The sequence below is a fragment of the Martes martes genome, assembly GCF_963455335.1.
Source record: "Martes martes genome assembly, chromosome: 3".
Taxonomy (NCBI): Eukaryota; Metazoa; Chordata; class Mammalia; order Carnivora; family Mustelidae; genus Martes; species Martes martes.
In genome coordinates, this window is record NC_137890.1 from 47,342,437 (window position 1) to 47,486,615 (window position 144,179).

General features: G+C 34.6%; 1 protein-coding gene across 1 annotated transcript; it reads right to left on the reverse strand.

Moving 5' to 3' along the window:
• Positions 1–10,715: 10,715 nt before the first annotated feature.
• PCDH17 (protocadherin 17) lies at positions 10,716–104,939 on the reverse strand. The gene is made up of 4 exons (XM_080798217.1): positions 102,207–104,939; positions 70,490–70,548; positions 70,184–70,356; positions 10,716–12,007 (listed from the first exon to the last, which is right to left on the reverse strand). The coding sequence occupies exons 1-4, from the start codon at positions 104,778–104,780 to the stop codon at positions 11,325–11,327; spliced, it is 3,489 nt and encodes a 1,162-aa protein (XP_080654343.1). The 5' UTR covers positions 104,781–104,939; the 3' UTR covers positions 10,716–11,324.
• Between the last annotated feature and the right edge of the window lie 39,240 nt (positions 104,940–144,179).

Consider the following 144,179-nt stretch of genomic DNA (forward strand, 5'->3'; position numbering starts at 1 on the left):
TGATCACAGAAGGAGGTCAGAAAGCAGGGCTTTGTTGTATTAGTCTGTGATGAACAGTTTCCATCCCCTGTCTGTCTGAGGCCAATAAAAGTCAGGCAAGAAGGAGTGATGTCGAAGTTCGGTAAGACATTCGATGTCTGCTTGTAACTTCTCACTTGTCTTTAACATTTCTCAAAATGAATATACCCTCACAATGAACTTTGTGTGGCTCAGCGTCGCCTGTGGAAATTACCTTTATTGAACTGCAACAGCAGAGACACAGAGAAGTCTGAAACAAGAAGTCAGAACACTGGTTGTGAGGGTAGAAAATACCAGGATTCTTCCTGTCCTCTCCCGGCTACTGGGTTCAGTGTCGCCAAATAAAGATAGAGGAGCAAGATGGTTCTTACATTCATTTTCTTCTTTAACTGTTTCGGTTTTCTCTCTTAGTTTTGGTGTTTTATCTAAAATAGGGCAGGTGGAGTTATAACATTTGCTGTGAAATAAAATGCAAATTCCACTATGCAAATAGACCATTAGGAAGTAAATTAGCTTGAACAGTAGTGGTATTTCAGCAATTATATTGCTTTTTAATATGGAGAAATTCCAGCATAAATAAAACCCAGCAAGTTTGTATGTGAGCTGGGTCGGTGACTGAGTCTCCACTGGAAGGAGCCCCCTGAGGAGGGAGGCTGTGATTTTCAACATCTTCCTGGTCTGTTGGTAACACCAGCACTCACTACAGTGTATAATAACTATTTTTAACATGCTTAATGCACATCTATACCAAATAAAATCTCAAATGTGGATTGGCTATGGTAATTACTATTTATATTAATTGGCCTGTCAATGTGCAGACTTTCAACTTTGCCACTGGAGTTCCTGTCACCCTTTTAACACATTATCATTATTATTTTTAAACCAGAGTCATTTCAAGTTCAAATTCATAAAATGTGCATTGGAACCGCCCACCTTGCATTACAGATGGGTAAAACAGAATGTGTCAAGAGAAATAAAACTTTTAAGGAACCATTTGCACTAACCTTCCCCTCACCTCATTTAGAAAGTCAATCTGACATTTTTTGGCATTCCACATATTACTTTGAAAGAATTAAAATCAGTATTTATGGTAGGAAGATGCCTAAAAGATCGATGGAGGCATTCATTCTACAGTGTCTGGGCACATTTATGGTCACCGAGCTTCTGCATGAACATTGCCCTTCCTTGATCTGCCTCCACCATCATCACCTTTTCTAGTATTTGACTTCCCCAAATTCCCAGTGTCATTGCAGAGACAGATTCTATATACACACTGAGGACAGATAACTTGAGGTTGAAGGATAAGTTGATCATGCCAATTGCCTATAAGGCACCAGTAGACTCAAGATGGCCTGGAGACAGACTCTTTCCCCTCCCTTTACAGCTAGGGGATTTTGTTTTACCTGTCCTTCTTAGGAAATCAGTTTCAAACTACTTCAGGAGGAGTAAAGCAAACGGCCATCCCAAGCAACACCTTTTCTTTCCATTCCATGGAGATTCCTCAATTATCCGTATTACTGGTACTGATTACAGTCTAAGATAATATTTGCAGCTGCAGAAAGACACTGGCCCTGACTACCTCCCAAGCAGACTGTACCTGCAAGAAGTTGAACATAAGCCCTATGCTAAGGAACTTAGAAGACTTTCCAGGATTTTTCTCAAAACTATGGAAGAAGACATGTCAATCCACTTAGTATTTAATGCCCATTATTCAAAGCCCTATGTTGTTCACTCTTCTTTTCTTAACTCCATCCTTTCTCTCCAAGGCAGGATTTCTCAACCTGGGCATTTTGGACATTTTTGATGGGGTGAATCTTTGTTGTAGGGGTCTGAACTGTGCATTACAGGACATTTAGTGGCTTGCTAGGTGCCAGTAGCAAACCAACTTCCTTATCTCTTGACAACCAAAATTGTCTCTAGATACTGCCAAATAACTCTGGGAGGCAAAACTGCCCCCCCCATTGGAAATCACAATTCGAAGTCATTATTCCCTATTTGGTGTCTAAATAATCAATAATTATAAGCTCCTCTACTGATATGCATAGAACATCATGGAAGCAATAAGACAGGATACCTCTATCAGCCTCTATCAGCCTGAGGGTTCTTGGGACAGCAGACATAGACAAAAGTTCTTAGGAATAGAATGATTCTGCTTGGCAGAATTCACACTGCAGATAATGAGGGAATGCTTGGAGAATCTGGAAATGTTAGCTTGGAGAATCTGGAAATGTTAAAAAAAAAAAAAAAACAACACTTTTCTGGGGATGAAATTCATCCATGTTCTTGATCTTTGTCTTTCTCTCCTGTCTCTGTCTCCCAAAACTTCCAACATGATTGCAGATTTCTAGGGAAGAATTATTTCTGGGAAGTTGGAAATATACACATAAATACTCTGCTGAGGGCTTGAAGCTGAGAATTGCAAGATTCAGCAAAGTTGGCATTGCCTCTAGATAGTTGGATCTGCCCCAAGAACAAGGTGCTATTAGGCAGCATCTTATAAAGAATGGATCACCAGGCCGCAGCAAGCTGTCCCAGTGTTATTTTCCTAAATTCACATTCCACTTGGCAAAACTTTCACAGATCTCTCCCAGCTTGTGAACCTAATTCAGGTGTCCTCGAGCCTCCTCTTCTTTGGACTAGGCATTCGAGTGATACCGCCTAGGCTCAGCATTCACTACAATTCCTGGTTTGACCTAACCCACCTTTCTAACACTTTTTAACTTTCTAATCAGAAAATATTCCGACTCCATTTAAATGTTTTTGCACACACTGCCTGTCTTCTTCCAGAATGTATTTCCTGTACATCCCCACTGCCGAAATCCTGTCCCACCTTACATGCTCAATCCAAACACTGCTTTCTCCAAAAAGCTGCAACGATTCCCTCTCCCATCTCTCTTTTTCTCAGTTGAAAGTGCTTGTTTTCTCTCTCCCTATCTCTCTCTCCTTTTCTGTCTACTACAACTTGCACTTCTCTCGTAGTACCAACTATAATCTGTATTCGGGAAAATACCTTCATTTCCCAGTGTATTTTAAATTCTATAGAGACAGAGACTGTATTTTATTAAAATCTGTATGCTCCATTGTATTTGAAAACACTATACATGCTCCACAAATTAGTGTTGAATTGGGATGTCACATTCTAAGGAGGAAAATCACCAGAGAGGCCACATTTGACCCATTCATTTATTTTTTTTTTTTTTCCTCCTCTGGACTATGAACACAAAGTAAATTTTAGTAGTTATCCAAAATGAAAGAAATGATGAAATATGTATAGTAGTTGAATTTCAGAGGTGTTTGGGGGATAAATGCAGATTGAGAAATCATAAGCACATAATCTCAGAGGTAAGGGTCTTTTCTTATCTTCAATCAAAGCCAACCATTTCACATGAGATATTAAAATGAGGATTTCTTAGCATATAGGAATTAGTAATAATAGAGTGAGATGATTCACTTTCTCTTTTTCAACCTTTCAATGAAATAGCTAGGCAGTCTCACATAGATTTTTAGCTAAGATCCTGCATCCTAACCTATTCACTACTTTACATATTTCTGTTATATTTTACTATGCATTTTGTCCATTTAACATTCCATGTAGGTTACATCTAAAAATATTATCAGTTTTCTTATAGGTTAATAAAAGCAACTTGGACATTTTCCACATTGATGTAATTATTAGGAAACACATCACTATCTCCATTATTGATCCATAACCATGAAGATATATATACATATATATTTTTTAAATGGGAAAATAATAGGTGATTTTGAGATAAAATTATGAAATAAGAATGAAAATAAGAGAATAGCCACATGCAAGCCAGCTATTTGATACTATAATGTTTGATACTACAAGTAGAGACAAAAATCTAATTTTAAAAGGGAAAGGATAACAGTTTAAAAATCTTATCTCAAAACAAATTATTATATTGAAGACAGTCTCTCAACTGCAATGTAAGAAAGAATAATATCAAAATATGATTTAGTATTGCTAAAGAGATATACTGAGATATTCAGTAGATCAATAAAATGAATGAATATTATATCCCACCTATCTGAATTTAGGTTTTCAAGATATAAACTAGTTGATTAGTACAAAAGGGATATTAAAATTTATTTCTGGACCTCTTGAAAATAAAGTTGGGTTTTCTGTAAATTGTAGAGAAATGGTAAACCTTTTAGTAAGTTAAATTCAGGCAGAATCAGGATAACTTCACTTTTGATTAACTGAAAATGACTCAGATAACACCTGCAGTCTCTCTTTTCATCTGATCATTGAAGGAGCCAATGACACAACATTTTATCCATCGTGGATGTGGCAAGTCATAGATTTTTTTAAAAAATGTGTTGTTCATCACTTAGCCATATTGCTACTGCTTAAATTCCCTCTCACCTTTATTTTGTGACACTAGCTTTTGAAAGTAGTCAACTCTCATGCTTTTCTATGTGCATATTAATCCCATATATATATAAATGTAATATTTAAATGTTTCCTTAGTATTACTAGAGTTTATGTGACTATTTAAAAGAAAGCATTTATTAGTTTACTATATGCCAAAATTCATGATTAAAGGGATTCAATGCAGTCTTATCATTTTTTCTATACACCAAGTTCACAGAAAAACTAATATCCCATAATATTCATTTAGAATAGTTTGGAGAACTTACCACCAATGTTGTGAAACAGTTTTATAGATAGCAACAAAAACTTGAGAGCAATCTTAAGAAAGGCATGATTCTTATGATGTCTTTTCATTTTCTTGGAGACTACAATCCCTATTCTCTACTAATCATTTAATACTGTTATGAACTATTAACATAAAGACTATCTAAATTACATGCCTGTCAACTTAAAGGGAAATGTATATCACTGAAATAGTTTAATTTTTTCAGATAATGAATTTAAGATACTAAAGACAAAAGATATTAAATAGGGCAAGTCTGCAGAATTCACAAAATCTGGAACAAGAAGCAGCGCTGAACTTTTAAGTTTAAGTGTGGTTTTAGGGCTTCCTATCGAATTGCCCTTGGGTAAGTCCTTTTACCATTTTGAGTTTCAGAATCCCTAATTCTTTAATATCTTGTAAATTTGTGAAAGTGCTGTGAATTGCAAAGTTCTTGACAAACAGAACTTATCAGTATTAATTTAGGTTTGTATAATTGTTCTTTTATTTGGTTGGCCTGATCCTGTAAACCCTTAGGGAAGCAAGCGCAATTTTCATACAATTAGTGAATACCAATATTTAAAAATATATATATAATGATTATCTGTATAAGGTAAACAAAGACTTCCAAATTTGGTTTTGTTTGTTATTAGTGATCTTTGAAAAATATTATGAAAGTAGATTTTAAAAATATAAATCATAATCAAAATATAGTTTTAAAATGATATTGATAATGTAATATGTATCAAAAAAAAAGGGAGTGGGACAAGTAGTAACTTGGTCCTCTCAAAGTGAAATGTTTTACTTGTAAGACAAAAACCAGAATACCTCTCTTGACCTAATGGGTGATAAGTCAACCTCTGTGATACAAAATTTGTAAAATCTCACTGAAATCTTCCCTCTTTCGATCAGTGCTTGTAAGATACTCATTACCATTTAAAGTAGTTTGAAAAAATAAAGTTATTTTTTGACAACTCTTTCTGAAATATTTGGTAATTCTTTCTGATACAATAACAGAGGCTGCACCCTCTTTTACGAATACTGAGAATTTAAGTCCTAGTGTACAATGGGTTGTTCAGTACTATTAGTGTCTAAAATGAACAGAAAATGATGTATTTCCTAAGTGATCCATGTGCAACCTTCTCCAAAAGCATGTAGTAAAGATTTTGAGGATGGTCCATTAACCTGCTGATCAATTTCTGTGTGCCATATTGATGCTATAGTGACCTTTAAGAATTCATTCTCTTCAAATATTACAAAGAATTATTCTGTATCCTTGTCAAATAATTGTATTTTGCAGGCATATTTACTTTAAAAAGATGTAATCTGAGGGACTTAATAGCTTATTGACATGATGTAAACCCGTAATATGTGTTCCATTCATGACTTCCTTCTAATTGCAGCATTGCCATATAGGGTTCCTCATTTGGGTGACTCAGAGTTCCCTCAACCCTGGTTAGATGGTTCAGGAGAACCAATTAACAGCTTGCTCTACCCTCACCCTTGAAAGTGATGAATGACATGGTAGACATATGGTTTTTGTTATTCTTAAACAAGAACTTATTTTCATTTTAAAAAATAAGTAGTGTCAAGGCAACATATACATATACACTAACCTATGTTAGTGTATATCGCAAACCACAGGTACTCCAAGGGCAAAATCATTGTCATCTGCTATTTCTTTGAACTTAGGATCCTTGTATAGCACTAAGTTGTGTTCAATAAAAAAGAAACAGAATTCAGCAAATAAATGAGTAAAAGAATGAATATATAAGCCAGTTAGTCTATCCCAAAAACCTAAACCGTAAAGATCTTCTGTAATGTGGAAAAGCCATGCACACTTCTTTGATATATAACATGCTGTTAGAAGAAAATTAAGATAAAGAAAAATCCAAATGGGCAAATTGTTCTTTTTTTTTTTTTTTTTTTTTTTTTAAATTTAGGAGATGCCATTCACTGAGAATGAGAAAGTAGAAATAAGGGGTATGTGGAGAAACTAAGGAAAGATGCAAACAACCCAATCCAATTTATATGAAGAGCAAGGTGTGTCAGAACTTACCTATTTGTTTCTGCCACAAGACTGTGACCCAGGGACCACTCCTCTGTTAATTCTCTACTTCTGGGGTGTAGTAGCCAAGGGCAAAGACATACTAGCAATTCAGTAGATGTTTGTTGAATGAGTAGAAAGAGAGGCTTATTATTTTAAGATACCATGATAAATATGTATTTACTTTAAAATGTTATTTACAAATATGTGTTTTCATCAATCATGTATGAGAAAGGTTTAAAAAGGACTTTTCTGAAGTCCTTTTGATTCTCGTACTAAATTATTCTCAAACAAACTGTAGCTATTAAAAGCCACAAGTGTCTAGGTCATGACTCCATGGTAATTATTTGACCAGTCACCTTCTCGAAGCTATCTGAAAGATTGTTGACTTGTTGAGACGTAGTGATGTTATTGTTAAATAAATTTTTAAGAAATCTTATTTTACTGGTAAACAAATAACTAGCAGAACAGTTGTGATGGAGCGTCCCTGTGGTACACAGTGTATAACACATCACTTCTGTGTTAACGAATTCAAGGGAAGGCAACGCCACTATTAGTAATAGCTTTTTATTCGGAGTCCTCATTTTCCAGATAGGTCACATTAAACACAGCCATTAAACAATAGCGTTGAGATAAATCCATACAATGTATGCTGCTTTTGTTGTTGTTGTCCTTGTTCACCAATTGCTTGGTGCAGCTAAGAACCTTATGGAGTGATGGGGTTGATACATGGGAATAGCCAACCTGCAAAACACTGGGGCCAGGAAAGTCAGACTTTAATCAGGTCTCATTCAATTATGTTTCAAATCAACACATCTTGATAGCCAAAACTCTCATTTGAATTAATGCTGTGATAAATGCTGTCTGTTGTCAAAAGAATATAATTAGACAATAATGAGTGGGCATATATTATGCCAGACCTCAGTCTACTTGTTGACCTCAGCAACTTCTACTCCATTAGGCAACAAACAGCTTTTAACCTAGTTCAAATAAAGCATACTGCTCTGTTACTGCATGACTTTTTTTTTTATGGTGTCATTTTTTATATCTAGCACTGCCTATATACTTTAAAGGGAAATCATGTTTTACAAGATCTCGGGAAAATGAAACAAAGTCAATTTCCCAACCAGGAATTCAATTAATTCATGGGGGTGGTGAGCCAATCCTTGTATATTGCCTGCAATAAGGATAAGTATGGAAGGTTAAGAAATAATATGAAAGCATTCTTTAAAATTGCATGATATGTCTCTTTAATGTTTACTTTGGTATAGGTATAACTAACACTGATTCTCACTACTTTTAACTTTGATGAAAAGATCTTTCATTAACATTTAATGAAAAGATTGTTGTGTTACTGATTGTTTTTAGTTCACCAGTGAACAGTTTTTAGAACTTTTTGACTTTCTTACAAAAACTTCTATAAATTCTTATTCTGTGCTTGACTTCAGTTACTGAAGGACCTAAAAGACAAAGTATTATCAAATTATTCTTTTTTGAATGTGTGGGATTTTTTGAGGGGTTAGTATTTGAAGGATGTGAATTAAGACAAATTTCCATATTCTGAATTATGCCAAAACTGCTTGAAATATCACTGTTTGATCATGCATCACCCCTCAGAGCAAGTTGCTCTCTACAGGGGTGATTTTGGCATCTCATAGACTTCCACGGAAGCCAAGCACCAGAGGTCTGTGATAAAGGCAGTCGTCAGCCAAATGAGTAAAGGCGAGATTCCCTCAACTCAACTATAAAAGCTCAGAGTCCTGACTGCTGAATTACCACCAACTTGTAAATAAATAATCACTACTAAATACAGGTAATGTGTTAAACAGCTAACGCTAGTAAATCACCGGTGACAGAGAGCCTAAAGGTAAATCCCTCACACATTGGCACAACCAATTCTTAAGATCTTATAGTGTTTTAATGTCTTCAGACACATATAATAAATTGAACAATTGGTTACTCAGCGTTAAGAATGTTTTAAAAATAAAGCCTACTCTCTTTGTTGATTTCATTTACACACTGCCTTAGATTGTACTACGTGGCTATCTGTCTAGTCAGAGAGAGGAAACACTTGGTAAGACTAAATGGAAATTAGTTTTCCATCAAATTTCAGCTATCAAGCTAAATCAACCTGTAGTCTCCTGGCAAAAAAATAACATCATATAACAGAGACAACACATTTCAGATACATAAATTGTCCAAAATATAGAGAGTCAATTAGGTTTCACGTGTACAAGATCCCTTCTTTTCTAATTTAAACATTTATGAGTAATAAAAATCAAGAGTAGAGCTTTGGAAAGGCTGTTACTAGGAACCAAATACAGTTCTCGAGAGAATAAGGCTGATGGGAGTTGTCCACTCTTCCCTTTCAGAGCTGTTTTGCAAACGAGGTACAGTCTAAAATCTTGACGACATTTGACAGAAATATTTTCAGTTGAATTTTTTGAGGTTTAAAATTACAAAACTTAATTCAGTTCAATGTTTGTTTTTGCTTTTTGCTTTTGTTTTTAATATAATGATTTTATGACATTTATGCTGTTTCTACACTGGCTTGGTGGCCAGAAAAGAAGGCACAGAATTCTCCACCAGTTTGCAAATAACGCATTTTTCTGCTCCAGTGCACAAACAGCCTTTATTTAACTCAGCACCACATTTTCTAAGGTATGGGCTGGAAACTGTTTGTCATGAAGCTGTAAAATGCCAAAAATTTTAAACGCTGAAGGAAAATGTCAATCAAGGCATTTTCCCATCTGCTGCTACTTCTGCAAGTGCTAATTTTGTTTTTCCCAATTCCTGAAATTTGAGGTTTCCTAGCCTCATATGGAAGTAAGTTTGAAACTTGCTAAATGTCACAAGAAAAGGTGGAACCGGATGAAGGAAGAGAAGGTGTATTGTTCTCAAAGGACACCAATAAAAAGAGGCAGAAGAGTATTGAGAAAAAGGAAAAACATTTTGTTAAGACCCAGACCTCTTGAAACACACTACACAATGCAAGGAACCAGTGTTGGTACCACACATGCATTAAAGCATTTCTCATGGTTTTGAAATATAATGGGAACACACATCTTGAACCACTTAAGATACTTTTGAGAAACCAATCAATGTTATGATATCTACATAGGCAGAAGCTGGATGTTATTGAAAAAACGTGAACAAGTTTCAGGTATCGGTACAAATGTAACTCTTGTGATTTAGCATGACTTTAATAAAAGCTTCTACAAGGACTTGCACATAACCATGACTGACGGATGTCTTTTTTGACCTTTCAGTTAGCTCCATTGGCTCACTCAAACACATTTTGAACAGATTATGTACTGTAGTACTTGGTAGACTATACATTAAACAAGAGACTCTGCTCTGAGGCACTGCTTCCCACACTCCATGGGGAAAAGGAAGCAGGAAAAAACAAAACTCATAGAGTTCGACAGCTACCGAGGCAACACTTGCCATTTACAATATAAGCCCAAATATTTTTGCAACACAACTATATATTAATTTAATAAAATACACAATATAGCTCTTATACACTCAACAATTTGGCTCATATGCACTGAATCTGCAATAAATCAATAAAAATATGTCATTTGATGTAAACACATTGAATCTTCTTACATTTGCACATTTAAATGGTCATGTGATTGGTGTATGCCTAAGACAGTTTCACTTTCCTGAGCTATTTTAGTGTCCACAAATGAAAAAAATGTATTAATCATGTTAATTTCCTCTGCATATTATCATTCAATGGTAACTATTTTTCAGGTCAAATTTAAAACATATCCATCATTATTTATATGTTTGTTGGACACTAAAACGCTGAAGAGGCATTTTAAACCTTTTAAAATTTCTTCTCCATTAATGAAGTGAATTAGTCTATGTGTGTGCAGGACAAATGGACTATATCTTTTTACATTTAACTTTTATACGACATGAAGTGTCTTACAAATGACCAAGGTTTTTTTTTTTTTGTTGGTTTTTTTTTTTTTTTTTTTCCGACTAATGATATGGAATGTTCTTTGTGTTTGTATGTGTGGCAGGTAACTTTATACAGAAATGTTTACCACAAATATGTGTTAATGTTTGGTGTAGCTTGGACTACTGCAAGGTCTTTTCGGGACTTTAAGTAGAAGCCTGTGGTGACTGCTAGAAATCTACCACAGATCACAAATTATGACCCTGCTTTGTATGGAGTTTATAGGTAAACAGTTAAGTCAGCATAAATCACGGAGGACAGTCTTAAGAGTGATCAGAAATACTTCAATTCTCACACTGCATACCTTCCTAACAGATTGTCAAAAGGTAACTCGCTTCCTCATCCTCCTTTTTCTTCTGTCTTTTCTCTTCTCTCTTTTTTCTTTTCTCTTTCAGCATCGTTAATTCTGTCCTAATATAAGTTTGGTCAAAACAAAACCATTGTTATCTCTGAAAAAGAAACAGCAGTGAAAAGAACATACTTGTGGGCACTTCAGATGTTCACTAAAAGCCTTAAAGCAGCATTGGTCTTTCTTCATCCCTGTAAAACGGGTTGTCACCAGGAGGGATCATTTTTAAATCAACAGGAGAGACAAGAAAATGCCAATGCTTTTTTTTTTTTTTTTTTTTCACTTTCTCACAGCCACAGGGTCATTTCCCCGGCAGTCCTGCAAAAGCTTATCGATTTCTCTCACGACTTCCTCCGCATCCACCGATTCTCTGCCCAGATCCCTGGTCGGGTGGTCGAGCTGCTCAAGAACAGCACCCATCTCACTGGAATCCCGGCTGGCTCGAGAATGCACATCTGCAAAGACCCTTGCCATCTGATCGGAAGCCATGAACGGAGGGTCTCTTGGTTGCTTACTGGGTGACAGGTACTGACTGTCAGTGGGCAAGTATTGGCCGCTTGCTTCGGCCAGGGCTCCTGGTTTTGCTTCACAACCATCCAGAGAGCCTTTTGTTGAGGTGCAAGGCTCGATGCATGCCTTGGTTGGGCTGCTTGATGCTGAGGGGACCTCTTGGAGGAGAGGGCTCAGGGCACGTTTGGCTTTTAAATAAGGTTTAACATTGGCAATGAGAATAGTGTGCTCTCGCTTGTCTTTTCCAAATGTACAAAAAGTCTTTTTCCCAGTGGGATTCACAGTTTCGTAAGTCTCAGTCTCAACATTAGCTTCAACTGTGGGTACAAAGAGATTTGTGCGGTAATCTGCATTTTCAGCCTGATTGGCTGCAGGGAACTGTGGCATCCAACACCTGTCAGAATGACCAAGCACTCGGCATTCATCTGTGCAATTAACACACTCTTCTGGTTCTGCAAAACAAAAAAAGAAAACAGCAAATCCAATCATTAGGGTTGCTTTTAAATTTCTACTGAGGCTGTGATCAGCTCTCAGTGGGCTTGTTTGACCTCTGGTCTCTTAATTAAAAAGGGAAAGAAAACAATAATTAAAACATTTCAGGATGGTTGCATAAACCTGCTGGTTGAGACAATGGTTTTATTTAAGTCTTTTCTCTAGATATTAATGAATTCCCATAGCCTGGGAAGAAGTAAAAAGTGGCCATTGGAGAATCATTCTCAGTAGAATAGAACATCACTGTAAACTAATCTCCTGGGGATATCAGTTAGTCTTTGTTCTGTATAACCCATCCTGGAAACAGTGAACTTCAAAAAGGATTACCAGGATTAATTTTTCAAATCAAATAATGGGGTAAAAACTAGATCGCGTACTTCCAAGTCCTAAGCCGCTGCTTTTTTTTTTTTTCCCGTGTTTTATCCCTATTTTGCTTGTAATTGTTATTTTGGTGACAGTCATGAAATAAAAGGTTTCCTTTAAAAGCCTACTTTTCCTACTGAGAGGAGAAAATGGAATTTTCTATCAGAATGTGTTATGAATAAACTTGACAAAAAAGTGCACATTCCTATTTTATTAGATATGGGTATAGATCATATAATCAGTTTTCTTCACTCCAGCTTTTTGTTTTTGGTGTAAGTAGGTGAAAATGGATTTAGTCAACAGATATAGTTCAGATGAATGACAACTCATGATTTCCTATTTTAAAGGATAATGTTTTCTGTGAGAATGTTTGCTTCTCTCTTTTGCCAATAGGCATAGAGAAAATCTAAATAAAGCATTCTTTAATGATCCCTATTTCAAAGATGCTGAACAGAAAATATGAAAGAAAATTCCTTCATTATGACAACAGCTGCGTAATTCCACCATCCCAATATTTTAAACTATAACTTTGAACTGCATCTTCCCACTTGTCCCTTTCATCTACAAGTGATTGTTTCCCTTTATGTTTAATGGTTCTTTTTAAATCAGGGACTTTTTTTTTTTTTCCAGGAGAGGATATTTACAATTCACCTCTGTGTGATGGGAATAGAATTCCCTACACATTTAGGAACACTTGGGATAGCCATTTAATTGATGTGAGAGGATCCCTACAAATTCACAGTGCCCTGTGCAGGGCACCCACCCCCCCCAAATACGTGAGAGGTATTTAAAATAGAAGGCACTGAATTTAACAGCACTGGTAAATTTATACAGTTACTTTGTAAAGTCATACATAAAATCTGAGTTGATACTTAAAACACATAAATAATTCCTTATCCAAAAGGGGGAAAAAAACCCCACAACTTGATTTATTTCAAAAGGTTTTAGAATAAAATAATTTCTTACGAAATAAAATTTTTTTAGAAAGGAGTCAGAATAATGTCTTGACAGAACAAAAATACTGTGGTATTTCATCCCATGTGTCATTCATACCTGTGAAATGTTAAAAATGATTTCAAGTAGCTTGCCTCTTTTTTAATTTTGTCATGTTTTTGAAAAATATATTTACAGATGAATGAATGAAATATGTTCAGTTTATTATGCACTACAAGTAAGAATGGTGAAAGGCAGTCTCAAACTGAACTCAAAAACTCATACCCCAGAGACTCAAATACTATCTGTGCCTTGGAAGATTGTTAGGCAGATGGACATAAAGAGCAGCAGAAAAATCTAGACATAGAAATTTTCTTGGAAGACTTCCTGAATGGATTTAAAGTCGAGGAGACATTTAAAAAACAAACAGATATCAGAAAATTTTAACATCAGGTATTTGTTTTCTTTACCTATTCTGAATGGGGATCATAAATATAACCTCTACAACTGTGTCAGTCTGTGTTAGAAAAGAAATATGTATCATTTCATTCAACCAATTTTATCCTCCAAAAACACAGTAGAAAATTTCACTATCTGTTTCATTTGATAATACTTCTGTGTCTTCTAGAGTCACAACTTTTAAAAAAAATTATTTATAACCCACATATTCTTTTTGAAATATGCTAACATAGTTTTATATTCCAATATTGACTAGCCTTCAATTTCAGCAATTTGGGTAGCCTGGCACTGCATGAATTCAATATGAATTTAAGAAGAGAGTGAAAGAGACAAAATAATGCAGATGTATGAAAGTATAAATCGACCTTGAATTTGAAACCATCAACATGAAATGATTGTTTGCATTTAACAGCTGAAAATCTACAGCTTTTTACTTGACTCCTTTATGTCACAACCTAGGGAGCAAATTCTAAGTATTGATCATGACACACTATAAGCTGTTCACCTTCTGATTAGACTGTAATTTCGACGGTAGCAGTTCCCAGACAGTGAAGAAAATCTAATGGATACTTTTGCACAAGCAGCAGAAACTGTGACCAAAAAGTGAACTATTACTGCCAAGGGTCAAATAAGAATTTATGAGAAAGTAAAATTATTTCTGAAGGAACATAAATAAATAGATGAATAAGTAGGTACAAAAAAGGGACAGAGGTAGTATATAATGAATGACTATACAGACATAAACATTAACAAAATGAGAAATACAGAAGAAAAAAGAGGGAAGAAGGAAAGCTAAGTGAAAGGAGGGACAAAGGAGGGAGGGGCAGTTGTGCAGGAGGATTTCTATCGTGTGTATCTTCTATTATATATATTTAAGATCCCCTCAATAAACTAAATATGTATCACAATAATAATGGTGTGGAGTATTTTCTCCAGACCTGGAGCTACAAGGTCAAACTCTTTCCTGTGCCTTAGGGACAACAGATCTCAGAATAGGTATGTTGAATTATATGCCACAGAAATGAAAAAGAAGCAAATTATGTAGACAGCAGCTATTAGCATAGATTGGACATTTGTATCAGAAAACAAATTCAGAGACCCTGGATAGGACAAATCAAGGCAAACATAATGGATCCAAGATTCACATTTTTTTTCTTCTGGACCAATATGGGGTTACAAAGAGATTATTTATGCCCATTTTTGCCCTTTCGTCAATATAACATGATGACCCTTTTCATAGAATGTGCCCTTTGCCAAAAAAAGATAGCATGATCCAAATGGTATGCGAATGAGAAACTGAGAGATAAGCATACTTATACTGCACAAGAGGAAACTATTCTGAAGGCCAACAGCTGGGATTCTGGGCAGTTCTGCCTATAGGGAAAGTTTACAGTGTCTCAGTTTTAAAGGTATGATTCCTTGAAGGATCATGTGACAATCTGATAAATTTAAATACTTGTTTAGTATTAAGAATTTTCTATATTCCTATAGTCACATCTATTACACAAGCTCTCAAAGAGAGGGATCTAAACACACTCATCTTAATTATTTTAGTTTTCATCCTAATTTATATTATATTTTTGCAAAAGACATAAAGTCACTCAAATGACTCTAGTACTTGCAATTCAGCTGTACCAATAAACCACACAAACACACACACACACACACATATATAAATGTTTATATGTGTGTGTATGTGTGTAAAAAATGAGCTTTTAGGCACCTGGGTGGCCAGTCGATTGAGAGTCTGGCTTCTGCCTTCAGTTCAGGTCATGATCCCTGGGTCCCAAGATGGAGCCCAGCATCTGGCTCCCTGCTCAGCAGAAAGCCTGTTTTCCCTCTCCCTCCGCTGCTCCCCCTTATTTATGCTCTTTCTCTCTGTCAGATAAATAAAATCTTTTTTAAAAATTGAGCTTTCTACAGGATCTAGTCCAAACAAAATTTTAAAACTCAAATGTATAACCAATGAATTCCTGAAAACTTACTATCAGTAATTGTCATAAGAGAAATACAGATAAATCAAATGCACAAGAAAGTTCTACATTCACAGTTTAGGAGATAACATAAACACATATAAAATGCACACATATATCTACACACATTTTATGTATAAAACATTACATATAATGTACATATACAGGTATAAATCTTTTTATTTCAAATCTCCAAGGACATTTTCATCTTTCCCTTTGCCCTACTGTAGGTATGAAATCCATGACTGAATCAACAACTTGACTACCCCTGATTTTAGAATTCGATGTAATTCAAATTGATTTAGACATAAAGATGTCTGAAATCTGCATATGCATATTTGCTGACATATAGGAAAGCTCTGTCTTTTTGACCTAGACTAAGCAGTTTAATAACTTAATCTTAGCAATATGAGGCAAGCAATCATTTGGTGACGAAATACTCCTTCAAAGGAATTGTCATTGTGGAAGTTACATTTCTGTGAGGAAAGAAAATATTTAGGTAAGACATCAAACTACTTGCCCTTACATTATTGGGTTTTAGCAAGCTTTCACAAAGGTGTCCATAACTCAATGTTTACCATGTGATTTTCACATGGTAACGTCACCGTATCATTAGGGGTGCACAGTCATCTCAACAACGGGTAAGAAGTGCCAAAGAGTACTATGCATAAGATTAAAATTTGAAGCCAAAGCACTGTTTAAATCAGCAAAGACTACTAAAGATGAAGGGAGCCTTAGTTAAACATGTTTATTTTGGGAAAAGTCAGGGGAAACAATCCTTGTGCGTTATGACTCAGTGGTGTTCACTACAAAGGGAATGTGTCAAGGAGCCAGTCTCCGTAAAATTTCTTAGTCCAGAGTAAAACTACCTATTTATTCTAGTCTCTCTCACTGTCAGGCAGGAATTTATCACAAATCAGAATTTAAGTTTATTTTCCCTGTCTTCAAAGTGCTTTACCACACTACCCAAAGAAAGATACTTGGCAACTAATTTGTTACTACTTAGGGAGCTATTAGAAAACATAAAAGGATTTCCTCCCCTTAGTTTCACTTGCTTGCTGCCTCCGGAGCCCACATATTTGTACAAAAACATGCATAGAGTTTCTAGCTTAAGAGCTTCACATATGCATCTGATTTCATTTTTTATAATGAAGAAATAAACGTCTGTGTCATAGAAATCCAAAAACCAAAATCCACAAGTTGGGGCATCAATGAGGAGGTTCTAAAATGTTGTGGCCGTGGGGTAAGGGCATTTGAGAGAGAGAGAGAGAATTTGCTCTGCTTTTTGACTGTCAACAAAATGGTTTTATTTATGCTTTGTAAACAGCTTTAAATAGGAATAGTTTTGTTCTCTTAGTGTGGTGGTTGCTACTGTTTCTAACAGCATCTTAAAATTAGAGTTGTTTCCAAGTAGACAACTCTATAAATGGAAGTCCATTTTTTATTTGTTCTCATTTTTCTTTTTTATTTCTAATTTACCTCCTTTCACCAGCATAAGCTTTCATAACACCTAATTAGCTGTCTGGAAAAGCAAAGAGCAGGCACCCATCTCTATTTATGGCTGGCACTGGTATTTTGGAGATTAACTCTACAGAAGCTAAACTAGGGACCCATCACAGATTACCCACCAGCAAATAATGACAAGCCAAGACCTTCGACTGGACGTTTCTGGGTACCAGTTTTCTACTGAAAGATTTTACTGGTATAAGAACAGCTTGTTTTTGCTGTCTTTTTCTGTTCTTCAGCACACACTCTCAGTTTCACACGTGTACACACACTCCCTCATGATTGCGACAAATTACAATTTAATCCAAATATATTTGAACATATCAGATAAAAGTATTGATGCTAAAGAGAAATCTCATCCGAATACAGTCCAACAGATCTCTAATAAAATTTTCCTTGCAGTGAGTTGACATAATTCACACGATCTTGTGAGCTGACACTTTTCTAACATAAACAATTCTTTCTTTTTTTGGAGGTTGATTATTATTCACTTGCTTTACTTTACCATTTTATAAACTCCTTATACTTGTTATGATGAGAAGGTGAATCATTCCATATAAACTGCACCTTAATCTATATTCATTCAAATTATTTCCATTTATGGTCCCTATGTCCCATTTACTAGCCCATTAGTTAAAAATAAACCTTCTAATTTCGCTCTGACTAGGAGAGGAGTAAAAATTTCACTTTCAGTATTACTTCTAGAGACAGTGTTGGAAAGTTGTCTCAAAACTTTTTTTTCCCTGTGTCAGAATAAGAAAGAAAGGAGCACATTACAATTTTATCACATGCTTTTTTTTTTTTTTTTCGTGCTAGTGTTCACATGGCTGCCAGGCTTAATTTTAGCACAATTTTTAATAAGCTTGGTGCATCCCTCGTGCACAGAAGAAAAAGGAAAGGGTTGGGGAAAATGCGGCATCAGAGAACCAACCACTTTACTTCAGCTAAGTGATCTTTTGTCTGTTGCATTGTATTTCCCATGCTGCTTGTGCACAGGAACCTCTTGTTTTACTAATTGAATAACTGATACGCCAATACACACACATATAGGATGTTTTTGTTTCTTTTATCCTTTTAACATAAGGGAGACCATGTCTCTTGTTATAATATGCAGATGTGCTCATCTTTTGAAGGTGCCTGTTTACATGGGCAGCGATACAATGATTAAACACTACATATACAACTCCAGAAACTTAAGATTACTTCTTAATAATTGGCCATAAGGAATCAGAATTTGGAAACACAGTTCCCATAGTAAAAAACTTTGAGAGAAATGTATATATATTTTTAGGTTGATCCACTGCCAATCAGGCTTTCAGATTTTACCTCAGTTGTGGAATACCATTCTGTCTGCTTTTGATAGGTGGAAAGCACATTTTGAAGAGGAAGCTATTATAATACCATCAAATAGTCAAACCGTGGTATCTTTGAAGTAGCAATCCTCTAGCGTGCACCTGCATTGCACAATGCCTTCCAATGTACTGCCACGGCTGCATTCAGACACAGAGACCACTGGCCTATATCATATTCAACTGCATCCAATTGCAGCTGGGTATTTGGAGCACTTGGAGCATTTGCACTTACTATTCAGTGCACCTGCACGCCTTCAGGGATGGTTTTAAGTATTTGTGACCCTTTGGACATAATAACGTGTCTACCAGAGTGAATTTTCTGGCATATGTATTAACAACCCATAGATAATGCTCTGAGATGAAGAAAACTTAAATTAAATGGAAGCTTATGTTAAGGAATGAAAGCAAAAGAATATAAGGAGATTTGATGTGCACACATGAAGAATATTTAAAAAATGAGAATCCAAACCATGCATTGGGAATCTATAGTAAAAATATAATTATGTACCCTGGTATACTGCTCTGGGGTTAACATTCAATTTCTAGCTGCCCCCTTCCCCCAATCCCATACTGTAGGTGCAGCCATCACCCGGAGCAGCATCAGATGCTTGGAAGTGAAGGCACAGATAAATGGAGCCATCACTTTCTTAACTGGTATGCTGAGGAGGACTGGCTCTGAAGCTTATTACAGTAATGAAACAAACTTTGGCTTTTTGTTTTTGTTTTGAGAAAAGGGCTCTGACAGGGCGTCTCAAGGAAAAACAGTACAACCCAAATGAGCCACCAGAGGAAAGGCAGCTCAAACTCAGTGACAATATTAGATGTACAGCTCAGTAGTTAGTTTAAAGAAGTTACACTCAAGCATTCAGAAGGTAAGAATGAATAAAACACCAACTTTGTTCTTCAGGCATTGGAAGTTTTTGAGCAAAGGCATCTTGAATAGAATGTTGTAGAATAATAAGGTTGTGTCAAGTAAAGGTTTGTAGTAAATAAACCTATGTCTATCCACTTCTAAAATTCTCCAGCCTGTAAGATTTTATCTCCCCACTAAGGCATTTGCATTTTGACTAGAAATTAGAAAATAGGTTTAAAACCATCTAGGGGAAATAATTCATGATCAATTACATTTTGAATTATGTCATACGTGTGTCAAGCAACAGAAATATAGGGAAAATGTAGACTATAATATTGTGAAAGGCTTTGTACAAGAAGTGGTGCTTGATGGCAATTCAAAGGATGATCAGGGTTTCAATAAATAGTGGAGAGCAGGAAAAGGATGGTCCAGGTGAAGGGATTAGAAAGTGAAATAATACCCACACAGGATTGTGCATTTCACAGGGTAGTAAAAGACCAGTTTTATAAGTCAAAGGACATATGCTGCGATGCCAAAACATAAAAAAATAATTTACAGAAAATTCACTGGGATTTAAAAGAGAATGAAAACTCTCTGAATAAAAACAATTGTAATGAAGCAGGCCCTGGACCACTGTTACAGATATCTGAGCAATGTATGATATGTCTCAGAAGATTCTTGAAATATTTAGGTGCTTGATTGAAAAGGTATTAGACAACATTTATTAACATACAAAACTAAGATGAGCCACAAGGCAAACAGCATTCAAATCAGCATTATTTCTGTAAACAGACAGCTAGAGTTTGGGCCCCAACCAGGATATCTCTGGTGGAGCACAATAGGATATGACATTAATCACTGGCATAGTCATTCTGACCTCACTGTGACCCCATTGTGCTCACATCTCATCCTACTCCTCCTAAACTAAAGAAAGTCTTAATGTATGTTGATTCAACTGTCATTTTCTATTAACTATGTAAATCTTGTATTTTCTAATTCTGCATTAGAAAAATGTCTTCTTCCTACATCTATTTATCTCTCTTCACTCTTCCTCTAATTTGCTCTTATTATTAACAAACCATAAAATTGCATATAATCACATATCTGAAAGATTAAATGATTCTTTGAGAAGGCCAGAAGAGGAAAGATTTGGAAGAAAGAAGATCCTTTTGTAACTAGGAAAGAGGTAATAAATACTCCTACAAGGAGAGGAGCCGCAAATAAGATAGATGTTGAACCTCAGAAGCTTTTCAAAGTTGATTCTGGATATCATGAAGAATAAATTACTACAGGAAATTCCTGAAAACATTGTCCAAAATAAGTATTTCTATTTTGGATGAAGATAATGCCACCATTTTCTCACGGGACTATGTATTCTAGCATTAGCTCCCTAATTCTTATTCTTTTTCTCTTTTAATCTGTCTGCCTCAATGAGATCCTTATACCCCTTGAGGATCAAGATACTGATACCATGGTATTTTCCTTCATGCTCCATTCCTCGAGCACACAGAATACACTCATTATTCACACCTGAATGCTGTCATTGATGTAAAGGAAGACTACATTAAAAAGATACCAAATACTATTGATAATCTATAATAAACAAGACCACTCCTTACAAATTACATATTTCAAAACCACTGAAAATAGACTTGTAAATAAAAACTTGAAACCAAACCCCAAAACCAAACCAAGCAATAAAAAACCCTTTCACTTATGAAGCTGTGATGTGGACTTTCACAAGGCTCCCAGGATGTAAACAAAGTTATACATAGTGGCTCTCTTTTGCTATGAGATATATAGGATTTAAAGTCACATCAGCTCTGGGGCACCTGACTGGCTCAGTTGGTAGAGCATGTGACTCTTGATCACAGCATCATGAGTTCAAGTTCCACTTTGGGCCTAGAGTTTACTTAAAAAAATAATAATAATAATAAAGTCACATCTCATCTGTCTGTAAAGTACCACACTTAATAAAAATTCAAAGTTCTCTACTTACTCTTGAGAACTTATAAAGTTCTATATTTATTATTTATTTATTATAATTTTTAATAAGATAAGCATCTGCCTGGAATACATCCACTGAAGCACAGAGGTCAGAATATTTTCCCCTTGGGGACTTTTTAAAATCAGCGACACCTTTATTGAAATTAAAGTCTATATTTAAATAATCACCTCTTTATACTTTTAAATTACGGAAAACAGTGAGTGCCCTAAAAACCTAAGCCTCAGCATCTATAGGGTTCTTTCTTCACTCCCACGTTTCTCCTTTTGTCCTTTTTTGATTCTACTGCATTGTGTCAAATGTGCCAGTTTCTCTCTTATAGTTTAAGTCAGCTGTGACTCTCTCTCATTCTTTATCTGATAGCTATCATCACATATGAATTAATTAATAAGTCCTTATGATGTTAGAGTCTTGAAAGGGTTAATTCAGCTTCCAAAAGAACCTGATTTATATGCAGTGATAAACTTATGCTCTGGTATGCATAGAGAAAGCTGTTTGGTTTACAAGGACAAATTTAAAATTATAGCAACTTAAAAAAATACTCTGAATTTCAGGCCCAATACTATTTAAATATGCTACTATTCTTCATCTTTAAAGAGGATGTTTTCTTATGCTTTTATTGCCTGTGTTAGCTAACCCCATCTCAGATAATGACACCATTTTTGATGACATGGATGAATACATCTAAAATTCAAGTCATCTTCCCAGCAAAGTGGTAATCCTGTAAGGAAGGTCAATGAAAACATGCCTATTAAGCCGAACTCTTTGCAAGAAGCGAGCAAGATAGTCTTATTAGCGTTTTTCTCTCAGACTTGCTATCTGATTTCTACTGGGATGTATAACTATTTACCAGTTTAAATCCCATTGTTCATCTTATTTCCTGCACTTGTTTGTTTTCAATTGCTAGATACAAGTACACAGAATCGGGTGTCATTTTTAACATTCTCAGAAAATAGAGTTAATTCAGATGCAACTAATCCCCTCTTGCTTATTATTTAGTAATCAACACCTGCCAATAGGATTTGGGAGTCCCAAAAGATAGATTTTCCAGAAAGATTTTTATGTTTTTATATTTTCAATGACATTCTAGTCTCCAAAAGCTTTTTGTTAAATTTGTAGAACCCTACTCTATAGATAGATCTAAAGTTTCAATTCAGTTACCTTAAATTATATGGACATGGTTCCGAAAGGGCAGAGGGGTACCTCGCTCTGATCAGTATTTTTAAAAACATCATGTTTTTAAAGAAAGAAGCAATACAAAATAAATTTATGGAAATGTATTATATGCACACTCACAGATGACAATAAACACATACTTTCACCTAAAATGCCTCTGTGAGATGAAGTTTGTCTTAAAGAGTTATTAAAATTGATAATGTCCCAAAGGTAACTTTAGAATGAAATACAGATAGTTTGAACCTATACAATTTGACCTTGATCTTACTAAAACAATTTCCACCGTCAAGGTGCTAATACAGCCACAATTATTGCTGCTATTATTATAGATGGTTTTAAAACACACAAGGAGTAGGAAAGGAAAGATAACTGACAATTTAAAGAAAGCCTGTTCTTGGAATTACTTCTCTAAAACCATTCTGTTCGTATTACCTTTAGTATGCTATAAGTTTATTGGAAGCTGATGTTTTTTATCCTGTATGATTGGGTCATCCTAAGAATGAAAATTTTTTTTTTTTTTAAGATTTTATTTATTTATTTGACAGAGAGAGATCACAAGTAGACAGAGAGGCAGGCAGAGAGAGAGGAGGAAGCAGGCTCCCTGCTGAGCAGAGAGCCCGATGCGGGGCTCGATCCCAGGACCCTGAGATCATGACCTGAGCCGAAGGCAGCAGCTTAACCCACTGAGCCACCCAGGCGCCCCCCTAAGAATGAAAATTTAAGCAAAATCAATACACTCAATACCATGTTCTAGAGTAAATATACAGAAGTGTTTCTTGTAATGGATTTTACTGGCATGACAAGCCATTTTTTATGTAACAGCTTTAATATTTTGTAATCATTAAAGCTCACTGAAGCAACGGGGAAATTGGGAAAAGAGGTCAGGAAATTCATATATAGAAAGAGAGGAGATATGTCCCTCTGTGTCACCCTGCTATGTAATCAAATCAGAGTCAAAAAGCTATTGGAGAATGCAACCCTTGAACCAGAGCAAAGATAAAAATGTGTTTCTAAAGGATATGAAAGCTTATCCATACATAATGCAGTATAAACATCAAAAGGTGTCTACAGTGATGTTTTAAATGCTTTCTTATCTTGGAAAGTACTTTCTATGATTTAATTGATAATCAACCATACCTGGAGCAAAGAACAGATGATAAAAATGAAGTGTATTCCCCATGATAATATTAAGAGGGTAATAAATATATGAAAGCTTATTTTCAGACTTGTAGTCTAAATCCAATCTAAGAGGAAATTCATATTGACATCACAAGGAGAATTCGTTGAGACAGTCTTTTTTAATTTCAGGCATGCTATATTTGAATTTTTCCCCCTAAAAATATGTATGCTCAATCTTAGAAGAAGTGATCCTTTGTGCTGCCAAAGCTATTTTTGAGTAGCTGCCTAACAATTTCCATGGTCATTACTGAAAAAGGTTATACAGAGGTCCTCCCTTTTCTACAGGGATACATTCAAAGACCCCTAGTGGATGCCGGAAAACATGGATAGTACCAACCCTATATATTATACACTGTCTTTTTCCTATACATACATACCTTCAATAAAATTTATTTAAAAAAATTATTTTGTAAATTAGGTACATTAAGAGGTTAACAACAATATTTGATAATAATATGATGCAATTATAACAATATATTGTAATAAAAATTATATGAAATGAGGTCTCCCAAAATATTTTGTGTTGTATGCATCCTTCTTGTGATAATGTGAGATGATAAAATACCTATGTGATGAGAAGTGAGGTGAGGGAAACCTTGGAAAATGAAACTGTGGATAAGGGGCACTGTTGTAATCAGAACTACTCAATATGGTGTTCAAAACCCTCCATAATCTGGTCCAAATAAATTTTTTAGGCAGTTCTGGCATAAAAAAATTAATGAACTTCAATTTGAACAAGTCAAATTTGTACACTTTCTTTCACAGCAATCTTTAGGAAAATGACAGCAACCTTCTAACTGGACCCTAAAATTCCTTTAGAATGGTGTAATTACTTGAGTCAGTTGGAGAATGTGAAACCTGCTAGTGGCCACAGAGTTGGGATCACAAAAAGAGAGAACAACTTGAATTTGAGAGAGTGTCACCCTAAGCTTAAATTTCTAAGTGACTTATTTTAATTTTACTGGTTCAGATGAGTATGTTCCTTCATCTAAAATTAATTAGTATTAAAATCCAAGGTCCAATAAAAAATGGAATAAAATTTAACTATTTGACTTGGCAAATTTCAATAAAAGAGGTATTTTAGTGTTTATTCACTGAATTGATAAAAACATACATGATCACAAAAGAAAATTACCTAGTTAATTATTATGGTAAATAAGGTCATTGTAATAAGTATGGCAAAATAGAAAAACTATTAAGTGAGAAGTACTTGGCAAATAAAAACTTCTTATTTATTGGGAATGATGCTTTTACTATTAAAAACATATATATCTGCACATAATTTTACATAAAATTCCAGATATAAATGATTCATTGTAAGATTAATCATTTATTTTAAAATTTCACAGTCTAGCATATAACTCATTGATCTACTTATTATCCATAAACATAAAGGTGGTATCTTGTGAACCATATATTTGAGAGATAATAGTGGTTTAAACAAAAAAAAGTATGATTATTTTATAACACACACAAAATGATTATATTACATATAATCATTCTAGTATGTTAAAAATCAAATAAATATATATGTGCAAAAGTAGGAAAAGATTATAATTAGTGGACTCCAGTAACTGAGTTTAAAACTGAAGTTTTATTGTAGTATATATGTGGATGGAAAATATTCACGAGCTTCACTATCTTAATACTTTGTGAAAAAAAATTATTGAAATGATAAGATAAATTGTAATATGTCAGATAACTTTATCAATAAAGAAATATAACTAAAAAGGCAAGCATACATATCCTTATATACGCACCCTTTGTACCCATGACGAAAAAACACATTGCCATACCAAATGGAAATGAATGGAAAGAGCCTTACCTAAGGACAAAAATCTTCTGGAATTATTTAGTGGATGTAAAAATAAAGGCCTAATCCACCTTACAACAATCTTTGCGTTTCCTGATATTCAGCCCTAGCTCCCAGATGACCCTGTGTTTCCCATTAGTAGACAGTCATGGTGAAGTCCAAGTGTGTGTCCAGGTGTTTATGTGCACACACCTACACATGCACCAGAAGCATGTATGTGCACATGAGCAGAGAGTCAATGTCAGATTAAGAGAAAGAGATTTTTAAGAACACATAAAATAATGTGAGGAAATTTACATTCTAAAAGCCAAAATGTTTCTTTGGTATAAATGTTATCCTTAAATTTAATTTTAATTCTTACAGAATTGAGAAATAAAACTTTCCCAACTGATTTTAATTTAACAAATGTGAAATCACTAACAGCGATGACTTTATATAGATGTGTCAGTATACGTATATGCACATGCACTCACGTTGTCAAACTTTCCCCCTCACTCCCCCAAATCAGAAATAAGTAAAACTCCCCTCACTGTGACACCATCTGTTTAAGGACTTTACTTGTATTTTCTCTCCATTTCCATTCATTTCCATACAGAAATAATGCAACCTGTTCTCTTTTTCTGGCATGAGGTAAAGCAACACAAATAAATATGACAGTAATTGTTAGATTGCTATAACATACGTGTATATTTTTCAATCACCACAAAATCCTGATAAAATAATTTTCTCCACTGGCTTGTGCCCCTTGTGTAGAAATTAAACTGCGCAGAAACCAATCAAATCTCTCAAAAGCATTCAAATGAGTCAGGTTTGGACAATATACACTTCAGACATAGAAAAATATAATGTGATGAACTAAAATTTCACCTGAGATAGATACTTCTTTCTGTCTTTCACTTAATCCATCTAGTTATTTCAAATTTCAATGTGTTTTCTGTATCAGAGTAATGTGTACAGATTTTACAAAGTAATGTTTAAAGAAGCCTTAGATATATTTCTATAAAATAACACTTCTAATATGGAGTGTAATTGCTTGTCCAAAGTGAAAGAAGAATTTGTGGACCCAGTTTCTCAGGTGAAACACAGATTCTTCTTCAGGCTACAAGAGTCACATGGCTTGTTCTATATCCACAACCAACATCCAAGGAAAATAACCAAACCTCTTTCCTATACCAGCTCCCTCTCCAGTCCACCAATTTCTTCCCTAGCATTTCCTACACTCACTCCAAAGTGAAATTTGTATAAGCAGTGATTTTTTTTTTTACATTAAGTTATTAAGAACTGGAGCGCTTAAGCTCACTGAAGAACAGTAAACGTGAAACGTGAAAAACCTTGATATAGATGAACAGTTAGATTCTCTTTTCAATCCTTAATGTTACACAGCTTTTCCTGAAATACTAATAGTACTGATGCAGAGATAATAGAATAACTTACTTATTCACTATGTTACTTTTCTTTAAAGAAATAAAGTCTATAAGTTCTGCATTTATGTGTGTATAGTCTTACGAGTGCCATCATCTAACAAGTAAAATTCGGATCACAGAGCAGAAAGCTAGCAGATGAAGAAATTGCTCACCTGGAGGAAGCAGATCAACAGACTGAAGTCTAGTTGTGATGGTGTGTAGGGTGAGGATAGCAAAGGAAAGCAAAGTCGGGAATGCTTGAAAAATAAAATATTTTTAGTTAACAAATAGAAAAACCAAGTGGGAAAAAAGGGCCAATTGAATCACGAATCCTTCTCTATTGATTGCAATTTTTATATTAAAATCTGTTCAACTGATCAATCCCTAAAAGATATGGTCACTGGTATTTCCCCAGATATGTAAAACTTAGTGTTATTGGAAGTAAATTACTTCAGGAGAGTATTTCCATTTAGATGAGAGAGAAACAATGCAAAGTAACTATATGAACGCCTAGGTCAATGGGAAAAATATGCTTGTGATGATGGACTTACTTATCCTACACAAAATGAAAACTTTTCTGTAGTACTGGCTAGAAGATGTAAAGAAGCAGGCCACCAAATCAGTTGCAGACTGTCTGTTCTTTAATATCTCTAGAGAATAAGGCTTTAATAAAAATGTTCACTGCTAGTGAAATTTTGATGTGTATTATCTGGAACTTGAAACAACAGCCTATTTGAAACTTAGCTCTTTATTCAGTCACTTAGAAACCCTCAATTTTTAAAAGCATATTGACTTCAGTAATGAGGAATACATATATTTCTGTAACAATCTCAACTCTTTTCTTTTTTTACCCAACATATAAATGCTATTTTTATAAAATTCAAAGAAATGCTGCATTTTGTTTTTGTTTTGCTTTTTAAGAACCTCTAACTTAGGCATATATGGATGTATAATTTATCAGTTTCTTAGGCAAAAAAAAAAAGAGAACACTTTGTTTGCATCTAAATGCACAGTGAATATATGAAATTGATTGCCATCTAAAAGTCCTGCCCAAAAAAAACAAAAAACAAAAAAAAAGAAAAAGAAAAAAAGAAAAGCCTGTTGGTGAGCAAAGTAGCTTTATTTTTTAAATAGTTTCATTTTCTTATTTTCAACCTTTATTCAACATCTGTTGTTTGCCCCTCCCCTGGAATGTAATTATGCAGGATTCCAATGTAAAACAGGTTGAGTAGTTAATAACACGCAGCTCAAACATTTTTCCACACTGTTGCCCTGCAGATGTTTTCTTTCATTTTTTTCTTTTCTCCCCTGGCTTTGTGTTTAATTTGTGTATGTTTCTCTTCCATTCTTAAAGTATATTCCCAAAGCAGATGGAAACACCTGAAAATAAGTTTCCCTCATGCACATGTTTAAATGATGCCTATCGTGCTATTTAACACAGAAAAGAAAATACAGAATATACAGAATATTGGTTTACAGAAAAATATAATTAATCTGTAAGCCACCTTCTTACTATGTTCAATTTAAAATTCTGAAGCGATAACCTAGTTCTTACCAAAGACATATGAGGAAAAGTTTATAGTCTACAACCCTCATTTTTTCTTATTTTGTTACCAGACTCATTTGCCTTTTTTGCATTTGACACAATTCTCTTAAGTTTTAAATCCTACCATAAATTGGACTTTTTTTTTTCTATCCATTGACCATTTTGCTATGCAAAAGGCACTTTACATTCACTTGATAATAATTCAAACACAGTAATCAATATCTAACATATTTTAGATATGTTCAAGGTATAGCATTTATTTTTAAAATAATATAACAAGAATCATATAAGTATAGAACTCTTTTGTTCAGAAAAACATATTTCATTGAAATTAGAGAGTATAGGGTTGGATATTGTCCCCCAGCAGTCATGTCCACCAGGAACATTAGAATATGACCTTATTTGGAAAGAGGGTCCTTGCAAATGTAATTACTTAAAATGAAGTCATACTGGATTAGAGTGGGCCCTAATCCAAAGTATGATGTTCTTAAAAGAAAACTGAGACACAGAGACAGTCATACAGAGAAAATGTCATGTGAAGATAGGAGAGATTAGAGTATTAAGCCTGGCATTGCCACAACCACCAGAAGTAGCTAGGGGCAAGGGAGAACCCTCCTCTAGAGTCATTAGAGACCCCCTGATGATACCCCGATTTTGGACTTCTGACCTCCAGAACTGGGAGAGAATAAATTTCTGTTATTTTAAGTCACCCAGTACATTATTTTGTTATGGCAGCCCTCCAGTACTGATTTTGGTATCTGGAAGTGATGTGTTGTTGGAACAAAAACCGAAAAATGTGGAAGTGGGTAATGGTAATAAGCTAGAAGAGTTTTGAGATGCATGATTTTTAGAAGCCTAGATTGTCTTGAGGAGACTATTGGAAAAAATATAGACTTACTGGGAAATAACTTATTGGGAAAAACTTAATGATCCTGCTCAGAGCTCAGTCAGAAGTGAGAACAGCTAGAGAGAAAGTTTCTATCATCTTTGAGGATAACATGTGGCTTTACCATTAAGAACAGAAAGTACATAGAAATATGAATGTTAAATGTGTTTCTCATAAGGTCTCAGTTGGAAATGTTATTGGATAGTAGAAAGCAATCCTTGTTATAAAGTGGCAGCAAACCTGGACAAAATGCTGTTTGAAAAGGAGAAATTATAACTGATGAATTTGTGTATTTAGCTAAAGAGCTTTCTGAGCAAAGTGTAGTAGATGAGGCCTGATTTCTCCTTTCTGGCTATAGGAAATGTGAGAACAAAGAGATCAATTAAGGAACGAACTTTCAAGCAAAAAGGAACCAACACCTGATTTGGAAAATTCTTTGCCTACCCAGATAATGTGCTCAGGAAACAAGGGCAAGGGTGTGGCTAGACAGCCGTTTGCTATAGAGATTAAGGTGTGATTTATGGATCCAATCAACCATCATCATAAGAGAAGTCAGGATTAGTGATAAAGTCACTGAGGAAAGATCTGTGGAGAACATGCTTGTCTAATGGTGTGGATCCCTTCAACCTCCACAGAAGACAAATAGTCATTGAGAATTTTATGTAACACTGCTAATGTGGACTGAAAAGGACAGAGATGAGACAAAATGAAGGAAAAATTATGCTAAAGTACAGCCACAGATACGGGACCAGGAAGAGTGGCTTACTGTCCCAGAGGGTCAAGAGGACTTACAGCATCGAGCACCAGAACACAGAGAATGACTCTCAGGCCTTGAAATCTAATAGAATTTGCCTTTCTATATTGCCAACTTCTTTTAGATTAGTAACCCCTTTATTCCTTCCATTTTCTCCCATTTAGAAAGAGAATGTCTACTCAATGCTTGTTCCACCATTGTGTTTTGGAAACAAGTAATTTATTTTCCAGTTTGATAGGTCTGTGAAAGAAGAGGAATGTTGCTCATGAGGGACCGCACCCGGAGTCTCACCTACACCTGATTTAGATGTTGAGATGTTAGACTCTTTTAGTTGATATTTAGATAAGATATGGGACTTAGAGTTATGCTAGAAAGAGTTAAGATGTTTGAATGATATTGGGAGGGGGTTGATGGATTTTGTAAATGGGGCAGAAGTGAATATCAAGGTCAAGAGGGTAGACTGGGGGCACCTGGGTGGCTCAGTGGGCTAAAGCCTCTGCCTTCGGCTCAGGTCATGATCCCAGGGTCCTGGGATCGAGCCCCGCATCGGGCTCTCTGCTCAGCAGGGAGCTTGCTTCCTCCTCTCTCTGCCTGCCTCTCTGCCTACTTGTGATCTCTGTCTGTCAAATAAACAAAATCTTAAAGAGGAAAAAAAAAAAAAAAAAGAAGGTAGACTGGGCTGAATACTGCTCCTCCAAAATCCATGTCCACCTAGAAAATCAGAATGTGACCTCATTTAGAAATAGGGTTTTTACAGACATAATTACACAAGATGAAGTCAGTTAAGTTAATATTAGGGTGGGTCTAAATCCTATGACTGCCCTCCTTTTAAGAAGAGAAACAAGAGACATTGAGACAGTCATACAAGGAGAACACCATAGGAGCATGGAAGCAGTCATGGGAGTGATTTGTCTACAAGTGCTGGCAATCACCAAAAGCTAGGGACAGGCAGAGAAGAATCCTTGTCTAGAGCTGTGAGAGAGTGTAGCTCTGCTAATACTTTAATTTTGAACTTCTATTCTCTAGAACTGTGAGAAAATAAGTTTCTGGTTTTTTAAGCCATCCAATTAGCAGTATTTTGTTACAGCAGCCCTAGGAAACTAATACAGATTATCAAAAAACAAAACAAAACAAAACAAAAATGAAAACAAACAACCTTCAAAATATAAAATGCCCAGATGGCAAAAAATTGCTATAGAGAATGACAATGGGGCAAATTAAAAAGTAGATTCCAGAAAAGTAAAACAAGATTGATATGAATGAATTAAAATGTTGTCTTCTATATTATGGTTCATAAATAAATTAAATTTGGCATAAGAGATGGGTCCATGTGCTAGTAAAATTGACGCTGCTGAGTATAAGGCTTAACTGAAATCACCCAGGAAAAATATATCTGTGTGTATGTGTACGTATAAGATTATCCAAATCCCATGAAGTTTTCAAATAGAGTATTTTCTTTAAAATGCCTGCAAATTAATAGCTCTCTGTGCTTCTTTTCTAAGATTGCTAAGACTTCTTTCTCTCTTTAGTTTCTATTACTTTTGATTTTTCTGTATTCTAATCACGTTTTCAGTACCATGTGTATGGAAACTTCACTTAAAATTTCCACGCATCCTAGTAGGCTCTTAAACAAAATGTGACTGTAGGTATGTATTTGGATTAACAAAAAAGTATCTTATAAGGAGAAAAACATATTTTCATATATTAAATATGGCTTCAAATACATGTATATTTTTAGTCAGAAACTGACTTAGCCATTATCTGAAGGCATATATTAATAAATTTTTCCATTTTTTTGGAAATGAGTGAATAAACATTAAAATAGTCACTTTTTATGCTTGTATGGACAGCATTTGATTTGATTTTTCACTTAAGTGGAAAAAATAAGGCAGAAATATATTTCCCTTAAGAAATATGAGCCTGGGTGGCTCAGTTAAGCATCTGCCTTCTGCTCAGGTCATCATCTCAGGGTGCTGAGATAAAGCCCCACATCGGGCTCCCTGCTTAGTGGGGAGTCTGCTTCTCCCTCTGCTTCTCGCCCCTGCTTATACTCTCTCTTTGCCAAATAAATAAATAAAATCTTAAAAAAATATATGATACTACATTTCACCAAAATATACTGTACATTAGCAAAAGTTATATGGATTATTAGCAAAAGCATTTCTTTTTAAGTTAGTTTAGTATATACACATAAAATCATTGTGTTTCTTTAGGGTTTTATGTCCCAGCATATTAATATTAAGTCATCTTTTTTTCTGTAAACACTTACCGTAGTCCTTTTGGGCTATTATAACAAACTACCATAGACTGGGTGATTATAAATAACAGAAATTTGATTTTTCACAGTTCTGGAGGCTAAGAAAAAGTCCAAAGCCCAGCCACCTACAGACTCAGTGTTTGGAGGGCTTAGTGGAAAGCTCTCGGTTAGTGGAAAGCTGTCTTTTCTCTCTGTCCTCATGGTGGAAGGGGGCCTCTTTTATAGGTTATGAATCCCATTCTTGAGGGCTTCTCCCTTATGACCTAATCTTTTCCCCAAAGCATCATACTGAAGATTAGGTTTCAGCATATGAACTTAGGAAGGACACACACCTTCAGTCTATAGCAGCACTCTACTTCACAAAAGGAAACAAATGCTGTGGGAGGGGAAAAGACTAAATAACTAAATATCAAACAGCTCTACAAAGAAATGGAACCAAATCGCATAACTGGTCTATTTGGAAATACCCAAAAATGAAAATATGTGTGTGTATATATATTCAACGTATATAATATGTTATATCTTTGTATGTATCAGTTACTGAGTATTCACGTGCCCTTTGCAAATGCAAAGCCTAAGCGTCAACCCAGGTTATATATCTCTCAAAGTGATTGAATCTAACAGTGTGTAAAAATTGACATTAGTATCTTACACATAAATGCAAGACATTTATCTCATATTGTTTTGTTATACTGTTCACAGTAGAATATTTCTGCCATGTTATTTCAGTTTCTTTAAATGAAAAATCAATGCATGCTTTGTTGCAGCATAGCAAACTACACAATGCTACTTTTTTTCAAATAATGTCTTCTAAGTACCATCCCTGTATCTTAGCTTTCTGTGGATTCTTGGTAGGGATTTGAGTCACTGAGCTGGGCTTTACAATAGCAAAGAGCTATTAAATTAATTTTTCCTTGCTATTTGGATCTCAATCATCATGACGACCTAGAAAAAGAATGCAAAATTAAATTTTAAAAACTGATTTATACTATCAGAACTATAATCAAAAGGAAACAATACTTGATACACTTTGGGTTTTCTACAAAAGTTCAGCTGACTATTAGACTGCTTTAGTGAGCAGATTTTATAATCTGTAATGCTTACCAAAAGCCATGAAGGCATAATAGGCCATGTAATCATCATCTTTGACGATGGCTACAGAGAGGAGGAAATCATTTAATCCATGTTAGTTTGATGTCAAAACAAAATGGTACACTAAGAGGTACAGGCTGGATTATGATCAAATTTCAGGGATTTCAAACCTATGTAGCTGAATTCTCAGTCATTTTAGTCTTGAAGTCAGAGGACAGGTATCTAAGAATATTAAAACATCCAACTAAGTCAGAAGAAAATCTTACCGGAAAATTCTCTATGAACTTCCTTACTTCAACAACAACAAAGACAGTAAAAAAAAAGGCAAGTCAACATTCTTCTTACGACAGAAAGCAAACATCACTAGAGGACAGTGCAAGCAAAATTACTGAGCTTAGATATATGCCACAGGTACAAATGAGTTCTATTCTGAGAGTTTATTCCTTCTTCTGACTTTGGAATTCAAAATTATTTAATACACAAAAAAGCCATAGTGAAATAGATTCTTAGTTTAGTTTACAAAAACCTGCTTAACTTGTAGGGTGGCTGACTATAGTACTAAGAATACTAATTCTGTCTTTAATTTGAAGTCCTAGGAACAAGGAACAATAAAACATAATAGGAAGTGGAGGAGGAACAGAGCTCGTTCCCTCCATCCCAGACACTGGAGTGATTCTAGGAGGATATATGAGTAAGAGTTTGTTTTCTTCCAATCTCCTTTGTTCTCTCTTCTGTATTTTCCCTCCATTGAACACACTTTCTCCCACCCTTCAATTTATTAGACTTCCCTTGTGTTCCCAATCGAGAAATATCCCACCGGGTTTATTTACTCCCTCAATAAGTTTGCTATGCTCCCGAATTACCTAAAGATTTTTCCTCCCTCAAGAAAATTCTCTTTCCTGCCACACAGTGCATATCTGGTACAGGTTGCACATACAAACATGAAAGCGACCCAATTAAATGTATCCAAATTCATGTGACTTAATAAACCCCCAAATCTCAAAATTTAGAGAAAAAATAAAGCACCTTTTATGACCTTTTTAATGAATTTCTTGGCCAAGGAGTCCATGTCTTTACAAAAATAGTAACATTTACAAAACTAGTTAACTGTCTCATATGTGGAAATTGATCAAAGTAAACTGGGGACCTAAAAACACGGCCAGGGAGGAGCACACCAATGCACATGTGCACCTGCATTCACACAGATGCATACACACTTTCACAGAGAGACAGAAAGGCCAGTGTCGCATGGGAGCCTGCCAGCATCCCTGGCTGTGCCTGCTTCTAATAGCTATTTCCTTTTCCCACTTTTTGAAGGCACAGTCAGCAGCAGGGGTTCAGAATGTGGCAAAGACAATGAGGAAGGGAGAGTGTGCTTCTGTGTATGTGGGTCATTTATAAATCAGGCACTGCCTGTCTTGCTACATGCAGCTGCATGTGACACTGCTGAGCTCTTTCACTACCCGGAGAGCACAATGCAGGCTATCAGAGTCCTACCAGCTCTGACTCTAGCTCTCTGCTCTGGGTGGGGAGTTGAAAATTTCGATCTTTAAAACTGCATTCTCAGCTATAAATAATACTTGGCAGTTAGAATAAGGAGGAAGGGCTCAGATTGAATTTGGCAGACCCCATAGCTGGATCTAATGTCTTACCGCCTTTGTTCTGAACTTCTACATTCTTTCCCTTCCTCATCTGCAAAATGGGGATATCCTCATTGGGCCCTTGTGAGGAGGAAACACGCACATGCATGCCAAGCACTTAGAAGAGTTCACAGAAACCACTCAGTGAAGGCTGCCATTAAGTTATAATGGCAGGGTAGTGCTGGCACGTCAAAGAAAGTACAGTAAAATTTGCACATAAACTCAGTGTGAATGTGGAGTCTGCTGAAGTGAAAGCCACTCATCTTGGGACTCAACGTTTGAGCATTACAGAGCAAAACATACCATTCCTGTTGTCGCTTTTGTTTTTAATATGCTCAATATAATACTTCTCAGCCCAAATTCAAGCATATAAGGAGTAATACACATATTCTTTTGGGGGTGGTATTAATGTACACAGTGGTGGTGAAAAAGCCATAAACATATGATTCTTTCCCTCTAGGGCACTTTTGGAATGAATGGAGTCAGAATTCCAGAAACACCGATGTTCTGTCTCTATGCTTCTCTAAGAGGAAAATGTATTCAAGATACACAAAAATAGAGAAGGTACATTTTCCTGAAGAATAAGATGACTAGATGGAAAGCAATTTAAATCACGAATTCCCTGTTAAAACAAACATTTTAAAGCAGAAAGCAAAATTCTGGGTATTTTAAAACTAGAACATGAGAATCCAATACCTCTAGCAGTTGTGAGAGGTTCTGCATTCAGAATAGTCAGGTCTGCATTTCCTGTCCTTTACCTTTAGGGATTCTTTAGTGGAAAAATCTGAGAAATACCAGAAAGGCAAAGGATTTGATCTGGGCCACACAAACTTGAAGCAGATTGAAAGTTAGAGTAATGTTCCATGGCTACCATACAGGTTTTTTCCCATGCTCTACTTCTATTCAATTATGTAAATAAATAAATAAATAAATAAATAAATAAAATCAGGGATTCAAAGTACTACCATCACAAACTAATTGGATAAACTATGAAAAGTGAAGTTAGTTTTTTTTTTTTATTATTTTTTTAATCAATTAAGTTCCATTTTTAACAATTCTTTCTGCCATATCTAAATATGGGGAGAAAATAATGAAGAAGGTTTATTTTTTTGTTTGGCCTTCTTTTTTTTTAAGAGTTTATTTTTTAGTAATTTCTGCTTAAACTCATAACCCCAACTGAGATAAAAAGTCACCTACTCCACCAACTAAATCAGCCAGGCGCCTCTGTTTGGCCTTCTATTCATTATTTACCTATGGCTTATTAACATTCAAAGAAATGATGACTCAAAAAAATACATCTTTTTTTAGATTTTTTTCAGAGAGGCAGACAGAGAGGGAGAGAGGAGGAAGCAGACTCCCCCACTGAGCAGAGAGCTGGATAAGGGGCTCAATCCCAGGGCCCTAGGATCATGACCTGAGCTGAAGGTAGAGGCTTTAACTCACTGAGCCACCCAGGCACCCCTTGAAAAAGTACATCTTATTTAGCTCTTTATTGAACATTGTGGAAAGAACCTTGTTTTCAGAATTGTTTGCCTGAACTTTTCTTAGAGTCTATTTCAGGTCTCCATGTATATGACTTACTGCTCACATACAGAATAATAATCACATTGACACACTTTGTTTATATTTTTCCAAAGATATTTGGACAACTTCAGTATAACCCCAAACAAAAGAAAGCAAGTAATCCCTCCCACAATCAGGCCATCTCTTAAACCAAGCTTCTACACTTCTTTCTTTGCAACTATTGTTTGTATACATACACAGTCTTTGTGTAATTTCAATCTCAAGGGAAATGTAATTATGTGTCATAATTTATACTTTAAGGATGAGAGGTTTAGATATCATGCAATAAAATGTCTTTATTTTCCAGGTGAGAAAATTGGAATTCAGAATAGTTAGTAGCAAAATAAAAATCACTCTCCTGATCCCAAGTATAGTTATTTTTCCTCACTCTGTATATCTCTATATTTTTCTTTTTATGTTGCATTTTTGTAGTAGTCACCCATAAATAACAGGTGACCATATGACATACTGTCTAAGCAAGGGTATTTTTGAAAGTGATAGTGACCACTATTAATGATTATGCCTGGACAACAGGTGTAGACAGAGATTATTCTGGGTAAATCATGACGAACAATAATCTACCCAGAAAGTAAAGAAAGATCAAGGTTAACATCCTGTGATTTGTTTCTGAAAAAGTGATTTAAAAAAATAAAACAAATAAAAATCTTATTTGGGATCAGTAATGTTAACTTTTTTTTTAGAAATTAATATGAATTTTTATTCTTTAAAATTGGAAAACAATCATATATTTATTGACTGAATTAAAAGCTGTTTCATCTACATACATAGAAAAATGCAGTAGAAAATATTTACTGCTTGGGGCACCTGGGTGGATCATTTGGTTGGGTGTCTGACTCTTGATTTTAGCTCAGTTCATGATCTCAGGGTCGTGAGATGGAGCCCTGTGTTGGGCTCCATGTTGGGTATGGCACCTGCTTAAGATTCTCCCTCTCTCCCTCTCGTTCTACCCCACTCCCCTTTTCAAAAAAAAAAAAAAAAAAAAGAAAAGAAAAGAAAAGAAAGAAAGAAAGAAAGAAAGAAAAGAAGAGAAGAGAAAAAGAAAAATGAAAGAAAGAAAATCTTAATTGCTTTTGAGAGAAAAATCCACACAGCCACAAACAAAAATAAGGGACTGTTAGGAAAACCCATACAAAATATTAAGCGAATCAAAAACCTTTATTTTTTAAATCAAAAACCTTTAAAGCAAGTTAAAAGTTATAAAATGCAGTGATAAAAACATGCCTTGTAAAAAGATCTAATAAATAAAACAGTAAAAAACAAATATAAAAAACAAAATATAAATATAAAAATATAAAACAAATATAAATATATATTTGTTATAAAAATAAATATAAAAGTAAAAGAAGGATGAAAGGGCATTAGATCTGGAATGAAAATCCAAGTATGCAAAGAGACTGTATGAATTAATCATACAAAACAGAAGGGAGAAATATAATGTGCAAATTTGATGAAGCAATTCTGGTGGTGCTCACTTGAGTAATCAAAGAATGACAGATCAATAATTAAAATTAGAAAGATAACTGAAAGAATAGTTTCTTTAAAATTCAGGAAATTAATAGAAAGGAAACCTCACCTCTTTCTTTAATTTGGGGAAGAAATAAACCAGGGATATGAATTATTTCACACACATACAAATTTTAAAAACACAAATCAATGAAACATAACTAAATAAAGACTCTCTAATATCTCTTTTGACACAACATCAATGCCTACAAGGGAATGCACACATTACAATAATACACGCCGAAACCATTCAAATGTACCATGGCTAGTAATTATCTAGGACACTAAAAGATCCTGGCAAAAGTTAATCTAATAAATCTGCCATTATCTTTAATACTTCAAATCTACGCCTTGAGCTAAACAGTTGTCAAAACGGAGCTCTGTTTACATAGAACTGAATCAGAGTGAGGAAATAAAGATGTCAAGGCTTTTCTACTTTTTTTCCTTTCAGCGGTTGACATGAAATGATTAGCTGGTACATTGTATTCTGACTTTCCACATGGTGCCAAAGATCACTTTTTTTTCCCCTCATAAATATATGCTACATAACGTGAAGGTGACTGCTCATTTGAGTCCTTCAGCTCTGAAAACTGGCTTTGGCAGTATTCAAGGCCATTTTACAAGGCAACATCTCTGATTATTATATCTCTATGACCTGAATGAATCAGCTTCAGAGTGAGAGACAATATGTTAGAATATTTTTTGAGGGGGTCACATTAATGATTTCTGTAAATCAGGTGAATTCATTTCACTAGATAGTACTCAAAATTAGTATTATAAACTGTTCAAAACACAATATGGTGCTCTTTGGTGTTTTCAGTAACATAAGCAGAAATAATTGCCTGCTGTTTCCCTGGAAGATTAAGAGAAACCAATATGATCTTTACAAAACACGAAAGACCAATGTTGGAAGCTGATTTTCCTTCACAACTTTACCTCTGCACAGGTAAATGTTCTATAACCTCAATTTCTCTATAAGGTCAACAAGAAAAGTTGGTTCCCATGAGAATCTCCCCGTAATGGTAATTAAAATAAGCATATGAATGATCCTATGTTATTAAAAAGAATAAGCAAAACAAACAAAAAAAACCCCGAAACCTTCTCTTCTTATATGTTATTTTTATATACTTTCCATATTTATGAATATATATAGAAATATAACCAATTCAATCAATTCAGAACATTTTATAGACCAATGATGTCACAAAATACATCAGGTTAAAGTAAAAATCCACTTGATGAAATTCCTGTGCACAGTGTTAACACCAAAATATACATCTTACTGCTTTCTCAAAGTTACGGATGTTCACTGTCGTGGAATTTAGATGCCCCACTGTTATGACTTGATTATTCATAAAAGAAACTGAAGAATATCTGGAATACTAAGTATGTTTTAATACATTCGAAAGAATGATGGAAAGATATTCAGGATTATGATCTATTTGATTTCATATAACGAAGACAACTTAATTCATTTAATGTGAAGTGCGGCAGACTTGCAGTCTTGGTTCCATTTTGTTTCTGACCCCCTTTCCAACTTTCTTGGCAACCTTGAAAAAATTCACTTTTGTTTTGAGCTGTAGGATGAGGATGCTAAACATATAGACTCTGTTTTATTTCATTATCAGTATTCTATGATCTTAAAAAAACATTCTAGGATATTTGACTTTTGATTTTTTTTTTTTAAATCTTATTCATTCATTTGAGAGAGAGACCACAAGTAGGCAGAGAGGCAAGCAGAGAGAGAGGGGGAAGCAGGCTCCCCACCCGGCAGAGAGCCCAACGTGGGGCTCGATCCCAGGACCCTGAGATCATGACCTGGGCCGAAGGCAGAGGCTCAACCCACTGAGCCCCCCAGGCGCCCCTTGACTTTTGATTCTATGTAGAGAACATATAAAGGTGATCATTCATATCCAAGCACTGCGATTTGGTAACAAGTGGTTCATAGCTCACTTTTGGTAGAAACGTGTTTATAATAAACCTAAATAGCAAATAACATGGTAACAGAGCTATTCATGTTGGATATAAGAAACGGTTGGCTTCTTAACAACATTTTCTCTATTCTGCTTATTTGGCAAAATCTTTGCATTTTTTTTTTTCTGTATGAGTTGTATATAGTACATGTTACATTAACATAAATCTGTAAAGATAGCTTATAAAACTAATATTCCATCAGGAATAAAGAAAGTCATCTTAGATTTCTAGCACGAAACACTCATGCAAAAATTTGCTAAATTGCAGTTCTGCAACATGGCTAATATGCATAAAAATAATTTTATTTTATGAATAAATAAGAACTACTCTGCCTAGCCATGAAGGTCTAGGAAGAGCAGAAAACCAACCTGAATTCAGGGGTTTTCAACTTAATGAAAACAAGTGCATGCCCCTCAAGGGGGGAGGTGCTCTAAAAATGGGAGCAGGTGTCAAAATGAATGGAAGATTGTCTCCAAAAAAAAATGGATCTTCTACTGTAAAAAAAGCAAGTGATTGCTCTAAAAAAGTAAAGTATTAATAATGAGTAAATAAATAAAGGATAAAAAGAAAAAAGCCACACCAATGATCCCGCCTGATACAAGTATTTCCTAATGATTTAAGTCTACTTAAAAATCCAGAAAAATTGAGAATTATTTAAAACAAATCAAGTGGGCAATTATCAGTTTGTTGAGAGTGTCAATCAACTATGGACGTGGGAGGAATTTAAATAGATGAGCGCACTGCCAACCTTCATATTTGACTCCTTTCTTCTACTAACACAGATAAAAACTTGGGTAGTTTCACTGCCATTTAGAAGGAAAACATTTTTTTTTCTCACTGTGAATTTCAATTTATAATTCTTTTCTAATCTCTATTGTTACTACTCAAAATGCATAAAATCTTATATCTTGCTTAAAAAGGAGAACCACTAACTTCCTTCATCTAATGTAAATGATAACAGTACATTTAAATCTCACTATGAGTGCTTCGAAATATGTAATATATTTTGCATGATACTGTTTAAGACTGAGTGCAAGAATTAATTCTAAATTTAAAAACAGTCAAATTATTTCCCTTATTTTTTTGTTTGCAAAAAAGTACAAACCTGTATTTTCTTCCGTTCAAATAATCTATTTGAAGTAACACTGACATTTTCTAATGCTATTCTATTTTCGGTTCTTCTGTTCAATTAATATGATTTTCTTTCTTATGGTGTCAGGGCTAAATAAATTAGTTTATATGAAATTACTGAAAATTTAGAAAATAAGAATTCTTTCCTCGAAAACAGAGGATTTAAATAATTTAATGCCATCTGCAGTTTTCTTTTTGTGTTCTGGGATGAAATAGTATTCTCATAAGATGTGGTCTATTGAAAGTTAAAAGTAACTGGTTTAGAAAACCAAGGTAATAGTTACAAATAAAATATAAAGATCAACCATCTATTCTTATCTCTTGGCAAGAACAACTGTTATAATATCACATAAGTACAGAGTTTACAAGCTGTGTTCACGTTTATCAATACACTGAACTTCAACTCTAAAGAAGACGGGGCTTTGCTATTCCTTCAACAGGATCCTGAAATCTGGCATTAAAGGGACAAATGGCAAAAATAAACCAGAATCCAGGTTTTCCTCTTCACTGTTTACTTTTACATGAACCAAGATATCCTGATCAGACTTAAAGTACAAGAATAATGGCAAAGTCATAATCCCTTTTTTAGTAATGTGGGAATGACATCTAAATTACTAAATTACTGTCTGTGAGGACAGTGATGATATATGTAAAGAGTTATGTGATACATGGCAAAGAGGTATTCTACTGCATTGGTCCATAATTCTTAAATTTGGCCCAGTTTTCCTATCCAAAATTAACTTTACTTCAGAAAAGCTTAGTTGCGGGAGGGGACTGATAATCAGCAGGCTGTACCTTAAAAATGGGTTTTTACTGAAATGATTGGAGTAAATACAATTTCCCCTGAAGACATAACTTATCTTCAGAAACCAGTATTTTCCCTTCCTTCCTTCCTTCCCTCTTTCCTTCTTTCCTGTTTTTTTTTTCTTTCTCATCTGCGATCTTCCTTTTTATCTTGTATGCTTTTATATGACAAACATGCTTCTGACAGCATCTCAAAACCAAGGAGCTAAGCTAGTATTGATATTAAGAGGTGACAATTTGCAAACTGAATGTGATCATGCCCCTCCTTTTTGAGAACTACTGAATTTTTTAATTATCAATACATTTGGAGCCATTTTTTCCCTAAGATTTATTTATTTATTTTGAGAGAGAGAGGGCACATACGAGAGAGAGGGAAAGGGCAAAGGGAGAGTTTTAAGCAGACTCTGGGCTGAGCTCAGAGCAGGATACAGGGCTCATGTCAGGACCCTGAGATCATGACCTGAGCTGAGACCAGGAGTTCACTGCTTAACCCACTTTGCCACCCAGGCGCCCCAGAGGCATTGTTTTATACCGGGTACCTCACAATAGAGAAAAAGCAATTCAACTTTCTCTTCTGCATACACTCAATTTTAACTTATTTGGAAAAGAAAAACAGTTTATTTCATTTCTTGCAGGCAGTAAGAACCTCTTCTAAAAATTATAATCAACTGGATAATTGAGGCCTTCACTTACAAGAATAAGAGTGTGTCCTACTTAGCAGGTATGCTTAGCAGCAATCAACTGGTTAATAACATACAAAACACTAAAGTCTATATGGCACAAAGGCCAATATCTTTCTACTCTTCATCAGGGAATTATAGAAACATCCTGACCCAGCTCTCTGGACACACAGGAGTTGCCATCCTGATTCAGATCCTTGATTAATATACTCTAGAATGATACATCTGGCAATGGCCTACATAGGTTCTCTCTGAGGACTAGGGAAAAAATAGACCCTATTAAAATGGAACAATTATACTACCATATACTATGACTGTATTTTGGTTTGCAGCAAAACAAAATGAAAAAAAAAAAAGGCTAAAAACCTTAAAATAATCACATGCGGATTTCAGGAGACTTCAGAATAATATAAAACAAAATAAAATTTACCGTTCTATTGTTTATCATAGAGACTAAAACTACTACTTAGTGTGTTTATTCAACAATAAATAAATTCACACAGACTTCATTTTGAAGATTATAAATTTGTTTTTAACATCTGAATTAGCTAATGTCTCATGACACTCTTCTTAATAATACAGAACATTCAGTTCCACAAGGAATCACTGCCTAGAAGAGGAAGACTGACACCAGGATAGTCCTTTGTTCTCATTGAAACCTCTTCATATTCATTACTTTTTGAATTCTAACAACTGCTTTCTATGATGGTAAGTATGCAAGGCATTGCTGAACATAATTTTATACACAAAAAAGTAGCTATTATAATGTAGGAATTACACTGTGCTCCAAAATTATTGCAGAAAGAACCCTTCTCCAACAGGCATTTTGAGCAATAAACACCTTTGGCTAAGAAAACATAGCATGTAGAGTCATATATTTGGACTGGTTTACCTACTTCTAGCCTTTACATCTTAATAACTGAGTCAAGATCCAACTTTTGAAACATCAAAGTAGGACTGATTTCATTTGCATCTAACTTGACCCAGAAAAAATATATAGAACTTGGCTACGAAATATCCAGGACATGTTGCCACCGATTATCTGCACCTTCCTGATATGCCATTCTTTGCATAGATCGACTAAAAAATATACTTCACTGAGTGCTGCAATATGGTCTCTAAAACTTATGTATCTACAGTTTATAAATTGGAAGTACTTTTACAAACTCTTTTGACTTTAATTGGTCTCTGAAGACATGGCTTAAATTATTGTAAGAGAATATAGAATATGAAATGTAAAAACATAATAGGTTTTTAGATTTTCTTTTCAAATCGGGGATTTATAAAACTGTGGTCTTTCTTTTTTTTCAATATGTATATTCTCCAAACATAATAAAAGATCATAAAGTGTGAGAAAGTAGCATAAAAAGATGTACATAATTAACAAAACCATTATTTCAAGTGAAGGGCTGTGTAATAATTCAATCGATCTTGTAAAAGATATTTCTGAGTAGTTGAAAATTTAAAAAAATAAAGCAATAATCAGTGTTAAATTACTGTATCACCACAATAATATTTGAAATAGTAAGATACAGAATATTTTAAGCAATTAATTTATCATTACCATACAAAGTATATAGAATCCATTCCTACTTTGATTAACCTGTAATTCCTCTAATAATATGCTTAAACTTTAAAAAGATAAAATATGAAAGTGCAATGCAAAATTTTTTAGTATACCTGAACTTGAAAATTTGAGTATTATTTGAGGAAATATATTTTGTGTCCTAACTCCTTAGATATACTTACCAAAGTAAGTAAACATATCAGCTTCCTTAAAAAAAATTTTTTCCTCAAATACTATTTTAATTCACAATGAGTTTATAACACTGAAACAGAAAAAATGTTGATCTGTATTCAAGTGCTCCTTTTTCCTTAAAACAGCTGTAGTTTCCTTGGTATTTGAAAACTGTGGACATATCTTAAAGTAGAAGTATTGACAATAGTTACATCCCTTGAAATGAAGAATCAGGAACCATATTCTCTAATCTAAACTGTGTCATTGTTTTCTTTTGGCTATGGGAAAGCTAGGAAATTCCACTGTCTCTGCTTCTTTAATTGAAAAATCCTTAAACCTCTTAAGAGTTTATTTATTAGAGGGGTGCCTGGGTGGCCCAATGGTTTAAAGCCTCTGCCTTCGGCTCCAGTCATGATCCCAGGACCCTGGGATCGAGCCCCGCATCAGGCTCTCTGCTCAGCGAGGAGCCTGCTTCCCGTCCTTCTCTCTCTGTCTGCCTCTCTGCCTACTTGTGATCTCTGTCAAATAAATAAATAAAAATCTTAAAAAAAAAAGAGTTTATTTATTAGAGAAATGGACATGAAATGCTTTGATTGTAAAACAACTTCAAATAAATACAAAATCAGATATTGTATCATATAGATTATCTTCCTGATAAATATGCATGTTTATATATACATAATGTTTGCTTTTTAATTGGAATGGTAATTTGGAAAATGAGCTTTTACAAAATGAGCTAGAAAAATTAAATAAGCATTTTTTCCCTCCCCTTTGAAAGGAACAGCATGAACAGAAGACTTAAAAAAAAAAAAAAAAAGAAAAGAAAAGAGAAAAGAGAAACAAAGTACTAATGTAGAAAAAGTGAATGTGAAAATACAAATTGATTTTTGTTCTTCCCTTCTGTTCTAGATTATATTAAATCATTGAGCATTGTCACTTTTAGAGATGCAGTCTAATAAACGGAGATGAAATACATACAGCATTGTAGAATTCCCAGATGTAACTATTTTACATTAAATAAAATATTTAAATTATCATGGAAGAAACTAGCTGGACTAATTTATGGTACATCTTAACTCATTTTAATAAAAGGCCTTGAAAGTTTTATTTCATTGTAAATAAGATTGCCAAATATCAACCTAGTTAACTTCAAAACATATTAACAATATTACAAAAGTGAAAAGTAAAAGTAAACTAATATGGATAAAATTAACTGTTGATAAATGAAGAGAGCAGCTAGTTAAAGTAACATTCAGTCTTTGTACAGAAATGAAAGCTGGCAGTGTGCTCCCTGGGCATGGCTGAGAAAAGGAGAATTTCTCATTTATTTATCCATAAAATTGCAGACAATTTAATAATAAGCATAAAACTGTTATTCAAAGCATGAAAATGCTAAATATCAATGTCTGGATACCAGAAAATAGAGGATGAAAAGAAATAGTAACAGAAATTTTTATCAGTCTGCACCATGAAATATTATCAAGTTGAAATTATCTTCCTGAATTTTATAAGCCTTTTAACTTCCTGTTCTCACTGGCATTTATTAAACCATAAGTCACCTTAAATTGGTTTACTTGTATTAAAATTTAATAAGCTCTAGTATACATTCAAAATAGAAAGTCATAGTCTCATATGCATTCAAATATAGATTTGTCTTTAATTTAAAAATAAATACCTTTGTTAGTTGGCATAATACTAACATGTTTGTTGACTTAGGAAAAAGTAAAATATGTAAGGGTGATATATTTCATTTTGGAGGAACAAAATTATTCTAGATTGTCTGTCTTATCTATGAATTACATTTTAAATAATTTTCTTTCTCATGGATTCTCCTTCAAACTAAGCATTTCCACTTCAAACACACAAGGGAGGTGAGTAAAGCTATTTGTAAAGCTATTAAACTTTTAATTGATGTGTACACACTCCATCTATGAGTAACAAAAATAGCTTGTATTCTTTTTAAAAATTAAAATGCAAATGTTAAAAGCTTTAACATTAAAAAAATAATCACAGAGGAGCCAACTAGAACAATATTAATTTTTATGTTTTGCTTTTCTTTGTTTCACTTCTCTCTCCATTGTTCTTATATTTCAGTTTTCCTGCACAATCACTGTTTATCTTATTATATTAAAAACCCCTTTATAGTAAGCTTTGATTTGCCCTCAAACACCAGTCTCAGAGAAAGTACTAAAGGTACCACTTTTACCTTAAAAAAAAATGAGCCACTTGGATAATAAATCATATGGTTATTAGAATAAATTGTCACTAAGTGGTATTAAGATGGTTATGAGTTAATGAGTGAATGAAGTTAATTTATTTTTTGAATGAAGTTAATTTAAAATGAACAAAAAATTTACTGCATTACTCTCTATATATTTTTAATAGAATTCTGGTTAAAATAATTAAATATCTATAATTTCTTCATATCCAATTTTGGGAAACACTTTTGACTAATGAATTGGTAAATAATCACCCAAAGAATTAACACCTTATACTTCCAGTGAGCGAGAGCAAACGAAAAAGCAGTATAATGCAGACATTTTTCAGAAGATATAATTTTTAACTCAAATGCATAACTTGCATAATGATTCTGCCAAAATGTTGATGCTGCATTTAAAAATCACAAGGGATACCATTTTCAAAGGTTATATTGTTATATTGTCAAATGAAGGGCATACAATATAACTAGTTAGAGTAATGCAATTAGTGAACATGCTGTGGTTAGATTTTTTTTTTGAAAATTGTATCTGGCACAAAGTAAAGACTACACAATTTACACAGCACACATCACCAAACATAAATGATACTATAAAGAATTTGTAATGTGGCTCAAGCACTGAATCATTTTTTTTAACCCATGAGAATTTTCATTTTTATTCAGAATTCATATTCTGATTGTAGCTACATACTAAATATATTATTTCACCTACTAAAAATTCATGATTTTGCTCATTTTTGTTTTTTCCATCCAGTTTCAGTTGCATAATTTGATAAAACAAGGTATATTCCTATGTGAATATTATGGTAATAATTTTAGGTTTTCTAAACTGCTGTATCTAAAACCTGAATTCTCTTACTTCGTGGAACGATCTCCTTACGTTCTAATTGGATAAAGAACCTTTGAGCACAATCCCCTAAACTCTTTATTGCATTAAACTGACATTACAGTAATTCTTAAAACTGTGAAAACATTTTTGCCCAAATAATGCCGACAGTATAAGAAAAACCTAGTATGAATATGGTTAGGATGTTGGTCTAAAAATTAAAATAATTATTTTTTCATGTATGATTTCTGAAACCTAAGTATGGAATATGAAAAACCAATTATATTTCCTTCTTAAGAATATCCCCTTTATGGATATGGGACTAGTTATCCATGCGAAAATTTTGAGCAATCTATAGTCTGTTAATTTTTTAAAATTCCTATGGAGATCTGTATGTCTTCTTTGGAAAAATGTCTATTTGCAATGATGTGGATAAAGCTAGAGAGTAATACGCTACATGAAATAAGTCAGTACAGAAAGAAAAATACCGTATGATTTCACTCTTATGTGGAATTTAAGAAAGAAAACAAATGAGCAAAAAGTAAAAGAGAGAGAGAGAGAAACCAAGAAACTGACTTCTAACTGTAGAGAACAAACTATTGGTTACCAAAGGGGAGGTAGAAGGGGGGATGGGTTATGGTGATGGGGATATGAGGGCACATGTGAGGAGCACTGAGTGTTGTACGAAATGTTGAATCACTATATTGCACACCTGAAACTAATAACACACTAACTAATGTTAATTAACTGGAATTTAAATAAAAACTTAAAAAAATTCTTATGGAGTTTTAGTTTTTATTAGGTAACAAAAAAATTCATGTTCTTTGAAACAGTAATTTGTTTCTAGGATCAATTCTTAAAGAAATAATAGATATTATTATAAATTCAACAGTACATTATTTATAAGAGTAAAGTAAAATAGCCCATTATTTATAAAAGTAATTATAAAGTATATGTATATGTTTATGATACATAATTTTCCCCAAATAGAGGCATGCATCAATAAAGACTTATTCAACCACAGTTTTGAACACTGAGTTGAATGCAACTAATGCTTTTGAAGACTTACAGGCTGGGGATTTGCTCAAGATATAATGCTATGTGTCAAGGGAAATGCACAGATTATATATATATATTTGGGATTACTCCAATTGCAATATATATATATGTGTGTGTGTGTGTATACACCCATACACGCACACACACAATACACACACACACACACACACACACACAAAATACATTCAGAGGCACTAAAGAAACATACAAACATGTTTTACAAAGGTTGCCTCCAGGGAATTACAATTTAGAATTCCCACGGAGTTGGATATTTTAATGTGAAAGAACCCAATTTAGATGATTGTTTCTTTCTTTCTTCTTCTTCTTCTTTTTTTTTTTTTTTTTTTTTTTAGGTCACTCAATTTTATTTTGTCTTTTTTACAGTGTTCCAAGATTCATTGTTTATGCACCACACCCAGTGCTCCATGCAATACATGCCCTCCTTAATAGATCACAAGCATCACCAGTAAGATAATTAACCAGAAATTGTGTGCTTTCCATTTTCCATGACTATATGGTGCTATACTATCTATCTACCCCTTTTCTCTTCCCTAATACCTCCTTCTACCTCAAATTCACCTCCTCTGCCCCAGCCATGCTGGACGTTGTGCTTTCCCCCCTTTCCCCTTTCCCCCAATATATTTCCATGCCATTCATTCATTCATTTGTTTGTTTGTTTTTATTATGTTCAATTAGACAGCATAGAGTACACATCATTAGTTTCCGATGTAGTGCTCAACAATTCATTAGTTATGTATAACACCCAGGGCTCATCACCACACATGCCCTCCTTAATACCCATCATCTGTTTACCCCACCGCCCCTTCTCCCTCCCTTCTCTAACCCTCAGTTTGGTTCCCAGGACCCAGAGTCTTTGTGCTTTTCATTCAATATGCCAGATAAGCAGGTAGAACTGGTCGTTCACTGCTTAGAACTCTCTTCCCCAGAGAGCAATCTGGCTGTACCCTCTCACTACCTTCATGGCTCCCCCCACTCATGACTGGCATGTTGACTAGAATGTATATTTCTCCACGAGGACTCCTGTCTCCACCTTCTACAATATATCTGGCTTAGTGTAGATAGTGAAAAACTACTAAGTGAATGAATGTTATTGCCCAGAAATATTTTTAATTATTAATATATCATCATCCATCCTTATTATGAGCAACAACAGGACTGCTGAAAATTTGGGACAGTGCAAACGAATTCCCCCTTGATGAATTTTTAGTTATTGATATTACACATGTAGAATTAATCATATTTCTATACTGAGGAAATAATTGGTAAAATTTGAGTAGAGGCTGTAAAATCAATCTTACAGTGGCAAAACTTTTCAGAGTCCATATTTCTGCATTGTCAAGGGTAAGGCACCATAGAGAAAACCTAATTGGGTCCTTTCATTTACAGGTAAGGTACTAAAGACCTAGCAAGTTAAGGTCCTAGTGAAAGACAGAGGTAAGCAACTGGTATTACTGAGCCAACACCAGAATGAATCTATTAATTTCAGATATGACATGAATTACAATGATGGAAAAAGTTTCAAGTCTTCTTCCATGTATTTGATGATACATGAAAATAACCTTATAATGTATAGCATTTCTATAAATACTCACGCAAACACCTCTGATACTTAAATGTCAGTAGGTGTTTGTGAAACAACAAAAACAAGAAGAAATCTTGTATTAAAGACAGATCAGCCTATATATAATAGTCACTAGCCTTGTTTTTTTTTCTCACCAAAAAAATAAAACAAAATAAAAAATGCAAAACAAAAATAAAAAATGTATGTGTTGATTAGTATAAAGTTTTATTATACTTGCTATATGTAAACACAATTTTTCCTAAAGAATTTTAAATGCACTATTTAATGATCCAAAGAGAAAAGCTCATGACTTCTGAAAATTTCAGAGAAAATGGATTGGAAATGGGGAATGATTGTATTAAGCTTTTCTCAGCAGAGAAAAAAATTCCAAAGATGTTTGTACTTCATTGCAGTATGGGTAATCTCAATGACCAGTCAACCTCTACACAGTTTATCCTGACCAAAATACTCTCACAGGATTCCAACCATCCTGAAAATACTGTACCTGATGGGAAAAAATAAATCTATCAAGTCTCAGGACTTTATACCCCTGAGGGAGCTCCCTCCTCAGTGTCAGCCTTAGACAGCAAGCCTGGGGGATTTGAGAGAACAGTTCATCAAAGGAGAGTTTGTGGTATCTGTTCCCTTGTGTGACAAAAACTCCATTATCATTTTCTGGTACCCATGGCAAATTGGTGGTCAAATATATACATCTTTATCTATTTTAATCACAAAACTATAAGTCACACTTTACTGAACCCAGTGAAAAGCATTGTACAAATCAACAACGAATGTGAGTTCCCTCTCTCCACCCAGAAACTATTTCATAGCTATTCATTTGATGATGCAATGTTAGATTTTTTTTTAATGAAAAGGTAATTTCTTTAATAAGAATGACCCTAAAGAGCTGGTCACATCTATAAAACGAAAATTTAACTCCAATTGAGATTGTGTTTAATGTAATAGTTACTTCTAATTTGAACACTTCAAATTGACTACAAAAACGTTCTTTGGAAAATCCATTGACATCAAGGGGACTGTTCCACACAATGGGAATAAATTCAGCTCTCTCTCTCTCTCATTACTGGTGTTTTGTGGGTCACTTTCAAATTTGATAATTTCAACCATTTACCCTTTAAAAGTTTCAGAAGTAATTTATTTTGCACATGTGAGATATGGAACATAAAATTACTTTTAATAATCAAAAGTAGAAATGTAAATGAGAATAAAATAAAAGTTAACTACCTAAAATTTCATTTTATCAAGTGAATTTGGAATTGTAGCCATGTGCCATTTTTAGACTTCTATTAGAACTATTAATTAATATTCTGAATACATATTAGAGATTACTGATTAAGTGATAGCCTGGCAGCTAGAAATTTTCCTATTTTACTCCCAATTCTTAGTTTATGCATTGAGAGTATGATTCACTGTGCACTTATGAGAAAATATTAATATTTCAAATAAGAATACAATTACCATTACAAAGATTGTGAAACAGACCACAGTGACATTCTAGGCTCAAAAATGCCAAACATTCCTTGTTCTCTGTTCAAGAGGTTTCAAATTATTTAAACACAGGACATTCCTGGAGGAAATGATTAAACTTTCATTTAGCCTTGGGAACTCAAATATATCTTCTTTTACCCTACCTAACAGCAACTGTAGTTTCTAAGTTTAAAATTATATGTTACTTTCCTATTCTATATCCAGTTTATTATGTTATCTCTTTTTGAAATCACCCAGATTGTGTTTCTCTGATAGACTTCATACTCAATAAATTGCCAAGTACTGTTAATTACTTTATCTGTACTGTGTCAAAACTTTATCTTTTCATTCACACTGACCACCATATGAGTTCTGATCTTTATCACTTTGAAAGTACTGAACCTGATTGGTCTCTTGGATGCCGCCTTTCTCTTTCTAGAGTTTGTGCAGTCACAGAGAAAGTTTCCCTACATAGCTGCATTACTTGTGTTATGCTCCCACCCAAGTATTTTTAATGGCTCCTACAGATCATTAAAAATGCCCAAATTCAGGGCTCCTGGGTGGCTCAGCGGGTTGAGGCCTCTGCCTTCGGCTTGGGTCATGATCCCAGAGTCCTGGAATCAAGTCCCGCATTGGGCTCTCTGCTCAGCAGGGGGCCTGCTTCCTCCTCTCTCTCTCTCTGCTTACTTGTGATCTCTGTCTGTCAAATAAATAAATAAATAAATCTAAAACAAAACAAAACAAAAAATGCCCACATTCTTAGTTTAACATCTAACATTCCGCATGATTTTTGTCTCCTCAATTTTTTCTAGCAAAGTTAATATTTTAAATAAACTTTTCAATTTTAGAATCATTTTAAATTTACAGAAAAATTGCTAATACAGAGTCCCCTGAACCTCACATCCAACTGGCCCTATTATTAACATCTTCTATCCATAAAGTACATTTGTCACAGTTAATGAACGAATATTGATGCATTATTGTTGATTGAAGTCCATATTATATTAAAATTTCTTTAGTTTTCACTGTATGTCCTTATTCTGTTCAGGAATTCCATGCAGGATATTGTTCCTCAATATTTTTATCTACAGGAAAGAGATAAAAATTCCAATCTACAGCTGCAGATAAGATAAACTTTTACTCCTCCCAATTTTTAAAGTCAACTCTCATATATTTGTTGATTTCACATGGTAGAGCTAAGGTGTGTTTTCAGACTTGTATACTTCAATAACAAAAAGTCAAACTAGATGTTGTTCCAATAGCTTCGACTGACTGGCATAAACATTTACTGGGGTAAACTATCAGAGATCAGGACTTAGATTTGTTTTGTATATAATTTTATTCCTTAGTGCCTAATACAGTGTCTAGGACAAATAAATGTTGAATCATCTATTTCAAACTATATTTGAGAAGATAAAAAAGAATTTATGCCACTTTGAAATATCACTAATGCTTTATACATCAGTATAATTATTACTAGCTGGATTTTTTACCTTTTCCAATATTTTTAACAGATATTGCACATTCAGAGCACAAGCATAATTACAAGCGGATACTTACAACACCAAGGGAAGAAACTACTTTTAGTCTTCGTCAAATAAATTAGAAGCAAATTATAGTTAACATAATAATAACTATCTGTATTACCTATTCATCAGTGAAGATTTCAATAAGGATTTATATGGCAACATACTATTGGCTCAATTTGAATTTCTGTTGTCTTTGAATCAAACCAATATAGAAATCTGACTTCTTTTTAAAGTAATTTATGATGTAGATAGGTCCCCCTGGATAGAATTAATGACTGTGCTGCATCATTAAAGTGAATTTAAACAGTTTAACATTATTGAACTGATATCAGAGAAAGACAGATTACATCTGAAGAAAATGATAGCATATCACTCAAACATTGATAGTATTAATAAATGTATCCAGTGTTTAAATGAACTGATGACATGTAAGTAATGCATAGACTGAAATGAATGTACATATTTATATTCATTAACACCATAGTTCCAAAAAGCAAATTAGACAAAACGTGTAACCTCTATTTATAAAATATGTTGCTCATAATCTAAAACAAGTATGTTTCCTCATAGCTTTTACAATGCTGTTTCTTTCACTCTTTTCAACATTCAAAAAATTTGTAAATGATCTTTAATAAAATATTGTCATGTGAACATGAAAATTATTAGATTGTTAATGGATTTTGAATATTCTTGTGCTATTATTTTCTATGTGAAAATATATTATTATATATTGTTCAAACATTTTGTAACTTCAAGGGAAAGTATCTAGTAACCTGGCAGAATTTCCAGACACACAGTTACAATGCATATCAGAAGTTAATGATATTCTGATGGATGTAGGATAAGTGTAATTTAAAAAAAAAATAAAGATTTACCGTTCAAATTTTGAAGATAGGTAGTATATATATGTAAACTCATATATGTTTCCATACATACATGTGTGGGTATAAAACAGAAAATAAGTTTAGCAATCAAACATATAGAAAAGCAAAATACCTAATTAAAACAAGTCTAGGAGATTTATTTTCTAAACTATGAAGTTCTATGTAGCCTAGTTTTTAAAAAATCTCGATATTTTATAGAAGTAAAGAGGAGGAAAAATAGTATTGGTATTCTCAGTAAAATGCAAGGAAGAAATCTGGAAAACTCTGGCCTCTAGAGGGTTGTTTCTTTAATCCTTACTATTTTAAATATATGTTCTTATTAAAGTGTAAATTCAAGAGGATTTCACATCATGTTCTGAAAAGATGCACTTACACCTCTCTTTGTAAACTCCTCCATATAGGAGTACTTTCCTGCTCTTCCTTTTCTTAGTGTTGTCTATTATTCCTTTTGACAAATCTTTCGTTTTAACCATTTTCCCCCACTCCTCTTTCACTCTAAATAGACTTATCTAATTATTGATTTTTTTTTAAAATCAGTACATGGGTATGGCCGACTGTATCAGTATTGCTCACAAATAAATGAATACCACTTTCCCGGGTATTCAAATCTAATAATTTTATTGCAAATATGGCTTCTGCATCTAGTAATACAGGAAGAACCACTTCTGAGCTCTGAGGAATCTTTACCTGATTCATCTAAAGTTCAAGACAAGTTTTCATTTTATTATATTGTCTCCTGTGTTTCCCAGTGACAATTCACTTCACTATATTCCTGAACGTGTCAGTTTATCCACATGCTTTAATTTTTGTATATACTTTAGAGTCCAATATCAGTAACAGACACTCAAAAGATAACCCGAATTTATCCACCTTTCCCTCAACATTACAGACTAATCTTTAAGCCTGCAGTCAGATATCTCAAGTAGAGCATCATATATTTCAAACAGATTGTGCTTTCTTTTTGCATTGTCCCATTTCTCTTGTACTCATTGCTATTGCATCATTCCCTTTCTCTGCACATCGTTTTAGCCAGCCAATACTATACAATCACCCAACAATATCGTGATGACCTGGTGGAAGTTTTTAATTTTGAAAAAACTTCATGACCCTCTCTTACTCCCTACCAAGATGTTGAGGCTTTTAGTCTCCAAACATTGGCAACCCCCACGACTCCCTCTCATTTTCAATATCACCTAGACTAGTGAGAACTTCATTACTTCTCACATAGGCAATTGCCACTGTGAGATAATGAACAGACCCATGAAATTGTAATCAGAGAGCCACATAAAAGCTTGATGGCCTTAGACTGGTTATTTCTCTATTCGAAATGGAAAAGGCAATTATATACTCTAAAGTTATCCTATAACTATCTTATAAAATTATTCAAAATTGTGTATGGTAAATGAGATAATTTAAGTAAATGTGCATAATTCAGTTCTTTGAAGTCATTAAATGTTTGTTGGGTCTGTTTCTATCTGCAACAGAACTGGCTCCCCTAAAGATTAATTCACTATCATGTCATTTACCAGATCAAGATCCTTTAATATTTACCCTGTGACTTCAAGTTCTTTAAAATCTTCTCCCTGATCTTGTTTTAATCCTCCATAAACTCTGTGTGTGTAAATAAACACTGGGGCTATATTGAGAATACATCAAGAATAAGAGAAGTGTGTCCCTCGCAACACAGAATTTGCAGACTCCTGGGGGAGACAACTTAGCGCAAAAACGGTCTCAGCACCAGAGGTCGCTTTATTGAGAAATGAAAGAAGAAACTGAAAGACCTCCCTGGCTGGTGTATAGTAAACGAGAGAGTGACACCAGGTTAAGGTTTATAGGCCAAGGTTAAAAGTGTAATGTAGACATTTTATTGGTTTTGTTTCTTTTGTTATTGTTGTTTCCCTAGTACTCTACAGAAATCACTGCAGGATCTTAATCATTGTAGGAGGAATGCAATGATTAAATTTACATCTCAAGGAGATCACTGTCTTGCTAATGGCTGGTAGTTTACTCCAGGACCACAAAAGAAGCCCATGAGCACGTTCCTGGGAGGGTGATCTGAAAAAGCGAGGCAGCCTGGACTGGGGGAAATACCCTGGAAGTAGGGTTGGGAGGTGTAACAACAGGACTTAGTGACACCTAGTGGGACGCTGGAGAGAAAGGAAAGGAGTCTCTTTACCTGTTTCTGGCTAGGGTGAGTAAGTAGATGGTGATAGCCCTTATGGGGATTAGAAGGGAGCTGGCTGGGAAGAGATTATTAAAGTAGAAAGAAAATATTGGCAGGTTTGGGATGGAGGAAAAAAAATGAAGTGAATGGAATTTATTCGAGCTTTTTGTGCTCCGTTTTAATGGATCAAAACCTTTGATCAAATTCCTAGAGAACTGTGAAATGTCTTACTACATAGCGACTATAGAGTCTTACAAATTGTAGATCATTAATAAAGTGGAATTAAATTTGTGAATGTAACATCAATATCTCTGAGTCATCTGTCATAGTTCTAAAAGTAACACGGATCCTAGAGCTTAATACACGCAACATAACTGCCTTGGGAAGTCTTTGCACATGATTACTGAAGACTAAATAAGCAGGAGGGACTGGAGTGGAAAGATAGGACATCAGGCAGATAACTGCTACACTACTAAGGGCCTCAACCGTGGGCAAGTTCCTTTGGTTGTCTGACACATAGGCTTTTCATTTACTACAGAAGATAAGAGAGCATCTCATCAGCTTGCCATTAGGAGAAATTTGTTTAGAAGTGCTTGGTACAGGAACACCTGGGTGGGGCAGTTGGTTAAGCATTGGCCTTTGATTTCAGCTCATGTCAGCATCTCAGGGTTGTGAGATCTAGCCTGCATGGGGCTCTGTGCTGGGCTGTGGAATCTGCTTAAAATCCTCTCCTTCAGGGCACCTGGGTGGCTCAGTGGGTTAAAGCCTCTGCCTTCGGCTCAGGTCATGATCTCAGGGTCCTGGAATCGAGCCCCACATCGGGCTCTCTGCTCAGCCGGGAGCCTGCTTCCCCCTCTCTCTCTCTCTGCCTGCCTCTCCGCCTACTTGTGATCTCTGCTTGTCAAATAAATAAATAAAATCTTAAAAAATAAAAAATCCTCTCCTTCTTCCTCTGCCCTCATCCTGCTCTCTCTTAAAAAAATAAAAAGTGCTTGGTGCAGTGCTTGCCATATATAGATGTTCAATATTTTTTTTTCTTTTTAATTCCTTATCACTAGTAGTTGATCTTTTGTTTTCTGAATAAGTTCACAGAGCTAGTCAAATACCTATAATCTTTTAATGGTTTTTATTAGGATTTATATTTAGCATTGGGTTGCCAGCTCTAGCACAAAATAAAAGGGAAAGGGAAAAATCGTCTTTGCTTTTATTAACAAAAATAAATAGATAGTACTTTGAATTGTGCTATCTTCCTTTTGAATTATATTGCTCAGAATGGTTTCAATAAAATCTGGGGGCACATCAATTAAATTGCATAGCATGTTATAAAAACTAGAAAGAATTAAACATGCCCCTGCCTTTTTGAAACTTGATGATTGATCAGTTTGCCCATTGGGCTCCTTTCATTTCCAACTCTTCTCTGGTCTATTGTTAATTGATCACTCTAAAACAAAAATGTGATCAGTTAACTCCACTCAGAGTTTTCAGCTGCCTGTAGAATACGATTCAAACTCTTTAGTATGGCACTAGAGGTCTTTCAAAATCTGACCCTAACCTATTCATTTGGTCCAATTTCTTTCCCTTATAACTCTACACCCCATATTCCAATAAGAATATTTCCTTTCTTTTTTTTTTTTTTTTGCCATGCCTGGAGTTTGCTATAACGTGTCACATCTCTAAATCTTTGACTATATTATTATTCCAGCTTCAAATATTTAATTCACCCTGTATCTTGTAGTCCTACTCCATTTTCAAGAACCTATTTAAAGCACATCTAATATGTAAAGTTATTCCCTACTTATTTCTCACCAGAATTAATTTTATTTATATGAATCATTGTTTGCTTTGTAAAATCGTTTTTTAAGATTTTATTTATTTAGGGGCGCCTGGGTGGCTCAGTGGGTTAATAAATAAAATCTTTTTAAAAAATTATTTATTTATTTGACAGACAGAGATCACAAGCAGGCAGAGAGGCAGGCAGAGAGAGAAGGAAGAAGCAGGCTCCCTGCTGAGCAGAGAACCCAATGCGGGGCTCTATCCCAGGACCCCGAGATCATGACCTGAGCCGAAGGCAGAGGCTTAACCCACTGAGCCACCCAGGCGCCCCTGTATCATTGTTTTTAACTAATGGAATTACAGCTAGATGGATGGAAGACTGACATTTTCAAAGTCTAAACATCTTGAAAGCAGAGTGTCAAATACATGAGTGCTAAAATAATATTTGTTGAATTAATGTACTCATGTTTTAATTAATGGTTATGAAATCCGCTCCTGAGAAGCAATCACAATACAACTCCATAAGTCAAAAAAAAATTATCAGATAGATTTGCTTAAGATTCAAACTATTGTCTATTGTTTTCCAACAGTGTGGAATAATGCTTATGTATAACACAAAGTCATTCTGCATGTATTAAAATTTTCTAAAGTTTTCTTGCCAACATTCTCTTAAATACTTAAATAATGTCACTTTGTAGGGACAAAATATCATATGTCTCTATAAAGGAAATTATGTAATAAACACCGTAATTAATATTAGGAAGGAAATGACTAGGACAAAACTAAAATAAAATAATTTCATCCCTCAATATGAACTTTCAAGACTTCAGAGAAAATAAAAACCAGGGCAGACAAATCAATCTCCATGAAATATGTATTTTGTTTGGAAAATATATCCTGTATCAGAAGTGGGGGGCATTTGTTATCAGTCTGCAAATTCTGAAAATACTACTTGAAAGGAGCTTATGAAGCAGTAATATTTTCATGTTCCAGATTATTTTTTAGCTTCCCAAAGTAAATATTTATCACATTAAAACTCTTACAGGGGTGATAGACTTTTTTATTCTATATTTGGTCTAAAGCAAGACCCCAACTGTACATTTCTCTTATGATTTAATAGGAAACTGGATTAAATAATTTCTCCAGGTGGTAGACAATAATTGTTTTCATTGTTACTACTTGAGTCATCAGCAGTATAACTGGTTGTCAAGAATGTAAGGAAGCAAAAGCCCCAACATGCAAATTAAGTACAAGTCTACAATTCCTTGTCCATAATTTAGAAATCCAAAAATATTTCAGATCTGGAAATGGTGGTTACTCATATGGTGGTAAAAACTGACTTGAACTGGCATGAACTATTTCTTTTTGTCCGTTTTGTGTAAATATTCAGCCTTCTTTACTACAAAATGTAATGTGTTTGACTGTGAGTACTGCCATAGATTCCAGTGGGGAGATTACATGATATATGATTTATGCATTACATCACCTTTCCAAAATCTGAAAAATTCTTAATTCTGGGAAGCATCTTGTTCTAAGAATTTTAAGCATACATAATAAAACATCTGCTTTCAAAAATTTACTCAAGCTATGAGACTAGAAAGTATAGGAGAAGCAAATTTGAATATGTTAATATATTTGGCTATACAGTTATCAAATACAAATATATACATTTACTCTGTGATATGACATTCTTATTTCTTGTTTTTTTTTAATAATTATAAATATAAAATAACAGCTATATCTATTTTTGACAGATGTGTACCTTGGAGTAGAGTATTTTGGTATTTTCTAATCTCCTCTGGCTTTTCAAAGTTGAGGTCATTTATATAATATAAATGCTAATGTGAAATAATGAGATTGATGAACTTGCCTTGTACTTCATAGAGAATATTGGATCCACCTATTATGAATTCCCCTTTACTTTTACATTGCTGTTTATCCTTTTCATTTAATTCTCTTTTCTTTCTGTTGCAGAAAAAGAGTTGATCTTTACTTTAAAGCTAGCATCTCCATTACACTCCAATGAATATTTTGTATCTAGCCCAACCCTCCAGTATTTCCTTTTAATTGGATCCTCTGTGTCAGTATATTAAGAATTAGTCACCCTGAATAATTAAAGCATTTCCATTCATAATACCATCTTTCTTACCTACTATTTCCCCTTTCTTTCCCTTATTCCATTATTTGCTGGTTTTGAAATAACAGAGTAATTGCTGTCTGCAATTCCTGACCTTACTTCACGGTCTATCTTGAAATCCTTTTTCTTTTTTTTTATTACTCCATTATAACTTCTTTCATGGAAATCAAGAGTGATCTGTCAGTTAACAGATTCCATAGCTATTCCTTGAGCCTCATTTTCTTGGATTTCTCTAAAGAATCAAAATATTTGTTCTTGTCTATCTCTGGCTACCATGGTGATACGGCTTTCCTACTTCCTCCCTCCCTTACTGACCACCTCTTTTCTGTTTTCATTGGCATTTCTTCCTTTTGTCCCTTCTCCTCTGGACACATTGGACTGTTCATTATCCCCTAAATTATTATATACACTTTCCATATCCCATGTATGTGTTTATGTACTTGTATGTTTCTTCTACCTCTGAAAGTAAAAAACTTCTTTACCCTTAAATTTTAGCTCAAATTTCATCTCTTGTATGAAGTCTTCATTAAATAATTATCAGTATTCAACTGCTCCTTTTGAAACTCTCAGACCCTTTTGTATATACCTAATCAATAGCACATTATTTTCTACATCTTACTATATTTTTGGTGTATGTTTTACTTCCATTACTAGACTATCAGTTCTGTGAAAATGGGTTTTGTGAGTTTCAAAAGGGTTCACTTGAGAATTTCATTTGAATGTAAGCTCATTGTGAATGGGAATGTACGTTTTGCTTACTATTCAATCCTTAACACTTGGGGAGTGTTTGGTATATAACAGAAAGCCAAAGAATATTTTTTGAATAAATATACAACATAGCACCTAAGATATATGATGATACATAATGATACTATACAAAGTGTTATTGAATTACATTAAAAATTCAAAACATTTGGTTTCAAGTGAATGTTCCTTCTTTCAAAGTGAGTGAGCTCTGGAAGTTATATATTTATGCCCATGGTGCCAGGTCACATATATGGGACTTTACACCAAACTAGTTTGTTGAATTATAAATTATAACTATCTCAGTATCTGAGATACTGTTTTTAACAAAAGCAGTATTACCCAACTTTACTTAATGTATTGTTTTAATTTGGCTCTCAATTATATGTGGCTGGAGATGAAATCTAAAAACTCGAGGTTTTAGTCACATAACTCATCTACAAGGTCTCTGGATTTTGGGTTGTCACAAAGTATTCAGAAATGTTTTTGGTCAGGTTGAACAATTATTGAACTTTCTCCCTTCCCAACTTCTAAATTCTTTAGGATTTAGTCCTGGACCCTTTCCTTACAATAATCCCAGAATCCAATCTCCTGGATTCTTTTTTTGCAATGATCTTTCTCATTGATTTACATACTTTAAGGATCATCCTATGTAAATGGTTTCCAAATTTACACCTCCTAACTTTTACTTTGACCGCCAAACTATAATTTCTAGTCGCTTCTTCTGATATTCATGTAAACTCTTTTTACTTCCCAAGTATTTTCCCAGTGGTGACCTCACCCTATCTTTGCCACTTTAGTAAACGGAACTCAGTCATCCAAGTTATGATGCTAAGATTCATTATGACACCATGCCCTATACTATGTCACTGTTTTCTAAACTTTCTCTGAAAGATTTGGTTAACTGAAGTTTGCTTTTGTTTTTGTTTTTGTTTTTTAAAGATTTTATTTATTTATTTGACAGACAGAGATCACAAGTAGGCAGAGAGGCAGGCAGAGAGAGAGGAGGAAGCAGGCTCCCCGCTGAGCAGAGAGCCCTACGCGGGACTCGATCCTAGGACTCTGGGATCATGACCTGAGCCGAAAGCAGAGGCTTTAACCCACTGAGCCACCCAGGTTCCCTTTGTTTTTGTTTTTACCTATCATCTTTGAATGGTGAAGTTTCTTTAGCAAGTCAATTCCAGCATGCAAATAAGCATTGTTCATTTAGAGAAAATGCTTAAAGTTTCAAATATTTATGTGCCAATTGAATATATGTGGTATAAATTACACAGAAACATACTTAAATAATTCAAGTTCTACTCCATTTATTTGAGTATCAAATTATTTTTTTCTTTAGAAACTTTTATCCCAAAATCAATTTTAAATGAATGCTGAGCAATTAATTATAATCATAAAAGTGTGTCATATACTAAAAGGAGTTTCTAATCTTTCATTTAGTTCCATTCCTGCTACTTCTTTATTACTCTGGGCCTCATTTTGCCTTGCCTTGGACTACTTTCCCAGCTTCCTAAGCATATCCCTGTCTCCCCAGTCATTGACATAACAATAATCTCTTTAAATGAGACTTCGAACTGTTACCTCCTGAACCTCCAATGGCTCCCGGTCCATTGTCCCATCACTGAGCTTCTCAGAGTCTCAGTCTTACATGCCCCATTCTGAGTCTCACACCTTCCTACTCACATGCATCCAACATGTTGCTTCACTTCATCTGTGTTTCTGAGAGTGCCTTGTCATCCTCCCTCCCCAAAGGTCATTGGGCCAGGTGAGATACACATTTTCTGAAGGAACAATCAGCTCAAATGTCTCCTTCTCCAAGAATTTTCTTTGTTCCCCCAAATCCTAGCTGGATTTTCCTTCTCATGACTCCATGAATACTCAGGGTATATCTCTCACTGCACCAGCCTCATGGTTTATATGTCAAGTTCTCTTACTACGATATGACCTCCTTGAGAACCCAGCCTGTGCATTAACTCATCTTCTATTCCTGGCACAGCTGTTCATTAAAAGGAAAAATAAGTGATTAAATAAATGAGTGAATGAAAATCTCTTCCAGAGCTATGAGACACACAGTTAGTGTAGATCTTGTCCCCAGACAAGAAATATATGCATCCTTGGACTTGGTGACAAATAACACAGTAGTGTCAATGCCTATATTTGGTATGAAACATTTTTTTTAACCTTTTGGAGCTTCTATTCAATATATTTATTCAATATATATAATATATAAACATATTAAGTATCTATTCTATATATATGAAAGAATCAAGCATTAAGTGCTTACATCTTTAGATTCATAAGGCAACGAAGTGTGATGACAAATCTGAAATACCTTTTTGGAGACACGAAGTTCTCTCTATTATGTGTTATAGGAATGGTATGAAAAAATGCAAAGAGCTCCAGTCCAGCAGATTATAAACGTAGAATTAGTACCACCTCTGCCTCTAATTGAAGACTTTATTAAAAAGTCATTGAATCTGTCTGTTTTCTTACAAAACGGGAATTATATTTCAGGAATCTTTCTACTCTAGTGTTTTGAATATAGCTTTCAAAAGAACAGAGAACCTGCAATAGTAGAACATGAGTTTCAAGTGAAGTAATGGAAAATATTTGGAAGAAGCTTAAACCCTATTAACATTATTTTCTCAAAGTTCTTAATTAACAGATGAACTGATAACCATTCTAGACTGTCATAGGTTACGGGCATACTCTAATTTTCATAAAAGTGTTCATAATATTACTACAGAGTTTTACTTGTAAAAGTGAAAAAAAATACTGTCCTTCTAAAAAACCATTAAAGGAAAAACCTCTGGCTGTATCCAAGTGTTTGAAAGATACAGTAATTCTAAGGCTGGGAAGGGTGTCCCTGCCCCCAAGGCAAAATGAGTTTTTAAAAGTTTGGGAAATACTGCCCCAACATTCCCAAATTGGAGTGTTTTAGCAAAAGTCATTGCTGTGCTTACTAAAAGCAAGAGAATCTCAAAATCACATTGAGTCTATAGTAAATCATGCAACACTTGTTAGGGAGGCTTTACGATGAGAACAAATGTGAGGGTGATAAAATCTCTCTATTTTCATGATACCAGCTGCTGGATTCTAGAAGCAGATGTTTGCATACGAGAAAAAGAGATGTCATTGAAACTTTTAAAGTTAGGTGAACTATGGGACATTTGCAAAGTCTGGTAATCAAAAATAAACTGAAGCTGCTCACAGTTTGGGGAATATTTTATCCAGTAAAATGTAAAGCCAGATGAATTCTGCAAGTTCTAAAACATAGCATAAGAGAGTGAAAAAGTTGGTACTAAGGTGCTCTCAAATAAATGCAGTCCAATAAAAACTTATTGGGCTTGAAAAGAATAATTCTTGGCAAATAATACAATTTCTTAAATGCCATATATTTGAATCATAAAGCAGCAGTGTCTTAAAAATTTGTAAATGTTTTCTTCCTGGCATTAAATATTCAACAGTTCCTTCTCGCCCCCTGTATATGGCAGTAATTTTCCATTTCCTTCCTAAGACAAATTGACCATTAATAAGTTTACAGCAGTATTTCTTTTAAAAATTATTTTCAGAGATTGCGAGATGGCTGCTGAGAGGATGGATGTCGCCATCACGTCCATGTCCATACTTTTGTAGAAGCAATTTGCTATTGCCTGTTATGGGAAGGTCTGGGGAAAGACACTGATGGATTGGAAGGGTCAGAGCTGCAGTAACCGTAGTGCAGCATAGAAAACAGCATGGAAGCTTGAGAATGAATATAAAAGTACCATCGTGTTACTTTCCTACTCCTGGTCAGTTCTAGGGGAAACTGCAAAGTAGGTCAAGCTTGTGTTCAGTGTCCTAATCCTGCCTCAATAAGCCCTTCCCAAATCCTGTATGCATGGTTCCACCCCATTTTGGTGGACAAGAGCTTCACTGTTTATTCCCCCATTTCCCTACTACTTTTTTAAGTCATTCCTTCACAGCAAAGTATAGGTTGTGGAAAGTTTAAACTGTTTCCTTTCCAGGCATAATTAGAAATGTGGTGAAATTGCAGTCATTATGTAGTAAATTAGGGAGGGAGATGTGAAAGAGTGGGGCTCAGAGCCTCACCAAACTGAAATCACATAACAAATACTGCAGTCCTTTAAACTAGCCTAATCCTGTTTGAATATGGGGTGCACAAGCAAAATTCAAGCACTGATTTGAAAAAAAAAAAAAAAAAGAACAACAACAACAACAACAACAAAAATCCATTAGCTTTAGTTTTTGTAGTTTTGCAGAATGTCCTCTGGGAAGAGGGAAGGCGACCCTTAAGAATGTAATTTAGTTTTAAAACTGAAGTCACTGGAGCAAACCTGGCTTATTTGGTATTTCTATTATTCTCAACTTTCCATTGATTTTATTTTTATTAGATTTTAATCAGGGATTCCATTGTGAAACGTTTTGAACCCAGAATGTAATTTAAGAAGTCAGATTTTCTAGTGCAAGAGATAGGACTGCAGAGGCACAGAACTGAATAGGAAAAAGGAAAGAAAGAAAGAAAGAAAGAAAGAAAGAAAGAAAGAAATTATAAGGCGATTAAATAAAAGGAGAAATGAGAAAGAATTTGAAGGAAGCCACTCCTGAGGATCAGAAAGTCCTGGAATCCAGTCACAGAGGAAGGGACCAACAGCTGGCTACCTAATAGGGGCTTCAGACTCCCGGGTGGTGATGCTTCCACTGCCATGGCAGCTGTCAGCACTTCCAAGTGCGATGCTCTTCCACTCGTGTCTGGCTTCAATTCAAGAACTTGGTTTCAGTCAACTATAAAGATAGCAAAAGACTGATGATCCTTGAAAAAATTGAGAACAGTCCTACGCCAGCAATAGGGAGTTCAGAGAAATAATCAGACAGCATTTTGAACACTGCCCATGTATTATTTGGGGAATGGTACAGACTACGGTACAGACTACTGAATTTTAGGGAAGGCTTACTAAATCTTTTTAAAGAAGAAAAAGTTATTGCTAACAAGAAAAATACTTTACCAGACTTCTGTAGTGGACAGAAATTCAGAGATACAGGCACTTCTTTAAAGAAGTCAGAGTGGATTGTTTTACCTACCTACCTATCTACCTACCTATAATTAATATTTGGCAAAGGGAGCACGATGAAAATCTAATTGACAAATAGAAAAGAAGGGCACAAAAATGCAATCAAATAGAAAGAAACTAAGAACATTCTTTAAGAATCTTTTAAATTCCACTAAGAGAAACTAAAATAACCTCTTTCTATTAGAGGATTTATTAATATAAAATCCTTAAATCTATCCCCAGCTGTAATGCCCTATATCACTCCTTCAATTAACTACTGAACCCTTTCAAATATTTTTGCTAAAATAATGAGTAACATATACTAATGTTGTATATTTGGGATGATTAAGCTGATAGAAGCAAAAAACACAGTAATCAGGAACAGAACTAATGGGAAAAATCTGTGCAAAAGAGAAGAAAAAAGTAATATTTAAACTAATAATATGAAATCTCAAAGGCCTAAGTCTTTTGCAAAGGAAAACCATTATTAGCACAGAAATTTCCATTGAAAATGTGAAGATTGTTCTTGCAATAGATTCTAATTTCTAAGTTAAAGAAATATTTTGATTTAGAAATAGAACATTATCTTTCTTAATAGAAAAAAATTTAAACAAAGAAAGAAGCCAACTAAATTAATATAAAAATGCAAACTATAATATGCTACTGATTTTTTTTAATTGAAATGTGTTAAGGCACTACTACAAATTTTTAGAAGAGAAAAAGACTCACAAGCAGGTTTCTTTTTGTTTAGTTTTTGGTTTCTTTCTGCTAAGAGGAAATTTACTTTTGTTTCTCAGGAGATTTTAAAGGTATTAAAAATGGGTTTAATATTTGAAATCTGACATGAGATAATTGCTTAAATACGGCTGTCATCATCCTTCATCTGTAAAGAAAATTATTTTTTATAAGTGTGCATTGAATTAATTTGGCATTGCTTCTCATGATGCTTTTCAAATAAATTAACAGTGTATATTGACCAAGACAATGTCTGATTGCTTCTTCAAACGTTTTAAAATTATTTCTGAGTAAGCTGTTCATTATGTGAATAGTATAAAGCACTGGGTAAGGGGGGAACTCTGAAGGCATGCCATTTTATTTCTAATGCTGACTTCACTACTTACAGCTATAGAATATTGAGAAAATTTCTTAATATCTACTAAATGTGAGAGTAACATTACTTACCTATTTATAAATGCAATGAAAAATAAATAGGATAATAAGTTTTAAGTGCTGAATAATTCATTCAATGCATATGAGCTATTTTGATGTTCTCCCCTAAGGTTTGCATACATGAACTCGGGTTTTAACTTACTCTTCAATATTTATTTGGTATCTAGTCATAGAAGTGGATCAGATTGTCTATTTGAACAAATTTTACCATTTGGAGACAAAGTTGTGTAGAAAAGACACAAGCTTTGGCTATATCTAGAGCGAGGATAATATTCCAACCTGCTGAGCAGATTAATAAATTTCTCATAAGCTCAGTTTTCTTAAATGCAAGATAAAAATGGTAAGTATTTTAGAGTTTGGAGGTTAAATAAGCTAACATTGGAATGCAGCTAGCACTGTTTATAGTAAATAGTAAAACTCAGTAAATGCTAATGTCCTCCTCCAATCTAGATAGGTAAGTGAATATTGATATAGACATAGATAAGAAAGAAGGAAAAGAGGAAAAAAGAGGAGGAAGAAAGAAAGAGAGGAAGGAAAGAAGGAAGGAAGAAAGGAAGAAAGGAAAAGAAAAAAGTTGATACAGATGATGGACATGGAGATAGATAAGATGACAGAGGGAGATAAATGAGAGAGAAGAGGGATGAGAGAGGGGGCGAGGGAGGGAAACAAGAGACAGAGAGAGAAAGAGGTGAAGGAAAGAGAGATCTCTCATCTCTACTAGTTACATACAGTTTCTTGAAGGCACACTCCAAGTCAAAGGTATTTTTGATGTTCCTAAAGAATCTCACTCTCCTCATGTATTACAAGGATTTATAGATATTTATTAAATAAATGAATTAATAAACAGTCAACAAATCAATGAAATACTACTTTAGTTAATCCTCCAAAATCATGTTTTAAAGTAGAGGTTAATATCTCTCTTGTTATTCATTATTACAGATTATCTAAGTGTGGCTTTCAGATTCCTAATATCTTTCCCATATTTATTAATAAGGATGTGTGGAATCTACTCGTTTTAGGGGAGACATTTGCATTAGCATTCTCACTCTTACACTAGCAATTGTTTCATGTGTAACATTAACTAAAATATACGCCAAATGTACGTTCTTCTAAGAACAACAGCCACCTTCCTAAGGTATTATTTTCTGATACCGAAATTGAAAAAAACAGACTTTCAGTATAAAGTACATCTTCAGACATGAATAAAACCCCTTCCTTTTTCTATAAGGATCCTTACCCCTTCCCATCAAATACATCACTCACGTGGTTAAAAAAATTTAAAGAGTTAATGTGAATAGCATATAAACTTCTTTTGGTTAACAAAGTTTCTCACAAAAATATAATAAATGCAAAACTCTTTACTTACTCTATGCGGCTTTACAAAAAGTAGCCAATGCATTATCCGTCAGTCACTTTATTACACACATAGATGAATCTATGTTAGGTTCTGTATTCACATATTAAGATCCAACAACCCATTATTTAAACTTTGTCTAAAAAATTAACATATTAAACATGACATAATCAAAACCCATCACAATCACTTAAGTCACTTCAAGTAAATATTCAAATTTGTAGGAATTATAAATATTCCATAAGCATTCAAATACCTTTTATTGAAAATAATTTAAAACATAATGTTGCATTATTAGACAAAAAGTTGCTATGGTATATTTGGCAGTTAAAACTTATCAAAAGAAAGCCTTTTGGGAGGCCAACTTTAAAAAAAAAAACAGCATAATTGTAGTACAGAATTTTAAATATATATTATACTCAACATATGCATTTATGTCTGCATTGAATTTATATATGTGTGAATGTGTGTATTAAAATTTCAATATGATCTGAGAAATTAATAGACATGATATGTGTTGAAGTATGAATGATATGACAGACTGCACTACAGGCAAAATGTATTTTCCCAGAATTGTCAACCAATAAATATCTTAGAAGAATAAATGACTACGTCAACACAGTTTAAAAGTAGTTTCTCATTAAAAAACTGAAATAATAAACATTAGAATATTTAAATACTATTAGTATTTTGAGAACTAGTATTAACAAATATAAATGCATTTGTAATTCTGAAATTGATTTATCCAGTTGTTCTTTTCCTTTTTTATAATGATAAGACATAATAACCTATTCACAATCACAGGGTCTAAGTCTTACATGTAAGAGTTGCTCACTTTTCTTTGGGTGAATCATTAGTAAATATTTCTTTGTGTTTGAAACGATAAAAACATCAAAACTAATAAAACAAAAAAATTAAAGATAGACTTTTAGAAAAAAAGTATGTATTTATTAAGAAGTGTTTCTTTATTATATCTCTATCAGGGCCAACAAGTACGTGTTTCTTTGACATCCCTGCAGATTTAGATGTAAATCCAAAAAAGGAGCCAAAACTTTGGCTTCACTGTAATTTGACTCTTGAATAACGACTTTGAGGCTAAAATTCAAGCTAAAAATAAACAAACCTTGTTAAGAGCTATAAAATTCCAATCAGGTTTTCATTTTACCTAAACGTGGTGAATTTACTAAATTTAATCTTGTAAACTAGTACATTAAGATGTGCATACCTAACTAATATATGCCCTATTTTCCTTGTTGATAAACACAAAATGGGAAAGGTTAGGAAATGTCCATAAAGATAAGAACAATCTAGTGACTTTGGTCAAGTTCTCATTTTAAGAAGATTACAGACTAATATCCATGGCCTTCCTTTTTCTGTCGTTACTGAGGAATTGAATAGCTGCTTTCTGTCTGGGACAAGCTCTGGATTTGCTGTTTCTTTTGATTTATTATCAATGGTCCATTCCACCGTGATAAACGTCAACTCCAGTACTAATAGGTTTATAATGATTGCTTAAGCTTTACACTTTGTAAGCATTGGAAGGCTTCACTCACCTTGTTCAAGTGGTTGGCTTTTAGTTGAAGTAGTTTTCATCTTGAGTGCCTCCCTAACAGACATGTCACAGCAGGAGCCTTTGTTAGTGTCTTGGTCACTGTCAGCCTGATCACTGTCCCCGTGCCCACTGTCTCTCAGGCTGGCTCTTTCTGGGTCCTTAAACGTGGAGCTACTGAAATACATATAAAGAAAAAGAAGAGAAAGTGTTGTCTCTAGGAGTCTGAATCTGAAATGTAGTCTCTTGCAAAGCAATTTTGACACGAATGCAAATGGGGAAGCCGAGAAAGTTATTTAATAGGCCTTACCTTTGAACAAACTGCTGCCTGCTGCCCATGTAATTGGGCTCTGCGGGAAAATTGTCTGTCTGCGAAAGAGAAGGAAAAAAATACGTATAGTTGTACACTGGACAAATCTCCTGCAGAGCAACAAGATTTCCTAGTGGAAAAATGATTAATAATTCAAAAATTCCCTTAATCTTCAGATTTGTACATTTTAATTAAATTGGAAATTGCTGACATGTAATTATGTACTCAGAACAATTAAATGATTCCGGTCCACAAATTACCTGTTAAAGTAAACAATGAGCCTGTCATAACTGGCATTCTCTGTTACCACGAGGATGGATAACACAGTCTGTGTTGTTTCATTACTTAGATATTAAGATCGAACATTTGTGGGAGGAGTGGAAAAATGACCTAATTTCTCCATATTAAAAGTGTGAATTATTTAATAATACTCATTTTTAAACATAATTACATCATCTGCTGGGATTCTATGCCCTCCTTGATGTAATATCACTTAAAGTCATCCACTCCTCAATTAAGAGATACAGGGCATTTACTTCAAATTTTGCCAATAACAATTACAAGCACGGCACATATGGCTGAACTCATCTCTATAATTCATTCTCATCTACATTCTTACTACGGCATTGAACTCAAAGCAGGCAGTGGCAATGGGTATTACTTCTGGTTATTGAAAACAAAGTAAAATGAAAATAAGAAATAAAATGTTACTTAAAATATTGAGAGTAAAGACACTGAGAAACCAGGCTTGTTTTTGTGGTTGTTTTACTGCTTCCAAACTGATGTGGAGGTCTGCCAAAAAGAACTGAATTCTCCTTGTATCACGGAACAGAGTCTTTTGGGAGAAAGATACTAGATCTTTCATAGATCTCCCTATACTGTACATTCATACACATCACTTCTTCTTGCAGCTGACTCAGCGACAAAGGTTCTCCTGTTTTCTGCATCACTTCATATCACACCATTGTGCTCTGAAGCAGCCACGGATTCATACAACATCATCCACCATGCAAGCATCAGTGACACGGGAGCATGCAATTCACGAAGAAGAGGGCCCAAGGTAAGGCTTAATGTAGTACAATATGTATTTTCCTTGTAAATAAAGCTCATTTAAACTAACAGGACCCTTTTTTCTTCCCATGTAATAATTTGATTTTGTGGCCTTCTTGAAATATTACTGGAAGGGAAAAAAAAAAAAAGATATGTTAAGAGTAATAGTTTAAAGTACTATCTAAGTTTCACTGTTAAAAGTTGGGGGACAGGAAGTACCCTCATAAATTTCTTAATCTATAATCTTTTTCTGTTGTTGTTCAACTGACCTTTATCAAAGTGCAAAGATGAAGGTAAATAAGGTCAATACATGTCTCACTTCTAATCCACTTTAACTAGTAGTTGGTAGCAGACATTTTTCATTAACATGTTTCACTAGTTTTTAGATTCTGTGAAGCACCTTCATTTTTCTTTTCATAATGACAAACTACCAATTCTTAAGGATAACGATCTTCTAGTAAATATAGTAGCGGCCGCGGGGGCGTGGGGGAACACCTGGGTGCCTCAGTCAGTTAAGCACCACTTGGTATCAGCTCAGGTCTCGATCTCAGGGTCATGAGTTCAAGCCACATGTTGGGCTCCACACTGGGCATGGAGCCTACTTTAAAAAAAAATAAATTAAATTGAATTAAACTAAATTAAATAATAGTGGCAAAAAAATACTGGGGCAAAATGTTTGCAAAAGATTTTTTCCAATTTTTAAAACTATAATTACGTAAAAACTCCACATTTTAACTTAATAAGATCTGCTGAATTGGTCAAAAACATGCACGTAACCGATTATTGTTGTCAGTTGAAGACTAAGCCGTGAATATCTTAGAATACTTCAGGAAAACAGAATCCTGGGTATGAAGGAGAGAGTAAAATGTAAAGTGAAAGTGGAAACTCTAGTTTTTATAAGTGCTATTGTAAGTAACCTTGTGACTTTAATGGCTTTAATTAGGTGGAGCATCACAGGCTATGGATCCCTATTCAGTTAGACATATGAAGACAGACTGGGAAACTTTCCTTCCTCTGTTCTAATAGGGACAGTATCTGAAAGTGTTTGCCTATTGCTAAAGTTCTAAACAGCTCTGATGAAATACAGGACTTAAACTGAGAAATACAATACATTTCCCCACTGAATGAAGAGCTGTTTTCAAATTATGTGTGTGTGTGCATGTGCACGTGTGTATGTGTGTTTGCATGAATGCATCAGAGTGCTTGATGAACACTGAGCAAGAGTATTGCCGTCAAATGTTATTTTGATGAAAATAGAAACACAAGAGGAAGTAGTTAAAAAAAGGATTTTAGATGAAAAGAAAGATGAGAAAAATAAAGCAGGGAGAAAGGCAAAAGAAAAATAGAAAGGAGAAAGAGAGAAAAAGGTATTTATATTGTGGAGCAATGAGGGTGAAGAGAGGTAAAAAGGAATTGAAAAAAAAAAGGAAGGTTGGTTTATTATTGTAGAATTTCACAAAGTACAACTTTTAAAAATTTGCACCTTAATCAGTAGCAGAATAGCAGAAGTTTACTAATAATGCCTGAATTTATCCAGTAAAATAGGTAGAAACGTGAGAGGTTCTGTGTGTTTATAATTATCATAATGAAATAGCCATTTGGCCTTTAACAAACATATAACTAACTCACTATAAAAACCACACTGGTTTTAATATAGAAAATAACATTTTCATTATCCAGGCTCCAAGGGTGTCAGAAAATTCATTTAAACTAATATGAATATAAAATAAATGTATTTGCATAGAAAAATGAAAATAGACCCAAAACAAAAGCCGTATGTACCACAGCATCATTTAATTTAGAAATAGAAGGGTTTTAAGATATTTTCCAATAATGTACTCTAAAAATTTATTTCTAGCTTGCACATATCTAAATCTTAACTTTTAAGTCTAGGAAGAAAGTAAAATTTGAGATCAGACACTTGTGGCATTTTAGGTTTCAGCAGAGTAATTAAATATGAATATTTGTAATTCTTGAAAACTATCCTCTTCCATACAAACTAATCATACAAACTAATGTTTTCCCTTCGAACTCAGTTTGAATGCAGTAACTTTTACTTTGAAAACATATAATTTGTTTATTATTTTTTTTCAAAGTACCTGGAGTTGGTAGGTCATTACAGAAAAGTTCCAAAATAAACACATTAAAAACTTAGGTGATGATATTTTTAATCTCTTTCAGTCAAGATAAAAGACAAAGGCTGTGGGATTTTTTAGTGACTATTCACTCATAACAAAACAGATGTAAAGTATCTTATCAAACTGAGTCCACCTTCCTAGTTTGACTTTTTGTTTTATTGTTATTTTGTTTGCTGAACAGGAAAACTTAGATGTTCCTTACTTTCCTTTGAACTGAAAACATGAAGAAATAAGCAAGTAATCACTTAAAGAGACACACAAAGTGGGTAAGTCTGCATGATATGAAGGGTTTCTTTGATTATTTGCCTTTGTGTATATCTCCAAAAGTACTCAGCAGATTACAGTCAATTTATAAGTGATATTCAAAATCAGAATTTTTTGTCAGCAGTAATCAATAATAAACTATTCCTAAAGTACCTCAGAATATACATTTATATATTCTACAATTTGCTCATCCTATTATAACTCTAGAAAACAAATCATGATCTAAAAATATAAACATCCATGAGGAAGACCAAAAGGAAGCAACTACTGAAACTGAACCATATTGGCTGAAATTGGGTAAATTCTTTATTTGTGGAAATAGATTAATTTGATATGACCACTTACAAGTGGCTAAGAGAGTTGAGTTGAAATGGATAGTAAAAGGAGACAAAATAGATTTTTGTATTATTAAAATAGTAAAAATAGAAATTTTAAAAATACATAAAGCTTTTGACAAAAGTCAACACCTATTAATGATAAAAATTCTCAGCAAAATCAGAGAAGGAAACTTCCTCAACTGTATAAAGAGCATCTGCCAAAAAAAAATAGTATAACTAACACCATACTTACTAGTGAAAGACTAAAAATTTTCACCCTTGCTTTCACCACTTTTATTCACCATTGTATGAAAAGACCCAGTAAGTTCAATAAGGCAAGAAAAAGAAATGAAGGGTAAATTAAAAAGGAAGGGGAAAATTTTCAGTTATTGTATTCACAAATAATATTGTTTAGGCAGAAAATAAAAAGGAATCAAAACGAATCACAAACAAATCTTCTTAGAACCAATAAATAAGCTACGGTTACCATATTCAAGGTCATCACACAAAAATCAGCATTTCTATATTCTAGCAATGAACTATAGAAAATCAAAATTTCAAAAGCAATACATTTATCATAGTTCTCTAAGATTCAAATGCTTAGCAAATAAATATTTTCAAATGATAAGTACAGAATCTATACCCTGAACATGACAAAAATTATGAAATGAATCAAAGAAGACCTAAATAAATGAAGAGACATACTGTGTCAATGGAGTGGAAGACTCAACATGGTAAAGATGTTAATGGTCCTCAAACAATCTATACACCTAACATAATAATATTTATATTTACAGTATGATTTTATGTAAATATAGATGAGATTTGAAAATTTATAACAAGAAGCAAAGTGACTATAAAAGGCAAAATAATTTTGAAGGAGAATAAAGTTGAAGGAATCACACTATTTTGAGACTTACTAAGAAGCCACACTAATCAAGACAGTGTAGTATTGTAGACAGAAAAGACACATAGATCAATAGAAGAGAAGAGACTGCCCATAAGTAGCCCACAGAAATAAGGCCAATTGATTTTTGACAAAGTTGCAAAGGCAATTCAATAGATAATTCAGTAGAAATGAACCTTAACCTACACCTCACATTTATATATAAACTTATGTGTGTGTGTATATATATATGTACGTGTGTGTGTGTGTGTATATATGTATATGTCAAAATGGATCATATGTCTAAGTGTAAATGTAAAACTATAAAACTGTAGAAAAAAACTTAGCAGAAAATCTTTGTGACCTGACATTTAGCAGAGTTCTTAGACATGATACCAAAAAAGCATAATCCATAGAAAAAAAAAAAGAGCCAAACTGACACAGCAATTTGGTATTTACTTTAAAGAAATGTAAACTAGGCTCACATGAAAGATTTGTACATAAATATTTACAGGAGCTCTCTTTGTCAAAACGAGAGTCAGCCCAGATATCTTCCAATAGATGAACAGATAAACAGACTATGGTACATGCATGTAATGGAAAACTATTTAGCAATAAAAAAACAAACCACTTATGTAATAAAATGGATGAATCTCAAAAGCATTTTGGTAAGTGAAAGAAGCCAGCCTTGAAAAATCACATATAGGATGATTCCATTTGTGAAACTTTTCAAAAAAGAAAATAGCAAAAATGATGATGACAAAGAAAAGTTCAGAGGATGCCAAGGTTTAAAGTTGACTATAGATGTAGCATAAGGAAGTTTTTTGGGGTGATAGAACTGTTTAATATCCTGATTATGGTGGTGGTTTCATGAAGCTTTTATACGTACATGATTAAAAATACACAGACCTCTACACTCAAAAAAAGTTTCATTACTATATGCTAATAAAAGGTAATGGCAAAGTACACTAAAGTGATATCTGAGTGTCATATATACTGAAGATTCTTCCATCTCAAAGAAGATTATAAAACTACAAGCTCTTTTATTAAGTATCTTCAATAAACACAGTTTCTGAACTTTGCCTTTTAAAATGATATAAAGCCAACTTTTAAAATCTATGTAGAAATTTGGACAGACTACAAATGGATTCAAGATATAAAGATCTATTTAGCCACACTAGCAAACCCAAGCAAAAGTTCTCTAAGACATCCACCTTAATATGAATTATTTAGCTAAATTTTCATTTATTTCAAAGATGCTTTTCTTGTGTGCAGTTCCCATTTTCCCAGCCATAGCATAAATACTTCAAATGAAGTTTGCAGACTGTATTTATTGCAAAGGAACAGCTTTTTTTCTTCCCCTTCTTTTAAGTAGGCCCCGTGCCTAATGTGCAACTTGAACTTGTGACCCTGAAATCAAGAGTTGCATGCTCTACAGACAGAGCCAGCCAAGCACCTCAACAAAGGAACAGTTTTGTTGTTGTTGTTGTTGTTTTAAATTTCAGTGCAGGAAAGAAACATGGCTACATTGTGAAGAACTGGGATCCATCCTCAGAAACCGTGAGTTTCTAAATTCAGAAAATGCCTTGTAAATTGATTCTGCATTTGGAAGTGAACAGAGTATCTTTGTAAAGACTCTAAAGACATTTAATATGAAATGGTAAGTGTCTAAGATGTACCAAAGTATATGCAAAATATCTTCAAAGTGGTTTTGCAACTTTGGTGGCAAAATTAGGATATACTATTTAAAATGTGTGGTTTTATATTTTATATGAGATAATATATGAAAATTTCTCAGTTATCAAATACAATTCTTGTTATAACTTTTACATTTTACTTTTACATTTAAAAAATGCAGCACTGTAATAATCATGAAATAATGATAAGTGGGTGTTAAATCTGAGCAATTTTAAAATATTTGGATTTCTAAAAAATGAGGAAATCGTGGGATGAGAAAAATAAAGACCTCATCACTTTGAGTCTTATTTCTAATTAATTTCTAAGAAAAAAATACCAGAATGCTATTTCCCAAAAATATTCCCACAAAAAGAAGAGAGGAAAAAAATTCAAGCATTAAGAAAATGGATTGTATGGTTAGTTTTCACCATCCTAGATGCTATTTCAGTAAATTCTAGAATTCAATCTGTGATTAGGGCAATCACTGTGATAAATATATATAAAATACCTTGGTGCTAATTTCCAATATTCTCTTATATTTCCCATTACAGAGTTATGGGGCAGTCAGGGAATTCCCTTTGGAGAAAACAATTTTTGACAAACCAAACAACTCTGGCATTTCCAGAATCCTTGGCGTGGAAACGCTGGTATCCTTGATATCCTTTTACCTTTCTATGTCCGTTATCAAGGATGAGGCCTTTGAAACAGAGACCCAGTGGGTGAATTCACTCCACAAATGTACATTTAGCTTGGACCCTAGGCAATATTTAAAAAATCTAGCATTGAACAATGTAAAATTCACAACATCTGACATCTGATCAGGAATTATAAGGTATGCAATAAACTAGGAAAATATAATCCATGGCTAGGGGGAAAATCAATAAAAACAGACCCAGGCATGAAAAATATGATGGAATTAACCAAAAAGAATCTTAAAAATCTGTTCGAATATTAAAAATATGGTCAAGAACATGAAAGCATGAACCTGAGAGTAAGTGTCTCCTTAAATTTTGAGACCTCAGTACCTCCCTTTGTATCATCTTCATCTTAGGCCTGAAGGAGAGAAATAGATGGTACCAAAAAAGACCCAAATGGAAATTCTAAAAGTGAAAACTACAATATTTGAGATGAAAAATACATTAAATAGGACTGACAGCAGATTAGACACTTGAAGAAGAAAAGATGCAGCATTTTGTACCAGGTTCTAAAAGCGTTTACCTCAATAATTGTGTGTGTGTACACACACACACACACACACACACACACACACACTTCCCAGCCATAGCATAAATACTTCAGATGAAGTTTGCAGACTGCATTTATTGCAAAGGAACAGTTTTTTTTTTCTTCTTTCAAGTAGGCCCCATGCCCAAATGTGCAACTTGAACTTGTGACCCTGAAATCAAGAGTTGCATACTCTACTGACAGAGTGTATGTATATATATATTTAACAAACACATGGGGCACCTGGGTGGCTCAGTGGGTTAAGCCTCTGCATTCGGTTCGGGTCATGATCTCAGGGTCCTGGAATCAAGCCCCACATGAATCTCTCTGCTCAGCAGGGAGCCTGCTTCTCTCCCCCCCGCCCCATGCCTACCTCTCTGCCTACTTGTGATCTCTCTCTCTCTCAAATAAATAAATAAAATCTTAAAAAACAAACAAACAAAAAAACCCCACAAACACAAAGTATAAATATATATAATATTATATATTATAAAAGTATAAATATATATAATATTATATATTATAAAAGTATAAATATATATAATATTATATTTATACTTTGTGTTTGTACAAGTTTTACATATTTGTGTCAACATTATGTTTTTAAATTTGTAATATACTAGAAAGCAGAGACAGGTATGTCAAATACAAGAAGGATCTCTCAAAGGCTGCAATACAAAAATGAAGAAAGTTTTAATTCTAGAAATGTTGATTTAGAATAGGAATTGTTAAAGAAAAACAAAAGTATGTCCTTAACTCTTTGAAGTCCTCATTAAGAGAGAATTTACTTCTCACAAACAAGTTTGGGTTTGGATGTGTAGTATGGTGTTAAATCATATCATTATAGCTTCAGCTATACTAAGATGATCTGTGTTATCCTGCTTCAGAAGTACAGGGGAGTGGAATTTTCAAAATTCTTCTGAATTGGGCACATAAAGTTCACTGCATATATTGATGCCATTGGGTTGAAAACAAAGTCAAACAAGTTGAACTTTTCCCTTATTTCAAAGGCACTGCTTTTCACATTGATAGGGAGCATTCTCTTTGCAGCACACTGAACACAACTGAGAGTTAAGAGGTGAATAATTCACTTTAAGCCTTTTCATACCGACATTGCTTCTGATAGCTTTGCCTTCAACAGAATATATGGTGTGGTTCTTTCTACATTGCTGAAGTAGGCAACAGCATTTTAAGCCACCACTTATAAAGTTATCTGACAGCACCTATGGCTTTGGAATTTTCAAAGAGCATGAGGTATGGCAATAACTGTATTTATCAATGATTTTCAAAATAATACATTTTATATAAGTATAGTATGATTGACATTTGTGTTTTGCAACCAAAAGCATAATAAAAACACGAGAAATTCTTACCACATTTAGCAAAAACTAGCATTACTTTAAATTAAAAATGAGAGGACAAGAACAGCCACATCCTGTAAAGAGAACATTTTAAGTCTACAGCTCAATTAGGATGACTGAGATGATTTTTTTAAAGTTATGTGGCTACATATTAAAAGCTCTTGCAAGCGTTAACTCTTTTGTAAAGGATACTGATAACTTTAGTAATAACTTGTGTGGCAGAATTTAATTATGTAATTTTGAATCTTAAAGAAAATCATCTTTGACAAGGAAGAAGAAAATTGAGATAATCAAAAGGTAAGAGGAGTTGCTATTTGTTATCTACAAAAGCACACAAAATAAAGAATACTGTACATTTTCATATTTGCTAAAGCCTAGAGGCCATAGGCCACCAAGCTGCCACTGAATGTTAGATATGCTTTCTCACTGGCAATGGCATAGTGTTATGCCATGAGTTGATGTAGGGAGAAAAAAAATCCAAAATTTGAGTTGCTAACTTCAACATCTCCAATTAACCCATTCTCTTCAGTACAATCAGCCTCTCCATCTCAACCCTAACTAATAGTCAATCTTTCTTTTTCTTTCAGTGATGGTAGTGGTCATAATGGTGGAGGGGGGAGGGAGGTGGGGAGTTTAATTCCTTTCTGCTTCTTATTTGTTTGGTTGGTTTTTGGAGGACTCGGCCAGATATGTTGTCTTAGAAGACTCTCCTCTGCTTTCCTCCTATTGTGCTTTTTTCCTATCTCTATTAAGAATATGGAAGGAAGGGTGCCTGGGTGGCTCAGTTGTTAAGCGTCTGCCTTTGGCTTAGCTCATGAGCCCAGTGTCCTGGGATCTTGCCCCATATAGGGCTCCCTGCTCAGCAGGAAGCCTGCTTCTCCCTTTCCAGCTCACCTGTGCTTATGTTCCCTCTCTTGCTATCTCTCTTGGTCATAAATAAATAAAATCTTTAAAAATAAAAGAATATGGAAGGATTATCCCACTGGAGGGAATACCTACAACTGGATTCTCTGAACAGTCAAAGATCTATGTAGCCAATGAATGAACATTCATTAGAAGTCTGAACTTCTAGAACTCTGACATATGAAGAGAAAGAGAGGAAAGGGAGGGAGACAAATTGGTGACTCATGAATTTACTTATTATCCCCATGAATGCTGAGTCTTCTGCAAGATACATTTCCTTAAAATCTTATTAGGGTTAAAGAACTTGCTAACAAGTAAAAGGAAGTTTTCATAAATTGATTTATTTAGATTCAAACCAGTTTTCAGTCTAATTCATTTAGCTAATACGGACAACCATACTGCACTGAATCTAAATTTATGTAATTCATGTCATTGTGCACTTTCTGTGATACGAGGCTTGGAGTATTCTGTCTTATATTAGGATCTACAAAACAGTATTAGTGATATTTATTATTCATTCTTCCCAACTGACCTAGAAGACAGAATGGTGTTACTGTCTACATGGTTTCTTTAACAGAGAAACTACAGCTAACTAACTTTCATAAAGTTACCCGTCATATAACAAATTCATTGCAGAACAATAACCCTTGCCGGTGACTGCTAGAACCAGTCAGTTGCTGCACTGCCATTCTTAAAAACAGAGAAAAATAAGGCTCCATCCCAATATTTTCAGAATTGTTAATGAGAAATTAATGTAACTTGCCTTGAAGTGCTTTTAAAAATTACTGTTACACACTAAGAAAAAAAAAATGCTACTAACACCCCTAGTAATAAGACAACTCACTGAAAAAGTCTGCACTTCTACCTTCTATACTTGCATGTTAAATTATTTGAATAGCTGAACATTTTATATAACTCCAATAACCAGATTTCTTTTCCTTTGGACAATAACATAAAAAGGTAATTATGGCCAATTATTATCAAATATTCTAATGCATGCAGTAGGCTTAACTGTATGATTACTTACCATCATGACAGACATATAAATTGCCAAAATAGGCACTTCTGAACACTTACCTTTTAAAGTGCAAAAGAAATTCAAGGTATTACTTATAGTCAATCATTATGTAAATACCAAAAAACAAGAACTAATTTAAAAGGTGAACCAAACTGTATGCCTGTTATCCACTTCATCAGCTTATTTTTTCAAAATACACTCAAATTAAAAACATTATGAATGAATTGATTTTGATACACAGAGTTCACCAGTCTTGCTCCCCCAAATATTAAATTTTTAATCATAAGATAAAGTCAATTATTCAGGTAATTCATTTTGCTAATGAAAAAAATTATCAATAAGATCAGGTTCCTGTCTGATTTTGCATCTACCTTTCAAATAATCACCTGTATAGGTATATTCGAGGTCCTAATAGGATTTAAAAAATAGAAGGAATCCAAGGTGAAATTGAGTGATGCAACACCTTTCTCATTTTTTTCCTTCTTCCAAGTCTTAATAGAGAATTTTTAACTCTTTAGGGACAATAATGCAGGCAACCACCTAACCAACCAATATATTTTACAGTAATTAGTAAATACTTTGGAGGAATTTTGAAGCCCCCAGTCTTTCACATGGGTTTCAAAGTTAATTTACTATGTTTTCCAAAATTACAAAAATCATATACAATTTTAAATTTTCAAAAAAATTATCCATTGTGGGCGCCTGGGTGGCTCAGTGGGTTAAAGCCTCTGCCTTCGGCTCAGGTCATGGTCTCAGGGTCTTGGGATCGAGTCCCACATCGGGCTCTCTGCTTGGCAGGGAGCCTGCTTCCTCCTCTCTCTCTGCCTGCCTCTCTTCCTACTTGTGATCTCTCTCTGTCAAATAAATAAATCTTAAAGAAAAAAAAATTATCCATTGTATTTGAATTTCTGGTTTAAAAAACAAAAGTAATGTGAGAATACAATTATGAAAATTTAGGAGATAATATACAAGGAATTTGGAAGACCTGTCCTCAGAAATGATTATTACAAAGTAAAAGACATTCCTAAATTTGAAGAAAAATTAATTATTAATCAAATTTTGAGTATTAGATTACTAGAATATTTATCATTTTCCTACTGAAATATAGGAAAAAGTATCACATTCAAAATGTATGATTCAATGGGAAGAGTCTATTTTAGGTTGGCATTCATACCTGAAATTAAAATAAAGCCAAGTGTCTTTACTAATGTTAACAGATTTTTAATTAAACATTAGCACAAAATGAAATGAACTATCTCTACTCCTTACCAGACTGACACTTAATACCTAATTCAAGTATCCCCAGCTTTCTTTGCTTGGAGACTTCATTTCTAAGAATTTTTTCTCCTTGAGTAAAAGCAGCGGTCTTACCTACACAATCATTTCAGAGATAATAGGCTTTCATTCTTTCATATCTAATTTTGAAATAACGGACAAATACCTTGATCTTGTTAGAGACTCTTTATAATTTACATGGTACAGTTTTTTTTTAAAGATATACAAATGGAAAGAAATTAAGAAATGTTAATACTTAGTAATGCCTTACAAAAATAGTTGGTGAACCCTGGCCTCTGGCCCACTATCTGTTTTTGAAAATCAAGCTGTATTGGAATTCAGCCATGCCCTTTCATTTATATGTTGTCTATGGCCACTTTCATGCTTCAATGGCAGAGTTGAGTAGTTGTGACAGAAACTGTATGGCCCATAAACCCCAAAATATTTACTATATGACTCTTAACAGAAATAAGATGCAGGCTCCTGGCTTAGAAAAACTAAGTCTCAGTTCTTAACCTTTTAATTACAATTTTCACTCTATTCACTCCTGTAGATAAAATACTAATGAGGCATTTTCACATATTCACTCTGTTTAATTAGGTCATAGTTTAGGGGAAATAAACAAAACCCAAAAGTCATTTTCATCCTCTGTGGGACAAACTTCTCTCACAGAGTTTGCATTTTGAAGGTGCCTGATTGAAAAACTGTTCATATCTTTTTTTAAGTGGATTTCAGTATTAGGTGATTTGTAGCATGTTTATATTCAATTCCAAACTACTTAAAACTATGGAAACAGTACCATCACAGGAACACCTGAAAACAAAATGCACTTAAACACATTAAACTTCCTCAAGTATATCACAAGTTCCTCTAGAGTGTACTTAGAATAAGAGTAAGTAACCTGTTCTTTCCCAGAAAAAAGAACACTTCTGTTCTTGCTCCTTTATCTCCTGTGCTTCCTTATGTATTTTACAGGGTGATTTTTGTCATTGTTTCTCAACCTCTCCAAATCTATTCCTTCCTTTCAACCTCACCAGCTAGAACCATTGTAATTTCTATTTTACGGATGGAGAAACTGAGGCCTGTGGAAATCATGAAAGGTTAGACGGAGGTCCCAATATGAGTAAGTAAGAGGAAGAAATTTCTTTTGACTCAAAATTTTGGACTATTTCAAATAAAAAACCTGCAAGTACTGTAATGATCCATCTTCCTTTTCTATGTATTATGCTTTGCTTTCTAGCCTATTTATCACTGTCTGATGTATTTTACAGATTTATTACTTTCATTCTAATACTGCTTGTTAATCAATGCTCCCTACTGAGTTCTGATACCAGGTCACACCCCCTTGAATGGCTTTGTTCCTATAATTATTCAGCTCTGAATCATTTAAAACAAAGATAAAAGCAATGAGGTCTACTGGTCAACTTTGACTCAAATAAAAGAATCAAAGCCAGTTCTATGATCAAATCTGATGATCCTGGGCTGCTTCTGGAGTCTCCAAAATTTGGAAATATTTTCACCCTATAGGATCAACTTACAGAATTTCTTGAAGTTTCTGCCGATTGTCACTTTGAAAGACCCTGAGGCAATTTGTCATACGTACATAGGTCCCAGCAGAGTTTCTGAAGCTTAGTATATGGAGGCCTTAAAGAATTCTTTTCCAAATTGACCTGCATTCTAGGAAGTAAGTTGCAGTAACTCAGAGTAGCAATTATTCATGCTATACAATGTTTTCATACTCCATAGACACCTCAATAGAAATGTATGTCAGACATGATATCCCAACTGGTATAGGAACAGAAACCCTAAACTCTGAGTCAGATGACACTAATTCTCTATTCCTAGCTAGCTGTATATATGTGAGTAACATTTCTGTGCTTCAGTTTTCTCACATGAAAAGAAGTGTAAATGAAATCAGATGTTATCATATGTCTTTAAATTTCTGGCATTCATTAAAACAGTTCTTTTGTGCAAACTTTTCTTCAGTTTCTACCTGGTGTGAGTTATCTTCCCACATGGTCTCCCTGCCTAAAAAGCACAGTTCTTAAGGAAGACTTAATAACATCTTTCCAGGGGCGCCTGGGTGGCTCAGTGGGTTAAAGCCTCTGCCTTCGGCTCAGGTCCTGATCCCAGGGTCCTGGGATGGAGCCCCGCATCAGGCTCTCTGCTCGGCAGGGAGCCTGCTTCCTCCTCTCTCTCTCTGCCTGCCTCTCTGCCTATTTGTGATCTCTGTCTGTCAAATAAATAAATAAAATCTTTACAAAAAAAATAACATCTTTCCACTTCAGAGTTTACTTTGGTAGTGTAAGAAGTTTAAAATATCTGGAAATTATTTCTTCAGAAAACATTCTACCAAAAATTGGTCATTTTTTGAAATGTCTACTTAACATTTAAAGCAAAGGTGACCAGTCCTGGTTTAGAGAGGTCAAAGTAGAAATCTGCGATAAAATAAATTAGCATCTCAATAAAATTAATATTTAATATCATAAGTATTCTGGAATAAAATTGTACTCTTAAACAATTGCTACCATTTGGACCAACTGAAATATTGTTTTTAGGGAAAATATGCCTGCATATCAGAACCCTAACTGCTTCAGTGCTTTATGTCATTTGCTATTAACAACAACAATAACCATGTGTAATATTTATTCAACATTTAGTATTGATTATATGCTTTTTATGCATAATCATATTGCATCTTGAATTCTTATGACAGCTCTATGAGTAGCAAATATTATTACACTTAATAAGAAAAGAGAAAAAAAAAGTTAGCCTGCTCTGGACTGAAAAGCTATAGATAGATAGATAGAAAAGCTATCCATCTTTCTATAAGTAGAAAGATAGATAGATAGATAGATAGATGTAGATAGATAGATAGATATCTACAGATAGATATAGATGTTTTTTTTAACCAAGAACCTTGGGAACTGATTCTCAGTGTAAAGCATCAAACTGTCAATCAGGAAGTAACTGATTAAATGAATTACCCATTAACTGGCCCAGAATTCCAGCATTGTTAAGGGAGTATGAAACTACATTATTGGCATGGGATGATGTCTATCTGTGATATATTTATATAATTTTAGGCAAAAAGCAGCTTAAGATATTATGTTTAATATATGCCTGTAAAAAAATCTAGTTGTGTGTCATGTTTATGTGTGTACTTAACAGCATGGGAAGACAGAGCAGTTTATGAACCCTTATTCAAAACCCTGGCACTTAGAAGACATGTTTTGTAATCCCTAACTCTTTCATATTTCAGAATGACATTTTGTTGTACATGTCATGTATTACCTATACCAGCAGAGAATGGTACAATACCTCAAATTTAAACATTTTAATATTTCTTCAATAAAAAAATGTTCATATTAACACTAAGTGGAACTAGTAAAGGTTAAAAATAGTCTTAAATTAGTTCAGGTCGGAGTCTTTCGGATTTGTATTTAGAGAAGGGACTGTGGATCTGAGCAACAAAAGGTTAGCAATAGCTACCTCTGAGTACTTAATCATAAGCAATCATAACTTTTTAAAGATTTTATTTATTTACTTGAGAGAGAGACAGTGAGAGAGAGCATGAGAGGCGAGAAGGTCAAAGGGAGAAGCAGACTCTCCATGGAGCTGGGAGCCGCATGTGGGACTCGATCCCAAACTGGGATCATGACCTGAGCAGAAGGCAGTTGTTTAACCAACTGAGCCACCCAGGTGCCCAACAATTACAACTTTTTAAATGCAACTTTCTGTGTGTAAACCTGGCAATTCACAGACCTGTACCCCTGGGGCTAATAATACATTATATGTTAATAAAAAAATAAAAAATTTAGAAAATTAAAAAAAAATGTAACTTTCTCTATTTTCAGTCCATAGATATGTAATGAGTTCTTACAATGCACCAGGTGCTGTTTTAGGTATTTTTTTTAGCAGAGGTTTTGCAGTAAAAATTATTAAAATACAAAATGGCTAAAAATATAATAAATGACTACAGTGACTATAAATAAATAAAAACATAATCATTTAATTTGGGGAAATAAAATAGAAAAAGAAAGAAACTCAAAGACACACATACTGGACCAAAATATCTGAAGTTATTTTGATGCAAAAACTTGGATTTTTTTGCATATAAGAGTTTTATAATAGTGGCTGTTATTCCCGAGAGTAAAATCTCTTCTAGGGAAACTATTGACTTGGTGAAAATCAAATAGGAAAGAAGTAACTGGCCTTGCAATCAAATGTAGCCAATTCATCCCTAGAGGCTGACTACAAATTCCCAGTTCAATGTTAGAGGAGCTGAAATCCAAAAGGCAATAGACTAGCAGAGACGGAATCTCAACTACACAGGTCTAGAAAGACAGTCTCAGTGGAGTAGCTTCATCTTTAGGATATCTGTCATGGAGCACAAAATCAAGTGTCCAAAAATCTCATATATTTACCTTTCAATTGTCCTTGAGAAACTCTTCTTTATACATTACTTAATTCTATGTTTTTTGAAAAAAGTATTTTGCGCCCTGCTTGTATGTACATTAGACACATTTTTGTATTAATATAAAACACAAAGTAGATAATTTTTCCCAAAAAAGAAGTGGAAAAAAAAAAGGAAGAATTTTCTCTTTTCTGATAGCTTGGCTTCTCCTCCCTTCTTTTGAAAACTGAATCAGGTTGTCACATAGAGTTTGAAAAATAGGTTTTTCCTGTCTGTGAAGGAGCATGAGTTTATTCAAGCAGAGTTAGGTAGTTTATAAAAGCTATATACTTAATATAAAAAAGACAAGGTATAAAACTCTTCCTGTAGTCTAATTTGATTTAAGGTTCCCGATACCCCTTTTCTTAAGAGGACAGAACATCACAATATGAAATGGTGCACCTAGTAGCATGGTACATAAATAGCTCAGGCTGAAAGCATAACAATAAGCTCTCTGTCTATTATTGCAGAACCAATAAATAAGCATAATGAAAATCATGACACATTATTACATTACTCTGTATTGCCTCTATTCATTAAAAAAAAAGATGAGTGCATTTAAAATAATTTCACATGTCAAATGACACTAAGCCTTCCAATTGAGATGATATTGAAAGGAATATTTGTAAAGGGCAGATGCATGGTCTTATGTGGCTTATATCAAGATTACAATAAAAGCAAAAAGAGTTGGAGATATAACTACTTCATTCCAAACTGATAGTAGCACAGTATCCCAAACAGCTACATCATTCACCTGTGCTATGTGTGTTCTGATATTAGAAAGTCAATAAAAAACACATCAACAAGCTTTAGAAAAGACTTCCCTGTCAATTAGCCTTTGGATGGATTCTACTTTTTCAGTTTCCCTGTTGATTTAATATACTAGATTATATTAGCAGCACTGGCTTGTAAACAAGGAAGATCTGAATCCTATTAATGGAGATATGCTGCCAAAATAATCAGCTTCCTACTTAACAAGTTTCCAAGTATTTGGAAAAGCTGTGAAATGGGATTATAAGGTTAAGCTGTGTACATCTGGCTCATCACTATATAAATATTTCGGAAATTTGATCCCATAGGCTGAAGAAACACCTGTCTACTCATGACTCTTTTCCAAGTTACATGAACTTCAGTGAGCAGAGCAGTACACAAATGCTGTCAAGAAATAATGATCAATTTACATGATGTATTTCTCATGTTGGGCGTATAATTTTATTATGTATCACTCGTCTGAGTTAAGACATAAGAAATACTTTGGGAAGGTTCTGTGGCATCACATTTATATTGGCAAAGAGATTGAGAGAGGTGCAAGAATTTTTTAAATTCAGGATAACCACCTAAAGTACTAAATATTGCTTTTTTTCCTTGGGTCATGGTATATCGTTCTAGAGTAATTGGATGTTGTAAGCATAAAGTAGTATAATATGGACCCAGAGAATAATTAATGAGAGGCAGGAGTTCGTGCATAAAATTCAGCAGTCCCTCTAGTTAATCGAAACCTTAATGAATTTGAACATCAGTTGGTTTAACCAGATCCAGGATTAAATAACTATGCTGACTCTTTGTCAAATATACACCAGCCCATTAGGCCTGATTTTATGTTTTCAAATTTTGTTCAAAGAGGTAATTGGGTTAAAAATGTACTGAATATGGCTCTTATCAAATTATCTTCAAATGTCCAACTTGAAAACATAGATTTTGAAACTGTGGTCCAAAATGGCAGCTAAAGGTCAATGAATCAAATTTCCAATTATATTTCCTGGGAGCAGATGGGTGCAATGAAACCTAAAGATTGAATTTTAAATGCTTTCATGCACCTTTTATCTGTTTCCCAACATGTTGATTCTACCTTAATGCTCTAACAAGATAATAGGTTTATTACAATTAACCAACTGAAAGGATATCTCCATTTTCCAATTATTTATATCATATTACCTGGGGATATTGAATCAGTGCTCCTTTCCTTTCCCACCCTTAGTGCCTTTCCATCACCATCCTACACTTATACCAAACAAAACCCAAACTCTAATATCATTAAATAACAGATGTGTCCTGGGAGATTTGACATCTCTAGTTAAATGATGAGTGCTTAAAATGAAGCCCAACTTTACTGAGGCTCACTGAGAAACTTGTTAGTTCGAAGGTATTTGTTGAGTAAGTTTAACTATAAATTTCCTTTCCTTATGTTATAAACTGATACATTAGTTTATTTCTCTGATCTGCATAGGCTTAATATATAAGGAAGGTTTATCAAGTAGTTAAAAAAAAACAGTATGCTCTAGGAGCATCTGGCTAGCTCAGTTGGTAGAGTGTTAGACTCTTGATCTCAGGGTTGTGAGTTCAAGGCCCAAATTGGGCACACAGTTTACTTTAAATGAATAAATGTTTTATTTATAGGAATGGCAGATGGAGGATTTTATCTCTACTATATCTCAGTAGAGCACATTCTTGTCCCAGGAACAAAAGTAAGGAATTATGAAAAGGTTTATTTCATTGCTTTTATATAAAAGAAATCAATATGTTATCTCTTAAAGTCTAGACGAAAGAAAAACCAAAAAGCTTTTTATTTTAACTAATAAACAAAAGTTTCTCATGTATTAAATGCATTTTAATAATGCTAAAGATAATATTATTTAATCCAACCCTTCTCAAATTCAATTCACCCCTCTATAGCTCCACTATAGGAATCAACTATAGGCATCTGAGGTCTGAATGTACGCATATATAGTTAAATACGTTAAATAGCTTAAGGTGATAAACAACACCATGGACTCATCTATATCTATATCTTTATCTGTCTGTCTATCTATCTGTATATATATATCTATAGATATAGATATATATATAGGCATTCTTTAAAAATATTTACATTAGATGTAAATGTACAACGTTCTTAAGGTATCCTTGTAAAAATATTTTTTCTGAATGGATATCACAGAAAAGAGACCAGATGAAAAGAATAAGAAGAAAACAAGTAGAACAAGTCAGCATAAGACACAAATAGTAATTCCCTTCCTTTTGCTTCAAACTATCTATTTTGATAATTTTTAAATATCTAAACAGCTTTTTGAAATTTCTAAACAATTAATACGTTTTCAGATTCTATGGTTTTATGTGAAGACTAACATAAATGCACAAAACCTGGTATATTTGTAGGACATTCACAGTTTTTCCAACATTGTTTAGAAGTCACATTTCCAATAGATTTCTAAGCTGTATCCTTTTAAAAGAAAGCATGTATGATAGGTCAAGGAAAGCATATTCAGAGAAATGAGTAAAATTCAGACAGATTATGGATGATTATAGGCCCAGTTTCTGATCTGCTGAGAGGGTATCTGCTCCCAGTACTCAGGCTTTTCTTAGTGACAGGAAAGCAAGACCCATCTGGAGACAGCAGCACCCATTGTTGCTATGCCTTCTTTCCCCAAAATGCCAAGTATTCCAGAGTAAATTTATGGATGGGCTCAAACTATAATGTTTGGATAAATGTGGGTATAAATGTTCCCTCTGAGAACTTGCTATTTATTGGTTTATCTTATATAATATTTAACACTATAATCTTTCAGAAAGACTTTCTCTTATTTTTGAATGTTAACCGACAATGAATCCTAAACTTAAATTTGCATTTCAATGTTCCTTCCTATTATTTTTTCTTTCACTTCGTATCTCAACTATCTGGCAGTGGAGATAATTAAATTTTTAATATGATTTGAAAGTTCACTCTGCTTGAAAACTTTATCAAACCTCCTTATTGTTTGATATGGATTTTGCAGTTAAAGTTTAAAATTCAGATAAATAGTAATTAAGCCCTAGAACAGCTTAAAGGTAGTAAATTATTTCAATTAAGAGCTTTTTAAATTATTTTGTTATTTATTAACTGAATTGATTATGGACTGAACAACCCTGCAGGTTGTAGATGTGTTTTAAATAACAATACTGAAATGGGCAACATACTGCTTATGTAAACGCTTAGCTTATGTTTCCTCAATATGTGCATAAAAATGTCATACCACCTACATGAAATAAATTCTGAAACTTTGAGAAAAATTTTGTAGGTTGCATTATTATTGTTATACACATTGATAATTGTCCCTAGTGATATCCTTTTCCCATTATCAGATGGTGAATTGTTGATATGAAAGTGATTAAATCATAAAATTATATATTATCAAATACAAATAAAAATAATCCTAAAATTACTATTTATGGTTTATCTGTAATTTCATTTCATTAAAAAAGTCCCATAGATAAAATAATCACATTTTTCGTAATAATTTACCAGAACTGTATTATTCTTAAAACCTTAACAAAGAGACATAACATTTGAATTGTATAGTTTTAATACTTTATAAAGCATATTAAAGAATAGGACAAAAGACAAATACTCTTACCAACACCATTTGCTCTTAATATACTGTGTGTATATATAATATACACATGCACACACATATATACATATGTGTGTGTGTATATATATACATTTGTACATATATATGTAAACGAATTCACTGAAAGCTTGACACTCATAATTGTGAACTTTGATCACTTTTTTCCCATGAACTTGTAATAGTATCAATAGAATTGTATAAGAATTTTCATTGTAGTTATTAAGAAGGTAACAATTATAAATAAAAATTATCAAAACATGCCACCTTCAAATAAATTGTTTACCAGCATGTTTATATATAAATAATATCTTAGACTTTAACTTCTGTAATTTCTAGGTTTGAATCTAAACTCCAGCTCATATTCAATCGGTGATCATAGGATTACAAAGAATCCGTATTTTTAGGTCCTTACTATGTATTAGAAAACATGCTAGGTTCTCCCAACTACAGCGACAAGCAAGATGTATATGGTCTCTGTCCTCCAATATTCAGCTATTTAAGTTGCTTATTGACAAATTAGCTTTGCCGATAGTTATAACATTGATCCAGAGTTTTAAAACTGTTGAGATTTAATAATATTCATTATTTTGTGTGTAGATCAATTAGTTCTTTATGGGAACAAAGTCTACGTACCACAACCAAAGAAAGAATGAATGGAAATAGGGTGTTAAATCTCCCGCTAGTCATCCAGTCTCAATATCTTTATTATGGCTTTTTTAAAAATTCCTATGCATTAAGTAGCTTTAGGATCAAGCATAGAAGAAAAAATACTTGCACTGGCTTCTGTTGATTAAATATTATTTTATAGTTCAAAAGACTGCACTTTTCTTTTTACTTCCAGTCTGTCCTGCTTTCTTCGACACTGCCAAGTGGTCCTACTACCATGTACTTCAAACTTAACCAGGCAACAGAGGAGCGTGATGGAAAATATTATCTACCCCTTTGCTAAAACGTTACATGTCAACTTTTGCCTAAGGCAAAATTTAATGGCTGACTTGTGGATCTTCATTTCTAGAGATTTACTGTGGAAACACTGACATAACCTTTAACCAGAGCAAACAGAGCCACTCTAATAAGCAGGCAACACCAAACCTAAAAATGTACGAGGAACAGAAAGATCCTGGCAGGAATTAATCTGCCATTTTCACACATCTGCCCGAGGGAGGTATTGTAATTGCAAAAATTTACTCTAAGACTGCTGAGACTCATAGTAATTATGTTTCTTTTTTTTTTTTTAATAGAAATAGCCACAGGTGGTAACAAATTGGGTTTTGAGATGGGGAACTGGGCATGCATTCTAACCCAAATTACTATGTAATTGTCTTGATTATAAAAAAAAAAATGCAGAAAGTCTATTGCTCAAAATCAGAAAAAAGAAATTCTCTTTAAATGTATTCCTTGTCTTTTAGTTTTTAGTTTCTCTCCACTTAGGCATATAGCTTCATTTGTTGGTATTGGCCCATCTTATATCGGGGCCACACCATAGAATAGGCTTTTGCCAATAACCCTTAGAAATTCCTCTGAGAGGGATTTGTGTAATAGGATAATTCACTTATTCCTGCCTTATTATCATCTAGAGATAAATAGTAGCTTTCCTAGAAGGTCAGGATCTGGAAATGTAGCTAATAATTACTATTATCCGTGTATCTGCCAATGCTAAAAGTGCAAAGTTATAAACTTTTTATTTCAATCTATGTGTTGTGTTAAAATGTTTGTTATTTTTCACACACACACACACACACACATGCTTTCAGTAAGCCTTTATCTTTCTCTACAGTTAGATTCATGTATTAGCATCAACATATTATCAATGTTTTTTTAAACTGCAAACATATTCCTGGCATACCATGCCAAGTAAGATTCCAATTGTCAGGTGTGCCTCCAAACTTTCTTAATCAGGAAATTCGGATTTAATCAACCAAGATTAAAATTAGACATTAGGCACTGGCTTAAAACAAAACAAAACAAAATTCATTAATGTAACAGGAGGTCACACAAAGCTTAAAATAATAATAAAAATAAATCAATCAAGTGTCTTGCCTTGAAATTACATGAGGGTAAGTTTGTATGTAGTCTTTAATTCCATCTCAATGATAATAATAATAAAGATAAATGATTGATTTCTCTTTTATTTTTCATGACTTATAACTCCCCTTATTTACATTCTTAATGCAGTAAGTTGATTTGGGATAAACTATTTTAAAATAGATGCAAAAGTGCAAAAGCAAAATAGAAAGCAAGACTTTTGTGTTCCAAGAAGACACCACAATAAATTCACCAATATTAAGAAAATATTCCATTTTTTGCTGACTGAACCATGGACATCAAAGCAAGTTATTTTTTAGGTTGTTTGGAAAGTTTTTATGACAAATGTTTATACAAAGATATGTCATTAAGCAATTATCAGGTCTGAGATGGAAAATAATCCCTTTTGGAACTAACTCTCTTTTTCCCCTCCCCAATACTAAATGGTAATATTTTTTCCTTAGTAATTTTTGCTGAGACTTTAAGTACATTTTATCTCGAACATTCTAATTTCTTATCGTTATATCATCTACTGAAATGGAGATATTGGCAAAAAAGCACATATTGTCCACTGTACACTCTAGTAAGAAAATGCTTCTCATGGTATTCATAGGTGAATTTATTTTATAGATATCAGTTCTGCATATTGGAATTGCTCTGGTGAAATAACAAAAAAATCTATTGAATATTCAGTCATAAAACAATCTCAGTTTACTCTGATAAATTATGCTGTGTGAAGAATAAAATAAACAGCTTTAAGCAAAGTCATTTATACTAGGGTCTGTGAATTGAAAAGAAAAGAAATATATCTTGAAGGTAAAAACTATCATTTTAGGTTTCAAAACTGATGAAAGTGTTCATCCTGCAAATAAATATTGAGGAATTTGTCTAAGACACAGATAGTATAAAATTAGGCAACAGAAATAAGAACGCTATTTAAGCCACTGTGACCATTTCTGCCTCTAATAAAATACCTGTTGCATTGTCACTTTATAAAAGGAAGCTATTGGAATTTAGGAAATATGTTTATATTTCAACTTGAGTTTTATTGAATTGCATGGCATGAAAATCCTAGGTGTAATTGTAATCCAATCACTGTTCAGAGGGTTTATTAATGATTCAGGCAGAAATACTGTAAAGAGGTATATCAATTGCTGACTTATGCCTAAATTACATTTTTTAAAAGTTACCACCAAAAGAAATTGAAGAAAACATATCTAAAGAACCATACTTGTTAGAAAGAAATTATTTAGTCACCTTGTAAGTTAAATATGTTATTTAAAAATATATATATGCCACTAAAATAAATTGGAATTTTTCTGAATATAAAGTCATTATCTACATTATGTATTAATATAATTTACAAACATGTAACCAGTGTCTCTTAAAAACAATATATATCTCCAAAAACAATTATAAAGGTATAGCTTTGAAAACTTGAAATAGAGTTTTAATGTTCTCACTTTCAAATTCTACAAAGGCTGCTTTCAGCTGATAAAGAAAGTAAACAAGGAGTTGTCTTTTATATGGTTCTTTTAATGTGTTCCACTAATTAAAAATCAATCAAAAACATAAGTTTAAAAAATAATAAATATTGTTCAGACAGGGTGGATTCCAGAGCCAAAAAAGCTTACATGATTATACTTAATCTGTACCTTGTCCATTTTGCATCCAATATAGATACGGTTCTTGAATATATTATTGAGTAGAAATATAAAGAAAATAACATGTCTCTAAATACTTCAAAATGACTAAAACAAAATGCATTTCTAATACCATTAAATTATTTTAATATATTCCATTCCTCTAATCAAACCAAAGTCTATTTATGTAGATTAGTTACATCTAAAGTCTCATTTATCCAACCTGTATTTATCCTTTGATCACAAAGCTTGTTAACTTAAATGGTCTTTTATTGTTATGATTCATTTTCCCATAATTATGCTGTTTAACTGCCTTATTTTTTGAATAAATATATGCAAACGCGCCAATCATATTCAGCACAGTTATGCTAGATGCTCAATGAACTGTAAGAGCCATTTCACTACAATAAAACTGCCTGGAATAGATCCAGGGCAAGGCCTACAAATACCAGTAATCAGAATGTCACTAAGACCAGAACAGATAGAAGTGTGTCACATGTATATCAATAGATTCTCTCAAACACTGTCTGAAACCAATTTTACAGTCTATCACTGGAAGAACTTTGTGCATACAAGGGAAAGATGCCACCCACACAGCCACAATTTTGAATCTGTATTTTTGTCTTTTTTTTTTTTTCTTTTTTGGCTTTACCTTAAAAATATTGAATTTCTACAGTAGCAAGGAAGCACAAGCAAACTTCTGCTTAGTCACAGCTGGGAATGTTGATGTCATTAAGGACTTTTTTATTATAGATAATTTATTTCAGGAGACCAGAGGATAGCAATATATCACTGTCAAAGCTGGTGGTGGAAGCTATGACTAACCGTAAAATACTGTGTGCCACAGAAGGAAACTCTTGTCAACGTCTCCTTTGCTAACATAGATCGACAATAGATTAGTGTAGGCCTGATGAACTTTAAAAGTGTATTGTAGGTGGGTGGCAGAAGTCACAGTATCTTCAGATTGATGGGCAAAATGAACTTCATGCCATTCTCTAACAAATATACAATCATTGGTTAAAGGAATTCAGTACAGGGAAAAAAAAAAAAACCCTTCCCTAATGACTTTACTAAAATATGACTTTAAGATAATGCCCTGTGGGATTTATTAAACAGAAGTATCACTGAGGGGAATACATTCTGGAGCAATGACTAATATCATAATTAGCAGGTGCATTTGTAAGAATTTACCCACTATTGAGTATATTGCAAGGCTTCTCAGCATAAGGGAGTTAAGTTTTACTTCCTAACTGGCATGAGCACGGTTCTAGCGGCCTCATCTTTCCCCTGAGGTTGTTTTGTCACCAGGATCAAGATGTATATTCTCACAATATCTCCAGCCATCCCACCATCCTTCCAAAAGAATCAGAAACTTGGATGAAAATTTTTTCTCTTCATCTACATAAACTCCAGCCAATTGTCCACTGAAGGCCAGTCGTTGCTCAACTTCTTCTCTGCTCTAGAATGACTGGCTCTACTTCAAGGAACTTGAAAATGTGTGAAGTTTGAAAACAGTGCAGTCATCAAGTTTTATCATATTTTCAGAGAAAAAAAGGAGTCTGACTTCATCTTTGAAAAGAGGAGAGCTGCCTTGCAGCTAAACAAGTATAAAATGGGCTAATATCTGTGCATGAGTATTTATATACATGATATGGGAAATATAAAGAGATCGATACATGAATACACATACTTTAATTTTGCCAAGAAGTTTTATGATTCACATTTTCATAAATACATGCAGACCCAACTTTCACTGCAATAAGTACATATAATCCTTTAATAATTTTAACAAAATATTTTCTTAAATTATAACTTTTATTTTTATAGATATATTTCTATTACATTGTATTACATAAGCAGCACTAACAGTAAAAACTTTGAAGCCTGATAGTGGTAATGAAACATTAGAAAATATAAATATTATATTTGTAAATAGTATTAAATACTTATCAGTAGATTTTCAAGTTTTTTTTTAAATTTTAAAATATGTGCATTTCTTAATCCTTTAATGAGGTATTGAGATTATTTAAAGGGAACCAACTTATTTTAACTTCATATATAAATCTATATGCACTGTAAAAAAGTGAATAATATATAACTTCAACTTTATTAAGAAAAGCTTCTGGAAATTATGTTTGTTTTTTTTAATTTTTTGAACGCGTTTTGAACAATATGGTCACAGGTGATTGATAATGTTTTAGAACATGGAAATTTTTTTCTTGACTAAAAAGTATGTTCAAGCAATTAAGATTGGAATTTTAGGACATGCTTTTCCATGATGTGATAGTTTTCATGATCACACACAGTCTTATATAAAATGAAGATGCCGAGATTAAAATTCCAAAATCCTCCATGTAGACTTGGATATGATATTTATCGAAATTATAAAATTCACTCATAGAACTTAAGTAAAATTATAAACTCACTCATACGCTCAGAACATTTTTTAAATTATCCTACTCTTACATTTTTAAGACTGATGAATTATCATCTTGGTGAAAGGATGATGAAATATTTAACCTGGCTGGCATTTTGGAAATTTCGTTGAAAACTAAAAACTAATGGGATGTAGAGGTTATTACCTCTGAGTAGGTATATCAACTAATCGTAAAAATAAGGTTCTCAGGTTTCTAATTCATATAATTAAAAAAATATATACTTTTGTGTTTTCATTTATTGCAAAATAAATAAATGCACCCAAATTCACATTGGAGCTGAGATTTTCATGGGTGCACATGAAACTAAGAATAAAAGTAACAATGTATTAAAAATGATAATAATTTGAATTTTAAACTCTTCTTCAAAGAAACTCAAAACACCTTGAGGCTGATTATCTTTTAATTCAGGTTTATTATATCTTATTTATACTATTTTTAATATATGGTAAAACAGAAAAATGTGCTATGATTATGTACTCATGTTAAAGCAGAAATTAATCCTTCCATCTTTTAAAAATTAAAAAAAAAGACAAGTGGAGAAGACACTCTTGGAGGCCTGCTATAGGAGACATCCTCTTCCTTAATTAGCCCATCATTCCCCTTATAAGTAGAGATGTATATAGTGTTTATGAAAATGAGGGCATGTAACTAATCAAATTGTGCTATCTTAGAACAACATTGCAGAAAATTAACCTCAAAATTATATATGAAGAAAGAAATTGTTCACACATTTTATGTTTGTTACTGAAATCCTAACATACTAGAATATGAAGTTTTAAAGATCACGATCTTGGGAACTCATCAGAGTCCCTATCGTCAAGAATCTCTTGCGTTAGAGATGTGGGACTAAAGACAGACAACGGATAATGTTGCTAGTAAAGATATATTTTTCTTACACCTTTTCATTCTAAAATACTGAGTTTATTTTCTATGCTATGCTACTTTAGTCCTCTACGCTGCAATCTCATTTTTATATATTTGGATTGACTGTATTTACCATGCATTTAATTCCTTTTTATTGAAAAGGCCATGCACATATATCAAAAGGATTTTCTCTTCCTAGTATAAAAAGTCTAAAGTCAATCCTAATGTGAATCTTTTGAAATTGAACTATAAAACACCACATGAGAATGTGTTCTTTTTTAAAATTTATTTTAGTAGATCTTATTCTGCTGGCTCAATATATTTTCTTCTATGAGTTCATATTAAAATGACTTGCAGTAATGCTACAAAAAAATCTGAAAACACAGATGTTCAAACAAAACTGGAAATTCTCCCAACAGTGAAGAAGTCCCCAGCCTCTTCTCAGCCAGGCCTTCGTTGAAAACACCTGTTGAGAAGTTACTCCAAGACTGAACAAATAATTCTTGATAAGCCTTGATATGCAGTAACTGGTGACAATTAGTAATGATCTCTACTTGATTTTAGATTCTCATGTTAACATACGAAATAATTCACATGAAAATTACTCCCATGAAAAGTGCTGTTATAAATTTGTATAATCTATTTCCCTTACCTACCACAAAATCTGTGATCCTACTTTTCAATCTCAATGTTATAGCTTTAAAATTAATAAAATTTTTAATTATAACAATGTATTATGACTCACATTATTGAAGATATTTTAAACACTAGTCTATTATTTAAACACATCACAGACTGACTTTACGTCATCTGAGAAACTTGAAGAAACCCTGAAGTAAAATTTTTTCTCACAAACCACTATTTCTACATACTGATTACATGTGTAACCAGCTCACATGATTGTTCTGCATTCACTTAATAAAAATACTCTTATGCCCAAGAAACTACAGATCTTAACTTTAAAATTTAGACCCTGTGATTCACACAATATCATTTGATACTTTAAAAAAAAATCTTAATTTAAGCTGCAATATGAGTTTTCTACATCCTGAGATTCTTAAATTTCATACCAGTGTATCTCAAAACAATGATGAAATACGTTTCACTCCATCAATAGAAATACACTGTGCACTTTCTGAACAGCACAAACATGCTGGAAAATAAAGCTAAAGCAGACCTAGTAGGTGCTAGTCCAAGTGCACTCCATGGATTAAAATACTGCTTTCAGAAGTACAAGTGAGATTAGTAGCGTGTTTCCTTAGCAGGCTGTGTTAAATATACACACTAATCAATGCACTTCAAAACAAGGTTATGGATACCTGGGCGCTTGAATTTAAGCATGTCACTTCAGCACAAAGTGTTTGCAGCATGCTAGTTTAAAGAAAAAGAGGAAAGGAGGGTCACTATAGTTAATTTACTCTGTTCTCAAAAATGGGTACTGAGAAGAATCTGATATATATTTTAGAGGAAATTAACATATTAGGAATTTACAAAGCATTCTGTATAAGACTGCAAAAACTCAGTAGGAAAAAAAAGAAGAGGAAGAGGAGTGCCTGTTTTGACAGTTTAAATCGAGGATATTTCTAGGGCAGGAACAATATGCAATATTGAGTCACCTTGGAAAAATTTCAAGAACTTAACACTGAAAGTTTTTCTGTGTTTTTATGGCATGGAATAAGATTCTCGAAGAAAGGAAATGACAAGGAAGTTTGTCTTTTGTTTTCTTTTTAAATTTTCTTTCTCTTTCCCTGCATGTATAAGATTTGCTTTGGCTTAGGTTTTACTGCTGAGAGGAATCATCATCATCATCATCATCATCATTATCATCATCATCACCATCATCACCAACACCATCATCCATTCCTCAAGCAATGAAGAGCTTAAAGAACAGCATGGTGTAAATACAATATAGGCACCCCTGTCCCTTGAAACCTTCTGGATACTTCCATTCAAATTTGTTCCTCACTAATCTGACCGAGGAACCAGGCTTGCTGACATTCAACTGTACCAACTTCATTTTTACTGGAACCTAAATAAGAATTCAACTAAAAGCACTTGAAATGGAAGATTAAATATTAACTCTGTGATATATTTGTAACTGTCAATGGTGAAAATAGAAAAAAGGTATTTAACATATGTATATATATAAAATGACTGCAAAAGATCCATAAATACATACTTCAGCATACCTCCCTAAAGAGATTGTCATAAATACCAGTACGCAGTCACAGAAAGACTTTCATAGAAACCACAATATTTTTCAAGGGATATATTTCTTGCTCAGCCTTTTATAGACATCAAAAAAAAATCATGATTACTGGTATACAGTAGACACCATTAAAAGTGGGATTTAATATTACAATCAATACTTAAGTATTCAGTAGCATCAAATAGAAGACTCTGTTTTACAAGGACATTATACTATTATAAGAAAATATGTTTTACTAACTTTTTAGCATTTGCTATACTTATGTTAGAAAGGATAAGGTTATGAAATTTTACTATTCATTTTAATAATAAAAACATTACTGAGTCAAGTGTCATTAAAAGGTATTTGCTTTTCAAAGCATAAAATTATGAACCAATTATCTTCATTTGCCCCAAACTAATCTTCCTCCCAAAGTGTCACTTTTAGTTAAACTCAATTTTGAATTTCAAGTAGTGCTCATCCAGAGTAATTTGTAGCAACATGCATTTATAATAAGCAAGAATTAAGTTTTTCTGTGACACAACTTAATAGTGGATAAAAGAAGCTAGGGAGTGACTAGACAAAGTACAGTCACCAGCTATTGTTAGAATCTATGTCCATGATGGGTCAGTCATCTAGGATTTTTTTTTAAATATATCAATAACTTTGCATTATACTATCTGAAATATATTAAATACCACGTAAACATACTGAAAATACATAGTATACAAACTAAACGCATCCTGAAATTCTTTTTGGTGCATCAAGTGCCTTTACTGCCAACTTTGCCTCCTGTTTTCAACCATATAAAGTGAGTCTGTGACCTTCTGGTGCACTCTTTTCTTTCCTCAATGACTCCAAGAAACAGATCAGGACAAAATAAATATAAACTTTTCATAGACAGATAATGGTCATTATTCAGAGCCTACATTCATTCAAACTTTTGAAAGAGCTTCAGAGCATAATTCACATATTAGAAGTTTAAACTATGCTAAGGCATTATGATGCAGTTTCTGCTGTAAAGAATAAATCAGATTTATATTCTTTAAAACGCTTTTTAAAATATAAAACTTACTTTTCTGGTGGAGGACTGAAAACAGCTCAGATTCAGGCTCTGGAATTCTGACTAGTTGCTGTTTTGTTCTTGAAAAAGTTAACTTCTGAGTATTTGAGTATACATTTCTTTCATTTTTGGCATCAGATTTTTTAAACAGAATTAAAAAGCAAATTTAACTAAAATTTTTTCTTTCCTACTCTGGGAATCCTTTGTTATGGAGAGAAATGTAGACCCATGAATAAAACTAAAGTAAAATAAACTCTAAATAATGAACACTGCTAACATTTTAAGCCTACAAAAATAAACTTTAAAATACAACAGAAGTAAGACATTCACACCTTTTAGATTTTAGACTATTTACATGGGAGGGGTTATGTATATAGAATATGTTGTACACGTGGTGGCAAAAGTGTAAACCATTTTCACTTAAAAATGTTTCCCTCTCACTGCTGCCGGCAGTGTGGCTTTGTCCTGTTCCAAAGGTTTCAGGACAGCTCCAAAACCAGCAATAAAGTCAAGTCCCAGTTAGGCTAAAAGTCTCTTACCTGAATTATGGACATCCGAGTGGCAGGGGTCTCGCTTGCATTAGTCCCTTGTCCGGTGAAGCTCGTGTGGCAGCCCGCGTGCCCCTGAGGAACAGTCAGGTTGTTGGAGGCCGGTTTGAGATACATCACCTCTGACCGGGGCGAGCTAAGGGGCAGGCGGGTCTGGTAGTCGAAGTACATAGGGGAGGTGGCCAGGGAGGGGCTGCTCACCACGTTCATGACGTTCATGGCGTTCCTCTCTTCCACCTCGCTCTGCACCAGCATAATATCGTTTTTGTTGATCTTTTTCTTCTTGCCTTTGCCCCCGCCCAGCTGCGGGTGGCTGTACTCGGCGATGCGGCAGTTGTAAGTGCGAATCTCCTTGTTCTCGCGCTTGCACTTGACGGCAATGGTGATCATGGCCGCTAGGAGAATGATGGAGATAGTGCTTAGAGTCACGATGAGCGGCAGCGACATGTCCCAGTGGTGCTGCTCGCCGTTTACCCGGGGAACGCCTTCGGGCAAGGAGCCGCTCACCGAGCGGATGATGAGCTTGGCCACCGCCGACAGGGTGGGCTTCCCGTGGTCAGTCACCTTCACTACCAGCTCCACCACTGGCGTCACGTCCTCCCAGAAGGGGTGCAGCGTGCGGATCTCGCCGCTGGAGGGATCGATTTCAAACAGGTGGTCGTCGTTTCCGTCTACGATCTCGTAGGTGAGGCGCCCACTCTCGCCGAAGTCACTGTCAAGGGCGCGTACGGTGCTCACCAGGTAGCCCAGGCCAGCGTTGCGCGGGACCTGCAGCTCGGCCGTGTCGTTCTGCAGCGTGGGCAGCACGATCACCGGCGCGTTGTCATTCACGTCTAGCACTGTCACCCTCACAGTTGCGTTGCTCTCCAAGTGCGCGGGCGCCCCCGAGTCCTTAGCAAGCACCTTGAACTCGAAAGCCTTGGTCTGCTCGTAGTTAAAGGAGCGCAGGGCGTAGATGGCCCCGTTGGTGGGGTTCACAGACACATAGGTGTAGATGGACACGTCCCCGATGTGCGAGGGCAGGATGGAGTAGGACACTGTGCCGTTCTGGCCCAGGTCGGGATCCTGGGCAAGCACGGAGCCCAGATACTCTCCTGGGATGTTGTTTTCGTGCACCTGCAGCACATAGAGTCCCTTGGTGAAACGAGGAGGGTTGTCGTTCTCGTCCAGAATCTTGACAGCGAACGACTTGGTGGAGTTGAGAGGAGGCGAGCCCCCGTCCCGAGCCACGATTGTCACGTTGTACTCGTCCTGGGTCTCGCGGTCCAGCGGTCGGTCAGTCACCACCGTGTAGAAGTTGTCATAGTTCTCCTCAAGCTTGAAGGGCACAGAACCTCCGGGCCCGCCCAGGCCGCCGCCGCCGCCGGTCCCCCCTCCGCCCAGCACCCTGCACTGCAGCTGCCCGTTCTTGCCCGAGTCCCGGTCAGTGACCCGCACTAGGGCTATGACGGTGCCGGGCGGGGCGGCCTCGCTCAGCGCCCCCTGGCGCACGGAGACGAAACCGATGGACGGCGCGTTGTCGTTGCGGTCGATGAGCTTGACAGTGACCTTGCAGTGGGCCGGAATGGGGTTGGGGCCCAAGTCTCGGGCCTGTACGTCGATCTCCAGCATCCCATTCTCCTCATAGTCCAGGTTGCCCTTGACACGAATCAGGCCGGTCTTGGGGTCGATGGAGAAGAGCTCCCTTACGCGGTCAGGCACATAGCTGCTGAAGGAGTAGAGTACTTCACCATTGGGACCCTCGTCAGCGTCGGTGGCGTTCAGATCAATGACCACGGTGCCCAGTGGGGCATTCTCTGGCAGCTCCACCAGGTAGGAGGGCGCCTCGAAGACCGGGCTGTTGTCGTTAGAGTCTATCACCTTCACGTTGATTTGCACAGTGGCGGATCGCGGCGGCTCGCCGCCGTCTAGGGCTGTCAGTACAAGCGTGTGGTGGTTCTGCTGCTCGCGGTCCAGCGCCTTCTGGATTACCAGCTCTGGGAACTTGGTGCCGTCGCCGCGGGACTTGACGTCCAGCGCGAAGAGCCCGTGGTCGTCGCGCGTCAGCAGATAGGTGCGGAGCCCATTCTCGCCGGCGTCCGGGTCATGTGCACTGGTGAGAGGGAAGCGGGTGCCAGGCGCTGCGTTCTCCGAGATGTCCATCTCAATCTGGTCCGAGGGGAAGGAGGGGGCATTGTCGTTGATGTCCTGGATCTCCACCTTGATCATGCAGATTTCCTTGTCGTTGGCGAACACCTCGAGGGACAGCTGGCACTTGGCGTTGTGGCGGCACAGGGACTCGCGGTCGATGCGCTGCTTGGTGTAGAGGAGCCCGCTGTCCGCGTCCACGTCCAGCAGGTGCGGCGCTGAGTTCTCCAGCACCCGGTAGCTACCCGACTTGCTTCGCCCGCCGCCGCCACCGCCACCGCGCTCTGCGGGCGGAAGCCCCGGCTGCAGCCGAGCATCCTTGCCGATGTTGCCGATCACCGTGCCGGCCCCTTGTTCCTCCGGCACCGAGTAGTTGAGGTTTTTGAGCGTCAGGGCAGGAGCCCATAGGAGGAAACAGCAACAGATGGAAAGGTACATCCCAGACCGGTGGGGTGGGGGCAGGAGAAGCCGGACTGGAGGGGCGAGCGAGTGGGAGCGCGCCAGCTTGGGGCTCGGGCGCAGCGTGCGCGCGCGACACGAGCCACAAGTCTGTGGGTCCTTCCTTCCCTCTGCTCCTGGGCTGCGGCACCCGGCGGTCTCCTTATTCCGCTCAAGTTCCCCGAACCTGTTGATCTACAGCATCCGCACTGGGCGAGAAGCGGCGGCGCAGCGAAGCTGCAGGGGCACGGAGCAAGGCGGCGGCTCCCTGCGGCTGGGGGCGAGCCCAGGGCTTTGTCTCTTCCGCCGGGACTAGGGGAGACTCAAAGTTGAGCGATGAGGCCAGCGATAAGATGGAAATCGCGTCTAGAAGGGGTGGTGAAGAATCGGTAGATTTTCCTGGCTCCCGCTAGGGCGCTGCAAATCCACTCCCGCGGTAGCCACCGGAATACTCTTCACATCGGGTGGGGGAGGGAGCGGGGAGGTGTGTCTTGAGGCAGATGGGAAAGTGAAATCCTTACTTGTTTCCCGTCTCCTGTGATGAAATTGATGGGGATGAGAAGCAACGGAGAGAGAATCTGATATATTTTGAAGCTTCGCCGGAGCCCGGTGAAATGTCTGCTGGCTTCGCGGGCTGTTCGGTTTTCAGGCAGTGTTTTGCTGCATTTAGAGATCTAATCTTGCATTGCTGGCTGAGGCAGAGGCGGCAGCGGACTGCATCTCCCAGCCAAGCGTATTTTTTTCCTCTCTCTCCTTTCCGAGCAGTCAAAGGGAGGGGAGGAAATGCAGCGCAAAGAACTAGTGTCCCGATTTGTAGTTTCCTCCCTCCACCAGGCTCCTCCCTCTCTTCCTCGGAAAAGGCTCTCCCCCGAAGTCAGGAAAGCCACAGCCAGATCAGCGTTTGCGGCGTGAGTCTATTGGGGGGGGGGGGCGTATATAGCTCTCTCCGCCTCTGTTCGTAGAACACACACTCTGTGATTTCTCTATGCCAAGCCAGTAGCCGCCGCTACCATCCCATTCTCTCCGCGAGAGCAAGGACTTCTCTCGATGCAGTTTAATTCCAGTTTGCTTTTCTTCCCAGGCGAAAGGAAATCAACAGGCAACTCATGGTTGGATGTGCAGATTTGAAAGGGGGAGGGGGAGGCGGAATAAAAAGGAAGGGGGAGCCACCCTCCCAGTCCTCGCACACACACTCTCCCTGTCTCTCGCTAGAAGGGAAACAGTCTCTGCATTCACAGGGCTGGGCTGTCAAGTGCCTCTCTTTTCTTTCTATTCAGCATCTCCTTCCAATGGCCCTGCCTCCCAGTCCTCTTCATCTAGAAAGGAAAACCTTGGCGAGGAATAAAAGTGGTGAATATTTGAAGCGAATAAAGTGCGGGGTTTTTTCCCCCCCGTCAATTTTTTTTTTTTTTTTTTTTTAATAGTAGGAGTGGGCTGGAAGAAAGAAACACATCAAGGTTTGGCGTGATGCATTCTGCAGTCTCGCTCTCACACAGTCTCTCTGGGCGACTCGAGGAGGGCAGGGGTGAGGAGCTGCGGCCGCGGCGGTCCAGTCAGGGGCGCCCACCTCCCCCTGAGAGCTACCTCCGAGGGGATGTTAGGCACAGGTCTGTCTACACATTATTTCGGGTTCTCGAGGCGCCTCGACATACGGGAATGACACATCCAGAAATGCAGGTGTTCCGATCTGCCCGATGAGTCAGAAGCAGTGGAACGAATCGAATTCACTCTCGCCTCATGGTCCTCCCTTCACAGACATTAGTTGCGGCTTCTTCCTAACGCTTTCTCTCTGACTCACTCTATAGAAAGAAAAGCCAGATTCATGTCTTGGAGGAAAAGAAAAAGCGAGAGAAAAGGGAGGGAGGGAAGGAAGAAGGTGTAGCTGAATCCAGCAGCACTTTTACTCTACCTCTTTCTGCCGGGGTCCGAGGGTCTGGAAAACAAGGCGTCTGTTTTGCTAGGTGTATTTATTTTTTTTATTTGTTTGTTTAAAAAAAAACAAAAAACCTTTCCTTTTGATGAGGCGTGAGGAACCCCCAAATCTTTCAGAGTCTTGAAAAAAAAAAAAAAGAAGAAAGAAAAAAATCAGGATTCCAGTGACTGTTCACAGCTTAGCCCCGCATCATAGTTCATGTTTTTCCTCTCAATGTTCTCTAGTCACAAAGTCCAGCACCGGTGTGCATAGTTAATTGTGCAGTCCGTTGTGGAGGGTTTTTTGTTTTTTTTTTTTCCTCCTTTTCTGTCACGGGTGGTCTCTTTTAATCTGGTGCCTGTCAGGATCAGCTCATAGCCTGCGAAAGACGTGCGGATTTCAAAGCAAATAAATCCATCTCCGCAAGCAAAGCATCGGAGGAAATGAAAGGTGAAAATTCAACAGTTGGAGTAGCGTCTCCCCAGCCGCCCTCCGCCGCTGCCGCATCCGCCGGGCTCGCAGTCCCAGCTCTCTCCCCAGCGCCTCTTGCTGACTGACTCTATTCACCTCACGCCGCCGCTTAAACATTGATACTGATTCCCTGCCAGCCAATCCGCGTGAGGAACAAGGCCCTGCCTCCTCGGCCCACACCCAATAGGAGGCGACAAAGAGACTGGCGGGGGCGGAGCCAGGAGCCCCAGCTCTTCAGAGTCATTGATTAGATCAGTTAGATGGGAGACCAGCTCGGCTACCGGAGCCCCGCGCTCCGCCTTGGCGGCGGCGTCTAAGGCCTCGTCGCCGGGTCTCCCGAGTCTTTAACTAATGGAAGAAGCTCCTCCACCGTCTTCCTCCAGAAAAAGGAGAATTAAAAGGAAAAAAAAGTTTGATAGCGATTTATTATTTTTTTTCTCCATGTATACAGGAACCTGAATCGCAGCGTGCTTGCAGAATAAGGTAGCTGCGGTCTTCCCGATGGGTTCTGTACGCACACACACACACACACACACGCACCAAACAAGAGAAGAGCAGATCTTCTGGCTGCTTGTGGATCTGTCTGAATGTGGTGCAGAGGGATGTGTGTGTGTGTGTGTGTGTGTGTACTCGCGCGCGTGGAGTGTGTGTGTGTGTGTGTGTGTGTGTTTCGGGGGGGGGATGTAATGTGTATTTCAGCGAGTGTGTGTGAATGCGAGGGCGCTCGCGCGCCCGCTTCAGCCGGAGCTGCTGCAAACATACCCGGAGCAACAGCAATCAATATGTAACTTTCTTTATCCTCGGAGAAAAATCAGCTGTCCCCAGGCACCCATGCAAGGAAAGTCACTTGATTATGAAAGTGTTTCAGAAGAAAAGCAGAAGCCCAGTGAAAGAGAGGCCGTGTCTCCCCAGGGGAAAACTCCTCTCGGTTAAGGAGAAAGGCTCACTGTCGATTCAATCTTTGTAGTTTGTTAAAACTGAAATCTGGCTAAGTAATACTTAGGACTCTACCCTTCTCAGTCACCCTCAGCTCAGTCCAGATTTAAGGTAAAGCGGACACCCCACAAAGTAAGTGCGCGCGCGCGCGCGCGCGCGCACACACACACACACACACTAGTTTTCCGGTTTTGTTACTCGCTCTTGTTATTGAAGTTCTATATGGCTATCTGAACCATTTTATCTCAATCAAGTAAGTGTAGATAATCACATTTGCCAAAGCTCCTATGCATAAAAGCTGAGCGGAAAGTGAAAGGCAGATCAGTGGGGCATCTGTTAAGATTCATGTTTTCTAAGTAACACCACCACCACTACTACTACTACCACCTTTCTCTCTCTCTCTCTCTCTCACACACACACACCCCAACACACACACACACACACACACACACACACACACACACACACACAGGCTCCTGCTTCATTTACATTGTCAACTTCAGTTTCTAATCTCAGAGATTCCTTTTTCCCAAACTATTATCACAAACATCCACAAGTGAAGACTGGTTTGTTCCCGGTCCTGCGGTTCTAGGAAAGAGTTAAGAAGGAAAAAGAAAATTGAAGTATTGAAATAGAAAAGGTGAGTGTTTTGATTGCTAGAGTATTGATCGCAATTCATAAATACTAAAGTTAAGTTGCCATTTATAAATTGTGAATGACTAACGTACAAGTCTGTTACATGAATCATTCAGGATTCAAAGAAAATCAAATCCAGACCAATTACAGAAAGTTCTGATGATTGTTGTTGGGATAATTGCTTAAAGATTCAAGTAAAGGAGCTATTTATTTCCTGGAGGATTCAATGAGATAACTTGTAGTCTGAGTTTACAGTCTGATGGGAATTCAAAATTCACCACTCTCTTAACAGATATCTTTAACAATTTAAAAATTCAAAGAGGAGCTCTTTATAGCCAGACCTTCAAATCCTAAAATGTCTTTGTATTTTCTAAATAGGTAGTTTGTTTATATATCTTTGATAAACATGGAAGCTAGAGCTTTGTAGAAACCTCGGTTGTTTTGCTGAGTGAGTGCATAAACATGCTGCTTTGTGAAACCTCACCTTTGTATATTCTTAGGCTTGGTATCTCTGTACCCATATGTGTACCTTGGAAGCTGAGGCTTTGATGCTTTAAAAGCAGCAGCTAACTTAAATAAAGAGTAGTAATTACACGCTCCTTTATTAATCATTACTTTTTTTAATATGACAAACCTATGGCTTTTTTTTGCATTATATACTTATTCAGGGAAAGTCATAAAATATCCTTATTTGGTTTACAATAACAGAAGGAAAAAAATTCAAGGAAAGGGGAACATGGCTTATTGATTAGCCCTGAATAAATGTGCTGTTACACAAATGAGGGGGGAAAACACAGTGCCTGGGAAGAGACCAGTGATAATACATCCTCATAGAGAATTTGCCCACCACCCTTTCCAGAGTAATTATGTTACACTTCCCCCTAGTGTATAGAAAGAGAATACCATGCCACAGGGCATCTGCAAAAGGCAGCAAAATGGAACTATATCAGATATCTACTTATATTTTATTTAAGTCATAGTGCTGAGTTCTGTTATTAAAGACTGACATGTACCCAAACTAACTAATTTTTATCCTTATGCCTCATCCCTATTTTATTTTTAAAGGAAATGGAATCAACTGATATTTTCAATTCTTTTGCTTCCCCTTAACAAGACACACTTTTTAAAACTATAATCACTACTAATTTTTTTAACATCTCATAAGTTCTATTTTTTATTCCCAAATATTTTGTTTGATATATAGTTTTTAAGTAACTTCTTTTTAAGTATGCTAAAAATATTAAGTTCATTTTAAAAATTGATATACATGTGATTAAATAGTTCAAAGATTTTATTATATTCTATACCATAGTAGGCTATGGCATATGAGATCTGGTTGAGGAATCTAGAAAAATACAGTGTTATGCATAACTAACAGTACCTACAGTCTCACATTTCTCTTGAGGAGACAGGTTGATAATCATGATTTATGATTACAGATGGTAGTCTCAACCTTAAACCAAAACTGTATTATTACTTCTTCATTAAATATATTGAACATCCAAAGATATCATTGATTTAATCAAAATACAATATGTATGCACACTTATTGAGAAAAGGAACTTATGTAATTAATATAATTATAAAATATAAATATAAAACCATGTAATCGATAATTATAAAATTATTTAATTAGTATAAATATAACATAAAATTATTTAATTAATAAGATATGATAGTCCAAGTAAGTTTTAAAATAAATTATTATGTTAGAATAGCTACTGACAGAAGCATTATGGCCTATTTTATACACTAAGAAAGATTGACTAATAATTCTACATTAAATCAATAACATTTAACATTATTCATACATAATCTTAAAGATGCTTTTTAATGAAATCTCATGTTATTTGAGTTATTAAATTATGTTTTTGAGAGACTGTATTTCACTATGTACTAGTTGTATTTGTAGTTCCAAGAATTTATGCTTGCAGCCATAAAGGCAGCACTTATAACATTCTTCAAAAACTTGTCCTGTTTGCTGTATTCTTGAGTTCAATACAGTATTTAGAAGAAATTTTGATGCTGATATTTTCAACATAACCACTGTTTAGATGAATAAAAAATTCCCTCTCTGCTGTTTACTTTTCTATCCTTCTTACCATTATTTCACTACCTGCTTTCATACATTTTTCTTAATAGAGAATCTTCAAAAATAATTTTAACAGTTAACTATTTTAGATGTAAGTATGAAAAGTTTCCCTATCACATATGAATCCTAAAATGAGTAATAGTATTTCATTCACAACTAATTCTCTTAGTTTCCATTGTCTTTTAGAGATACTTGTGGCTCACCTCTAACACACAGCTCTTGGCCATTTGCTGACTTTTAACCAAAGTGGTCTCTTTTAACAATTGGCAAATCTATGCTACTGATAGGACAATCACTAAAACATCTCTCTCTTATGATAAATATGAATTATAATAAAGATGCAAGTGAACTATAATTTTTAAGCTTCAGGAGAAATGTTTTGTAATTTTAAACGTTTTAGAGAACTCAATCTTTCCTATACAACAAAATAAGAAACAAATATAAAATATCTTCACAAATAAACAGTATTTTAAATTGAATATTTTTTCTAGTTTTTATTAAAACTACAAAATCTTGCTATTAGAAAAATATTTATAAGGAAATAAAATATTTACTTTTCTTTTTTACTATATGTATATGTTGTTATGAAATACTATATGTATACTTGTGACTTCTTCCCACGCAAACAAAGTGCATTCCTAGAGAAAGTAAAAAATAGAATTACAGGGTTAACCCTACAAAAACATACAAGTTCTATTAATTTGAAACTCACACAAGAAATGAACTAAATTTCCAACTGGTGTTCATGTATTTTATTTTACATATATTTCTAAATATGTTAGTCAAAAGGACATAGTCATACATTAGTCACAAATGATCAATTTTTGAATAGTGACATATTTCAGGACGTTTATTTTTTAGTACTGAGACAAATTTCAAAGTTAATTTAAAATTTTTATATTTAAATTTGACAATTTAAGGTTATTTGGTGTAGTGTAAATAAATTGTGTGTGAAGTTGTGTGTCGAATACTTGAGAGGCCGCAAAGAAACAAGAATCGTCAGATAAGAAAATATGTTACATCTAATGTATTAGTTAGCATATAATTAAAACGGGGAGTTGGATTACATTGCGCAAAATGTAATTCTGAGAAAACCTATCCGGAGCTTCATAAATTTCAAATGTCATATTCATGTCCTCTCCTGACTTAGCCAGAAATAAGAAGGTTCAATTAATTATGAAACCTCAATGCTCCTGCCCCATGAGAAGTTACATGCTGGCTCCCCCTTGTGGTCATTTCGACCATAAAGAGCGACATTGAGGCATTTGTTTTGAAATTTTCCTTCATTAGGAAAGTTAGACTTGTTCAATCCTCGTATACAACTTTTTAAAAGAAATAAAAAGTTTATGAATGAAATAGTTAATTCATATATGTGAATGCTGGATGGTTAAAATAAAACGGCTTAAGCGAGAAGCATAGATAATTAGTATTTCATGTATGGTGCAGCAATCCCATTGTTTCCTACAGGGAAGCAAGTTAGGACAATTCTAAAGCTGCAAGGCCAGCCCTTGGAGGGAACCTGGGCAACTTGATTCAGTAGGTGGCACTCTTTCCTCAGAGTCAGTTTTACTGTGATGACCTGAAATGTTTCAAAAAGCTTTGTCACTGGAGGTCCTGCCTTTCAGGTGAGGCAAAACCCAAAAGCTTATAATCACTTATTGGTATAACAGGTCACACATTTCTGTCTATTATTCTGAGATATTTAAATGTCCTGTTATATAGCTATCACATAGAGAAGTATGAGAAGAATATACGGGAAGTACACTGGGCTCTTCAGAAAGCAAATAAGTGCTCTGCAAATCCTCTGCATTTTAATTATCATCATAATCATTAACCCTCCCAAGTCTCAGCGACAAGGTCTTACTTGGATAATTATGTTCTACTTATGTAAATTTCTCTTTTCAGTGAGCTAAGCATATTATTTCCTCTTATCTTTAAAAATTTGGAGCAGTTCAGTTGAAAACCAAGCACTATTAAACAGCTATCGTCAGTCACCCTGGAAGCCGCAGGGTTTTGTTTTAGGTAAAGCACCTTTGTTTAGTCTCCCCTACCCCACAACATACATAAACAAGTGCATACCTGATAAAATTATTTCCGTTCTTACTCAAATGATGTTTTAAAAGCCACGTTAAATGTTAAATCACTGGACTGAATCATCCTTAAAATTACCATGGCTGGATTGATTCGTGGAGCTATGAAACCTCATTTCTAACCTTGGATTCTTAGAGGGCCCACAGGTTTCAGAGTCAGTGTCATCTGTTTCTCAAAAAGAGGAGAACCAAATATGCAGAAAAAGGCCATGGTCATTTACAAGTTGCCAATACTAAAAGAAATAGAATGATTTATAATACTTTAAACACTGAAGAACTTAAGTCCAACTTTGGTAGTAAATGAATGAGATAGCTTTATTCAACAAAAAACCTAGTTATTGGAGTATAAATTTGTTATGTGACAACAACAAATATACTATGAAAACGCAAAGAATGTAAATTCTTGAGTACTTACTTAAATGTTGGCCAGCTTTGGGATGGCACAGTTAAGCATCCAACTCTTGGTTTTAGCTCAGGTCATGATCTCAGGGTCCTGGGATGGAGCCCTGCTCAGCGCCAAGTCTGCTTGAGATTCTTTCTCCCTCTCCCTATGCCCCTCCTGCTCCTGTTCTCTCTCTCTCTCTCAAATAAATAAATAAATATATCTTAAAAATAAATAGATAGATAGGTAGATAGATATCAGCCAGCTCTTCTTAGGAAAACACAAATAAATCCCAAAATACATTGACTGTAATAATTAGATGAGTTGGGATGGCCCATTTTCCCCTTCTGTATGACTTGAGTGGGGCACAGGAATCAGAGAAAAGCCTAAATAGAAAGCTTTTGTAATTTGCAGTCTGCTCAGTCATTTATATAAATATAAATTAATAATATTCTGAAGGTCTATTAATAACAAATAGTGGTAATTAAAACATTTTGTGATAAGGATCCTTTCAAGAATCTGCTGAATGCTACAGAATGCCTATCCAATAAATTTGATGGTGATCTATAAACTCAGTCTGTATAAATATTTGCATAAACACTCGTAGGAATTATATATACTTGATTAGCAGACTCAGGTACAAACACTGAAGTAACTATTTTGGGAAATTATAAAAAAGTAGCTTTGCTCTGCTGACACTAAATTTTTAAGAGAGGCGAGATGAGTTTGTGTGATGCACTGCACTGTATGAGAGATATTTTAATAATTAAAAGATCCATTTTTTAAAAGTGGAAGCTTCCTTTACTATGATCAGATGCTTCATTTGCAGTGGAAACTTAATTGACCGTAACTATTGTGATACAAGTGAATCTCACAAACCAGCAGGAAAGGAAAAGATTGTTCAGCGGGGGAGCCCTTCCACTTTACCCTTTGGGTTTGATAGCAACAGGTCTATTGAGATTACAGATCTTTCTCACTCTCACTAATGAACAATGGGCATATAATTCTGGCTGGTTAGAGGTAGAGGGCACAGCTGATATGAGCAGTCAAGAATAATCAGAAAGGGGCATAAAAATGGTGAGGATTTAAAATTTTATTTTATGACTTATCCATTTCAACAAGTATAAATGAACAATATGCTAAAAGTCATAGCTAGACTCTTAAAAAAAAAAATATTTGGGGCAGGGAAGAGAGTGAGGGCAGGGGTTGAGGGAGATAGAATCTCAAGCAGACTCCGTGCTGAGCTAGGAGGCTGCCACCAGGCTCTATACCTTGACCCTGAGATCGTGACCTGAGCTGAAATCAAGAGCTGGATGCTCAATCAGCTGAGCCACGCAGGTGCCTCGTGGTAGCTAGATTCTTGAGTCATGGACACTTCCAAGAATCTGCTGAATGCTTTGGAATTTATTTTAAATATATTTGTATTTACAAACATAGATTTAAAACATTCCATATTTTTAAGGGAGGATTTGTGAAGAAGCAACCCATGGAATTCCTTATGCCCCATAGATTCCTGATTATAGAAATCTCGAGCACTGTGAGTAACTTAGGGTATCACTCCAAGTAGTTTCTATTAAGAATAAAAACATTTAAGGAAAGAAAACCAAAATACTTGGTTTTAAATATGTATGTGTATTAAAAGAAAGAAATATTTATGGCTAATCAAGATCTAAAATCTTGTCCAAGTTTCTAAGTGAATTGGTGACATGTAGATGTCACTAATTCCTCTCTTGCCTCAAACCTTGTTAAACTGCCATTGAAAATATCTTAGAAAAATAAAGCAAAAATATAGAAAATCATTCATCATTGTGGAAAGGGCAGTAATGACATATTTGAATAACTGAAGGTGTTTTATACATACAGTTGAGATTGGACTTGATTGAAGGGAACTTCTCAAGTTATAGCTCCCCATAGCCACTTTTCTGGGAAAAAGAGGAAAAGACCTGGAAAAATGTAAATATCGTGTACTCTAGAGAGAAGAAGCCAAAAACATAGGCTGTGGAAAATTATATGAAAAGGTTCAGCTATTTTCCTGTAACTCAGAGGAAGAGGCCAATGAGGAGATCAACAAAATCAGAGAAAAATAAACACAATGACGGGTGTTAGATATTCATTAACAGAACACAATAATAAATAACAGAACTTAGAAAAGAGAAAATAAGAGAGAATGGAGAAAATAAGGAAAATCTCTTACCATAAAAATATGAAAGGGGTTTTGGGGTTAAAAAAAAAAAAGAGGCCCAGATTTATTTATTAAAATAGCTCATTGACTACCACGCAAAATGTACAAACCAACACAGAAATAGTCTCTTGATTTTTGAACTTCAAGGATAATGAAAAAAAATATATATTGTTCATTGTTAATTCTAAGTTTTGGTCTCCAGATCTCCTTCACCTGGGCTCCACCCTGTGGGCAGAAAGAGCAAGATGAGCAGCAGTTGGCCACATCTGTTCATGCCCCAAACCCATAGGTCAACACAGAATGCAGCTTCTACCATTTACAGGACAAGTGACGTTTTCAGGGAACAAGCTGATGGGAAAATGGACAAGACAATGTGCCTTGGAGCCCTCCATTGTAGCTAAACCATAGAAGAAACCTCAGTGCTGCAGAACACAGAGGGTCCATAATACTTGCGCTTGATTTCAGATTTTATAAATAATACACATTTTTCCCTTCATGACTTCATCTATTGCACAAACTCATTCTACACTCCTACCCAGAACCAGGAGTGGTGCTTCAGTCTCCTATAAAACCTTGCCTCCATATACTCAAAGTCCTTCTGCATTTTTGCTTCTTTCCATTCCTATACCAAAATAAATAAGCAATTTCCATTGTTCTGCATGTTTCTTCTCCTTATTTTGTTTCTCTTTCTATAAGATAGCTGAACAATATAGTATTTTCCTGATTTCTTGAATTATTTCTATTTTATTGAGTTATTTCTACCAAAGTGACTAACTTCGGTGCATTTCTTTCCTCCTATAAAATAGATTTCTCTTCCAACTTTCTCATCCTAACAGTACCACTAATGTAATACAGAACTTCTAGCTCCTACAAATCAAGAAAAATTGAATCATCTCTCATGTAACAACAACAACAACAAAAACCTGTTAAAGTGATATTAGCAATCTACAAAATCAGAAATATAATTCATTCATTCTTGATTTAGCAAATGAGGTATACATTTTTAGGTTCTGGACTTAAAATGAACAAGGCAGACAAGGGAGGAAGTCCTTTGTCCCTGATCCAGAATTGTTGGCCAAATTCAGTTATGTGTGATTATAGGAATAAGGTTCCCATTTCCTTGCTGGTTGTTAGTTTCAGCTCCACAAGGCTCTCTGCATTCCTGCATTGCCCTCTCCATCTTCAAACTAGCAAAGTCAACTTCTTTTCAAATTTCGAATCTCTTTGACTTCTCCTTCTGCTGCATCTATTTTGACTCCAGCTGGAGAAAATTCCCTGGTTCAAGAGCTCTTGTTATTAGATTGGGTCCATTCAGTTACCTCCGACAATCTCTCTAAATTGAAGTCTGTAACCTTATTTACATCTGTGAAGTCTCTTTTTCTCATGTTCTGTAACATATTTGCAGATTTCCAGGGATTAGAATGTGGACATCTTCAGAGGGAGCATTTTGTCCACGTCCACAGAGGAGGTGGAGAAATACATTACCCAACAGCTGTCAGTATTCTATCCAAATGTTAATATAAGAAAAATTAATAAAATGGAGCAACATTTAAAATTTTACATTAAACAGCATTTAATAAAAGCAGGTATAAATTATTGGAATTTTCTTAAAATTTATGTATACACATTTGTACATAAAAAATAAGTGGGGACATGAACATCAGGCATTTATAAGACTATGTTGTAAGCATTTATATCTGGGTGGTAGGGTGGTGGGTGACTTCTCAATTCTATAAATTTATATTAATGTTATATAATATTATATCTGGATATAATATTATAATTTATATCATACATTTATAAAATATATAAATGTATAGTATAAATTATAAACATAATAATCTATGTTAAAATACTAAACTAATAGTACCATTTCCTCTCACTACCACTTTAATTTCAATCACTTCACTATCTCTCATATAAACGATATTAATTTCCATGTTTGCTTTTGTCCTTCTTCCCACCAGGCAAGTCCTTTTATCATAGAGATCACTCAGTTTTCTAAAATGCTAGAGTTCCACAAGAAACAATTGATTGCTTATAACTACTTTCTCTTGTTTTTCATTGTTACATTAATTGTAAATAATTTATTCCCCAAGTAGAATAACGGCATCCTTGGTATTTGTCCATAACTAATATTCTTTTTTTTTTAAAAGAATTTATTTATTTGTTTGACAGACAGAGATCACAAGTAAGCAGAGAGGCAGGAGGAAGCAGGCTCCCTGCAGAGCAGAGAGTCTGACGCGGGGCTTGATCCCAGGACCCTGGGATCATGACCTGAGCCGAAGGCAGAGGCTTTAACCCACTGAGCCACCCAGGCGCCCCAATATTCTTTTTTATTTTAGTGTATTGTTGGGAAACCAAACAATGCTAATGAGAGAAATTAATTTATAGGTAAATGAAATAAGGACCAGTCAGACTTGGTACACCTTAATATAACGTTTCAAAAGGAAAAGATTTATTAGTACTTCCCACTTTAATTTATGTGATTATACTCTTTAGATAAGGTATATAAAATTGTTATGTTTCAATATTGCTATATATGTCAAGTCCAATATCTGATAGTGATTCAATTGGATTAGCTCCATATTTATAAAATACTATTTTTCTTATAAAAGTATGGATTAATTCTTTGAAACTTATAGTTGTCTTCATGTCTGTCCAATTAAATACATTGATCATTCATTCTGATGGGTTTAAGATATTTATGACTCAAGAACAAAGCTAATTGGTTTATGTGGACTTAGTATGTTCAACAAAAGCATTAAATACATTTATTCAATAGAGCATATATAAATACAATTCTTGTACAAAATAGAGTACATAGGATCATTAGCAGTCTTAATTAAACCTAAAATTTTATGTCAGTCATGATATGGGGTAGGGGTGGTCTGTTCAAGGTAGGAAGTCTCATTAATAACGTTGAAAATGTTATTGGCAGACTTGGTTTCATCTGGTCCAGTAGGCAAGTAGGTTAACCTCCCAGTAACTAAATTTTATCATCTCAAAAATACTAGTAAAGTATTTGGTGTTCTTCTCTCCCAAATTTGTAGGGACTAGCGGACATTTGGGAAAGATTCTGCTGCCTCTAAAAAAATAGTTGCCAGATTATTATAGTATTAGTCCATTTTGTAGCTAAATTGTGATAAAAATGATTATAACAAAATTTTAAGAATTATAAATTTGTTTTAAAAAATACATAATTGCACTTACTTATAACTACTAATCTCTTGACCATCCTATATGTTATTTGCTCTCAAATATTCCAGACGTTTAGATGTGCTTTCTAGGTTGATATTTTATTTGATTAATCTATTACGTATTTTACCTATTTGAAATTAACTTGCTTTTGATTTATATATTTGTCTGAAAATACCTAACTAGGTCATATTTTTACTTTTGTTTACTTTTTCATTTGTTTGCTCCTGAATGTGTGGCAGCATAAACAGAACTCTAAAGAGCACAGATAAGCTCTCAAAATGTTACATGGCATTTTACCCAAACATCTGTCAAGTAAAAGGTTAGAATTTTCACTTCCAGAAGAAAAACATATACCAATTAGCAGCAATATTCTTCTGTGTATTGCATGATCAGGGTGGGGGGGATGTGAGGATTGACATGCTTGTTGATTATATGGAGGGCATTTCTACATGGGACGTTTTCTGCTGAATGTCTGTAAGTTGATTCAAAAGGTAGCTTCTGCACATTATTTAGATGGTTATTTGATACATATACATTTATCTTCAATGTGTATTTGACTTTATTCTGGATATATTCTCAAATATTATCAGTTAAATTAATAATCTTACATATTCCAAAGCACTGGTGGGTAATGCTTTTCTGACTATATAAAGAGAATTTGCTATCAAAAGTCCCATACTGAATAAAATATTTGAGGTTATAATAATTTTTTTTAGATGTCATTAAAAGTCTTATAGATATCTAATGTCAGAAACCTGCTGAAAAGTAAAAATTCTAAATTTTTTTAATAGGAGAGATTTTAATTATTTGGATATATTCTAAATTTGTGTTTGATATCAAATAATTTTTGTACAAAGTAATAGTAATATAATGTTTTCAAAATGTAGTTCAGTCATAGTATTTATAAAAGCACCAATACCTACATGCCACGTGAGTAGGGTATATATGTGATGAGATTACTAATCACACCTTTACGTAAATTAGTTTTTTCTCAGTAGTGATAAATCAAGCACATCTTTCTATACCAAACCATTATGTTTTTTAGTAAATATGTAGAATTTTATTGTGTAGACACATAATCATGTGTGTAACTAATTTCCTCTCAATGCGTATATAGATTGCTTCTGACGTTTTATTTATAAAATGTTGAAACTGACACTGTTAGCATATTGTATATATATATGTGGAAATATCATCACATGAAATTAACTTATAAGAAAGTAATTAGCTATGTCAAAAGACATACATATTTTAATAACAAATATAAATATATTCTACTAAAAAGTTAGAGGAACTATATTCTTCATAAATGTCTATGTCACAAGGAAAGGCTTTGGAAATATTTCAGATTAAAGGAGACTAGATTAAAGCGCCTGGGTGCTCAGCGGGTTAAGCCTCTGCCTTCGGCTCAGGTCATGGTCTCGGGGTCCTGGGATCGAGCCCTGAATTGGGCTCTCTGCTCAGCAGGGAGCCTGCCTAACCCCTGTCTCTTCCTGTCTCTGCCTACTTGTGATCTCTCTGTCTGTCAAATAAATAAATAAAATATTTTTTTAAAAAAAATGGAGACTAAAGAGACATGACAATTAGTTGTAATACCTAATCTTAGACAGAATTGTGTATTGAATTTTAAAAATATTATAAAGGACATTATTGGATAAAGTGACAAAATGAAATACACATAGTTCATTAGACAACAACAAAAAGTATTAATGTTACATTTTAATACCAGTAACCCTACTGGGGTTATGCAAGGCAATACCCTTATTTTAAGAAAATATACATAACAATATGGCATATGAAACTTACTTTCAAATGATTCTGGGAAAAAAACGTGTGCATACACAGATCTGATGTATATGCAAATGTGCATATGTATGCAGACACATGCCGTAGAGAGAACAAAGAGAAGATGAGAGAGAGATCGAAAAAACAAGTGTGGTAAAGTGTTAAAGGTAAACCTAGTAAAGGATTTATATGTGTTCTTTGCACTACCGTTATAGTTGCAACTTTTTGGTTAAGTGTGAAATTATTTCTAAGTAAAAAAAAAAAAAATCAGTAGATATTCACAAATTGCTCTCACAGAAACAGGACTGTTTATCTTCCTCTCTTTTCCCCTTCCCTTTTCTTTCAATAGTATTTGCAGCTTTCCTCCCTCTATCTTCTGCTCTCCTTTTTCCTTCCTTCCAATGTAAAAATCCATCCGCCTAAGTCAGTCTAGGGGCCCCTAAGTGGATACTGCAGCCTGGCAGTGGTGGGAGATTAGCTATATTCAAGAGGCTTGAGGTGATTGGAGCAGTATTTCACACTCCACCAAGGGAGGCAAAAATTTGGAAGTGGGTAGGAGTAGTGTGAACCCTGTAACTTAACAGTGGAATTGGAAATATTGGTATATATTCATGGTTATCAACATACATACATAGATGTAGAAATACATGGAGATGTGTGTATGAATGTACATATATACGTGTATTTTCTGGCTGTTTCTACTGAAATGGCTGGAGACAAGTGAGACTCCAGTAGCAATGAACTTATCTAGTCTCCAAGTGCTTTTCATGTATCACTCTCCAACTAAGGAAACAGGTCCTTGAAGAAATTGTTGCTTCTGGGGCTGAGGTAGAGAAAAGAGTAAAATGAGCCTGAAAAAGCTTGTTTTATAAGAAAGTAAAAAGATGATCAAGAAGTGATAGGAATATTGTTAAAAAGATAGCCTAAAAATGCTCCCATGGGCCAAACTGACACATCAGAGTATCAAAATAGTGACAGTGGTACATTGTAACCTACTGAATAAAATAAGAAAGTACAGGTACTCAGTGATACAAATTTATAAGTAAGGAGAAGAGAAAGTGCTAATTAGCAAACCAAATAATAAATATGGAGGAAATGATGGTGTTGAAGATGAGCATTTGCAATTATATGAATGATCATTGATTCAAGCAAGGTACATAAATGGATCCTAAAAGTAGGGAATGAAAGCCGGATGGAGATGGAATATGTGCATAATTCCAAGAGTGTCACCACAAAAATCGTTATTAATTGGAAAATGGTAATAAGAAATATTACAGTAGAAAACCTGGCTGATCTATTATCATCAAATGATTAATGTTACCACCAATAAAGGGATAAGTAGACATTGTGTGTGACCCAGTGGTATGTAATGAAAAGAAAGAGCGCCTGTGATATTCCTGCTAAAAATAACGAAGAAAGATTGGAAAAACCCAAAATGAGAGGCTGTACTAGTCAGAATAATGGCCTCCCCAAAGACGTCCATATCCTAATCCCAGAATCTGTTGCTATGTTTGATGACATATGGTGAAGGAGAATTAAGTTTACAAATGGGATTAAGTCTGTTAATCAACTGACCTTGAGAGGGAGAGATTACCTTGAATTATTTCAGTGGTACCAGTGTAATCACATGTGTCCTTATAAGTGAAAAAAATGAGTCAGAAGAGAGAACCAGAGTGGTGGCAGTGTAAGACTTCATGCAAGGTTGCTGATTTCAAAGATGGAGGAATGGGAATACAAGCCAAGGAATGAGAGTAGCTTCTAGATCAAAAAGCAAAGGGAACAGATTTCTCCTTGAGCCTCTAGGAAGAAACAGTCAGATTGGCACTTTGGTGCCAGACTCATTTGGTTCTGACCTCCAGAAATATAAAGTTTGTATTGTTTTAAGCCACTAAGCCTGTGGTAATTTGCAACAGCAGCAAAGAACTAATATAAGGGGAGTCTAAAAAATGACCAACACATAATACATGAACTTGCCAAATTTGGAAAAATCAAAGAGAAACTGACAGACTGTTCCCATTTGAATGACAGTAACACACCTTGGAGTGCAATGGTAATTCCTGATTGAATCTTTGACTGCAAAGAACTTCACTGAGAAACCTGGGCTTACTGGGTGAAGGTACATGATAGTTCTTTGCACTCTTCTTGTAATTATTCTTTACGTTTGAAACTGCCAAAATAACATTGATAGAAATAAAGCAGGAAAAAAATTATAACCTCATCAGATATTGATTGTCTATTTCTGCATAGTTTCCCATTAGGGGATGTTACAAAGTCTTTTTCTTCATCACCAAATGGACAAATGAAAAATTATAATTTGATTATTGGCAATTTATATTTTTACATTTAAAAGCATGCATTTCTAAAAATCAATTATATACTTGATTTTTAGGAAGCTTGTTTTAGTTTGGTAAAAAGTTTGTCTATGTAGGACAGACTACCTTGCTAAAGTAGCAAAACATAGCCTAAATCAAATGCTTTGCTTATACACCAATAAATTTAATGAACTAAATAAATATATTTATTGAGTTTAAAGACATGAAATAAGAAAACTTTGAAGAGTTCAAGAGTAGATTGTTTAATTTAAATATATGCTTAAATGCACTTATTTACTTTTTAAAGCCAAAATGAAACATTTTTCCCCAGTAGAAATTTGGGATTGGGGTACCTGGCTGGCTCAGTCAGTAGACCATGCAACTCTTGATCTTGGGGTCATGAGTTTGACTCCCACATTGGGTGTAGAAATGACTAAATATAAATAAACTTAAGAAAAAGAGAAATTTGGGGTTAAGTTGCAATTGTCTGGGTCTAGTGGCATAGTCTTTATTTTTATTTATATATTTATATTTAGAGGTAAAGAAAATGACAAATATAATACTAACTAGAACTTATATCCTCCTACCTGGCAGTTTATAAAATACTTTCATACTTACTTTATTCTAATTACACAATACCCTTCTGAAATAGATATGCCAGAAATTATCTTTGTCATTTCTCAAAGAGGAAACTGAGTTTCTCAGGGTTTTAGGGTCGTTAAATGACAGAGTTAAAACTGTATTCAGTAAGTATTATTAAGTTAATATCACCAAAGGATCCATGGTCCTGTGAATCTATTTTATTTATCTTTACTGTGTATTAATAATGTAAAACCATTTGAATATTTGAATATTTGACAAGACAGCTGAGCTTTGCATTTCAGAGTGAAGGTTCCAATGTCAGATTTCCTTAGTTCAAATTCTGGTTCCACCATCTACTTGCTGTGTTATACTCTACACCATTTAAAAAATTCTGTCTGTGCCTGTGTGTTATTTATGCAGTTAATGAGCTAATAGATGTAAAAGCCTTGATCCAAGTCTTGACAAGTAATAAGTATCAAATAAATGTTTTTATTATTACTATTGCGATAATTTAAAATAAAAATAAATGACATTGATCTAATGAAATAAGTTAAATCAACATAATTGGGAAGAAAATTGGCTTGTGACAAGCCAGTGTTAAATCAGCTATTGAATGTAAATCACCTAGCTCAGGACCCCAGGTGCTTTGGTCAATGTGATTTATCTACATTTACAAATTGTCCCTTGTGGAAATTAGGCTCAGTTTTCTTCTTCATCATCATCATCATCATCATCATCATTTGTTATCATCTCGTAAGGAAAAGGTACATAACATGGCCTAATGCAAAATGTCAAATCAATACAAAGGAGAAATTTACAAATACAGAGTGCTATTTAAATCTCTTTTCTGTTTTCTGTCTTCCTAGGTGAAAAAACACACACACAAAACAAAAAAACCCAAAGTCCCAATTCTTTTCATAGTCGATGTTAATTTTATCATTCGAATGATGCTTTTATTCTTAAGCCCAGAAATGTACTTGCTTTTTGTGTACTACCTGGGTTTGTACCTAGGTTTAAGCAAATGCTAAATGTTTGACTTTGGGCAAGTTACTTAAACATTTCTATGGTTCCATTTCCTCTGCAATAAAATGGAGTACTACTTCCAGGTAGTGTTATGAAGATTCAATAAGTATGTGTCAAGTGATTGTAACAGCTGATCTAGTTCAGTTCTGGTATCATAAGAATCACAACTAGAAGTTTAATATTGTAAAAATTCTGTCATTCAACATGTATTAAGAATTAAGAGATTCACTGGAATCCAAAGTGTACAGTAGAAAAATTGGCAAACTATTATTGGTATCACGCCCTACCTCTTCACAAAAAGTTCATTTTCAAGTAAAGGTCAAACAGATCATCTGACCAGGATGGCCTTACATTTCCTCAGCTTGACTAAACTTCAACAGACTTCTTCCTGACTCCAGACTCCTGACCTCTTTTTTCTTAGAGCATTTACTTTAGAAAGCTTGCAATTGCAATTTCTTTCTTTGCCCCTTTGAAATGTTATTTTCTACAGACAAAGGTTATCTTTCTCAAGGATTTGGGAATCATCTCTTCAAAATGTAATCATCTAGAAAGATAAGGGCCCCCAACCATCCAGTTTTTGTGAGAGTTTAGAGTCGAACTTTCACAAGGGACAATTAGCAAATGCAGAGAAATCATGTTGACCAAACCACCCCAAGAATGTCCTCTAGTAATTTTGCACTAATTTTGCACATTGACGTTTAAAAACTCTACTGCCTTTTGTTTGAGTGAAGTTGAGTTCAATCTTTCTCTCCTACTGCAATAATCTTTAATAAAATCTTCATTGCCTATTTAACTAGTCTGGTAGAATTTTCTTTTTATAAATCTGATCACAGAAATTGTCTCCAGAATTAGAGAATTTATTATCTTATTGTGTATGAAATAATTATAGCAGTCTGTTAAATTTTCAAAGAAGAGACTCATCAAAATTCAATAAGAATTTATATTTATATTTTTACTTTAGGTAGATAGTTATCAGTTTTGACATCATATGCTAAGTACTTGACAGGATTAATTTTGGAATCATTTTATGATATGTCTTTTAACTTGCTTTATTGTTTCAATTATCCTTATGAAGTAAATTTCATTTTTTACTGAAGTGTCAGATCCACAAATTTTAGCAAACTGCTTTACTCTTATAAGTCATACATATAAATGACTCAATGTTATAGTTTAAGATGTGTTGTGATAATTGATTAAGGACTTAATTCTACTTTAAGATGAAGACTTGAGAAAGCATCTCTATTTCTTTAGTTATTAGCTTGATCTTAGAATCAAAAATAATTTATGAGACACGAAATTGTCATAAAACAACAGCTTGCTCTTAAAGTTTCAGTTATATTTTATATGGTTTTAATAATATACTGAAAAATATTCCACTTTTCTTTATATTCTGTGTGATAAATACACAAAATGAATTTTTATTTAAAGTCTGGTGAATGATTTAGTTGGTAGGTTAGATGAAATGATGTACATTAAATACCACACATAGAGCAATAGTGGGCACAGAATGAATGCCTTTGATCTTCTTCTCCTCAACTTTTCTTAAATCCTTCCCTATTCATTTGTTTAAAACAATAGAAACGATTAGAATGATGCAGGTTAGGTTAGAATGGTACATGAAATTAGCATAAAGTTGGTTGGATATGGATAAAAACAATGATAATGTGGGTTGAACAATCATCAATTTATTTATTCTAATTTATTTTATTTTTTATTTTAATTTTTATTAATAATAAAACACTATATTAAAGATCATTTTATAAATTAGTAACATTAAATCTATAATGAACATTGTGTTATTGGATTGCATATGGTTTAGATACTAGTCACCAAAATGGAGAAAAAACATGGCAATTAAGTACTTCCTAGAATATGCCAACAAGCCTTTGTCCTTGTGTTCATTTAGGATTATACCTGTTTTAATAACCTAATTAGAATAACCATTATCTATACCCAAACCTAGGAGCACTATAGCTAAATCTAACATTATGATCACAAAATAAAATAACTGCAATGGAAAGCAATGTATAAAAGAAACCTGAATTTACAATCAGTGATTTCAATATGCAGTAAAAGACAATGTGCCTTCAAACACGAGAAGTATTAAAAAAAAGATGTGGGATTTATAAAAAATTATTTGAAGGGCACTGGGGTGGCTCAGTTGGTCAAGTGTCTGACCCTTGATTTTGGCTCAAGTCATGACCTGAGGGCCATGAGATCGAGCCCAGCATGGGGCTCCAGTTTGGACATGGAGCCTCCTTGAGATTCTCTCTTTCTCTCTCCCTCTGCCCTTCCCTTTCCACTCTCTCTTTCTCTCTTAAAAAAAAAAAAAAAATTCAATTTTGAAACATTTCTAAATATAAGCACAAAATATGCCATAATGATTTGACCCAAATTTGCATTTTTCTCAGAACTTTTCTACCGATATTATAAAAATGAGACTACTCTCTTGAATTTCAACTTCAAAATATATAGTTGGTCCAAAATATCCTTATTAGCAGATTTTTATAAATCACAGATAAATTTACTTCACTCTTTCTATTTCTTAGTTGGTATATTATTTAATGAAAAACAAGTCTTCTGATTAAAGTGACAAAAAGAGAGAAACAATATAAAAATATAACTTAGGAACGAGTTTCAACTTTTAAGTAAACCATAGTGATTTTATGTAATTTGCAGGTGTCATTTTAGATAGACAATATACTACGTACCCAATTACATTCCTTTTTGAGACAACAGTTTGCAATCAGGAGAATGTGTGATGAGGTTTAATCAAAGATTAGAACTTTTTAATTAAATAGGGCCTTTTGTGACTAGTCATTTGACATTAATTACTGTTTTAGTTGGATTCCTTTTGATTTGTAAAGGGCCCTGAGCACTGCAAAAATTATATCGCATCGCAGAAATTGTTGATAATTAAAACAAAAGCTTGTCTTCATCAGCCCATCACATACCTTAAAAAGGAACATCATTTTAAATGTTAAATGGCTGCCTTAGATAAACAGACTAGAGGGCTTTAAAGGAAAAATAACAGATGGGATGTCAAGCCAGTTGCATTCGATGGGCAGTTTAAAAGTTGTTCATTGTAATGATTTATAAACTGTTTAAAAATGTTCAGCCACACTTTTAGGGCTAACTAATGGTAAGAAGTATATGTGCTTTTCTAAAGCCTCAACACCCTTATGGGAATCATAAGCCTAACGCCCACTGCAGCTATGAATAGAGGTCATCATTCAAAACTTAATGTTAAAACGGAAACTGACCTAAAGTTCAAATAATATTTTTATTTGTGGACCCATGAAGAATGAAATGAAAGTTGAAACTATTTTTGTAAGATGATAATTCTAAATCCAGATAGAATACCTACACTCAGAACTACCATTCACCTCTTTGTGATTTGGAGTTTATGGACAAGGGTTAATCAAACTAAAAAGATTTCAAAACCAATGAACTAATTTGTTTCAAAAGAATCTGAGAAAAAAAGTAAGAATTTATACACAAAAAGGTAATTTAAAAAATAATAGCAATGTGCTGTGTTTATGTAAGACTACAGTGACTTAACTTGTACAGACATAGACAATTGTTTTTCCAGATGGAACAAAAGAATCACACATTTCCCTGTGCTGGCTGCTTTATAATGGAGGGCGTTCAATTTTTGTACAATTTGCCTTAGGTTAGGGTTATAGTCTGTGGATAGAGTAAAACTAATTGGCCTGAAAACGGATATCACCCATGCCCTTGGCTTCATTAGCAGCATGCACTAACCAACTGAGTTAAATAGACATGGTGGTAATAAAACAGAACCTGAAAATACATGGTTGTATGAACAAAGGATATACAGTACTGAGAATGGAACATGTGATTAATTTTGTCTTTATTAGACCATGTGTAAAAGCTAGTCAGTTAAATCGTGTTTGATATAATTGTACTTAAGAATCTTAAAGATAATAATCTTTCACAACAGTAAAGAATACTTAAATAATATCGATAACTGAGACCATTTTAGTCTCCATTAAAATAAAAATTACAAATACAAATTTGCAAAAGAAGATATTCTATGTTGTCTATGGATGCATATTTATTTAGACTTTTTATTAGCTAACATTTCAAGTTTAAATTTTATGCTCTTTTCATGTCCAATGGAGACTTACTATGAAAACATCCAACAGCGGAAATTAATTGCTCATTATAGTGAATAGCTTCAGGGTGTTGAGGAGACTTTATTGACCTCACCCCTCACTTCTCCAGTACTGGAATAAAACAAACTGGCACCGCAGAAAGGACAGCTACAATGCCAGATTTTCCAAGATAACTAGGAGAATGGGCTATTCCATTATGATATGCCCAAAATATTATTAAAACCAACTTTATACCTTGGGTTTTCCTAGCAAGCTGAGGAATTAAAGAAGTATAAAATTAAGAAACTAAACAGAACTTTAAATTAATGATAATAAATATCATGTATTACTGCTGACTACCAGAAATGTACATGTGTCATGTCATTTAATCCTCCCAGCAACATTCTGATGCATGATTATCCCCATTTTACAAGTGAAAAATTCAGAGAAGTTAGAAAACTTTCTAAGATGACACAGCGAGTAATGACCTGGTTAATATTTAAATCATGGTCATATTTGGAAAACAAATCTAAGATTAAAAAATAAGACTACAAAAAGATTTAAACGCTCCATTTGGTATCTTAATAAGAAATTCCATTTCTCTTAAATGTGGAGATATCACAGAAACTATGGAAAACACGAAGAGAAAACACGAGTCAAAATGGCATTGGAAATGTGTTTTTGCATTGAAGTTCCACAAGTACAGACCATGGATTCTTCTCCTAAGCATTTATCTGTGTATTTAATCACATTCTGTCCAGTATAAACTTTGCCTCAATACTTACTTCTTGGCCAACCTTAGCCCTTGGGCTCCATTTTGGCTTTTTGTCTAATACTAGAATCAAGGATATCTCTTTCAAATCTTTCTTTCTGTCTCTCACTCACTCAAATAAACAAAAATGCTTTTGGAAAAATCAAGCCTCCAGTTCTTTTTAACCCTTAACAAAAGAATCCCACAATACAATTTGGTTCAATATAGAACCTGATATGAAAGGAATTTTCCATCCTTAGGACCTGACTTCCATCCTGCTGCCTAGATTCTTCCAGGTCTCCCAAGTCCCCTTTTTAATCATTTGTGCAAGTTCCTCTTTGTTTAAACAAAATCAAGGCTTTTATATTAATATCCCTTAAGGTCACATCTTCTTCAGTAACTATTTTCAGGAAATTTGTCCTCCTCTTTTGTGCTAGAAACACAGTTTATAGGCCTCCCCAAGGGTCCTTTGTCCTCTAGATTAAGAAGCTAGGCAACAAGAGTAGTGTCAGCAAAAATGTCTATCCAGGGGCGCCTGGGTGGCTCAGTGGTTTAAGCCTCTGCCTTCAGCTCAGGTCATGATCCCAGGTTCCTGGGATCGAGCCCCACATCAGGCTCTCTGCTTGGCAGGGAGCCTGCTTCCTCCTCTCTCTCTCTGCCTGCCTCTCTGCCTACTTGTGATCTCTGTCTGTCAAATAAATTAAAAAAAAAAAAATAGTATATCCAACAATACTAGTTCTCTGACTCCTATTGTCTGTAGATAATTTGTAGTTTGATATTTAGTCTTAGTCTTTCTCATTTCTGTTCTAAGTAAAGGGAATGAATGATACCAGAGTTGCTCTATGAGAGGAACGGTCTTTGACATGGCAATAATCAGACTAAGTTTGGATCCTTAGAAAACTTCATCTTGGTGCCATAGTTTACTACTATGAATTCTCTCTCTCTCTTTTTTTTCTTCTTCTAATGAAACCAGAAGAATGCTAATGACTTTAAACTTTTTCTTACTTTGTTCCCCACAAGTGAACAAAAGCTAAAAGGAAAGAATTATGGAAGTTTCTTTTTTTTTTTTTTTTAAATCTGATTCATACTCCTAAGAAGACATTGATGTTTTAAATTTACAGCTTAATTCTGTTACCTGTACCCATAAAAGTAGGCTCAAACTTAAACCATGAGATTTAGCACATCAAACATGAAGGAGTTAAAATTACAACTCATGGCTGTACTGAATTTAAAAGAAGAAAGAAAGAAGAAATTTTTTCATTCAATGTTTTTTAAATTTAAAAATATATCTTACTAGAACAATTAAATATAAATCAATAATTATCTTAAGAAGCTTATTTATGATTAAAGTAATAAAATTATTTTCCCCTGCAAAATGTATTTGGGAAGACTATAAAATTAGAACTATGTTTGGTATTCTTTGCATTGCTTATTTTCCCATAGAAAGCCTATCAGTTAAAATGATGAATTTTAACCTTTTCCATTTCTCCCAGAGAACATTTAATTCATATTCTTCAGGCTTTTGAAACTGGTTCCCCATACTGATGAAGAAGTTATTGTTTTTATAATATTTACTAAGACCCAGTTATTGAACCTTCGTCAAGGACATTTCATTTGCTTTTAATGTGTAAATCTCTGAGAATCATTTTGGGAAAAAAGGCAGGCAAGAAAATATTAATATATTCAGCTAATTGTATGGTTTAATGAATTCAAATTAAGTCATAATATATTATATTAAATACAATGCATGTGGTGAATAGGAAATAAAAAGGTCATGACATCTAAGAATAGTAGGAACAAGAACTGGAATACTAATGGATCAAAAGTGTCCTGTATAAAATATTCTTTTACTCTAAGTCCCAGTTTTTTTTTTTTTTTCTTTTCAAACTGTTCTTAAAACTACAAAAAAAAGTCAGCAATGTGATTTTTCAGTGTTCTGTGACTTCAGGTAAGTGCAGGATTATGTTATACATTAAAATATGCTATCTTCAGAAATCATTCATTAAATTGTAATGTTCTGAACATTAATTATCTGAAAAGGTGCACAATAAGCTATAATTTAAGAATGTCTTGACTCTCTTTACAATGGCAGACATTCAAACACGTTGCTTGAAGATACTGACTCATCTAACAGAAGGAACCACTACTCAAATGGTTGTCCCTGAATAGTTACCTTACAAGGTCTATGTAGAACCTTGTTTGCTGCAGTTGGTCCACATGACTTATTCTAGTTCCTTCCAGTCTAAGGAGGTTGTCACTGAGGAACAAAAAGAAAAACATCTTTAAAATCTTTGCTTCATGAACCTTCAGTTGTATGATTTCATAGTTTCCATTGTGTCTTTTAGTATATAGCACTATGCTACATATATTAATTTTTTCTTCAAAGTCACTTCTGTAACCTTATTATGGTAATAACAGTCTAATTCATGTTTATTGCCCTATTCATAGTTTGGTGATGTAAATTTTAAGCTCTGAAAGTGAGTTTATAAGTTTTAAATATTCCAGTTTACTGTCTGCTGTGATGATGCTCCTTCCCAGTTTCCTTTGATGACCTCTTCTCTTGGCATAGGGGTATAAGCATGGACTCTGGGAGATGCTACCTCAGTCAAAACATGGTTCTACCATTTATTGGCTATGTGATCTTGGATAAATTACTTAACCTCTCTGTGGCTTGGGTTCCTCATCTGTAAAATGTGGATGTTAGCAATATGTAAATAGCAATTTTTGTTACCCAGTGTGTAAAAAGAAAACCAAATCTCACACAGCTGGTATCAAATTCACAGGATAATGGAAATCAAATAACCGGTATAAAATTATAAATTTCTGGTTAGTAATTAGTAAGTGGCAAAGCCAGGATCTGAGAACAAAATGATTTTTTTCTCCTTGTTATTGGTGAATTATGTTTATTAATTTTACAAATGAGTATAAATTCTTCAATGGAATGCTTCCTCCATGTAATATAAACATTAGCTTTGCAAGGGATTAGTTCAAATTCAAGTAACATTTAATTTTGATTCAAATACATTTGTGTCAGCTTTCAGAGCAAGTCACTCAAATCAAGACCCTTTGAAACTCAGTGGCCTTTAGGAATTGAGTAGCGGACAAATGCAATGGTTAGTAATAGCAAGAAAAGCTTTCTCCTTCCACTCACCATGCTTGCCATTGTCCTTCCTGGATATGACTGCACACAAGGGGCATATACAGGGACCACTTGAAAACTCTACGCTGTGGCTAGATTTTTAGAACCTGCAGAAATAGCAGAGCCTCAGGACTTGAAAACCTTAATGATCTCTGAATAACCCTGCACTTAATGTTGTCATTACTTTATCAAGATTGGTAATAATAGTAGGGTTTTAAGTCTCCTCTCTTAATTACCAGACAAGGTCCTTTCCCGATTAGGGTTATAGAGTCGTATAGGCAAGGATTGCTCCACTACCCTTAATCGTGTCTTTCATTCACTGTGTCTAGTAGATACTCATGGACATTTTTAAATGTACAATTGAACGTTGAATGACAAAGGGTTATGGGTGCCTACCCCCACATGATAAAAAATTCACATATAACTTTTGACTTCCGCCAAATCTAACTATTAATAGCCTGTTGACTGGATGCCTCACTGAAAACATAAACAATTAATATACATTTTGTATGTCATATATATGTGTTTGTATATATATACATATATGTATGTGTGTGTGTGTGTATATATATATATATATAATACTGCATTTTTATAATAAAGCCAGAGAAAAAATGTTTTTAAGAAAATTATAAGGAAGTGAAAATGTATTTACAGTATTTACTGTAATGCTATATTTATGTTAAAAAATCTGCATGTAAGTGGACCCATGCAGTTCTAACCCATGTTGTTCAAGAGTGGACACTTTCAATTTCAACCCATGAGGTTCAAGAGTCAACTCTTGTGGGCAAGTAATTGCTACTCCTCCATTTATATACTTCATTGTTTTATTTTTTGGGAGAATTTGTGAGAAGTGTGGATAGAATAGTATTATCACATTATTATTGAACATGAAAGCTTACCAGAATACTGAGTATTCATTTAGTTACTTCAGGGTTGTGGACCTTGAATTTAGGGTTGGCATCATTAAAGAGAGGTTTTTCTTTACACACACACACACACATGCATGTGTGCACACAGGCTCTAAAGTACTGTAGTCACAGAATTGAGGAAGGATTACATTTTTGGCCCATCTTTTGCAGTTTTTGCTTCTCAGATGGAAGGTAATAAGAAATTCTCTCAAGGTAATAAGAAATCAGATGGTGAAATAAAACAGTGATCAGACAATACATGTTGTGCTTACATGCATTTCTGACTCTGAATTATTTGCTATTCCTTAAATAAGCCTTTTGTTTTCCTATTTTCCTTTTAGTTAGAATGCCTTTAGCACCTAGCCTTTACCTGTTGACATCATCTTATTCTCTATATTTATATCCCATAAAGTCATTCCTTAATATATTTTAAGGCCCACTTAAAAAGCTCACATGTATGTAAATCCTCTTTTGAGTCCTTGTCGCTGGATGTGATTTCTCTTTTTTTAGACCATTACAGCAATTTATTTATAATTTCTTATGACACACACTTTATTTTTCTCTGTTATTGTCATTTCTGTTTAATTGCTATATCATTCTTCTTCTTTTGTAAATTACAAAGACCTAGAGGAGAAAAATGATTGACCCATCTCTGTGTAGCCCACAGTGTCTAGGACAACATTTTGCAAATAGCATCCCCTCAAAGAAAATTGAAATAAATTATCCTATCCTTTTCTGATAGTGCTTATGACTGTGTTTTGTTCCCTCTAACAGAACACTCTATTGAACATTTGAAATTTCAGGAATATAGAACTTCAGTTATCTTAGCACACAATACATGCAAGAGAAGAGCTATGAAATTATCGCCTCTCAACTGGCTTCAGGTTGTCCAGACACCAAGTCTGAACATCACTTAGTACAGCTGAGTTAACAACAGGCTGATGAAGAAATCTTTAATAGTTGTTGTGCATCATACGTGGGCATATAAATTAAGAGAGAAAAAGGTATGCAAAGCTTGTAATTTATAAATCATTATAAACAAATGACATCAAATAAATATGAATACATTCAGGATACAAAAGTAAATTTATTTATTTACATAAATATTTGTTTATATATGTATGTATACATATTCTCTAGGATACATAAACAAATGAGATATACAGTGATCAATAAGCCGTTTTCTAAAATCATGGCTCACATAACCCCTATTTTGCAAGTGGGATGTCCTAGTATATTACTTTATTGTCCTAAAATTATTGCTTAATTTTAAGAGACTTCATTTAAGCTTCTTAAAATATGACATGGTAATCATTAGCATAATTTGTATGAATAACAAATAACAATGATGATACTGCAGTTCTTTTAATGAAATAATTCGTTATTTAAGCTGTCTAAGCATTATGCATGACAGCTACCCTATCAACAGAGGAGTTAATTCAATGCACATGGAAGAACATTTAAATATTAAGCAATCAATCAATCATTCTATCATCCTAGTTAATGAATAAGACTATTACTTCAGTTGTTTCTTCTCTGCTGAAAGGATGAACATAATCAAATTGGAATTTTGTAGAAAATGAGGCAAATTAACATTTATACTCCATATTCACATATGAATATCATAGGTTAGACTTAGTTGAGAATAATATTAAATACATTAATGAAGATTCAAACTTGTAAAAATTATTTTAGCTTTAGTCAGCCTTTGGTAATAATCACTGAAACTGTTAAAATATTTTATTAACATGGCAGGTTTCTTTCATGACTAACAAGTGAGTTACTGATATTTAAAAATATCATAAGTAGCAGAGAAATTTTATTGTGTTTCACACCATGAAAGAACAATCTTTGTTACCACTTAATTTTGAGCTTATGCTAAAGAAAGACTCCAGATAAAATATAGAACAAATTCATCTGTGTTAGAGTAGGTTATGAAAACAGAGTAGCTAAACCAAGATCCTTACTGTATTCTTGCAAATACCTAAGTGGAGAATACCTATTGATAGGGACAAGATGTATTTTAATCAAGTAAAGGCTAAAACGATTTTGACAAAAAGAGATGGGATGCTGTTATATACTGGGCCTCCTAAAAGATGTCCAAGAAATTCGCAAATAGAAAGTAATAGACTAATAAAGTATTGAACCTTTTGTGAATTATTGGTGGGCAAGAATTAGGAAGTCTTTTGGAAAGGAGAATTTTACAAAAAAAGCAACATTCATTCAGACTTATCAAAAAGAGCTTATGAAAGGGGTGCTTGGGTAGTGCATTTAATTGCCTGACTCTTGGTTTCAGCTAAGGTGGTGATCTCAGGGTTGTAAGATTGAACCCTGCTATGGGCTCCTTGCTCAACACGGAATCTGCTTAAGACTGTCTCTCCCTCTCCTTTTGCCCTTCCCACTCATGCTCTCTCTCTCTCCCTCTTTCTGAAATAAATAAATAAATTCAGAGAGAGAGAGAGTGAGCACCTGAACTGGGGGCAGGGGCAGAGGGAGAGGGAGAAGCAGGCTCCTGCTGAGCAGAGAGCCCTTTGTGGGGCTGGAACCCAGAGCCCTGAGATCATGACCTGGGCTGAAATCAAGAGGCTGCTTGACCAATTGAGCTACACAGGTGTCCCAACAAATAAATCTTAAAAAAAAAAAAAAAAAAGAGAGAGACTGAGAGAGAGAGTTTATGATGAGCAAATGTTTGGGAAATCTTTTCAATAAAACAACATCATCGTGTGTGTCTTCCTGCAAGTAAGAGTGCTTTAAATTAAGTGTGCATTAAAGAATCTGTGTATATATATGACATATACAGGAATTGTCAATAGTGAACATTGATTATTAGCTAAAGCATTAAAATTAGGAATCACTGTTAAGACTTCATTTCTGAATTCTTATACTGAAAATTTATCATTTGTTTAATTTGAAGTAGCATTATAAAAAGGATTGTAAGAAAATATTCAATAAGATTTAAATAATTAACTACTTAACCAGTAACTATTTGAGATCATTGATTTTTATGGAACACAGAAGAGTTTGTGATCTAGAAAAGAGGAAAATGTCACCAGAAATTTCAAAACTAAAAATAAAATGTACAAAAAATGTTTAAAATCTCTTTCATTCTATTGAATTGATGAAATACATACACAGGTGTTCTTCTCAGAGTCTTCACTGGTGGAGCCCCCTTGAGGTTGCATATGGAAGCAAAACTGTCATAACAAAATAACTGCTTATATGACTCCAAATATTTCTTCCCATTTAATATCAGCTGTTCTTTGCTTTATTGCACCAAAGTTTTGTCAGCTATTCTCTGCTCCACAATCTTATATTTCGAACACCCCACAATACATCTGTATATTTTTAATAATAAAATTAAAATTCTGAAGAAAGATGCAGGATTTCATGAAAGCAATGGAAGTCAGAGAACCACAACTGCTGGAATCAGATGCAAAGTAATACAAAGCATGTTGGTATTAAAATAATTAACCACCGACGAAGAAAATTTTACAAAGGATCTTGACAAGATTTATTTTTTCTACATTTAAGTTAATCTTTCAAACCATTTTTTGTCATTTCTTCATATAAAATTTTGGTCTTTGCTTTAAGTGGATTTACTTCAAGTGACTTTTTTTTCCCTAGAACTGATTATCCTTAGACAATGAGGTTTATATTAAAAGAAAATACAGTGCAACCATAACATACTAAAAAAAAAAAAAAGGCACATGGCAGTTATCAGATAGTTCCTTGAATATATATATTAAAAAATAAATTGGATTTGGATTTAGAAAAATGAAACAGAAAAGCAAACAGCACCTGAAAATACCAGAGATAAAGTTTCCTTCCCAAGCAACCTCAGACAAGTTCTAAGTTCAGGGTCAATAAATCCAAAGAGCAGGATATGAGAAGAAGAAATTGTCTTGGTAATTTATTACAGAACTTTAATTAAAACATCTGAGCCAGGCTGAGCTTTCTTCCTCCCATCCTCTTGTCCTACATAGAAAGCACAGGCAGCAACTGTTGTGGCCTGATTTAAAACTGAGATCTACTCTTTAAATTAAGTGACAGTTATGCCACAGGAAGTTCCAAATGTTAGTGTCAGAGCCTGAGGAAAAGAAAAACTTCTGAAGGAAAATTTTAAAAACACTGAAAAACCCTCTTTGCCTATTTTTATTAAATTTACTGAACTATTGTAGTCAAAGAGTAAGTCTTCCCTACCTTGTGAGTGGTGTTATGTTTAGGCATTTTGTAGGCAAGCATCCTGCCCCACAGATACCCCTTGTGTGGAGCCCCTCATTCGCCTTCCTTACGAAGGAAGTCATCTCCAGTGGAAAGAGACCTATAGAAATGAAAAAGAAGGCTGTATCAACTGCTTATATTGAACAACATGGTCTTTTTCATAAAAATGAAAAGGGAAAAAAGGGCACCTGGGTGGCTCAGTCTGCTAAGCATCTGACTCTTGAGTTCAGCTCAGGTCATAATCTCAGGGTTCTGGGATGGAGGCCTGCAAGGGGCTCCACACTCTGTGAGGAGTCTGCTTCTCCCTCTCCCTCTGCCTCTTCCCCTGTGTACATGCACTCTCACTCTCCCTCTAAAATAAGGAAATACACCTTTTTAGAAAATGAAATAAAAACAAAGATTATCAGACATATAGAGACTAACACAGACATGGAAAACAACAACAACAACAACAGCAACACTGATACCACATTTTTCAGGAAGAAAACTTGGAAGTAACAATCATAACACTAGTTTTTAATAAATTTCCATGGAGAGATTGTACAGGCTAAAACATACATTGAAAAATAGAGCAAAGAGAACAGTAAAAATTTACTTGACTTCTAAAATAGGAAAAAAAAGATGAATAAACTGAATAACACATTACCTGAGCTAAAAACCAACTCTTTGATCAAATAAAGAGATAACGTTTATTCAATGGTTGTAATAGATTAGATATTATTCCATAAAGTTGATATATTCTTAACTCATACAATCTAACAACAAACCTATGAATTTGAGACTCTTACCATCTCCAGTTCACCAATGAAGAAACTAAGGCTGAGAGAGACGAACTAGCATAAAACTATACATTTAGTAATGAGCAACCCCATTTTGTTATTTTATTTTATTTTATTTTTACAGTACTATATTAGTTTCAAGTGTGCAATATAGTGATTCAACATTTCCATACATCACTCAGGAGCAGCCACACTTTGAATCCAGGTGGTCTTGTAGCAAAACCACATGCTTACTGATTGAGTTTCAGTGATCATGAAGACAAAATTAAGAGAATATCTAAATGTTTAGAAACAAATTATAGACTATAAAAATACAAAAGAGAGAAAAATATGTAGTCAAAAATACCATATATGTTTGACTTGGACATGTTTAGAGTAAGTTTTCAAAAAATTTTTTCGGCTTTTATTCAGTGGTAACTTTCAATATAAAGATAGATAGAGAGAGAGAGAGAGATTGAGAAGACACTGAGGTCCATTATTAATTCAATTAGAATAATAGTACAGGGGCACCTGGGTGGCTCAGCTGTTAAGCAGCTGCCTTCAGCTCAAGTCATGATCCCAAGGTCCTAGGATTGAGCCCCACATCAGGCTTCCTGCTCCGTGGGAAACCTGCTTCTCCCTCTCCCACTCCCCCTGCTTGAGTTCCCTCTCTCATCATGTCTCTCTCTGTCAAATAAATAAATGAAATCTTTAAAAGAAAAAAAAGAAGAAGAAGAAGAATAGTAGAAAAAATACCCTAAGTAGAAAAAATACATATGGATCTCTATATTAAAAAAGTTTCCACTGAATAAAAGCAGAAGAATAATTTTGAAGACTCAACTCTTACATATACCCAACCCAAATTTCAGAACATTTGGGAGATTGGAACACTCTAAGGATCCAGAGACACAAGCCAGGTTACCTATGATACAATAAAAATAAGAATGGCATCAGATTTTGCATCAGCAGCAGTTGTGTCTGAGGACAAAATAAAATATCTCAGGACATGAAAAAATTTATAAAATGTATTGGTATGTTTAGCAACAAATAGATATTGTGTCATAAAAGACATAAAAAAAGTTAAAAATTATATCAAGATTTGGTAATCTTCAGAAAAAAATTCATGTAAGAATATCTGTGTTCAGAACTTTCCTGCCAGATGGGCAGAGACAAGTCTCTTAAACTGACTCTTCAGGAAAAAGAGGAAAAGTTTACTTTAGGAAGACCTTAAAAACAACCATATTAACAACAACATCGAATGCCATTTAACAATAATGGGATATTAAGAGTTTTATTAAGAGGGGCACCTGGGTGGCTCAGTGGGTTAAAGACTCTGCCTTTGGCTCAGGGCATGATCCACGTGGGCTCTCTGCTTACCAGGGAGCCTGCTTCCCCTCCCCTCTCTCTGCCTGCCTCTCTGCCTACTTGTGATCTCCGTCTGTCAAATAAATAAATAAAATCTTTAAAAAAAAGTCTTACTAAGAGATATACATGCTAACACTTATGGAAGTAACAAACATTGGATTTGGAATGGAAAGGGGACAGAAGATCCAATGGATATTGTGTGGTCTAAAGGAGGTAAAATAAATAACATAAAAATTAAAAAAAGAATAATTTGAGAAATTTTCTATAGCATGAGCAGTTTATCACTTGGGCCAAATAAATTCTTTTCTTTGGGACCAACCATACCACCTGGTTCTGCAGTAACTCAGAAAACCATAATGCTACAAATTCTATGTATGTATCTTATAATTGAAAATTGACCTGTAAAACATTAATAACATAGCTATAGCTATGGAATTGAATGCAGTATTTATAGATAATATAAACATAACAAAATCACTTCATATCCTTCGGTACAAACACAATTTTCTATATTATTTCAATTAAAGCAGGTATTCATTTAAAGAGTTGTATGCCACCTTCTTCTCCTTCTCCTTCTCCTTCTCCTCCACCTCTTCCTCCTCCTCCTTCTTTTTCTTCTCCTTCTCTTCCTCCTCCCCCTCCTCCTCCTCCTCCTCCTCTTCCTTCTTCTTCTTCTTCTTCTCCTTCTTCCTCTCCTTCCTCCCCTCCTCCTTCCCCTTCTTCTTCTTCTTCTTCTCCTTCTTCCTCTCCTTCCTCCCCTCCTCCTTTCTCCTCCTCTTCTTCTTCTTCTTCTTCTTCCTTCTTCTTCTTCTTCTTCTTCTTTCTTCTTCTTCTTCTTCTGAGAGAGAGAGGGAGTACCTGCGCAGGAGGGACAGAGGGAGAGGGAAAGAGAATCTTAAGCAGGCTGCATGCCTAGAATGGAGCCTCTCAGAACACTGAGATCATGACCTGAGCCAAAATCAAGAGTCAGATGTGTAGTCGACTGAGTCACCCAGGTGCCCCAAGTTGTATGTCTTCTAAATGTTCATATTTACACCCCCTGAATTTTACTTGTGCTTTTTTTCCCCTTCATTCAGACACAACATTACATAATAAATATTTTCTTTGTCAAATATTATTTTTTTTGAAGACTTTATCTATTTGTTTAGTTGAGAGAGAGGACACACAGGAAGGGGAAGAGGGACTTAGGGAGAAGCAGGCTCCCCACTGAGCATGGAGCCCCCATACAGCACTTGATCCCAGGACCCCAAGATCATGACCCCAGCCAAAGACAGACACTTAGCCCACTAAGCCACACAGATGCCTCTATGTGTCAAATATTCTATGTATGACTATAATATTCTGATATTTTTCAACATATTGATATTGAAAGATTTTATCTACTAAAACACTGAAAAGCTTGCATTGTATTTATACATGGGAAGAGCTAAATTGGTAGGCAATTGAACTTTGGTGCATTTTAATTCCATTGTGATGGCTTTCTCTGTAAATGACTAACTTGCTTTCTTTCTACCCTCCTTTAACTCTTATTTATTTCCTTAACCCCCTCCCCACACCCTAAGTTAGACTAAAATGATGTAATGAAAACCATGCATATGAAAAAGTTGGTAGAGAAAGCTGTTGGTTCCTTTATTTATTTATTTATTTATTTATCATATTCCTGACTTCTTAGGTAAATTATCTCAATTACCCTTAACTCTCCAAATTCAGTGCAAATATCCAAGATCAGGGCAGTTCTCATTCTATTTCAGTTGTCAACTGATAATCCATGATTTTTGAAAAAAAAGATATATCTCAAATTGAGGGATTAATTGTAGTAATGGAAATGGTAAATATTAAATGGGATAAATTGTTTCAAGAAATCCAAAAATGGTTAGATGATAGAAGGAAAAATGAATCTGATCATTGTTATGGTCACCTACACAGCAGACCATATTCAAAGCTGATTTACCACAAAACCATTTGAGAACTGTGACATCTTTTGGTTGTCTTTTATTTTCAGCTCTATTCGTAAATATGCAGTCTGTCTAACTGCCAAAAAACAGACGGTCCTTGCATTTCATGACTTTAAAACCCTAGGATATAAGTAGGATTCTGTCAGGTAAAATAAATGTAGAAATAAACAACAGAATCTACACCTTTTTAGCAACTACATACTGCCACATTAAGCATTCCAGAGCATCCCTCTCCTCGCTCAATGAAAATTGCAGTTGAGTTTAACATACCAAAACCCTTTGACTGCCAGAGGCATTGGAATTGCTCTGCTGAAAATACTTTCAGAATCCTCAGGGGGTCTAATATGGGGTGAGCTCCCCGGTGGTTGATTAATACTTTGTCTCCTCACATACTGCAAGGCTTACATGGTGTTTATACTAGCCATTACACACACACACACACACACACACACACACCCACACACACACCCCAATGCAGAATCAGCAGAGAAGTTTTGCTTTGAATTGCTACATTCACTTTACAATAGTGGTAGTGACATAGCTTCTTAACATTTCAACAACGAGCAATCTACCATGGGGCACTATTCCATTTGCAAGTAAATGAGATTATGTTGTTTTCCAGCCAGTCCATAGCTAATTGGTGTTGTTTTTGCTGTCCTTTCCTTTGGGAGAGGTAGGAGATTCCCTGGGAGAAGCTTCTAGAAGCAGCACTCACTAGAGGGTAACATCTGTACTACCAGCCATATAACAATTTATACAGAGAATTAGAATTCCCCTGTTGTGGTTTGATCATAAACTGTAATGGCAATATTCCTTTAACGGAGCTTTCAACTATATCTTCTTCCGAAAATGAACTTTAACAAGTATGACTCTAAAGTAGCATGTGCATGTTGGGTATTTTATGTTTCAATATAAGGTACAGAGTTTTTGTATGTGGACATCGTATTGTGCTTGCTTCTAAGAAAATCAGGTTAAAAATAGTGAAAGTACTTTCCTGTCAAAAAAGAAAAAATTCAGCCTATTTTACAAAAAGAGCCTCACATATACTATAGTAATATAATAAATTCCTCATTAGGTACACCAACTCTATGTGAAAAGTAAAAGTTTGTTTAGTTGGTTTGCTTTTTCCTGTAATTTTAATTCATTTGTTCTGAGGAAAGAAAAGCTTGTGTGTAGTTTGGAAAGGCTTTGAAGTATTTTCTAAAGATAGGAAATTTCTGTAATGTCATTATTTTTTTGCTGTAGCACCACTCTCCTTGTTAAATCATGTGATTCTTTCAACTTCCTAGTGCAAAATGGAAGTCATGGTTTTCACCAGAGGAAATTCATACATTTTCACATTAGCTGATCAGTTGAATGGATCATTAAAAATACTTAATGTGAACTATTTCATTAGTCAGTTTAGGGATGCAAAGGGAGTAATTAATTACCTTTTTACTGTAGGAGGGAAAAGTCTCCCTAAATTTAAAGCATGAAAGGCAAAGACTATAGTAAATAGTTGATAGAAAATGTATACAAAAACAGTAACAATAATGTATCATTTATTTAGCACCAGCTAGGCTTGAAAAACTTCCCTTATCTATTTTTTCATACTATAATTTATTCAGATAGGTATAAAGAACAAAAAAGCAAAACAAAACAAAACCAAGTGAACTCCAATGGTCTGATGTGGACATAGCCACATAAACAATTGATTTTTAACCATTGAAATAGCATAGTAGCTGCAAATTAAAAAAGTACAGTTGGAGCTGGACTATAATTTGAACCTAAATCTTCTCATACCAAGTCCAACTTTAAAAACTGTACTATGTCAATATTCCATAACACATACAAAGTAAAGAATAATATTGTAACTATTATTGGATATGGTTCCATTTGGGTTTCAAGTATTCCTCAATTAAAGTCTCCTTTTCTTTATCAAGAGTGCTATTTCAACAAAACTACCTCTGCAGGTGGTAAATACAGCCCTTCCAGTTTTATAAGACACACTTGATTAAAAATGGCTTTTAATTCTAAGAAGCATTGAACTAATTTAAATTTTGCTAAATAATACAGCTGGATTTATACTAATTTTACTGAAGCTTATCAGGTCCTTGATATTCTTTGCTCTAGATCCTTTAAAAAAAAGATTTCTTTTCTAAGTGTTTGCTGATAAACATTTCAGTGAACTATTCTTTTTATAAGGAAATGAGATTAACTCAAGAAAAATTTCATAGAATTTTTTTCTCACTTTGGTTTCTTAAAGTGGAATTTTCCTTTTTTTAGCCTGCTGAGGGGATAATTAACTAATAACTCAGAATGGATTAATTATAACTTGATGGTTTCAAAATATCACCTATAATACCAACACTATCCTTCCCACATATGTACTCATCCATATCCTTTTCTGTATTTCCTACAGCAACTATTCTAAATTTTTGCTCTGCACATTTTTCTTACTCACTTTGGCCCAGAGCAAATAAACAGCAAATATAGTGCTCAAAGCTTTAACTTCCATCAGTGCCCTGAGATCAAATTTATCTGTTTCTGAAACTTTCTTTACATTTCTCTTGCCTCAGCCTCCCTCCTTATCTATTA

Bases quoted from the DNA above. Each gene is read 5' to 3' on its own strand.
- PCDH17 (XM_080798217.1), bottom strand. From the start codon at position 104,780: ATGTACCTTTCCATCTGTTGCTGTTTCCTCCTATGGGCTCCTGCCCTG. The intron at 70,549-102,206 runs GTAAGAGACTTT...TCTCTTTCGCAG, and splicing joins CTCGGATGTCCATAATTCAG to ACAGACAATTTTCCCGCAGA. The intron at 70,357-70,489 runs GTAAGGCCTATT...TATGTATTTCAG, and splicing joins AGGCAGCAGTTTGTTCAAAG to TAGCTCCACGTTTAAGGACC.